This window comes from Thamnophis sirtalis, unplaced genomic scaffold (assembly GCF_051295495.1).
Source record: "Thamnophis sirtalis isolate CommonGarterSnake01/CBP01778 unplaced genomic scaffold, rThaSir2_p1.2 scaffold_4, whole genome shotgun sequence".
Classification (NCBI taxonomy): domain Eukaryota; kingdom Metazoa; phylum Chordata; class Lepidosauria; order Squamata; family Natricidae; genus Thamnophis; species Thamnophis sirtalis.
In genome coordinates, this window is record NW_028261384.1 from 129,649,556 (window position 1) to 129,793,734 (window position 144,179).

The 144,179-nt window shown below is 40.6% G+C and overlaps 5 protein-coding genes and 2 pseudogenes across 5 annotated transcripts in view; 1 reads left to right on the forward strand and 6 right to left on the reverse strand.

Annotated features, from left to right (window-relative positions):
- LOC148046560 (vomeronasal type-2 receptor 26-like) overlaps window positions 1-6,366 on the forward strand; it is a 12,614-nt gene extending 6,248 nt beyond the window's left edge. The window contains exons 4-6 of the mRNA XM_087714842.1: window positions 3,468-3,657; window positions 5,025-5,151; window positions 5,471-6,366. Coding sequence (XP_087570968.1) covers window positions 3,468-3,657; window positions 5,025-5,151; window positions 5,471-6,366 — 1,213 coding nt within the window. The remainder of the gene's footprint in view (window positions 1-3,467; window positions 3,658-5,024; window positions 5,152-5,470) is intronic.
- A 51,929-nt stretch (window positions 6,367-58,295) lies between these two features.
- LOC148046561 (vomeronasal type-2 receptor 26-like) lies at window positions 58,296-72,131 on the reverse strand. The gene is made up of 4 exons (XM_087712055.1): window positions 71,847-72,131; window positions 68,448-69,311; window positions 67,029-67,155; window positions 58,296-59,197 (listed from the first exon to the last, which is right to left on the reverse strand). Exons 1-4 carry the CDS (start codon window positions 72,015-72,017, stop codon window positions 58,296-58,298), a joined length of 2,064 nt encoding a protein of 687 aa, XP_087568181.1. The 5' UTR covers window positions 72,018-72,131.
- A 6,195-nt stretch (window positions 72,132-78,326) lies between these two features.
- On the reverse strand, window positions 78,327-79,672 carry LOC148046562 (uncharacterized; annotated as a pseudogene).
- Window positions 79,673-80,153: 481 nt separating this feature from the next.
- Window positions 80,154-93,922, reverse strand: LOC148046563 (vomeronasal type-2 receptor 26-like). The gene is made up of 7 exons (XM_087714843.1): window positions 93,785-93,922; window positions 90,944-91,110; window positions 89,224-89,401; window positions 86,831-87,691; window positions 84,657-84,884; window positions 83,221-83,347; window positions 80,154-81,055 (listed from the first exon to the last, which is right to left on the reverse strand). The coding sequence occupies exons 1-7, from the start codon at window positions 93,920-93,922 to the stop codon at window positions 80,154-80,156; spliced, it is 2,601 nt and encodes an 866-aa protein (XP_087570969.1).
- LOC106542285 (large ribosomal subunit protein eL30 pseudogene) lies at window positions 83,739-84,188 on the reverse strand (annotated as a pseudogene).
- Window positions 93,923-94,625: 703 nt separating the features above from the next.
- LOC148046564 (vomeronasal type-2 receptor 26-like) lies at window positions 94,626-117,382 on the reverse strand. The gene is made up of 6 exons (XM_087714844.1): window positions 117,174-117,382; window positions 113,836-114,013; window positions 109,628-110,488; window positions 97,116-97,343; window positions 96,496-96,622; window positions 94,626-96,044 (listed from the first exon to the last, which is right to left on the reverse strand). Exons 1-6 carry the CDS (start codon window positions 117,380-117,382, stop codon window positions 95,143-95,145), a joined length of 2,505 nt encoding a protein of 834 aa, XP_087570970.1. The 3' UTR covers window positions 94,626-95,142.
- Window positions 117,383-135,561: 18,179 nt separating this feature from the next.
- LOC106550600 (vomeronasal type-2 receptor 26-like) overlaps window positions 135,562-144,179 on the reverse strand; it is a 10,737-nt gene continuing 2,119 nt past the window's right edge. The window contains exons 2-4 of the mRNA XM_087712057.1: window positions 142,711-143,568; window positions 137,831-137,957; window positions 135,562-136,463 (exon numbers count right to left, since the gene is read on the reverse strand). Of these exons, the coding sequence (XP_087568183.1) occupies window positions 135,562-136,463; window positions 137,831-137,957; window positions 142,711-143,568 (1,887 nt within the window). The remainder of the gene's footprint in view (window positions 136,464-137,830; window positions 137,958-142,710; window positions 143,569-144,179) is intronic.

Genomic DNA, 144,179 nt, shown 5'->3' on the forward strand with positions numbered 1-144,179 from the left:
CTGGCTCAAATAACTGACCAGTTTACATGCAATATTGGCCAGGCAACTGAATGAAATTTTACAAAAGGGCCAAATTGATGAATGGTTGACAACTGGAAAAACATACTTGATTCAGAAAGATCCAACTAAAGGAACAACACCTGAAAACTATAGACCAATAACATGCTTACCAACAACCTTCAAATTACTCACAGGCATTATTGCAGATAACATGATGGATTATTTGGAAACAAACAACATCTTGCCAGTAGAGCAAAAAGGCAACAAAAGAAGGAGCAGGGGCACAAAAGATCAGCTTCTAATTGATAAAATGATATTAGAAAATTGTAAGAACAGAAAAACGAACTTGAATATGGTCTGGATTGATTACAAAAAGGCATTTGACTCACTGCCACATAGTTGGATCATAAAATGCTTAGAAACAACTGGCATTAGCAAAAATATTACATCCTTTACTGAAAAGGCAATGAAACAATGGAGAACTGAGTTGGCAGTAGGGAATGAGAGCTACGGAATGGTTAATATCAAGCGAGGAATTTTCCAGGGTGATTCACTTTCACCTCTTCTCTTCATCATCGCAATGATCCCACTATCAGTAATCTTTAAAAAAATGAAATTAGGCTACCAAACAGCCAAAAAAGCTGAAAAAATTTCGCATTTACTATATATGGATGATTTGAAACTCTATGGAAAGTCAGAAATAGAAATCCAATCATTGACAAATACAGTCCGAGTATTTAGCACCGATATTTCAATGCAGTTTGGCATGGAAAAATGCGCCACTGTATCCATAAAAAGGGGCAAAATCACTGCATCTGAGGGAATTGAAATGCCCAATGGCCAACTAATTAAATGCAAAGAAAATGAAGCCTACAAATACTTAGGCATTCTGCAGTTGGATAGCATCAAGCATGGAGAAGTAAAAACTATTGTCAGGCGAGAGTACACCAACAGAGTTAGGAAAATTTTGAAATCTAAATTGAATGGTGGAAATACAATCAAGGCCATAAATACCTGGGCAATACCAGTTATAAGATGCACAGCTGGCATAGTTAACTGGACACAAACTGATTTGGACCTTTTGGACCGAAAAACCAGGAAACTAATGACAATGCACTACAGTTTACATCCACGTGGTGATACTGATAGACTATATCTGCCCCGAAAAACAGGTGGCAGAGGATTATTACAAGTGAAGCAAACAGTTGAAGAAGAAAAACATGCACTGGCTGATTATTTAAAAGACACTCAAGAACATCTATTAATCGAAGTAAAGAACAAAAATCTACTGAAGGCCCAACAGACAAAACAAGAATACAGAAAAGATGTGATAAAATCAAGCATGGAGAGTTGGCAGAACAAAGCACTGCATGGTCAATTTCTGGAAAAAATAAAAGATAAAGTGGACAGTGAACAAACTTGGTTATGGTTAAAAACAGGTACATTAAAGAAAGAAACAGAGTCACTAATCCTGGCTGCGCAAGAACAAGCTATCTGCACAAATGCCATTAAGGCCAAAATCGAAAAATCCTCTGATGATGCCAAATGCAGACTTTGCAAAGAAGCTGATGAAACTGTTGATCACATACTCAGCTGCTGTAAAAAAATCGCGCAGACTGATTATAAATTGCGGCACAATTCAGTAGCACAAATGATCCATTGGAATTTGTGCAAAAATTATAATATTAAAACAGCAACAAACTGGTGGGAACATCAGCCTGAAAAAGTCACCGAAAATCAGATGGTCAAGATCTTGTGGGATTTCCGTATACAAACCGACAAAATACTGGCGCATAATACACCAGACATCACACTGGTTGAGAAAAATAAGGTCACAATCATAGACATCGCAATACCAGGTGATAGCAGGGTCGCCGAGAAGGAACATGAAAAAATCGCAAGATACCAGGACTTAAAAATCGAAATTCAACGACTATGGCACAAACCAGCAGTGGTAATTCCAGTGGTAATTGGCACACTGGGTGCTATTCCAAAAGCACTGGAATTACATTTAAAACAGTTAAAAATTGACAAAATCACCATCAGTCAAATGCAAAAAGCCGCACTGCTTGGATCTGCACGCATATTGCGAAAATACGTTACGACGTCCTAGGCCCCTGGGTGGGGCCCGACTAGTAACCAATGCCAAATCCGGCGAAACAACTGGCCGCTGTGATACAATTGTACAATAATAATAATAATAGAAAAGAAAAAAGTTTGCTTTATTGACATTGCAATACCTGGTGATGCACGAATTGAAGATAAGTAGCAAGAAAAAATCACAAAATACTGGGACTTGCAAAATGAAGTTGAGCGACTGTGGAAAAAGAAATTTAGTGTTGTCCTGATTGTAATTGGAGCCCTTGGAGCAATATCTAAAGGGCTATCTCGCTATTTGGAAATTCTAAATTTATCAGATTTGAACATTCTGACTCAACAAAAAAACCACCCTATTTGGAATAGCTTATATCCTTCGCTGTTACCTGAACAGTTCCTAGGTGCTTGGTTAGGACTCGAGCTGTTGAGCTACCAACCAGCCCCATAGGCTGTGAATCTCACCAAAGATTAACCACATAATAATAATAGTAATAGTAATAGTAATAGTAGTAGTAGTAGTAGTAGTAGTAACAACAACAACAATCATCATCATCATCATCATCATCATCATCATCATCATCATCATCATCATCATCATCAAATTTTTGAAGATGTACCAGGTTTTACATCCATCAAGAATTTCATAAAACGTATCAATAAATTTCAGCTTCTTGCAGTAACACCAGTGGAGCCGCAAAAAATTGTCCTACTAAGAATATCATATATTTTAAGAAGATACTTGGTTGTTACCTAGGATGCTGGCAGAAACCTGTAATAACCATTAGCACCAGTAAATGGTATTTGGGACATATTTTTAATAGTTCAGTTGACTGAGTTTCAGGTATAATGAATAAAAATAATAAGAGAAAATATGAATAGTGTTTCTTTAAGTGAGTAACAAATTTGTCAGTGAATCATATGAAGAAAATTTCAAGTTTTATTTGTTAATTAACACCTCAGAGAATTCTCTCTTGCCTATACTTTATGGCAGAAAAACGAATTCACAATTTCTGAAATGGTTAGTCTAAGCAAAGTGATCTTTCAGACCTTTCTTTTTCTGGATTTTGTGTTGGAATTCTCATCTGAGAGTTTTTCACCTGAGAGTAGAAAATGCATTTCATAAAAATTTAGTTCTTTTTCAGCTAAAAATAGTACAGACTGGGGCAAAATAGAACAGTTTAATGTTTTATTCAGTTTAGCTTAAATATGAAGAAATAAATTGAAATATTCCCATTCTCTTCTAATTTTTTTTTGTTTCTCCTTCTTCTTCTTCTCCTCCTCCTCCTCCTCCTCCTCCTCCTCCTCCTCCTCCTCCTCCTCCTCCTCCTTTAGCTGCATGATTACTTGCAACAAGTCTCCTTTAACAACAGTGCTGGAGAACAGGTTTCTTTTAGCCCCAATGGGGAATTAGAAACTGGATTTGACATTTTCAACTGGGTCACATTTCCAAACAAATCCTTTCTGAAAATCCAAATTGGAAAGATTGACCCCATGGCTCCCCCAGACAAGCTCCTCACCATTTCAGATAAGGAAACCGTTTGGCCTCTCATATTTAACCAGGTATGTCTCATTTTTTCCTTTTCCTGAAATTATTAGCCACGGATTGATGGAGTAAATGATTAAACAATCACAATTACCACAACCTTTGGAGTAAGAAGGATTTAGCAGTCCATATGTTATTCATTGCAGGTAATTCTCCACTTACATCACTTCACTTAGTGACTGTTTGGAATTACAATGATGCTGAAAGAAAGGGTGTAAAAGTGTTCTTCACATTTACAAAGATTGCGGTTCCCCCATGGTCATGTGATCAAAATTCAGATGCTTGGCAACTGACTGGTATTTATGACAGTTGCAGTGTCCTAGAATCATGTGATCACCTTTTGCGAGTCATTGGGGAATCCAGATTCACTTCACAACGGTGTTACTAACTTAACAACTGTAGAGATTCACTTAACAACTGTGATGGGAAAGGTCGTAAAATGGAGAAAAACTCACTTAACAACTCTCTCTGTTGACCCTGAAGCGAACCTGGGTGAGGCCATCTTTACGGCTTTAGAGTTGCCACTGGATGGGTGGAGGAGGAAAGAATTTGGGTTTTTTAGGAATCTACCTGCCTCAGAGTTCTGCTCCCTATGGGTGCATTACTTGGAACGCTAACATTCTCACTTAACAACAGAAACTTTGGGTTCAATTATGATTGTAAGTCGATTGTATTTCAAATATGATAGAAAACTCATTTAAAAAGAGGATGCGTATGTATGTATGTATGTATGTATGTATGTATGTATGTATGTATGTATGTATATATATATATATATATATATATATATATACACACACACACACACACACACACACACACACACACACACACACACACACACACACACACACACACACATATATATATATATATATATATATATATATATATATATATATATATCGGTCTCTAGTTGTTCGGGTTTTCTCCCGCGTAGAATTGGAGATGTCTTGGCGACGTTTCGACGAAGTCACATTCGTCATCTTCAGGCTGCTGCTGACTACTTCAGGTTTGGTGTTTCCAGGAGTAGTCGCCAAGACATCTCCAATTCTACGCGGGAGAAAACCCGAACAACTAGAGACCTACATACTAACACCCGCGAAAACCTCAGAAAACAAATATCGAACCTCTACGGGGAGGAAACCCACCATCTGACCAGGACCTATGAAACGAATGCGACTTCGTCGAAACGTCGCCAAGACATCTCCAATTCTACACGGGAGAAAATATATATGGTGAATTTACACAAGGAATAAAACTGGAAATTGCAACACCAATGTTTGGATTATATATGAAGAGTTTGCATATGTGTAATTGATGAAAAGAACAATTTGTCAAAAATACATTCTTTCTGTGGAATTCTGATTTTTTTTATGAGCAGACATTACCTCTTTCCATCTGTAATAAGAAGTGTCCTCTTGGCCATAGCAAGATAAAAATGGAAGGAAAATTATCTTGCTGCTATGACTGTAAAATATGTCCAGAAGGGAAAATAGCTGATCAATTGGGTAAGTATTAAATGAATCAATGATAAAATAAATATAAATGCGGATTTATTTTTAATAATTAAATATTTGAGTAAATATTAGGGTGATTGAATATGTTCAGCTTCACATCATATTGAAAAATTTGATTTTTTTCATGCTTCAGTGAGCTATTTAGTGATAAAAGCAGTTAGTTTATTCTAACTTGGAGCATCTGTAGATTTGAATTATAAATAGTTTTTCCAGATATATTATTTTTGCAAATAAAAGTATTTTTGCATTGGTAACTGGAAATGAAGATGATTCAAAACAATAATGCTTCTATGAATGACTTCTTTTTCAGACTTATATGACTGTTTCCCATGCCCGCAGGGTCAATATTCAAACAAGAATAATGATAATTGCCTTCCAAAAAGTATAATTTACTTAACTTATCAAGAACCTTTGGGGATTTCTTTGGCAGTGATTGCAGTCTCCTTTTCTGTCATCACAGCTGCAGTTCTTGGGATATTCATGAAATATCAGGACACACCTATTGTTAAAGCAAATAATAGGAACCTCACTTATAGCCTTCTTGTTGCTCTCCTGCTGTCTTTCCTTTGCACTCTGCTCTTCATTGGGCAACCTGACCAAGTGAAATGCCTCTTGCGACAAACTGCTTTTGGCATCATCTTCTCTGTAGCTCTTTCTTGTATATTGGGGAAAACAATCATAGTGGTCCTTGCTTTCATGGCCACCAAGCCCGGATCCAAAATGAGAAAATGGGTGGGGAAAAGGCTGGCTATCCCTATTGTCCTATCTTGCTCCTTGACACAAATTTGCATTTGTGTGATGTGGCTCATAATTTCTCCTCCCTTCCCAGATTCTGACATGCACTCCATGGCTGAAGAAATTGTTCTACAATGTAACGAAGGTTCAACAGCAATGTTTTATGCAGTGCTTGGCTTTCTGGGCTTCTTGACTGCTGTCAGTTTCACTGTGGCCTTCATAGCCAGGAATTTGCCTGACAGCTTTAATGAAGCCAAATTTATCACCTTCAGCATGTTGGTGTTTTGCAGTGTCTGGGTGTCATTTGTTCCCACCTATTTGAGTACCAAGGGAAAATACATGGTGGCTGTGGAGATCTTCTCCATTTTGGCTTCAGCAGCTGGTTTATTGGGCTGCATCTTTTCCCCCAAATGCTATATCATTGTTCTGAGACCTAATCTGAATAAGAAGGAGCAACTAATGAAAAAATGAAACTGACTTTAAACCCATACCCTTTGACGGAAATCTAATTAGTTGCTTTCAGGGTAGAGGGTTTTATTTCCCCTCAAATTTGAGATTTGGCTTTTTTCATTCCATTAGTACATCAAAAGGATGAGGTCTTTGCAAAAGATGGCATTGGATAACTTATTTTCAGTTTCCCTGAGAAACTACTCTTATTCATAATGACAACTCCTGTCCCACCTTTGTCTTCTTATTTAATTAAGGGGCCACTGTTATTCTTATGCCTTGGATAATTCTGCCCTATTGAAATTAATGCATAAAGTGGGCATTGATTAATCTTGATGGTGAAGGCAATAATTGTAGACATCCATTTCATTGTTTTATTTATCTGAGTGTATCCATGCACTTTTTAAAATTACATATGAGTTTTGGTGTGATATATTTTCCTGGAATTTATTACATTTAACTCAGCTGATTGTGTTCCTGGATGGGTTCACAATATTGGGGGCATAGGGGAGGGAGGATCATGTGTAATCCTACCATTATGGTTATTATTATTTAGTCTATGATGAGAACATGACATAATAGCAGTAAACATACACACAATTCACATAATTATATACACAACATATATAGGGGTAACGCAGTGGCTTCATAATTGGGTGTCCAATTCTGCTATCCAAGCACTCACCTCTGGTAGAGCTTTGGGCAGATCTTTTAGGAACTAGAAAATGCACATTGTGGGTAATCTTACCCAATATGTTTAATAGTTTACATTAAAGTTTGTAATACTTTACATCTTCTTTTCTCACACTTATTCTGGTGTAGAATTTTGGGCAGTGTTTGTTTTTACTGATGGAGATTAGTTGCATTGTGAATTCATCGTCTGCTCCTGGTAAAATCCTGATGTAATTGAGATTCCACGGACAGGATGGCGTAGACATTAATAATAGACAATCTATTAAGACAAGTACAAGAATTGCATAGTTAAAGGAAATTCCAAGAAAAATAAATAAAGAACAGTATGTGCAAAGGGAATCTTAGCACATTGCAAGTAAATAGAGGGAAATGACTTTTACAGAAGATATTCCTTAGGAAAGAGAAGGCTGGGCATAAGAAGAAAAAGATTCAGAATATCTTTTCCTCAATTTCGCTTGGAATAAGTTGATCTTTAGAATAGTTTTGACAAATTTTCAAGGTTTTTTTCCATTCACTTCACTAAAAATAAAGGTAATTCCAAAAAACCAAAGGATTCCTATTTTTAAACCTGCCAACTTTGAAAGCTTGACAGAATGAAATAGTACGGTTGTATATGTCATCATCTTGTCTGTTTCTTCAGAGAAGCAGAAGAACTTATGTCAGCACAATGTCAGAATCCATACTTGAACAGGTCCAAAAGACACTTTTTAAAAATATGTATTTGTTGAAGTCTAATATTTATCTACTCCCACCATGATCCACACTTGACACTTATCATTATGGCTAAAATAATTTTAAACTGCAGCAATAGACACGATAAAATTCTTAAACATATATCTGAAGGTCCATTTCTTATATTAATCAGATAGTATTACAAGTGGAAACTGCATCCCAACCTCAAAGGTCTATGGGAACAGCCAAGAATTCATGCCTTTCCTGAATTCCAAAAGCATTGGGACCATAACATTTCCAGGTGATGTTGTTCCATACATAAAAGAAAACATTTGGAAAGGCCTATCCTTTGCATCCTTGACTCATGGCATTCCCTAAGAGAAGGTGCACACAAGAAGTGTATTCTCCCAGATCTCATAAGCGACACAGACATAATTTGCTCCATAGTTACCATATTATGTGCTCTGCTTAGCTTGAAGTTAGACATCCAAGTTGAATTGCAACCAGTGTAATTAGATATAATCCACGTAGCTCTGGAAGTAGTTCTTTTACATAAATTAAAAACATAAGATTGTTTAGCAATTCTTATTTCTGCCGAAACCAGCCAGGAGGGACACGGATCCAGTAAACAGGTGGAGGCACTCACCACTCCCATGGCCTTGTCCACTTCCTCAGGAGCAACAAGTTGAAACTCGCTCCATAAAATCCAATCAGGACCTTCCCCCGGCATCTCGGCTGGTACCGTCCAAGTGGAGTCCAGGTCCGTCCAAATCCAAGTGATTTTATCCGACAGAAACTTGGCAAATTCCTCAGCTCTACCCTGTAAAGGTTTGTCCGTGTCCCTCTCTTTCAAGAGGGAGTGGGCTATCCTAAACCGGGCGGCTGGGCGCGTTTCTGCGGATGCGATAAGAGCGGAAAAATGCACATATTTTGCCACTCGTATCGCCACTAGATAAGTCCTAACAAAGGCTCTTAATTGTGTTTGGTCGGATTCAGAGTTACTAGCCTTCCATTGTTGCTCTAGGCGTCTCTTTTGGCATTTCATCTCCCGGAGTTCCTCGGTAAATCAAGGAGCCCTCCTGGATCCACTGCCACGGAGAGGCCGTAAAGGCGCAATCCAGTTTAGAGCCCCACCACCGCTATATTCCAGGCAGCAACCAAGGACTCCAACAGACTGCGGGCCAGAGAGTCAGGTATCTCCCCAAGTGCCGTCTAAAATCCCATAAGGTCCATCAGGCGCCTGGGACAGAACCACCTAATCGGTTCCACCTCCCTACAGTGGGGGATTGGTTTCCGAAAGTCAAGCCTGACCAGGAAGTGATCTGACCATGACAGGGGCAAGATCTTAATGCCCCTCAACCCAAGATTACATCTCCACTGCCCTGAAAGAAACACAAGGTCGAGCATGTGACCCCCTGTATGAGTCGGAACTAATCCTATATGGGCAATGATATCTTATTAAGGAGATGCAACTATTTATGTGATTTCTAACTCAATAGTTGTGGGCTTACCCCACATCTCTCTCTATGTCACTCTCTCTCTCTCTCTCTCGCACACAAACACATACACACACAATACACACATTTATTCCAAAGAAGACAACAATCCTTCTGTCCTATACAACTGGATACTTAGAGGGATGGGACAATCCCTATGATATCTGTTCTGACCCCCTCCTCCGTCCAGTAACGAATGCCGAGACAAGCTTAGCTGGAATGCCACAACTCTTTATTAACAGGAAACACAAATCTTGGTGGCTGAAAGCCCAAGCACAACAAACAGATAAGAACCTTGGCAGCAACCCAGACTCTGACAGATACAGATAACAGCTTCTCCAGCATTGAGAATTAAGTTGAATCCTGCAAATCAGATTCCTCCCAGAGTCTCTCCTTAAATACTATCTTGAGAGGAGCCTAATTACAACCACCTGAATCCAATTATATTTTGTATCTGCATAACTGTTCTCTACATCGATCTGCCCATCATTGCCGGGCATTCAGGACCACCTCCCTTGTCTCCTCGCCACTGCTCCAAGGCCTGACATCAGGAGCACACTCCCTTTGCCTTTCACTGCTGCTCCATGCCTCAGGCGCCTCCTGGTGGCCAACCAGCCTCTCTGATCCCTGCTCGGAGTCGGAACCCTGTCCAGGGTCCTCCACATCTTCCAGAGCCGACTCATAAGGCCTCTCACTGTTGGAGTCTGTTTGCAGCTCCAACGGTTCCTGCTGGGCCACAACAGATATCATATGGCCATTGGGTGTGTTATGACATCATTCTGCACGTCCTGATAACTTTGGTCAGTTTGATTTATGACATGATGGAAACAAGCTTTCAATGTCCAGGAAATGTTCTTCTCTATAAACTTTCCATTATTGATTATCAGGACATGTAGATGTATGGTGGTTTTTTTCATATCAAAATCACTGAAGTGCTTCCATGGTGAAAGGATCAGCTGGTGATATCACCATTGTCTCGGGGACATTCAGTTGGGGGCTTCTTTAATATCCTCAATTGGTTTCACATTGAAATGGTACTCATCTATTGATTCATGGCCATCTGCTTTCAAACGGTTGTGTCGGCAGGAGATGGAGCAAGTGATGGGAGCCCATGCGAACATGCAGCAGCAACCTGATCTTGAATGTGAGCCTCCTGATTATCAAATCAGAATCTTAACTCTGTGGGCCTCCATGTTCCATGTAGCTAGTAGAGACCTAGAGAGTTAGCTAAAAGGTGATAGGAGATTTAGATTAGATTAGGTTGGATTGGATTGGATTAGATTCCTGCTATTTTTGGAAAGCCTAAATACATCTTAACTCATTGACTAATACAATCACTTCAGCTTTTACTACCTTCTTTCAAGCTCTTGGGACAGCTGTGTACTGGAGTGATACAATATCCATATTTTCACAATGCTGAAAAAGACTTATGGTTATCCCTTTCCTCTTGTAATGATGTGAGTGCCAGGCTCTATATTGAAAACACATCAAACTATTAGCTAATTATGTTGAGGAAGCCTGAAAAGTCTGTCCAAAATGCAATTACTTGTGGCAGCAACATTGTCCACTCTAAGGGGCAACACTGCTAATAAAGTTGCTACAAATAGGACAGCCTGGTATGAAGATCTTGCTTTGATGCTGTCAGCACTCCTCCGTTGAATAATTAGGAAAGAAAACCACGAGACTCCATTGATAGAAATCAGGTGTACTTTTACTAATTATAAATGATTAGAAGCGTAGCAAAGCGAAGACTGATTATTTAGGCGCGAAAGCAAATGACATATAAAATACCCATTCCTCTCCCCTTGGCATCCCAGTTACAGTCCAATCATAATTCTCCCAAGTGTCAGGTGTGAGATAACTTTGAAAGGCATCACCCAGATGGAATGTCGGTGCGTTGGCCTTGGCGGGAAACCTCCTCCGCATGCGCAGTAAGACAGGCAGCAGAAACTCCCGAATCTTCCTCCAGCACAATTAGTATTCCCCTCCCAAATGCCATGCCCCCTCCCCGTTTCAATGGCAGCTGAAGCAGCAGCAAAGCAGAGGCTGACAGAGGCATAAATCAATGAGATCTTCCATTGTTACTCAGAACTCCTTCCCCAACCATCACATCTTGATTTTAGAAGTTATTCACTTAGCTTCTTGAAGCTAAGACTTTAAACTATCTCCAAAGCAGTGGTCAAATCCATGAACATATTCCTCCTCTTCCAGTTCTTAAGATTATTGGAGTTATGAATAGGATATTACAAATTAAAACATAAAAAATAGAGTTGGAAGGAACCTCAAAGGTCTTCTTAGTCCACCTTCTTAGCTCAAGCAGGAGAACCTTTACCACTTCAGACAAAAGGTTGTGTTGTCCTCAAACCTGGACTCTTGCGTGGTGTCAAAGCCAATAAGTCACTGGACACAAGGTGTGATACATAATTATACTTTTATTTTGGTACCAAGATATAAGGACCCCAGTTTGAAAAGATAACCAAGGGCCAAGATTAGAATCTTACAGCAATTTTTATAGTCAAGGGATGGTCACATTCAACCCTTTGCCCTTCCCCTAATAATGCATACATAACAGATAATATTGATTGGTTATTTGGATTTCAGCCCCCTTAAATCCTTACGCTTGTTATGTTAAATAGCTAAATGTCACATCACCTGTTTTTCACCCCAGGTCACGGGTATCTTGCAAAGTGTGCCACCTCTATGTGGGTTTTGGGGTTTTTCTTATAAGTGAGCCATTCTTGTTCCTGGCTAGTGGTTTTAAGTTGCTAACTTCTGTCTCACTGTTAATGTGCAGGTGCCTATTGCAGAGCAGAATAAAAGAACAGTTTTTATGCTTCCCCATGGGCACCTCCTTCTGCAGAGAAAAGTAAAAACAGTTTAAAACTTTTGTCTGAGGCAGCAACCACTCAGTGTTGGGTTTCAAATTTTTTTAGAACCTCTTCTGTAGGTGTGGCCTGCTTTGTGGGAGTGGCTTGCTGGCCATGTGACCTGTTGGGAGTGGCTTGCCAGCCATGTGACCAAGTGGGAGTGGCTTGGCAGTCATGTGACTGGGTGGGCATGGCCAACATGTAAAATGTGATGAAACTCACTTAACAATGCTCTTGCTTAGCAACCAAAATGTTGGCTCAGAATCTCTGGCATTGGAAGCATGCAAGTCTTAAATCTGTCAAGTTACAAGATCCTTGAACCCCTAACCCTTTAGAAAAAAAAACCTAGGGGTGTTCCAACTTGACAGCTTTAGGACTTTAAAGTTTAGATAGGACTCTTAGAGGCGGGCGGGGTGATTGGTGAGCCAGCCAATCACTGAGTGGCAGGTGGGGCAAGTGTGGTGCAGACGGGTGGGGCGAGGGAGCTGGAACCGGTTCTAAATGGCATGGTAGATTTGTGGAACCTCTTCTATAGAAGAGGTTAGAACTGGCAAGAACCCACCCCTGCAACTTCCCCTTCCCTCTTCAATGAGAGACAGCAAAGCAGCAAAGCTCTTAATTGTCAATGCAAAGAAATGAAAAGAAAATGTTTTATCAGAATTCAAATTCCTCACTCTCATGTCCATTCATCCACACCTGGGTCCTATCGCCACATATGACCCTTCCTCTGATCCCCAGGGCCTCATCTGTATATACATTCCATCATCTGATCCTTTAGTTGTCTTGTCTCTTTTTAAAAGCATCCAGTGTTCCATTGGCTGATTGCTGTCACTATTGGGAAATTTCTGCTTAGTTCTAGCTTGCTTCTCTCTTTGGTTAGTTTCCAAACATTGTTCTTGTTTTTGCCTTTTGATGCTTTGGAAATGTGTGTATATATATGGCTGTGATGTGGTAGGGTGGGAAAGGAGAATGAGATCAATAGTCCTGTGTTAGCTTAGTAATTGCAGAGGATATACCATATTTTTTCGGAGTATAAGACACACTGGAGTATAAGACACACCAAGGTTTTGAAGAGGTGAATTAAAAAAAAGTTTTTGCACTCTTCAAACCTCCCAAAAATGGCCCATTTTTTTGTGAAAACAGGCCCATTTTTTGTCCAAAAAAAGGGCACGAATAGCCTTTAGGAGGCTCCTGGGTGCTGGGGGGGGGGGGGCAAAAACTGAGCAACAAATGGCCCATTTTTTGCTCATTTCTGCCCTCCACAGCACCCAGGAGCTCTCTGAAAGCTTCCTAAAGGCTATACATGGCCATTTTGGTGAAGGGGGTGGGGTTTGGAGAGGCAAAAAAATGCTGTATTCAGTGTATAAGATGCACCCAGATTTTCAGCCCCTTTTTGAAGGAAAAAGGTGCGTCTTATACTCAAAAAATATGGTACTTATCCATAGAAAATTATAGTGTGCTATAATTTTACTGAAGAGAAAAGTACAAATAAATAATATTGCTGCATTTGTCAAGTCTGGGGAACAATAGATAATAAATCCAAAAGTAAAAGTCACATAACATGGAATAAAGAGTACTTCCTTCCTTCCACCCTTCATTTGCTGGTCAGGAAACCTCAATTTGTAAACATACAGGATTAACTTTTTAATTAGCAGGTTTGAAAATTTAGAGACAGTGATTATGTGTGAGAAAGACAGAGAGAGAATGTGCATGAATGTGCACTTTAAATTCTACACTGAGGTTGTAGCGTCCATTTGTCAGGCTATGAGGGAGTGTCAAATTCAAGGCCACCAGGGGGCTTAAATCCAGTCCATGGGGCCAGCCTGTAAATATCAAAGGACTGGTGCCTGTCCTGTCCCAAATGGGATGTGTGTGGCCTCTTGGTGGCTCGTTTTTGGCCTCCCTAGCATCCTGCCGCACTCTGTCGGCTAAAAATGGGGCATACCGCACCCCATTTTGACTGGCAGGGTGTTGCAGGAGGCATCCATCCAATCTCTCCTCCTTCCCTCCCTCACCGTCCTGCAGAGGAGAACTACAGTGTTGATCCAGTCCTCAAAGAAATCCACTTTGACACCCCTGGTCTACACATTTCCAGATTTATTATTTTATTTGAGCTTTCCTCTCTTCAATCAGCTCATGTATGTATATGAAAATGCCAATAGCACTCAAACTTAGCAATAGCACTTAGATTTATATACCACTGGATCACAGTGCTTTACAGCCCTGTCTAAGCAGTTTACAGAGTCAGCCCCCAACAATCCCCCACAATCTGGGTCTTCATTTTACCAACCTCAGAAGGATGGAAGGCTCAGTCAACCTTAAACCTGGTGAGATTTGAGCTGCCAAATTGCAAGCAACCGGCAGTCAGCAGACTTACTCAGCAGTACTGCATTCTAACCTGTTGTGACCCAGCAGGTGTCGTTGGAGCTGCTACCAGACTCCGACAGTGAGGGGCCCTCTGAGTCGGCTCTGGAGGATGTGGAGAACCCTGGACAGGGTTCCAACTCCGAGCAGGGCGCAGAGAGGCTGGTTGGCCACCAGGAGGCACCTGAGCCTTGGACCAGTGGGGAGGAAACAAGGGAGAATGAGCCAGAGGCCAGCAGTGAGTTGTTCCTGGATGCACGCCATTGAAGAGCTACTAGGTGTCAGGAACAATTACACAATTACGGGAGGTGATTGTACTTAGCTGGTGGTCATTAGGCTCCTCTCCAGACTATAAAAAGCTACTTGTGCACACGGCCCTCTTTGCAGAAGTCAATGCAGGATTGAATGTCGGAGGACAGTACTGGGAGCTTGGCAGGCTGGATTGATGCCAAGCCTTATCTGTGTTTATTGCTGCCTGAGTTTGTCTGAGTTGCTGCCAAGGTCCTTATCTATTTGTTCTGCTTGGCTTTCAGCCACCGAGGTCTTGGTATCTTGCTATTAAAGTACATTCCAGTTAAGCTTGTCTCGGCATTCATTACTGGATGGAGGAGGGGGTCAGAACACTAACCAATGCACCACCTCGGCTCTCGATGACATGGAATAGTACTGAAAATTTCAAAAGTTTTCCAGGAGCATTCAGATGGAAATGGACAAAGCACATTTGTTCCCCCCCACAAAAAAAGAAAAAAAACTTTTATATACTGTATTTATAAAGATATAATATCTGCTGTGAACTCCATGGGGTATCAGGAAGGGCAAATGGCCAGTAAATGCTCAGCTCCATCCAGGTGCCCTGACTCTACCCCAAATACAGAGTCATAAAAAAGGATACAAACACACACACACACACACACACACACACACACACACACACACACAGAGAGAGTATAAAAACATATAGGGATTATTTTAAAAGTGGAAAAGTCATATCAAGCAATGAATCTAAAAAGGTAGGCTGAGAACAACAGGATTCGTCCACATTTGCACAATTGATGCCTCCTGTTAACATGCAATATTGATATTTTCTTGATAAAGGTACTAAATAGGAAATTATCTACTCAAATACTTCTTATCTGGATTACCTGTGGTGTTCTAGAAGCTGCTGGCTAGATTACCATCACTAAAGGACATGGAAGGTGCTTTTTTGAAAATGTAACTGGACATTCTTTGTATTTCCTTGAAAACATTTTCCTTCTCATCCAAGAAGCTTCTTCAGTTCTCAAAACTGAAGAAGGTTCTTGGATGAGATGTGAAATTTCTTCAAGGAAAAATAAAGAAAGTCCAGTTGCATTCTGAAAAAAAATGTCTTTGAAACAACTATGACTTGGATGACTGAAAGTATCCATAGACATTAAAGGATATGGTTAATCTTCTTTTGTATGTAGGTAGCATAATCTTTATCAGGTATGTGTCAGGGTTCCAAGTAACAGACCCAACGAAATCAAAATTGAGGCCCAGAGTTTCCTCAAAGTAAGAATTTATTAGGAATGCCATATTGGCACAGCTGGTGAAAACCTGACTCTGAAGGACCTGAGGTTTTCCCCACCCAAATCAAAACCCCTGGTCACCCATTCATCACATAATCCAATCAGGTCACAGTCCTTCAGCTATCTTTGGTCCACACCAGTGGTGGGATTCAACTAATTTACCAACCAGTTCTCTGCCCTAATGTCCAGCTGGGTAGGCGGGAGCTCAGTAGTCATGTGGTCATGTGGGCATGGCCAAGTCAATGTTACTCAGGTCGATGGGCACTTCGCCTTAGTTGTTACAATGGTAATAAGGGTTAACTGGAGAGGCAGTTTCTGTAAGCAGGGCAATAAAGATTAGGCTAGAAACAACACCAGAAGGTTTCCTTCCTGCCTTCCTTACAGGATTAGCCCTGTAAAGTGGGAAAAAACAAAAGATTTCTTCCAACAACCGGTTCTCCGAACTGCTTAGAAAGTTACCAACCGGTTCTCCCAAATAGGTGTGAACTGGCTGAATCCCACAACTGCTCTACACCTTCCAAAGACCTGGTGGGGATGTCCATGAGAAGAAATGTTATTTTGACTACAATTTCTCCACCCCACAGTTATCTCTCTATCCCACCACACGTTCCCACAGCTGCAACCAGCCTTGCTGTGTTAGCCCTGAAGGTTTCCAAAATGGTTTCAGGACTGACAGTATGTTTATGATATGATAAGTGACCAAAGAACAGAAAAGGCACATTAAAATTCATCTTTGGTATCCATTTCTGTCCTTCAGAACGTGGTTAATCTGGAGAGTCATAGTATGAAGATAGAAAAATCTTCATCAGATATGTCTGTGATATGATAAGTGACCAAAAGAACAGAATAGGCAGATTAAATTTAAAATTAATCTTTGGGTTTAATTTCTGTTTTTCAGACACAAAATATACTTGAACAAATAAGCTGTAGACGCAATATAAGGAAATTAGAAAAAATAAGTGAACAAATAGCACAAATAGTTGCATTAAATAGCATAAAATATAACACGCTTTCACTTAAGCCTAAGGCTATCTCTGAATTGCAAAAACTTTCATAAGACTGAGATTTTTTCATAAACTTTATTTGCAAAGGTAAACATCTTGCTTATTGCATGGAATTGTCAGTGATGCTCAGTAAACAATTTGTAGATATTATTTCCTCTTCACTAGCTGTTCTCTTTTATTTAGTTCAGGCCGTAATACAATAATGTAACATTTAGGTAAAAAAATGCAAGCCAATAACCCTGCACTGGAGCCAAAAATGGAGAAGATTTCCACAGCTATCATATGTTTGCCCTTGGTGCTCAGATAGGCTGGGAAAAAAGACAACCATACACTGCAGAAGATCAGCATGCTGAAGGTGATGAACTTGGCTTCGTTAAAGGTGTCAGGCAAGTTCCTTGCTAGGTAGGCCACCAAGAAACTGACTAGGGCAAGAATGTTCATGAAGCCCAAAACACAGTAAAACATGTAAGTTGACCCTTCGTTACATTCTAGTACAATTTCTTTATGCAGGGAATACAGGTCAAAATCTGGAAATGGGGCAGAAGTTGACAGCCAAATGACACAAAGAGAAGCTTGAAGGAAGGAGCAAGAAAAGACAATAGAAATAGCCAATCTGTTTCCTACCCATTTCCTTATTCCAGATCCTGGCTTGGTGGCCATAAAAGCAAGAACTACAATGATAGTTTTGGCCAGCACACAAGAAATTGCTACTGAAAATATGAAGCTAAAAGCAACTTGTCGAAAAAGACATGTCAATATGGTAGGCCGACCAATGAAAAGGAAAGCAGAAAGGAAGGAGAAGAGAAGAGAGGTGAGGAGGAGGTAGGAGAGGTTCTGGTTGTTGGCTTTCACAATCGGTGTGTCATTGTGCTTAATGAATGTAGCAAGGACAAGTACTGTCATGAAAGCAAAGGAGAATGCAAACACCAAAGAGGTAATTCCTAAAGGTTCTTGATAAGACAGGAAGGTGATCTCTTTGATAATGCATGCATTTTGATGGACATTTGTATATTGTTCTCCTGGACATGGGACACAGTCATCTGCATCTGAAAAAGAAGATACTACATTGTTTATATTGCTACAACTACAAGCAAAATTATAGACCTGAATGTCTGTTAGAATGGATAGGAAAAAGAGATTTTCTTCTGCAACCTCAACTCTGATCCCTTGTAAACTCAATTAAAACTTCATCTGCATCATACTGTGAGTATGTACCGGTTTGCAGTACCGGTTCAATAGCGTGAATGTGTATGTTTGGACATACACAGAAGGTCCTTCCCTTAGAGTCATATTTATATATATGACATCAGGTGGGTGGGAGGAGCCGTGTGCTGCTGCCACTACCAGTTCTCCCAAACTGGTGCGAACTGACTTCATCCTACTTCTGTGAGCTGTGAAAATCTTAACTTTCAAGCAAAATGGGAGGCAAGGAATCTTGAATAACAAAGGCAGAAATAGACCAATCAACACATTAGTTTTAATCAATCAAATTATATTGACCCATGTCTTACCCACTTGTGCTGAAATCTTTCCTTCTGCACATGGAAGGCAGTCGTAGCAACAGAATAGTTTCCCTTCTTTTATGGTTTTTCTATAACCTGAAAGGCAGTGATCATTGCACACAGAAAAGGGCTGAACCTGAAAGGAGACCAGAGAAAAGGAAAATGATATTGCACATGATTCATTCATTCTTGTGTATCCTGCTCAGAGTACAAGATATTTATTCAGGATTATTGTTCAATTAAAGAACAATAATTGTGTAATTATTGTGTAACATGGAGGCTCAGTGGCTAAGACAATCAGAGCTTATCAATCAGAAAGGTCGGCCTTTTGGCAGTTCGAATCCCTAGCACCACAAGTGAGCTCCCTTTACTTGTCCCAGCTTCTGCCAACTTAGCAGTTCAAAATCATGCAAAAATGCAAGTACTTTTTGGCATAGTTTACTCTGGCAAACTATGGAACAGTGTCCTTCAAAGTGGTCAGTAGAGACCTCCAAAGGTTTATGAGACTTTCCATTGTTGCAATCCTAGTTAAGTACTATTCATTACATTTATACAATAAACTTCTGGAGTTTGAAGAGCAATCTAACACTTCATGAAGTGAAGCCGTATAATTGAAGAATTTGGGGACCTGCTATAGAACACAGTAGTGGTGAAATTTAGTATTTTAGTATTTTAGTATTTTAGTATTTTAGTATTTTAGTATTTTAGTATTTTAGTATTTTAGTATTTTAGTATTTTAGTATTTTAGTATTTTAGTATTTTAGTATTTTAGTATTTTAGTATTTTAGTATTTTAGTATTTTAGTATTTTAGTATTTTAGTATTTTAGTATTTTAGTATTTTAGTATTTTAGTATTTTAGTATTTTAGTATTTTAGTATTTTAGTATTTTAGTATTTTAGTATTTTAGTATTTTAGTATTTTAGTATTTTAGTATTTTAGTATTTTAGTATTTTAGTATTTTAGTATTTTAGTATTTTAGTATTTTAGTATTTTAGTATTTTAGTATTTTAGTATTTTAGTATTTTAGTATTTTAGTATTTTAGTATTTTAGTATTTTAGTATTTTAGTATTTTAGTATTTTAGTATTTTAGTATTTTAGTATTTTAGTATTTTAGTATTTTAGTATTTTAGTATTTTAGTATTTTAGTATTTTAGTATTTTAGTATTTTAGTATTTTAGTATTTTAGTATTTTAGTATTTTAGTATTTTAGTATTTTAGTATTTTAGTATTTTAGTATTTTAGTATTTTAGTATTTTAGTATTTTAGTATTTTATTAATACTTATAGGCCGCCCTTTTCCCTGAGGGGACTCAGGGCGGCTTACATAAAATAAGGGAGGGGGAAATACAAAACAATAAACATAAAACAATACATAAGAATAAAATAGTACACAACATTCATTCAATATTCGGGAGGGGGCAGGTTGTGATCTTATCCCCAGGCCTGACGAGCTAGCCAGGTCTTAAGGGCTGTGCGGAAGGCCTGGACGGTGGTGAGGGTACGAATCTCCGCGGGGAGATCGTTCCAAAGGGTCGGAGCTGCAACTGAAAAGGCTCTCCTCCGTGTAGTTGCCAGTCGACACTGACTGGCAGATGGAATTCAGAGGAGGCCCAATCTATGCGATCTAATCGGTCGCAAGGAGGTAATTGGCAGGAGGCGGTCTCTCAAGTACGCAGATCCACTACCATGAAGGGCTTTGTGAGTGGTAAGTAGCACCTTGAAATTCATTTTTTTCACCACCTGTTCTGTGGGCATGGCTTAGTGGGCATGACGGGGGAAAGATACTGCAAAATCTCCATTCCTTCCCCATTCCTGGGGGAAGGATATTGCAAAATCTTCATTCCCACCCCACTCTTGGGCCAGCCAGAGGTGGTGTTTGCCGGTTGTCTGAACTACTCAAAATTTACACTACCAGTTCTCTAGAACCTGTCAGAACCTTCTGAATTTCATCCCTTCAATGTGATCTTGGAAGCTTTGTTTTTAAAGTTCTTTTTGTAGGGATGGTCACACAAAAGGTGGATCCAGCCTACCTGATTAAAACTGGCAGGCCAAACAAGGTCCTTCTCCTGGATGGTGAATTTCATTTCTTCTGAAGTATGTACATCTAAACTTCCAACTTTGATTCTAAGGAGGGACTGGTTTGCCAAGGTGATCCAGTTGATTAGATCAAATCCTGACAACAATTGGCCACGTTCATCAAAGGAAACAGGCTCCCCAGCATTATTGTTAAATGAGACGGTCCTCAGAAAATGATGCAACTCAATGACAAAAGTGAGAAAGGTTTTATATAAATGATTAGAGAAGGAACTTAGGGGACATTTGGAAAAGAGACACTCCCCCCCCCCAAATACTGATTAATTATTGCTTTCTATTGCAGTATTCATTTAAGAATAGTTAATCCACTGTCCTGGACATGATGCAGAGCATCCGGGAGTACATGAGTATGATGTCATCTAAAGATGAGCTGCTGAAGGAATGCTGAGGGAATGCCTGAAGCAGCAGCAGACATGACAGGAAAATCAATCAGAGCAAGTGCCATGGCAATAGAAGACTCTCCAAGATATCTGGTCTCAGCAGATATCTGAGGTGTCAAACATTGGGAAATCCTATTAGTAGCTAGAAAGGGCTGATTGTAGCAGCACAAGAGCCATAGAAGCAGGGATCTGCCACACTAAATAGGATCCAAGGTACAGACTACACAGACAGTCTGTACCTTGGAGAAGATCCAACACATAGTAGTAGGAGTGTAAGATACAGGCAGGAACAGCGTGCACTGAATAGCATTTTTACAAGAACATCTGCATAGAATAAGGGCTAGTTCACACAGAAGATCCCATAGAAGCTCATGGAGAATAAGAAAACTAAGATTTTATGGGACTTCCAGTTTCAGAGAGATGGACTGGTAGTAGCCAATGAAATAGACATCATGGTAGTAGATAACAACCAGAAGATAGATGTGGTAATAGATGTAGCAATGCCAAGTGACATCAGAAAGAATGACTATGAGAAGGTGGGTGTGAAAAAAGAACTGCAGAATATGTGGAAACAAAAGGCCAAAATCATAGTTTGAGTTGTGAACTGGGAAAGTGGCTCCTAAAAATCCCAGGAATTACATCAGAATTGTCTACCAAAAGGATGAGGTGCCAGAAACAGCTGAGATGTTGCACAATCCCTCAAACTCCCAGACTTCTGGTAAGGAGATGAGAGGAAAGATATAATTGATATGGATGAGAATAGAATTTACATTATACGTGCATTGGATATGTAGATACATACAGATATATGCTGAAAATGATACCTGCCGTGATCCTTGATGGAGATGATTCAGTTGACTTTTATCTAGCAAAACTTTGTGTTTTCTTTTGAATGAATATAGAGCATCCAATGCATGTGCCACAGTATAGACGGCATTGTAGAGGGTGTAACTGTGGCTATTTATGTGGATGTCAAAAATTGATGAAGGAACAGTCTCTATCTTCTCTTCTCCAGTGCATATGTCATCAAAATTCTTCTCTCCACTGGAGTTGGGGAACACACATTGAAACACATCTTCCCAAAAATCCTTGAAAAAGCCATCTTCTTGATGGGTGGCAAGATTCCTTTCCCTAACAAAATCCTGAAATCCAACCAAGTCCCCTAAGTGAACCACAATGGATATAGCACCATGAATGAAGTGTAGAGGGAAGTTCCTTTGCATAGAAGTGGAAGTGAAATCCATCTGAGCTATCATAATCCAGACTTTCTCATCTATTGATGGAACTCGATAAGAGAACAACAATCTCATAGTCAGCATAAATTCAGCTTGTACAACCACAGCAGACGCCATGCTTCCCATGACAGTGTCATATAGTTCATTTCCATCCTCTAATATTTCAGAGTACTCACTCGTGTACGTCTTCTTGGGGTAACTTATAATAAAGTCAAAGCAGATTCCTTTCTGGGCAAACATTGAGATCACTGTTGGTATAATCCCATCTCCATCATCAAAGTTCAGAGAAATCATCCCAACCCATATCCACCCAAAATGTAAAAATAATTGAAGAATCCCCCTGTATTGAAGCATATCATTAGGGGACATCCATTGGAAAACATCTCCATGATTATTGGTAGGTGCAGAACCATAGATTAGCTGTAGGAAAAAATCAACTGAAAACTGTTACTGCAATAAGCATGCCAAATTTAGTGATAAAATTGTTGAATTGTTAAAGACAGCTTAAAAGAAGCAAATTTTTGATCAGCTGTTATATTCAGCATTACACATAGAAAATTTGCTGGCAATTTTTTCCCCTTAAAATTCTTGATGCCACATTCCCAAATAAATTATTGCTTTTGTCATTGAGCAACAGTTATTAAAATGAACATAGAAGATACATTAATTACTGTTATCCACCATGTCTTGACTATCTCACTGAGCTAAGACTTAGCATACAACTCTGTCCAAGTGAGGAATTGAATTATATTGCAAGTTAAACAAGGAAGAGTTTTGCAAGCAACCACAATTCTCCATTTTTATTGCTGCAGGATTTTAACAACTTCAGATTTGAAAGAAAGTCGTACTTAGCAGACACATCTTAAAGCACACTCTGTAACATTCTATGTTCTACTTGAGCTGCCTATATTTGATCCCAATTATACTTCTAGTTTCTAATGCTTTCCCTAGTCATTGGATTCACTGAATCTTTTGATATACTATATATTTTTGTGTACTACATATGAGAAACATAAACAGAAGCTGACCAAAACTTATTAATTTGTCAAGTGTTGACTATTTAAGGTTCTTGTTTTATTTGATGACAATCACTGTGAAAATTTCAATTTTATTTTCTCTTGGAATACCTTAAGTACCCAATGAATTATTTATTGGCTGAGATTATAATCTCAACATTTCTAATGTTCTGTTTTGGAAGAAAGGAAGGAAGGAAAGAAGGAGGGAGGGAGGGAAGGAGGGAGGGAGGAAAGTACATATAAGATTAAATATATATGGATGTAGGGAAAGAAGGGGCATCTACACCTGTTGAATCTTGTAGTTGCACAGAATATTTGCCATATCCAGAGCGATCTTTGTATAAGGTCCTCCAATGACAGCTACTTCATTGTTCTGGCCATCACACTTGTAATTGGGGGTGAATTTGTCCTTTGTTGAAAGAAGGTCCAGTGCACCACGATAGGTCCAGCTTCTGATGAAGTTGCTGTTGTAAATTTGGAAGCCCAAGGTGATGTTGGGTAGGAGGTGAAGGTTTTCATTGATTTCCTTCAAAGCAAATTCCAAAGCCAGAATATGTTGATAGTTTTGTGTCAAATACCTGTAAGATGATGATATTAACTCTCTAGTCTCTGTCAGAATGAAGCATGCATTGTTTTCCCACGACAATTGCTCTGGCATTTTAATTTTCTGGAACAGTATGATTGTAACACTTTCTTTTTAATCTGACGTCAAGTGATGAAGTCCAGATCTTACATATCAGCTATGAAGCATACAGTTCATGCTCCTTAGATGTCATTTCATTTGGAAAGTAAAGTCTTTTTTCTCAGAAGCATCTGAGGAAATAGACTGTGATTTTGGAAATTTTAGACTGTATTGAATTTCTTCACATTTAGCTTGCCAGAGTACTTTCTGTAAGGATTGGCTAATTGATTGATTGATGGCAAAAGAATATTAGAAAGTTAAAGGAAAAATAAAGTATAGGATTAGCAACCTTGACAAATGAAAAGAAGCAAAAATAAATCATGCCAAGTCAAATAGCCTTTAGATGGCATTGGTTTTACAGGTAATGCAAGTAAAAATTTTGAAACCTACATTTCCAGCACAACAATATATCACATTAATAAGAAAACAATAGAATAACAGTTGGATGGGACTTTAGAGGTCTTCTCATTCAATCCCTTGCTCAAGGAGAAAACCTATACCATTTCATACAAATGGTTATCCAACCTCTTCTTTAGAATCTCAAATGTTGGAGCACCCACAACTTCTGGAGACAAGTCATTCCACTGATTAACTGTTCGAACTGTCAGGAAATTTCTTCTTAGTTCTCGTTTTGTTCTCTCTTTCATTCTTTTCTATCTGTTGCTTCTTCTCCTGCCTTCAGGTGCTTTGGAAAATAGGTTGACTCCTCCTTCTCTGGGGCAGCCCCCTAATTATAAATTGTGGCCCAAGAAATGCATTGACAAAAGTTTAACAACCAGACAACCTATAGAGTCAGGATATTCAGAGCAAGAGCAGTTCATTTAATGAATGTAATAAATTAAAAAGGCTTACAAAGGGAATCCGGGGTTTTCATGTGAGGGTGGGATTTCAAAGGAGAGTGGTTCAGAAAGCATATAGATTTGGAAGGTTATGACACCCAGGTTCAACTGTCCTGCCTTTAAATATCTGGGAATGGGAAGAGGTTCACTGACCAGACATCGACCAACAGCAAAGCTGTACATCATCTGAGACTGAAAAAGAACGAATAGTGGAATCTTAGTCATCATGCCAGGAGATTTCTTCCTCATCTATTTTTATCTGTAATTTAAATGTCCATTAGCAGCCTCTCTCCTAGAGTACAGAATATCAGGAAAAGATTGGATGAAAATTGGGCTTTCTGACTTTCTGCTGTAGCAGCTCTTCAAGATATAGGAAAGATTCTTTGTGTCATTTAGTTCTTGCCAGTAGCATCTGGAATTCCACTGAGAATACAGAGAAGAGTTTGATAATAATAGTATTATAACAGGATAGGTTGGGGCAGGATAGGATAAAAGGGTATTTCAATTAATTTCCAATTCCAAGTGGCATTTAGCTTGGCCCCAAAACAATTACAGATTATCAGGAGGTATTTGTTACTGAGAACAGTAAAATATGCAAAATGAAAACAAATCATAATACATAAAGAAAAACTCTCAAGATTCATTTCAACTAATGGACCGGAAATGGGTAGAATGTCAAACCAGGATCACCCCTCCAAAGTCTTTTTCAACCCCACTCCCAGATTTCTTCTTTAGATCTGCCACTACTTTGCTCTTCCACAATCACAACCACTACCCCTATGCTGCTTGTTTCTACTGTCCCTGTTTTGAACCAAAAATGTAATCATACTTCCTTTCAAAGCCTTTTCTCAGTTAAAGATCCAAAGGATGTCATTTGCCATTTGGATGGTATCCTTTGCATCAGTGAATGCAAACAATGGTGCATGCCATTGCACTTTTCCACCAAAATGTTTCAATCTCTCCTCCATTTATTCTAAAACAAAATTGGATATGTCCACATATCAAAATGCTTTCTACCCACAATCCTTTCCATGATAAGTAGAATAAGGGTGCCCATATTTCTATATATAAGAGTACCCATACTTTTCTTCGTATTGACTTTGATTCTTTCTCTCTCTCTTACTCTCTCTTTCTTTCTCACTTTCTTCATTCATTCTTTCTTCATTGAACATTTCTTTCCATCCCCACCTCTTAGAAGGTCTTGAAAAACTTAATAACTACAAAACCATGTTTGGATAGGAAACAACTTCAGTCAGTAAAATAAATAGGAACAATGGAGAATTTCTGAATTATAGCTATTATCTTGTCTTTGCATGTCAAGTAAGTGTTGATTTTTGGGAACTGCCAGTCTTAGCCCTGCAGCTCTATTGGTAAAATTTCAGAAACATATCACCATTGATTGCTTCCTAAGGCTGAGAGAGAAAGTGATTAGCCCAAGGTCATCCAGCTGACTATGATTGCAAAACCAGAACTCATGGTTACTTGGTGCCCTAACTGCTGCACAAAACTGCTGCACTATTAAATTTTAGTCCATTAAGCAAATCAAGGGGTAGATTACATTTGAATGATTCACTGTAACAGATTAATAAGGAATTAGGTATCTCACTATGCTGAGTAAAATGTCTAAAACTATAATATACCATATTATCCTTAAGCTGAGATAATTGCTTTCTTATGCAGTTGCTTTAGAATGAATAGTTTGTTGCATTGATGGTGATTTTAGAACTAAATCAATACAATACAATACAATAGCAGAGTTGGAAGGGACCTTGGAGGTCTTCTAGTCCAATCCCCAGCCTAGGCAGGAAAACTTACACCATTTCAGACAAATGGCTATCCAACATCTTCTTAAAGACTTCCAGTGTTGGGGCATTCACAACTTCTGGAGACAAGCTGTTCCTCTGATTAATTGTTCTAACTGTCAGGAAATTTCTCCTCAGTTCTAAGTTGCTTCTCTCCCTGATTAGTTTCCACCCATTGCTTCTTGTTCTACCCTCAGGTGCCTTGGAGAATAGTTTGACTCCCTCTTCTTTGTGGCAACCCTTGAGATATTGGAAGACTGCTATCATGTCTCCCCTAGTCCTTCTTTTCATTAAACTACACATACCCAGTTCCTGCAACCATTCTTCATATGTTTTAGTCTCCAGTCCCCTAATCATCTTTGTTGCTCTTCTCTGCACTCTTTCTAGAGTCTCAACATCTTTTCTACATCGTGGTGACCAAAACTGAATGCAATATTCCAAGTGTGACCTTACCAAGGCATTACAGAATGGTATTAACACTTCATGTGATCTTGATTCTCTCCTTCTGTTTATGCAGCCTAAAACTGTGTTGGCTTTTTTGGCAGCTGCTGCACACTGCTGGCTCATATTTAAATGGTTATCCACTAGGACTCCAATAAATCAATCCTCATTTTATCTCTGCTACTTACCTAGAAAACTAGATAAGAGCAAAAGGCTATATAGGTTCTCAATGACCACTCATTCAGCAAAAATACTGGATGAGTGGTAAATTTGACCAGACCACAAACAGTCATTGACAACCCAGAAGCTGACCTGGCTGTGACCGTTTTCTTTTTTTGTAGTTTTCTTTTTCTAATGGATTTCTTTTCACATGGTTTCAGGCTTGACACAGCTTGGAGCTGAAGGATGGTAGAGATAGATGGGGTTTTGTAGCCAAAACAAAATAGTTCTCTCACGAGTCAAGGCAGAGGTGGGTTCCTACCTATTCTATCCTCCATCTTGGTTTTCTGTTCTGCACATACACAGAACAAACTTCATTGAAAAAAATGTAAAATTTCCCCCCTTTTTAATGTTGTGCACATGAACAGACCATTTTAAGTGCAAATGCCCTGACCACCCGGTCCACCCAGTCACTCCTCACCTCCTGGGTGGCTTCCCTGCCTAAGTTGCCTTGCCTGCATAAACTGCCACATTCCACCTGCCCTCGCCCCAACTGAGCTGCCTCCTCCTGCTTAAAGTAAGTCTTGCTACCCCAAGCCCTGGATGTTGCTGTGCTCTCCTCACCGGGCTCGCAACCTTCCTTTCCCCAGCCCCTTCCAGGATTCCCATGGACCACATTATGGCTCCCAATAGGCTTTAGGCAGGCCTGCTAGGCAAAAATATGGCGTGATGTTTGTTTGATTGTTTGTTTATTGGATTTATATGCCGCCCTTTTCCCAAAGGACTCAGGATGCATACAACATTTAAAAAATCACATATTACAAAAGTTAAAAAGGAAATTAAATAAAGTATCCAAAAACAAACCCAATTAATATTAACAATACAATTTTAAAAATTAGATTAAAATTAACAATTAAATTAATCATTTATTTTATTCTGTTCAGGCCAGGCCAGCTTGCTGGAAAAGTCAACATTTAGGGAGAGTCGGAAGGACCGGAGGTCAAGGATTATACGAAGCTCCGGGGGCAGCTCATTCCAGAGGGAAGGCACTCCCACAGAGAAGGCTCTCCTCCTGGGAGTCGCTAGCTGACACTGTCTGGCCGACGGCACCCTGAGGAGGCCAACTCTGTGGGATCACACTGGGTGGTGGGAGGCTACTGGTGGCAGTAGGTGGTCTCGCAGATACCCTGGGCCTAAGCCATGGAGTGCTTTAAAGTATGTTGAATCGCACCCAGAAGACAACCGGCAACCAGTGCAGGCCGCCTAAAAGGGGTGCAATATGGGGGCACCTAGGTAACCCCATGATAAACCATGCAGCCGCATTCTGGACCAGTTGAAGCCTTCGGGTGCTCTTCAAGTCCCATGTAGAGAGTGTTACAGTAGTCCAGGTGAGAAAGGACGAGGGCATGAGTGACTGTGCGCAGAGCATCCCAATCCAGGAAGGGGCACAACTGACGTACCAGGTGAACCTGGTAAAAGGCCCCCTTGGTCACGGCCATCAGATGTTCTTCAAAACTAAGCCGCGTATCCAGAAGGACTCCCAGATTGCGGCCCCTCTCTGAGGGGGCTACAATTTCTCCTCCTATTGTCAAAGATGGACAAGATACGCAAGGCTCCCACTCCCAACCCCCCCCCCGAGTCGTCGCAGTAGGATACCATGGTCGATGGTATCGAAAGCCACTGAGAGGTCTAATAGGACAGGACAGAGGAGCAGCCACTGTCCCGGGCCCGCCAGACCTCATCAACCAACACAACCAATGGCGTCTCCGTGCTGTACCCAGGCCTGAAACCCGACTGAAACGGATCCAGGTAGGCAGCTTCATCCAGGTACAGGGGAAGCTGACATACTACCGCACTCTCGACAACCTTTACTGCAAAGCGAAAGTTGGAGACCGGATTATAGTTGGCTAAAGAAGCTCGGTCCAGGGAAGGCTTCTAATAGAGGGGCCTCACCATTGCCTCCTTCAAGGCAGTGGGAAAGAACCCCTCTCTCAATGAAGCGTTGGTAATCGCCTGGAGTGTGAGGATGGGTGGGGCCCAACACCCATTTTGGCTCCAGCAGGCTCCAAGCAGGCCTGCTATATCCAAAATAGGGCATTGGGGGGGGCAGCACAGCGATTTTCATTCCCACCAGACTTCAGGCAGGCCTGCTAGGCCCAAAATGGAGCATGGTGCTGCTGGTGGTGGGGGCTTATTTTGGTTCCCACTAGGCTTTAGGCAGACCGGCTAGGCCCAAAATAGGTAAGGTGACCAGACGTCCCGATTTCAGTGGGACAATCATGCTTTATAACAATTTGTCCCGTGTCCTGGGCCGTTTTTAAAAAGTTTCGATTTTCTGGCTCCATGTTGAAAGCCCAGTGGATTTGCTTAAGAAATCCTAACTGGGGCAAGACAAAAGACACCCTGTCCAACCTCTCTCTCTCTGTCTCAGTACTTTCATTGAAGATATTAAAACGTTAAAGCAACAAAACGGACCCCCCGTGCCCCTTTTACTTCATTTTATAAGAAAAAATGACCAAGTACAATAGAGCTGCAGGAAACACTTGGCTAGAGACATTGTGAGTTTTACTTCCTGGATTTTCTGGAGGGGAGGGGTACGGAGGTTAGAGGGCTAGAAAAAATGGTGGCAAAGTTTCTTTGAAAAATGTTTCCCCATTTTTCACCATTTCAATTTGCTCAGTTCTTTATATTAACATCTACATCATTCTGGGTTGACTTGTAGGGCAAGCCTGCTGGTAAGTGAGCTGGGTTTTTTCTTTTATTTTTTTTAATGTATTTTAAAATAATATTTTATTTATTGTGCATAGGATTTTTTAAAATTCTGTGTTGATTCTTTTTTTAAAATTGTCTTAGACTATTTAAAAAAAGATTCTATCCAAAATAAATTGAAGTGAAACCATGTTTAAAAATTCTATGGACAATACTTTGAAATATATTGTGCATAGAAAGAATAGTTTGAACTGTTTTACTTCAATTTAATCTGTGTGGATTCTTTTTTTAAATTGTCTTAGGCTATTTAAAAAAAGATTCTATCCAAAATACAAAATACCAGCTGCAGTTATTCACTTAAGAACTGTGGCAAGAAAGGTGGTATAATGGGCTTAGTGACCAAAGTTACAATGGCATTGAAAAAAGTGACTGATGACCATTTTTCACACTTAGCGACCATTTTCACACTTAGCGACCGTTGCAGCATCCTCATGGTCACATGATCAAAATTTTGATGTTTGGCAACAGTTACAATTTATATTTGTAAATTGTAGTTATGTTGAAATAAAAAAAATATTACAATACTATTTTTGCGTTGTATGAATATTTTTGTTGCTCTGTATAAAATTTTTAATCATCCCCCCCCCCCGGTCAAATGTGTCCGTCTTTACCAATCTGAAAATCTGGTCACCTTAACAATAGGGCATGGGGTGGGCAGGCCCTCCATCCATTTTGGCTCCCACTAGGCTTCAGGCACACCTGCTAGGCCCAAATAGGGTGGGAGAAGGGCTATCAAGCCTCCCTGCAGCCCCCTGGAAGCAAAAGCAGGTGGAGGTCTTCAAGAGAGAAAGAAAGAAAAAAATCCTCACCATTTGTGGATCTTGAAGTCCATGGAGCAGAGAGGTCTTCAAATTTGGGAACTTTAAGACTTGTGGACTTCAATTCCCAGAATTCAGCTCTGTTGGCTGGAGAATTCTGGAAGTTGAAGTTGACAAGTCTTAAATTTGCCAAGTTTGAAGACCTCTGCTAGCTGCTATCCTTAGGCTCAGGCTAAGCTCATCAATAGTGAAGTTTTAAGAATGCCAGATGATCCATGGGCATGATCTCAGTTTCAAACATCTGGCTTTTCTTCCTCCTACCAAAGACCTTCTGGGGTTCTTCACAGGAAGGGGGAGAGGGAGGGAGGGAGGGAGGAAGGAAGGAAGGAAGGAAGAAAGAAAGAAAGAAAGGAAGGAGGGGGAAGATGGAGGGTGGGTGGGAGGAAAGGGAGAAAATGGGAAGGGAAAGTGAATGAGATATGGATGGATTGATAGAGGGAGGGAGGGAGAGAAAGAAAGAAAAAGGAGAGGAAGGACCACAAACCTGGCACTAGTCACAGCTTCAGAGGCTGCTTTGAAACAGCATAGCAATCTAGGGCTGGAAGGGACCTCAGAGGTCACCTAGTCCAACCCCCTGCTCCAGCAGGAGACTTTATATCATCTTGGTTATTTTAGTGCCTCTAACACAGAGGAGAAATTCCCAGAAATCCCCAGACATTGCCAACCTCTCTCCACTAGTAAAAAAAACACCTAGAGCAAAAACTTCATGCAGTATTAAAAAGAATAGATAAGGGGGCTGCTGTTTAATGGACTGCTAAATTGGTAAAATGGACGGCTAAATTGGCAATGCCCACTCAATCACATGACTGCCAAGCCACTACCACAAAATAAGCTACAGAATCAGTAGTTAAAAATTTTAAAACCCATCACTGAGTCAAGGCCATTTCAACTGCTGGATGACCAGAGGAGGAGGAGAGGCAACCAGCCAGCTCCTAGATTGGTCAATGTGACTTATTGTTTTGGAAAAAGGGAAATTTTCACTTTTTAATGAGGTGGGAAGTATGGGAACTCTTTTAAATTTAATCTCTTTTAAATACATAAATCTTATACAATCTTATAAACACAATAGCTGTAACTATTATTCTCAAAATCTATTCACCATATTCTTCGCATCTGCTTATTAAACATTCTCCGTTATTTAATTAAACACATAAGTAAAACTGTTCTTTCAGGAATCAAATTGCCTCGGAGTTCTGTTTGCAATGGGTCTACTACTTGGAAACTTGACAGTCAGGTGATCTTTGTGTTTGATGCTTGCTTGCAAATACAATGTAGTTTTTCATGGTCATGTGAAAGAAAGTCATTGAGGAAACTGGTAGCATGTTGCAAATTCCAAGCAGGTGATGTCCTTATTTAACATCTCAAGGTAGGAAATGAATGTTCTCCCTGAGGAACTCTAGAGGTCTGTAATGTATAATGGACTTTAGATGCCTCCTATTGATATGCCATATTCCTATTTTCTTGAATACACTAAAAAGTACATTATCTACTGTATCAACTCCTTCTCTGGATTTTCTGGAGAGTTCTAGGAATTTCTGGACAACACCAAAGAACATGGTTAATCTTCATCTAGCGAATAATGTTATATATCGTGTTTTCCTGAAAATAAGACAGGGTTTTATTTTCTTTTGACCCCTGAAATAAGCACTTGGCCTTATTTTCAGGGAGGTCTTATTATTTTAGAGGTGCAGAAGATGGCAAGCGTGATAATCTCATGGCTGCTGCTGTGTTGCAATATTTTCAGGGAGGGCTTATTCTTGGGGAAGGGCTTTTTTTAGCACATGCACTCAAAAGCCCGATTGGGTTTATTATCTGGGGAGGTCTTATTTTCAGGGAAACAGGTTAATTGAATCCTGTGCTGGAGCCAAGGATGGAGAAGATTTCCACGGGTACCATATGTTTCCCCTTGGTGCTCAGATAGGCTGGGAAAAATGATAACCACACACTGCAGAAGGTCATCATGCTGAAGGTGATGAACTTGGCTTCTTTAAAAGTGTCACGCAGGTTCCTAACTAGGTAGGTGATCAAGAAACTGACTAGGGCAAGAATGTTCATGAAGTCCAAGACACAGTCATTGTTCTAATATTAGTTAAAATACTATTTATTACATTAATTTCATGTAATACATTTTTGAAGTTTGATGAACAATCTAGCACAATCTAGTTTCTTTTCTTCACAAAGGGAAACCAACGACCCGAGGAGTTTGGAGACCCTTGCCATACAATATGGCCTTGGAAACTTTATTTTTATTGTTATCCTTGAAAGGATAGTCACATAATCAATGCATCCAGCCTACCTGATCAAAACTGGTGTGCCAAACAATGGCCTCCTGAATGGTGAACTTCATTTCTTTGGATATATGTACATCCAAACATCCAACTTTTCCAATAGGATGCCAAGATCCCTCTCACAGTTACTAATATTGAGTCAGGTACCACCAGATACCAAACTCATGTTAGTGCAAAACATGACACCTGTGAAAAACATGTCTTTGCTTCCCCAGGCATTGCAACCTCTCGGCTCTGCTAAAAAAATAACTTAGAGCAACAACTTCGTGCAGTATTAAAAAGAAGAATAGAAAAGGGGGCTGTTGTGTACTGTTTAATGGGGTGCTAAATTGGCAAAATGCATTGCTAAATTGGCCACACCAACCCAGTCAAATGACCACCTAGTCATGTCCATCCAGTCACATAACATCTAGCCACATCCACCCAGTCACCTGACCACCTAACCCAGCCAGTCATTAGGCAAATCAAACTACAGTCCTGTTTAAATTTAAAATGGAACTGGAATAAAATACAGTCAAAAATGAAATTGGAATAGAATGTAATAATTTAAGTTATAGATAAGATAAAATTATAAAATACATGGAATTGTCAGCGATGCTCAGTAAACAACTTGGAGATATTATTTCCTCCTCACTAGCTGTTCTCTTTTATTTAGTTCAGGCCGTAATATAATACTATAACATTTGGGTAAAAATATGCAAGCCAATAACCCTGCGCTGGAGCCAAAAATGGAGAAGATTTCCACAGCTACCATCAGTTTACCCTTGGTGCTCAGATAGGCTGGGAAAAATGACAACCACACACTGCAGAAGATCAGCATGCTGAAGGTGATGAACTTGGCTTCATTAAAGGTGTCAGGCAGGTTCCTGGATAGGTAGGCCACCAAGAAACTGACTAGGGCAAGAATGTTCATGAAGCCCAAGACACAATAAAACATATAAGTGGACCCTTCATTACATTCCAATATAATTTCTTTATGTAGGGAATACATGTCAAAAGTTGGAAATGGGGCAGAGGTTGTCAGCCAAATGGTACAAAGAGAAGCTTGAAGGAAGGAGCAAGAAAAGACAATAGAAGCAGACAATTTGTTCCCTACCCATTTCCTTATTCCAGATCCTGGCTTGGTGGCCATAAAAGCAAGAACTACAATGATAGTTTTGGCCAGCACACAAGAAATTGCTACTGAAAATATGAAGCTAAAAGCAATTTGTCGAAGAAGGCATGTCAGTACTGTAGGCCGACCAATGAAAAGGAAAGTAGAAAGGAAGGAGAAGAGAAGAGAGATGAGGAGGAGGTAGGAGAGGCTACGGTTGTTGGCTTTGACAATCGGTGTGTCATTGTGCTTAATGAAGATAACTAGCACAAGTACTGTCATGAAAGCAAAGGAGAATGCAAACACCAAAGAGGTAATTCCTAAAGATTCTTGATAAGACAGGAAGGTAATCTCTTTGACAATGCATGCATTTTGATGGACATTTGCATATTGTTCTCCTGGACATGAGACACAGTCATCTGCATCTGAAAAAGAAGACACTACATTGTTAATATTGCTACAATTGAAAGAAAAAATATACTTGTGAGAGTTTGTGTATTAGAATGGATAGGAAAAAAAGATTACATATTCTCTTCTGGAATCCCTGAATCAAAACTTCAGCTCCATCCTATTTTGAAGTCTAAACATTCCAACTTTCTAGTGAAATGGGAGGTCAGGCAAAACATCTTGAATAATAGAGGCAGAAGTGAACCAGTCAACACATTAGTTCTTGTTCGATCAAAACAATCTATTGATACATATTTTACCCTCTTGTGCTGAAATCTTTCCTTCTGCACATGGAAGGCAGTCATAGCAACAGAACAGTTTGCCTTCCTTCATGGCTTTTCTTTGACCTGGAAGACAATGTTCATTGCACACTGAACGGGGCTGAACCTGAAAGGACAAGGGAGAAAAGGAGAATGTTGAATTCAGGTTTTGACAGTCTGGGGGCCATACAAGAGATTAATTAATTCTTGTGTCTCCTGCTTAGAGTCCAGCAAAATGTTTCTCCAACATTATTGTTAAAGTAAAGAGCTTTTTAGTCATTGATACATATAAAACATGAATGAAAATAGTAATATACCTAAAGAAGCCAAGGTAAACGTAAAAAACTCTAGAAGGTCAAAAGATGGGAACCATTATAGAAGCAACCTATTTTAAGGTGTGATGAAAGTGTGTGTGTGTGTTTGTATGTGTGCATGTGCATGTGCACGCGCGCACACACACACACATATATATACATTTGTGTGTGTGTATACATATACATATACATATACATATACATATACATATACATATACATATACATATACATATACATATACATATACATATACATATACATATACATATACATATACATATACATATACATATACATATACATATACATATACATATACATATACATATACATATACATATACATATACTTATACTTACACTTACACTTACACTTACACTTACACTTACACTTACACACATACACACATACACACATACACACATACACACATACACACATACACACATACACACATACACACGTTGGTCTTGTTGTATTCGGGTCTTTTCCCATGTAAGATTGAGTGTCTTGGCAACGTTTCGGTGAGGTCTTGCCGAAACGTTGCCAAGACAATCTCAATCTTACACGGGAAAAGACCCGAATACAACAAAACCAGCATATCTACACCCGTGAAAATCTATGAAAACATATACATATGCATACATACATACAGTACATACATACATACATACAGTACGTACGTACATACATACATACATACAGACATACAGACATACATACATACATCTCAATTCCACAAGTTATACATACCAAAAATCTATCGGAAAGATGGTAATTATTTAAAAAACACAAATAGCAAAGTAAGATTTTTTTTTGGGGGGGGGGGGGCATACTTTAGCAAAATAAAGAATAGTGTCCTTCAAAGTGTTAGGACATATCTCCAAAGATTTATGAGACTTTCCATTGTTGTTGCTGTTGTCATTAGTGTCATATTTAAAGGACTATTTATTAAAATAATATAATAAACTTTTGGAGTTGGGTGAACAATGTAACCTTTCATGAAGGGAAGCCAAAGAGCTGAAGTATTGGGGGATTTCTGCTAGAATGTGGTCTTGGAAGCTTGGAATCTTTGCTTTTCGTGTTGTGTTTGAAGGGAATAAATTCATGTAATACATATTTGGGGTTTGATGACAAATCTATGATGTCATGAAAGAAACTAAAAGAGCTTAAGACTTGAAGGTTTTCTTAGATATAACGTGATCTTGGAATCTTTGCTTTTCTTAATGTTGTTTTTGAAGGGACAATCGCACAATAAATTCCTCCAGCCTACCTGATTAAAACTGGTGGGCCAAACAATGGCCTTCCCCTGAATGGTGAACTTCATTTCTTCAGAAATATGTACATCTAAGCTTCCAACTTTGACTCTAAGGAGGGACTGATTCGGCAAGGGGATCCAGTTGATTAGATCAAATCCTGACACCAATTGGCCACTTTCATCAAAACTAACAGGCTCCCCAGCATTATTGTTAAATGAAACAGTCCTCAGAAAATGATGCAACTTAGTGAAAAAAAGAAATCAAGATGTCATAAAATTAATTAGACAAATATTTAAAGGAAACTTGGAAGAAGTAACATTTTCTTGATTAATTATGGTTTTTTCATAATATCCATAATATCCTTTATGTATTGTTCAATATGATCCATTGTTCTTGATAAGCCCCATCCAGTACTAAGATGGTACCTGAAGATGAGCTGCTGACAGTGGACATGATAGGAAATTCAATTACAAGAACTGTCACAGCAAGACAAGACCCTGCATGGGATGTACATCAAATAGCTGAGGTGTCAGTCATTGGGAAGTCCTACCAGTGACTGAACCAAAAAACAGCATGAGTCATTGATCATAGTAGCACAAGAACAGGCACTAAGTACCAGACACATTGACGCTGTCTAAAAACATGGCAGGATCTAAGATGCAGACTTTGTAGAGAGGTCTCAGAGACAACTCAACACATATTTCTGGTCTGTAAGATGTAGGCAGGAACAGCATACAATGAAGGGCAAAACCAAACAACTGACATTTTAAATAGGAACATATGCACACAGTAATGTCTAGATCTTCTAAGTCCAGATGTGAGATCCCACAGATTGTGTGTGGAGTATAAGAAAGCTAAGAGTTTGTCGGACTTCCAGATCCAGACAGATGGTTTGGAACCAGTCAAACCACCATAAATAATCATAGCACTTAAGGACAGAAAGACAAAGTTGGTGATATATGTAATGGTGCAGAATGACAGCAACATCAGGAAAAATGAGAAGCTGGACAAGTACGGAGTGATTTTGGAACTGGAGAACACATGGAAAGAAAAGGCCAAAGTGGTTCCAGGTGTAATGAGAGCACTTGGGGCTATTATGCCTAAGATGGAATAGTAGCTCTGATTAAATCCAGGAACTACATCAGATATCTCCATCCAGAAAAATGCAGCACGAGAAAAATCGAACATAGTGTGCAAGCACACCAAACTCGTAGCTCTCTGGAAGAGGACTCAAGATTGAAGAAGAAACATAATGCGGAGAGAAAGACAATTTATAAAATACATACATAAACTGAAAATGTTACCTGCCAAAATTCTTGATGAAGAAGATTCAGTTGACTTGTACCTGGCAAAACTTTGTGGTTTCTTTTGAATGCATATAGAGCATGCAAGGCATGTACCACAGCATAGACAGCATTGTAGAGGGTGTAACTGTGGCTACTCATGTTCATATCAAAAATTGAAGAAGGGAGTGTCTCAATTTTCTCTTCCCCAGTGCATATGTCATCAAAATTCTTCTCTCCACTGGAGTTGGGGAACGCACATTGAAACACATCTTCCCAAAAATCCTTGAGAAAGCCATCTTCTTGATTGGTGGCCAGATTCCTTTCCCTAACAAAATCCTGAAATCCTACCAAGTCCCCTAAGTGAACCACAAAGGATATAGCACCATGAATGAAGTGTAGAGGCCAGTTCCTTTGCATAGAAGTGGAAGTGAAATCCATCTGGGCTATCATAATCCAGACTTTCTCATCTATTGATGAAACTTGATAAGAGAACATCAACCTCATACTTAGCATAAATTCACCTTGTACAACCACAGCAGATGCCATGCTTGCCATGACAGCATCATATAGTTCATTTCCATCCTCTAACATTTCAGTGTACTGATTAGTGTATGTCTTTTTGGGGTAACTTATAATAAAGTCAAAGCAGATTCCTTTCTGGGCAAACATCGAAACAATTGTGGGTATAAACCAATTTCCATCATCATAGTTTAGAGAAATCATCCCCACCCATGTCCACCCAAAATATAGCAATAATTGAAGAATCCCCCTGTATTGAAGCATATTGTTAGGAAACATCCATTGGAAAACATCTCCATGATTATTGATAGGTGCAGAACCATAGATGATCTTAGAAAGAAAAATAATTGCAATGTGTTACTGTTGCTAAGTATGCAAAATTTAGTGACAGAATTGATGCATTGTGTAAAGACAGTTTATAGTTTAAAGTATGTAATGCCTAGTCATTCGATCCACTGAACATTTTGACATGTCATGTATGTTTTTGTAATTTTGTATGAGAAACAAAAATAGAAACTGACAAAATAAAAACATGCAAGCTGGCCAAAAATGATTTCTGTTTTAATTTGTCAAGTATTTATTATTTCCAATGTTCTTAGTTGTTTTATTTGATCAGAATCCTTGTGAAATTTCAACCCTCATATTTTTTTTCTCATTGAAATGAATTGTTTAAGTAAGTAACCCACAAATTAGTAACTGGAGATTATAAACTCAAACCTTCCTAACGTGCTGTTGGGAGGGAGGGAGGGAGGGAGGGAGAAAAGGAAGGAAGGAAGGAAGGAAGGAGGGAGGGAGGGAGGGAGGGAGGAAGGAAGGAAGGAAGGAAGGAAGGAAGGAAGGAAGGAAGGAAGGAAGGAAGGAAGGAAGGGAATCTAAAATTCATTTGCATGACTGGGGAGAAAATGGGAGCATACCTCACCTGTTCAATCTTGTAGTTGCAAAAAATATTTGCCATATCCAGAGCAATCTTTGTAAAGGGTCCTCCAATGACAGCTACTTCATTGTTCTGGCCATCACACTTGTAATTGGGGATGAATTTGCCCTTTGTTGAAAGAAGCTCTAGTGCACCACGATAGGTCCAGCTTCCAATGAAGTTGCTGTTGTAAACATGAAGGCCCAAGGTGATGTTGGGTAGGAGGTGAGGGTTTTCATTGATTTCTTTCAAAGCAAATTCCAAAGCCAGAATATGCTGATAGTTTTGTGTCAAGTACCTGTAAAATGATGATATTAACTCACTATTGTCTGTCGGAATGAAGCATGCATTGCTTTCCAATGGCAATTGCTCTGGCATTTTAAAGCTGGTAGAGAACTATTGTGAAACTTTTTCTTTACCCTGATATCAAGTGGCAGGAAAGGCAGGGCTTAGCAGTGAGAAGACGGACTTTCAGGCAGCTCCTGAGAGACCATCTATACTGGGTCATCTGGACGATTCGTTTTGGATCTAAGCTGTCCCGAAGAGACAGTGAAAGGTGGTGGGAACTCCAGTGGTCCCAGAGATGTTCGCAAAATCTCTGGGAACCTAAGGAAAGCCCTCCTAATCCAGTGATTTCCGGATCAGCCGATGCTGACTATAACTGCAAAAGCCCAGAGAGAGAGTGGATATAAGCATGTTGTTTCTTGTGAGTTTTAAATCTTTTTTTTCTTGTTGGAAAGAGAACACTCTAAATTTGGAAACTTAGTTTAAAATAAGGCTGACTAGTGAGAAAAGCGGTGGGGACAAATGTTGCTGATTGGAAGTTTATTTTTCTGTTCCTTTCTTTTATCTTTGGAAGCCGGGCTGGACTCTTTTGTAATTTAAATCGGCCTCTTGTGTTCCTCCTTTTTGTTGTCGATATTTTTAACTTTGAACCTAATGGGGACATTGAATTTAAGCTTAAAGTGCCTTGAAGATCTGTTTTTTGTTTCCTTTTAGCCTTTGGTTGTATTTTAACAATTAGTAATTAACAAACGCTACGGAACAACAAGCTAAAACAAGCTATAAACTACAAATCACAAGCTAACACTGCCATCTAGTGGACTTGAACTTTGTTATCAAAATCCCCCCTGTAATGCACTTTTTTCTGTTTTGATTATTCTTTTTAACCTTTGGATCATTCTTTTTGACCCTTTGACTATTTATATTTTTTTCTTTTCCCACTTGTAGCTGAAGGACCTCTCCTTTTCTTTTTGGAGGGGGGGGGTTTATATATATATAAAGTCACAACCCCTGGTATGCCCAAATATGGGAGGAAGGTCACACTTCCACTCTCTCTCCTTCGGCTCGTCACAAGAGACCATCCAGACAGAAACCCAATATTTTTTACTGTTGCCTTTTTTGTTACATTTGTTATATTTATGCTGATAAATTAATAAAGGGAGATTAGTATAGATCTATTTCAAGCTATTTAGCTCTCATCAGCTAGCCATACCCTTGCTGTTCGATTCCCAGCAAGGGTATGGCTAGCTGATAAGAGCTAAATAGCTTGAAATAGATCTATACTAGTCTCCCTTTATTTATATATATATATATATATATATATATATATATATATATATATATATATATATATATATATATATATATATATATATATATATATATATATATATATATATATATATATATATATATATATATATATATATATATATATATATATATATATATATATATATATATATATATATATATATATATATATATATATATATCTTCTTTTGTATTATCACTGTATTTCTTTCTTTTCTGAAGAAATTGGGACATCAACAGATGATCCAATTTAAATTTTGAACAAAATAGTTGGAAAAGTTCCTTTTTCTTCCTTTCCTTTTTTCTCCCTTTTTCCTTTTCTTTTCTCTCTCTCCCCTTTTTCTCATCTCTCCCTCCTCTCCTCTGTGTACTTTACGTACTTCATCCACTGTACTTATAACCCTCCACCCTCTAATACTAATTGGCTATGAGTAGAAAAGCAGTTGCTTTTGGCTCTACATCAACCTCTGCCTCCTCACCTGCGGGAGGCCAGAGGACAACACAGATAATGTCCCAGCATGAAAAAGAGAAGGAAGCAAATTTTGAAACACTTATGCAAATGATGCAGAAAATACAAGCAGGAATTGACAGTAAAGATAGCAAGTTAGACACCCTTGTAAAAAAAATGGAGGTAATGGAACAAAAAAAATCAAAGCATAGTGCAAAAAGTTGATAATATGGAAGGGAAAGTTGAAAGCATGCACAACTGGATGCTGAAATACGAAGACAGAATTCAAAAAATTGAAAATAAAATTCAAGAACGAGAGAAGAAAACCGAGATGCTAGAGACCAGACTAAGTGATGTAGAAAGAGAGAGCAGTGGAATATTAAGATGGGAGATGGATAGGTCTGAATTTTTCTTAAGATTTCAAAACATAGAAGAAGAAAAAGGAGAAGACTTAGTTCAGATAATTTCAAATATTTTGATAGATGTTCTGGAGATGTCCCAGGACAAAATAATAGAAATTATAGACGAGAGTTTTAGAGTATACACAAGATATGCAATGAGAAACGCTCTCCCAAGGGAAGTGCATGTAAGATTTACTAAGAAAACAATTAAATCACAATTTTTACAGAAATAGAGAGATAGAAAATTAGAATATAAAGGTAAGGAGATTGTAGTTCTCAAACAAATTCCGAGAGAGGTGAGAGAGAGGAGAAGAGAATATCAATTTCTGACTAAAGTATTGATTAAAAAGTTGTTAATTACAGATCGCTCATACTGGAAGGTTTACTATGTACTTGGCAAGGACAAAGACACAGGATAGATATAATTGAGAAGGCAGAAGCTTTCTATGAAGAATACTTTAGAGAAATGGCTGAGAAAGCTGGGAAAGACGACTCAGCGGTACAAATACTGGAACCACCTGCAACCGCGACTGGGGAAAAAAGGAGCAGTAGGTGGAAGTGAGAAAGATGGGGTGACAGGGAATGGAAGCCGTAAAGAAAAACGAGAACCCAGATCTACTAGAATGATAAATCCCGTATATAAAGTATAAACATGGAAGAAAGAAAAATGATTACAATTAACATTAATGGACTTAATTCAGTAATTAAAAGGAAGAAAATATTTCATAAATTAGATAAATTACAACTTGACATAATTTGCCTGCAAGAAGTACATATCCAAAAGAAATATGAACATTTATTAACTCAACCAAAGCTTGGGGAAATGTTTTCATCATTGGCGAACGGCAAGAAAAGAGGAGTGGTCTTTTATATTACAGGCAACATTCCAGCAAAAGTAGTCTATGCAGAGGAAGAGGGAAGAATTTTGATGGTGGAAATTATGGATACCAAAAAGACACTTCTAATTGGAATCTACGCCCCCAATGAAAAACAAGATAAATTTTACAAAAAACTACACAAAAAAGTTTTGGAACTAGACTATGCTGATATTTGTATGATGGGAGACTTTAATGGCATTGTGAATCAAAATATGGACTATAAAACACATAAAACAAAAAAATTAAATAGGAAGCCTCTGCCGAAATCTTTTTTTAGGATGACAGATGAAGTAAATCTAAAAGATATATGGAGAGAAAGAAATGCTAAAAAAGAACAATACACTTTCTACTCAAACAGACATTCTTCATTTTCTAGAATAGATATGATATGGGTCTCAGCAGAGTTGAGCTCCAACATAAAAGAAATTGAGATTGGAGCAAGTACCTGGGCGGAACACAATCCAATTTTAATTAAATGGAAAGGCCAAAGGGCAAGACCTAGATGGACACTAAATAACACTATATTGAAAGAAAAAGAGTTTGTACAAAAAATGGAAAAAGAGCTAGTGCTTTTCCTTAAAGAAAATAGGAAAGAAGATACGTCGTTGCAGAATCTCTGGGATACAATGAAGGCTGTTATCAGAGTTTTGACAATAGACTACATAAGGAAGAGAAACTCAAAGAAAAGACAAATGCATAAAGCTCTAGATAATGACTATAAAATACTTGAAAGAGAACTACAGAGAGCACCACAAAAAAAGATGTCAAAATAAAAATGGACATAATTAAACACAAAATGCACCTATTAGAAAAGGAAGAACTGGCACAAAAAATTAGAGGTGCCAAACAGAATTATTTTGAAAATGCGAACAAGCCAGGCAGGTGGTTGGCATATAAGATGAAAAAAGAGAGAGAAACAAAGAAAATACTTCAACTAAGAGATAAACAAGGAGAAATTCAGTATGGAAATACTGAAAAAAAAATTATACAAGACTATTATGCTAAACTCTATGAACAAGAGAAGGTGGAGGAGGGACGAGTTAAAAAGTACCTACAAGATGCCAATCTCCCCCAGGTACCAGACGAAACTAGAATAATGTTAGAAAGTAAAATAACAATGATGGAGCTAACAGAGGCACTTAAAAAACAAAACAATGGGAAAGCTCCAGGACCAGATGTACTACCTGTGGAATTCTACAGAACATTTGAAGAAACATTGACCCTCCCACTCCTACAAGTCATGAATGAAGTGATGTCTGAGAGCAAAATACCGAAGTCATGGTCAGAAGCGTATATCACACTACTACCCAAGGTGATTTAACCAGAGCCAAGGTGGCGCAGTGGTTTTTGTGTTTAAATGTTTTATTCATTTTCATTTTCAATTTTGTACATTCACTTATATACTGGATATTTACAATAATAATAATAAGAAAAGAAAAACCCCAACCTAAACACAACTCATAAACCCAACCTATCACTTTCATACACCCCTTCTTCTCCCCCTCCAACTTTCCTTTCTCCCTCCAACGATCACCCCTCCTACTTCCCTTTCCCCTCCTGCCTTCCTTTCTCGCCTTCCTCACCCTCCTTCCCCTCTTATCCTCCTTACATTCCCCTCTTCCTCCCTCCTTACTTCTCCCTCTTCCTTTCCTCTACTTCTCACTATGGTGCATTTCTCTATTCCTTAATCTATTCAGTTACGCTAAAAAGAAAAAGGAAAGGAAAAAAAAGAGAGAAAAAAAGAGAAAAATAAAAAGAAAAGATAAGGATCAACAGTATACAAGTGTATTCTTCTTATTCTATATATTGAAACTATATCTCCACCCACCCACCCACCCCCAATGAACCCCCCTCCCTAACCCCCTCTGACTTCCCAGGTCCCACACCCGGCACAGTTCAGTACCATTCACCTTCAAAATATCTTATTAACAATAATAATGAAAATAAAATAAAAAGAACACTCCGAAAAAGAAAAGAAAAAAGAAAAACGAAAAAGTAAATAAAAAAAAATTTAAAAATCTTTTGCATTATGCTCAGCCTCCCATCATTCTTAAAATTTAAACAGTGTGAATCATTCCATTTATATTTTGTCCTCGTCCCTTACTTCTTTGATATTTACCCCCATCTTCCTGTAGACTCTCCAGATAGCCTTTCTTAACCTTATATTCAAATATTAGTTTATACAAAGATCAATTTATCTTCAAATACAGAGCAGTCTAATCATACTTTCGCTACTCATCTTCCTACACTTCGTTTCACGTCTCCATTCCTCCCAAGCCCAAATTGCATAAGATTAGGATCTCGCTCTTCACTTTGAAATCCTGAGCTTTTTATGTTATACTTCAAGCATGTAAATCCGTAAAATGTGTGCCCAAAATCCATACCAGTTTGTTCAATCCCAAGATCCCTTCATCAATATCCCGCTCCACCTTCCTTTCTGCCCTACTCCTCCCAACTCCATTCATCCCAAACCGCAATTCAAATAAATCTTAGTCCCCGCTTTCCTCACAGAAAACACTTCATGCGCAGTTTGGATTGAGATTCAAATAAGTCTTGTAAAAGTCCCGTATAATATCTGTCTAGAATAAGCAATGCTTCTTTCCATTCCTCATCAGTACACAGCTTTACCATTTCATACCAAAAAGAAATCCTAAAGTTTTAATCAGTCCAAAAGCTTAGAAAGTATTTTAAAGACATTGCTGGATCTATATTCTTTTCTGCCCTTTTGGAAAGAGAAGGCTACCCTCTCCCTTATAACCACGTGTCCCGCTGCTTTGAGAGTATGACTAAATCCTCAGTTTCCGCTCTTCTGCCTCTCCAGTAGGGGGGGAACAACTCCCTCCTTCTTGTAACCAAGTGACTTGCTGCTTGTCTTTCCTTCACCTTGTCCTTCCGCATTTCCGAGTGAGTCAAGAAGCCCCGCCTTCAGAGTTTTATAATAAAAGTCCCGAGCTTCCGAAACAGAATTAATACGAAATCTTTGATTTTCAAATGTAGCTGTGATTCCAACTGGAGCTTCCCATTTATACTGTATTTGACGATTTCTAAGTTCTTGGGTTAAGAAAGTATAACCTCTCCTTGCTTGCAGCATCTGGAGCGGGATCTCTTTAAAGACAAACAAATCATGGCCATCGATTCGGAGCCTGTTATTGTAAAACTTTTGAGTGATCGCATTTCTGGATTCTCTTGTAAAAAAGTATATAATTATGTCTCTTGGAAGCTGTCGTTGCTCTGCTACACGCGAATTCTGGCGATAGATTTTTCGAATATTCCAATCAAAATTGAGTCCCGGACCTCCCACCGCTTGGCTGAAAGCTTCTACAAACGTCTGTTTCAAGTTCTCTCCTTTCTTTTCGGGCAGTCCTCTGACTCTTATTGCAGACGCCTTTCTGTTATAATTTATCATTGTAAGTTGTGTTTGAGTATTTCTAATGTCTTGTTGTAATGCTTGGATATTAGAAGTCAAATTAAAATTAGCCTCCTCCAAAGTTTCCAGTTTAGTCTCCATTTCTTCGATATAATCTGTCAAAGTAGACGTAACTTCAAACATATCCGCCTTTATTTGGGCAATTTTAGTCTGTATTTTGTCGCATAAATCCAGCACAAATTCTTTAATTTCTTGTTTAAAGTCATTAATTATTTGAAAGAAAAGCTCCTGTGTCAAGGAATCTCCAGTAGGTGGTGTAGGAGACAAAGGCAGCGATTTACTAACAAGTTCTTTAAGCACATGCGGGGGGGATTTTTTTGCCTGCTTACACCTGGGAGGCATTATAGATAAAAGCTAAGAATAAACAGATAAACAGTGTCTTCACCTGGTCAGTTCTCAATAAATTATTTGTAGATTTTGCTTGTTAATGAGTAGCAGTCTCCGGGGAGATAAAGCCGGTTAATTACGTCATCAATCACCAACACAGTAAAAATGCCATTTTGTATCCCAATTGCACAAAGAAGTTTCAAAGGAAAAACTAGGCTGGTATTTAGATAGTTATTAAAAAAAAAAACATCACAGGAGTGAGACCCGCTCGTTAGCCTTAAGTTGCTTTAAACAATTTATCATTGTCCTGAGTGGGGGGGTCGCCTGTCTAGGGCTGCAAAAAGGCAGCTGCGAGGAACTGGCTGGAGATAAGAGCTCAGTTACGCTGGATCTCTTCTCCGTTCGCAGCCCAAAAAAAAAAAAGAAAGTATGCAAAATGAAGACAAATCCTAATACAGAAGGAAAAACTTTCAAGAAGAGCCAAGGTGGCGCAGTGGTTAAATGCAGCACTGCAGGCTACTTCAGCTGACTGCAGTTCTGCAGTTCAGCTGTTCAAATCTCACTGACTCAGGGTCGACTCAGCCTTCCATCCTTCCGAGGTGGGTAAAATGAGGACCCGGATTGTTGTTGGGGGCAATATGCTGACTCTGTAAACCGCTTAGAGAGGGCTGAAAGCCCTATGAAGCGGTATATAAGTCTAACTGCTATTGCTATTGCTATTGCTAACTCAAATCAAGAATTATAGACCAATCTCTTTATTAAATTCAGACTACAAGCTATTTGCATCTATACTAGCTGAGAGACTTAAAAAAATATTTAAATGGCTTCATCCACTCAGTCCAAAATGGCTTTTTACCTAAAAGACAAATTAAAGACAATATGAGAATGATTTTGAATACCTTGGAATACTATGAGGCCCATCCTGAAAAACAAATGGCACTGATGTTCCTCGATGCGCAGAAGGCCTTTGACAATGTGAATTGGCAATTTATGTTTTTGCAACTGGAGCAGATGAATTTTGGCAAGAAATTCACTCAAACTATACGAATGATATACCAGAAACAAGCAGCAAAGATAATTGTAAATGGAGAACTAACAGATCTGATTGAAATAAAGAGAGGTACAAGACAAGGCTGCCCACTATCACTGCTACTCTTTGTCCTAACACTAGAGGTCTTAAACAGAAAGATCAGAGAAGAAGAAGAAATAAGAGGAATGAAAATTAAGAGAGAAGATTATAAATTACAAGCGTTTGCAGACAACTTAGTTTTTATTCTTGAAGATCCATTAGAAACAGCATCCAAATTGCTGGAAAGAATAGAGGAATATGGAGAAGTAGCAGGCTTGAAAATAAACAAAGATAAAACAAAGATCATGAGAAAGAATATCCTAGCAACACAAAAGAAAGAGCTGTCAGAAATGTTGCAGATTCAAAACACAAGTAAGATTAAATATTTGGGGATATATTTATTACCTAGATGTAGCACTCTTAAAGAGGATAACTATACCAGACTAAAATGACAAATAGCAATTGACTTGAGAAATGGGAAAATTTGCATTTATCAATGATGGGAAGAACCTCTACAATTAAAATGAACATTCTACCTAGAATTCTATATCTGTTTCAGACAATCCCAATCAGATTGGGTAAGGATTTTTTTCAAGATTTAAATAAAAGAGTTTTGAAATTTATTTGGCAAGAGAAAAAAGCTAAAATAAAACTTAAATTACTACAAGATGCTAGATCGAGAGGAGGATTTGGGCTACCTGATTGGGAGCTATACTATCAGGCAACAAACTTGATGTGGATTAAGGAATGGATATTATTAAAAAAACTCTAGATTATTGAATGTAGAAGGTCACGACTTGCTGTTGGGATGGCATGCTTTCTTATGGTATAAGGGTACTAAATCACATGGTTACTTTAGAAGACATTATATAAGGGAGGTGTTGTTGTTAAACTGGGAAAAGGTCAAAAGACTACATTATTTAAAAATTCCAGTCTGGATATCAACAATTGAAGCATTTTCATATCCGATAATATATAAAAAGGAACAAACAGTTAGATATACAGAATTATTGAATACAGAGGGTGAGCTCAAATCTAGTCAAGAGTTGAAACAAGAAGGGATGGAAATGAATTGGTATTCATATGTACAGATACAATCTAGATATAATGAAGATAGAAAAACTAAAGGTCTTTATAATAAAATGATTGAGTTAGACAAAATTTTAACAGGCACTGATGAAAAAGTAATTAAAAACTATATGGATATTTATTGGAGTTTAAATTGCATGAAGAACAAGTTAAAGAAACTATGATAGCTTGGGGAAAAAACTTTAGTTATGGGATTGATTTAGAGAATTGGCAGAAATTTTGGTCTCAAAATTACAAAATGACAATGTCTACTGCATATAGAGAAAACTTGTATAAGATGTTTAACAGGTGGCACCTACCCCCGACCAGAATCGCAAGAATGTTCAAGAATAAATCAGAAAAATGTTGGAAATGTCACCAGATACCTGGCTCATACTACCACATGTGGTGGACTTGCACTGAAGCTAAAAGATACTGGACTAAAATCCACATGTGGTTGGAGAAAATGACACACAAACAAGTAGACTTTAAACCAGAGGTCTTTTTATTGGGGATCATACGAGAAACCTACAACAAAGACTTAAAATATCTGATTGTAAATGTGTTAACAGCAGCCAGAATTGTATTTGCAAAAAACTGGTAAAACGAAACAATACCAAAACAGGAAGAAGTTATCCGAAAAATAATGGATTGTGCTGAAATGAGTAAATTGACATTTGAAATTAGAGAGCAAGAGCTGGAACAATTTTATAAGATATGGGATTTGTTTTATCGGTGGCTAGGGGGAAAAAAAAACTTTGGAAATGAAAAATGATATACTTATGCCTTAATTGAAAAAAGTAAATGATGATATAATTATGCTGTGAAATAATCTAATAATGACACAATGAAGTATTAATATAAGGTCTGGGGATATAATGTATAAGGTTAAGAACTTATTATAATGATATTTCGCTGCTGATAAAGCAATTCTAATAGGGGAACAAATGAAAACTGGTATATATAGGCAGCGATACTTTGTTGAAAAATGAAGGAATAAGATCTCTGTTTGAAGGTATGAAATGGAAGGTTAACAATAAATAGAAGTATACATTCTGGGGAAAAATAATGCTAATGTTAACTGAATATATATTGTAGAATGAAAATGAGGCCTTTAGTTATATTAGATGAAATATTTGAGACGGTAAATATTATTTGAAGATGCAGAGGTTAAAACAATTGTAACCAAACGACATGCTGCATGTGATGATGGTTTTTTTTTGTCCTTTTTGTCTTCCCCCCCTTTTTTAAAAAAAAACAACCCCTAGGTTATTGTGGTGTCTATTAAATATACAACAAAGAGATACGGGATGTATAAACATAGTAGGGATGCACCTGTGATCAAATGACATATTGTACGTGATGATGGGGGGGGGGTGTCTTTTTTTCCCTTTTTTTTCTCTCCTTTTCAATTTGTTTTTTTCTATTGTTATGTGATGTTGTCTATGTAATAAAAAATAAAATTAAAAAAAAGAAAAAAAGAAAGACCTATTTTTACTTGTCATCTCAAAATGAGCACTTGGAAATAGGAAAATTATCCAGATCTTACATGTCAGCTATGAAGGATATTATTCATGCCACTTAGGTGTGATTTCATTTGGAAAGTAAAGCCCTTTTTCTCAGAAGCATCTGAGAAAATAGACTGATTTTGGAAAGTTTAGATAATAATAAATTAGTTCATGTATAACTTCCCAGGGGATTTTCTGTAAAGATTGACTGATGGCAAAACAATATCAGAGAGTTTATGGGAAATTTAAAGGATAAGACTAGGAACCTTGAGGAATGAAAAATCAAAGACCAGGCAAGTTTTCTTTAGATGGCTTAGCTTTTGCAGGAAATGTGAGCAGAAATTTTAGAGCCTATATTTTTTTCAGCATTGTAGCATAATAATATCACATTAATAAAAGTGGCTCATGAAATGCATTGACAAAAGTTCAACAACCAGACAACCTACTGAGTCATCCTATTCACAGCAAGAGCAGTTCATTTAATGAATATAACAAATTAAAAAGACTTACAAAGGGAATCCAGGGTTTTCATGTGAGGGAGGGATCTCAAAGGAGAGTGGTTCAGAAAGCATATAGATTTGGAAGGTTATGACACCCAGGTTCAGCTGTCCTGCCTTTAAATATCTGGGACTGGGAAGAGGTTCACTGACTTGACATCGACCAAGAGCAAAGCTGTACATTATCTGAGACTGCAACAGAACCAATAGTGGAATCTTAGCCATCATGCCAGAGGATTTCTTTCTCATCTCTTCCTAGATGTAATTTAAATGTTCCTGAGCAGCTTCCCTCCTAGAGTACAGAACATGAAGTATCAGGATGAAAATTGGGCTTTCTGACATTCTGCTGTAGCAGCTCTTCAAGTTATAGGGAAGATTCTTTGTGTCATTTAGTCTTGGTAGTCTTGCCAGTAGCATCTGGAGTTCCACTGAGAATTCAGAGAGGAGTTTGATAATAATAGTATTATAACAGGATAGGTTGGGGCAGGATAGGATAAAAGGGTATTTCAATTAATTTCCTATTCCAAGCAGCATTTAGCATGGCCCCAAAACAATTACAGATTACCAGGAGGTATTTGTTACCGAGACCAGTAAAGTATGCAAAATGAAGACAAATCCTAATACAGAAGGAAAAACTTTCAAGAAGAGCCAAGGTGGCGCAGTGGTTAAATGCAGCACTGCAGGCTATTTCGGCTGACTGCAGTTCTGCAGTTCGGCTGTTCAAATCTCACCGGCTCAGGGTTGACTCAGGCTTCCATCCTTCTGAGGTGGGTAAAATGAGGACCCGGATTGTTGTTGGGGGCAATATGCTGACTCTGTAAACCGCTTAGAGAGGGCTGAAAGCCCTATGAAGCGGTATATAAGTCTAACTGCTATTGCTATTGCTATTGCTATTAAGATCTATTTCAATTAGTGGACCGGAAGTGGGTAGAACGTCAAACCAAGATCACCCCTCCAAAGTCTTTTTTAATCCCACTCCCAGATTCCTTTTTATGTCTGCCACTACTTTGCTCTTCCACAACCACCACCACTACCCCTATGCTGCTTGTGTCTACTGTCCCTGCTTTGAACCAAAAATGTAATCACATTTCCTTTCAAAGCCTTTTGTTAATTAAAGAGCCAAATGATGTCATTTGTCAGTTAGATGGTAAACAGTAAAAAGTAACAGAGTTGGTAGAGAACTTGGAGGTAATAGCAATAGCAATAGCAGTAGACTTATATACCGCTTCATAGGCCTTTCAGGCCTCTCTAAGTGGTTTACAGAGAGTCAGCATATTGCCCCCAACAATCTGGGTCCTCATTTTACCCACCTCGGAAGGATGGAAGGCTGAGTCAACCCTGAGCCGGTGAGATTTGAACCGCTGACCTGCTGATCTAGCAGTAGCCTGCAGTGCTGCATTTAACCACTGCGCCACCTTGGCTCTTGGGTTAGGTCATCTAACCCAACCCCCTGCTCACACAGGAGACCTGTCCTAGGGATTCGAACTGCCGACCTTTCTGATTGACAAGCTCAGTGTCTTAGCCACTGAGCCACCTAGTCAGATGGTATCCTTTGCATCACTGAATGCAGGCAATGATGCACACAATGACAGATCTCTGCACTTTTGCTCAAAAATGCTCCAATCTCTCCTTCATTTCTTCCAAAGCATAATTGGATATGGCAAAATACTTTCTACCCACAATCCTTTCCAGGATAGATGGAATGAGGATGACCATATTTCTAGATAAGACTACCCATACATTTTTTTTATATTGACCCAGATCTATCTATCTATCTATCTATCTATCTATCTATCTATCTATCTATCTATCTATCTATCTATCTATCTATCTATCTATCTATCTATCTATCTATCTATCTATCTTCCTTCCTTCCTTCCTTCCTTCCTTCCTTCCTTCCTTCCTTCCTTCCTTCCTTCCTTCCTTCCTTCCTTGACTACTCACAATCTTATTCATATTCACCCAGACATCTATTTCTTTTTTCAAGGTCACAGTACTTGGTTCTCCATCCCCGCATCTTAGAGGGTCTTGAGAAGCTTAATAACTAGAGCCAGTCTCCAGATACCAGACTCCAGCCCCAAGACTGGATATCCAATCACTTATTCTCAATCCCAAGCACCTCACAGATTAGTATTTCCTATAAATACTTGGGGGGGGGGGAGAGAATAATAATAATAACAACTGGGTAGTTGTCGGGAAAATAGGAGGAAAAAAATAGTCTTAGGCCTGTTTACCACCTTGAATTATAAAAGTAATAAAGACAGGATTAAAAAAAAACCTAAGGTAAATAGGTTCAGTGGCTAAGATGCTGAGCTTGTCATTCAAAAGGTTGGCAGTTCAGTGGTTTGAATCTCTAGGGCTCAATAACGGAGTGGGTTCCTGTTCCTTGTTCCACCTTCTGCCAACCTAGCAGTTTGAAACATGTAAAAATGCAAGTAGAAAAATCGGGACCATCTTTGGTGGGAAGGTAACAGCGGTCTGTGCACCTTTGGTGTATAGTTGTGCTGGCCGCATGACCACGGAGACGTCTTTGGACAATGCTGGCTCTTTGGCTTTGAAACGGAGATGAGCATTGTCCCCAGAGTCAGGAATGACTAGCACATATGTACCTTTATGTTTACCTTTAAGGTAAATAAATAAATAAGATCCATGTATTAAGTCTGGCTGCAGGAAATTCCACTTTAGTTCTAGATTTGACGTCTCCTTGATTAGTTTAAATCCATTGATTCTTGTTCTGCCTTCATGCGCTTTGGAGAATACTGTAAGTTGACCTTCCCTCATCTTTGTGGTGGCCCCTTAGATATTGGAACACTGCTATCATGTCACCCATAGCTCTTATTTTCATTAAAGTAGACATATCCAATTCCTGCAACTATTCTTCATATGTTTTAGTCTACAGTCCTCTAATTATCCTTGTTGCTCTTCTCAGCTTGCTTTCTAGAGCCTAACCATCTTTTTTATATTTGTGGCAACCAGAATTAGGGCTACTTTCTCAGTGTGGTTTTACCAAAGCATTATAAATTGATAATAACACATGGTGATTGTGGTTTTATTCCTCTGTTAATGCAGTCTAAGACTTGTTTGGCTTTTTTTGGCAGCTGTAGACACTGCTGGCTCATATTTAAGTGTTGTCCACCAAGACTTCAAGATTCAGGCAGTTCATTCTGGTATGGCTGAAGCAGTAGCGGAAATAGCAGGTGGGTCTGCCTACCCTCCCTGATTCTATGCCGGCCCATTTAAGCTCATTTTTGAGGCCAGGAACATGCACAGAAGGCACACATGGAAGCAAAGCACATGCACTGAAGGCCAGGAAGGGTGTGTGCACCAGTGAAGTGAGCCAGCAAAAGATGAAGCCATACTGTGAGTAGAACAGGTCTCTTTACTGGAGTCTCAGCTTCTGCCAGCCAGCTGGCTATACAGACTCAGCACTCCCCGCCCCTATTCCTGGTTGATCCCTGGCTGACTCCAGTAAGTACTTTTTTGGCCAGCAAGTACTCTTCGAGCCTGGTTGCTCCCTGACCAGTTCCAGCAAGCACTCTTCAGGTCTGAACAGACCACAGCTGGCCTGCCTTCCTGGTACCTCTCCCAGCATGAGTCTCATCACCCAACACCCATCTGTGCCCCCATGAACCTCCCTCTCCCTGTGCATGTGTAGCAACTCTGAAATGGCGTGTTGTGGCATCATTTAACAGTGTGCTGTCTCAGACGTTGACACCCTCTCTGGTAATTACTACAGTATTATTGAGCCAGGTATCACCAAATACCAAATGCAGATTGGCATATCATGCAGCCAAATTGAATTTATTATAGCAGAAGAAAATCTTTCCCTTTTGAAGAATAGGACTCTTTCATGTTATTTTTCTCACTCCCATGATCCTTGATGGAGAGGATGGAGAGGATTCAGTTGACTTTTATCTGGCAGAAGTTCAGTTCAGTTTATTACATTTATATGCCACCCTTTTCCCCCGAAGGGGACTCAGGGTGGCTCAGAACTCAACCAGGGAAGGGGAATACATACAAAAAAATTTAAAAAACTAAAGCATAACAATGCATAATTTAAAAACATACAACAGTCATACCATTCGAGACAGGGGCAACAGCTCTTTAGCCCCAGGCCTGTTGGAACAGCCAGGTTTTAAGGGCCTTGCGGAAGGCCTGGAGGGTGGTGAGGGTTCGAATCTCCACGGGGAGTTCATTCCAGAGGGTCAGAGCAGCCACAGAGAAGGCTCTCCTCCGAGTAGTCGCCAGTCAACACTGGCCGGCGGATGGAATTCGGAGGAGGCCTAATCTGTGGGATCTAATCGGTCTAGTGGAGGTAATTGGCAGCAGGCGGTCTCTCAAGTACCCAGGTCCAATACCATGAAGGGCTTTATAAGTGACGACTAGCACCTTGAAGCATATCCGGAGACCAATAGGCAGCCAGTGCAGCTCACGGAGGATAGGTGTTACATGGATGAACCGAGGTACACCCACGATCGCTCGCGCGGCTGCATTCTGGACAAGCTGAAGTCTCCGAAAACTCTTCAAGGGCTGCCCCATGTAGAGCATGTTGCAGTAGTCCAGTCTAGAGGTCACAAGGGTGCGAGTGACTGTTGTGAGGGCCTCCCGGTTCAGGACTTGAATGAATATAGAGGGTGCATGTGCCACAGCATAGATGGCATTGTAGAGGGTGTAACTGTGGCTATTTATGTGCATGTCAAAAATTGATGAAGAGAGGGTCTCTATCTTCTCTTCCCCAGTGCATATGTCATCAAAATTCTTCTCTTCCCTTGAGTTGTGGAACACACATTGGAATGCATCCTCCCAAAAATCCTCAAGAAAGCCATCTTCTTGATTGGTGGCCAGATTCCTTTCCCTAACAAAATCTTGAAATCCTACCAAGTCTCCTAAATAAAGGATACAGCACCATGAATGAAGTGTAGAGGCCAATTCCTTTGCATTGAAGTGGAAGTGAAATCCATCTTTGCCAGATTTGATCATATTGTGATGGAACGATAAGAGAACAACAACCTCATACAGCATAAATTTACCTTGTACAATCACAGCAAATGCCATGCTTCCCATGACAGCATCACATATTTCATTTCCATCCTCTAAGATTTCAGAGAATTCATTATTGTATGTATTTTTGGGGTAACTTTTAATAAAATCAAAGCAAATTCCTCTTTGGGCAAACATTGAAACCACAGTCACTGTACACCAGTCTCCATGTTCATATCTCAGAGGTGTCCTTCCAACCCATGTCCATTCAAAATGTAGCAATAACTGGGGAATTCCCTTGTATTGCAGCAGATTGTTAGGGAACATTCAGTGGAAAGCATCTCCTTCATTAATTGTAGGTGCAGAACCATAGATGAGCTGAAAAGCAATTGAAAGGTATTATTGTAATAGGCATGCAAACTTTGGTAATGGAGTTGCTGAATTGCATGAAGACTGTTTGTGATCAATAGTTAGAGACAGTAAAACACATTGCAAATTCTCTGCAAATTGTTCTCCTTAAAATTCTTGATGCCATATCCCCAAATAAACTTTTGCTTTTCTCACTTCTCAATAAAGACAAACAAACAGAAGTTTCTGTTCAAAGCAGAGGGGGGAAAACAAAATGAAGAGTTATCATAATGGACAGAGGATCTAGATTAATTATGGTTTTAATCAATTAAAAAAGTAATATGCATCAGCTACTGATCCCAAATACTTTTTTCTAGTTTACATGCTTTTCCTAGTTATTGAATTCATGGGACATATTGATGTATCGTATATGTTTTTGTACTTTGTATGAAAAATATAAATAGAAGCTGGCTAAAATAAAAATGTACAAGTTGGCCAAAATAGACTTCTTTGTTAATTTGTCAAGTGTTGACTTATTCAATGTCCTTAATAGTTTTGTTTGATAGGAAAACCTGACCTTGATGTTTTTCTCATTGAAAGGAATACCTTAAATACTCCATAAATGGTTAATTGTTTGAGATTATAACCTTAACCTTCCTACCCTGTTGTTTGGGAAGGAAGGAAGGAAGGAAGGAAGGAAGGAAGGAAGGAAGGAAGGAAGGAAGGAAGGAAGGACATCTAAGTTCATTTGCATGACTGGGTAGAAAACGGGAGCATACCACACCTGTTGTATCTTGTAGTTGCATAACTACAATATTTGCCATTTCCAGAGAGATTTTTGTATAGTGTCCTCCAAGGATAGTTGCTTCATTGTCCTGACCATCACACTTATAATTGGGAATAAATTTGTCCTTTGTTGTGAAACCTCAACCCTCATGTTTTTTCTCATTGAAATGAATTGTTTAAGTAAGTAACCCACAAATTAGTAACTGGTTGAGATTATAAACTCAACCTTCCTAACGTGCTGTTGGGAAGGAAGGAGGGAGGGAGGGAGGGAGTGAGGGAGGGAGGGAAGGAGGAAGGAAGGAAGGGAGGGCTTTTAAACTTCATTTGCATGATGGGGGGGGGGAAATGGGAGCATACCTCACCTGTTGAATCTTGTAGTTGCAAAAAATATTTGCCATATCCAGAGCAATCTTTGTAAAGGGTCCTCCAATGACAGCTACTTCATTGTCCTGACCATCACACTTGTAATTGGGAATGAATTTGTCCTTTGTTGAAAGAAGCTCCAGTGCACCACGATAGGTCCAGCTCCCAATGAAGTTGCTGTTGTAAACATGGAGGCCCAAGGTGATGTTGGGTAGGAGGTAAGGGTTGTCATTGATTTATTTCAAAGCAAATTCCAAGGCCAGAATATGCTGATAGTTTTGTGTCAAGTACCTGTAAGATGATGATATTAACTCACTAGTCTCTGTCAGAATGAAGCATGCATTGCTTTCCAGTGACATTTTAAAGCTAGAAGAGAACTAATGTGACACCTTTTTTTTAGCGTTTCATCAAGTGGCAGGAAAGACCTATTTTTACTTATCATTTCAAAATGAAGACTCGGAAGTAGGAAAACTATCTACCTCTTACATATCAACAATGATGCATACAGTTCATGCTCCTTGGATGTGATGTCATTTGGAAAGTAAAGTCCTTTTTGTCAGAAGCATGTGAGAAAATAGGCTGTAATTTTGGAAACTTTAGACCATATTAAATTTCTTCACATTTAACTTGCCAGAGTTGTAAGGATTGATTGATTGATTGATTGTAAAAGAATATTAGAAAGTTAAGGGAAAATTAAAGTATAAGATTAGCAACCTTGACAAATGAAAAGTAGTAAAGTCAAATCCTGTCAAGTCAAATAGTCTTTAGATGACATCAATTTTATAGATAATGTATGTAGAAATTTTGGACCCTATATTTCCAGCACAACAATGTCACATTAATAAAAAAAACAATAGAATAATGGATAGGACTTTGGAGGTCTTCTCATTCAATCCCCTGCTCAAGGAGAAAATCTATACAATTTCATACAAATGGTTGTCCAAACTCTTCTTTAAAACCTCAAATGTTGGAGCACCCACAACTTCTGGAGACAAGTCATTCCACTGATTGAATGTTCTAACTATCAGGAAATTTCTTCTTGTTTCTAGTTTTGTTCTCTCCTTGATTAGTTTCTATCTATTCCTTCTTGTCCTGCCCTCAGGTCCCTTGACAAATAAGTTGACTCCCTCTTCTCTGTGGCAGCCCCCTAGTAATAAATGTGGTCCAAGTAATGCATTGATTAAAGTTCAACAACCAGACAACTTACAGAGTCAGGATAGTCACAGCAAGAGCAGTTCATTTAACAAATATAAAAAACATTAAAATGTCTTACACAGGGAATCCAGGGTTTTCATGTGAGAGTGTGATTTCAGAGAAGGCAGGGCCTTCAGATTGGGCTTTCAGTGCTTTCCTCCCTCTATCTGAACAGGTTCGTAGTACATAATATACAAATTATATTTTTTTTCAAGAGAGCTTCCTTTTCTGTAAAATCCATATTTCTATTTTTGCTTTTAAAAATTATACATAATTTCTAAACTTGCAGGGAAAAGTAGTTTACTTTTGTTTTAGGGTTAGTTGCTCCTTTTTGTTTAATTCGGGCCTCAGGATAATAATGTAGCATTTAGGGGAAAAGATACAGCCCAGTAATCCTGCTGCAGAAGCCACAATGGAGAAGATTTCTACAGCCACCATGTACTTCCCCTTGGTGCTCAGGTAGGTTGGAACAAATGACATCCAGACACTACAAAAGACCAACATGCTGAAAGTGATAAATTTGGTTTCATTAAAACTGTCAGGTAGTTTCCTAGCAAAGAAAGCCACTATGAAACTGATAGCAGTTAAAAACCCCAGAAAACCAAGGGCAGTATAAAACATGATGGCTGAACCTTCATTACATTCTAGGACAATTTCTTCAGTCATTGAATGGATGTCAGAATCTGGGAATGGGGGAGAAGCTGCCAGCCACACACTACAAACTGTGACTTGGACCAAGGAGCAAGACAAGACAATAGTATAAGCCAGCCTTTTCCCAACCCATTTCCTGGTTTTGGAACCTGGCTTGGTGGCCATGAAAGCAAGAACAACTATGCTTGTTTTCCCCAGTATAGAAGAAAGGGCTACAGAGAAGATGATGCCAAAAGCAGTTTGTCGCATGAGACATTTTGCTTGATCAGGTTGCCCAATGAAGAGCAAAGTGCAAAGGAAAGAGAGCAGGAGGGCAATGAGGAGAATGTAGGTGAGGTTCCTGTTGTTGGCTTTGACTATGGGGGTATCCTGGTGTTTAACGAAGATTCCCAGCACCACAACTGAGATGAAAGAAAAGAGGAAAGCGACACTAGTCAAGGTGATTCCCAAGGGTTCTTTGTAAGACAAGAAAGTCCTGAGTTTTTTAATGCACTGATCCTGGTTCTTGTTGGGATAGTATTTTTCAGGGCATGGGAAACAGTCCTCTAAACCTGAAAAAGGGAATAGAATTGTTAAGGGATATGACTTTAGCTCAGTCTTTCCTAATTTTCAGAAATACAATATTTCTGTGCCTCAAATTTCCTGTAATTTATCATGAAACATGGGAACTTAGGAATTTGAAATCCAATTTATCAGGAAGGCTGTAGGGCAGGATTATTCAAGGACAAATCCTTGAGAATTATTTGACTTAATTCATACTATTCAATTACATTTGAAATCGGATGACATCTCCACTCACATTGTTGCCTAGAGGAAACAAGTCATACAGTCTGTGAACAGTGTTTATAATAATTGCCTTCTTGTTAAGGTTCTCCTGAGTTGGAAAAATTAATTGGTATTCTATGCTCACTGTGCAGGAAGATATTAATGGAGATGATTATGGCAAAATCTCTCACTTTATATTGAGCATATTGTTCCTTTACACTGTGGAGTTCTACATGTTGGGACAATAGAGTTAAATTACACTGACCAAGCTCAGAGAGCAACAGTGACTCCACAGTTCAATCCTGACCTGCATATATTTCTTCTATAGAAAGAAATCATAGTAGGCTAACCATTATTTCACAAGGGATAAATCAACTCACCTTCAGGGATACACTATCCAATTCAGGGCTGGCCTGCACTTCTTTAGATGGAGGGACTAAGCACAAAGTAAATTTCCATGTTGCTAGACATATGTATTCATAATTGTCTGGGGTGGACATATTTTTAGATCCATCCTCCTTCTCGATGGGACTGGTAGGGAAACTCATGCTGACTGGACATGAATCTGACCATGTCAATGATATTGTCAGGCCTGCAGTTATATCCCTTTTAGGATCTTTGGCCTACCACACTCTCTCTTATTTCATTATGCTGTTTCATTAGTGTAGCAGTTGCGAGGGGGGAATAGAAAGGAGTAGAATTGTGGAATGTGTTATTGTCATTCTTTTCTAGAAGCCCAAGGTCATCTTTTGTCTCTGCACCTCTGCACCTGCCTGGAACCAGCTGGGTGAAGATGCCAGCGTGGAAGAAGAAGAAGACTGGACCATGTGATGGATTTGTGGGTGTAGGGACAAGATCATGAATTTTCAACCAGGTGGGAATCTTAGGTAACTACCAGAATTGGGATTCCACAGATGTGTCAAGATGTCAGACTTATTAAATTAGAACTTTAAGGATCATTTTGCCTTGGACTCTGATTTAATTCTGCATGATACTTGAAATGCTGACAGATATTTGATATCCATCATTTATCATTGACCATTTATATATTTTGTTTTATTTCATCATTGGCTGATTCTAAATGACCCTAGGTGGCTTATAGCATGTGAACAGAATTATTATGAAATGATAAAATGGGAATAGGTAAGAAAAAATAAGGGAAGGAGAGTAGGCCAAAAACCACACATCACACTCCCATGATCTATATTTCAACCACCCTAACCCTAATCCTGGAAAAGTTCACAATACATTCTAGAGGTTCTGAGGTAGAAACTAATTCAGGTGTCATTTCTCCTTTTGTGAGGTGGAGTAAAGTTTCCTTGGGATAATTCAATGGTTGTTGTGGTAACAATCTCTATTCTCAGGATCTATAGGGTTAAATGACCCAATGTCTATGAATAAAGCTAGCTGTTAACCCAGTGTTGCCTGGGTATTTGTTTATCCCAATTCTGTATTAGACTTTCACAAATGTCCAAACCAAATGTAATTTCTAATGTTGGATTTTCCCCCTTATCAAAGGGAGGCCCCTTGTGAAGTACTGTGAAGCCGTTACCATGACAACTCCACTTTGCTGCACAGTAGAAGCCATTTTAAGGCAGTAGAGTAGAAGCCATTTTAATTCACAACAGGCTGTATCTTAATGCAACCCCCCCCCCCCAGGAGTGTTAGGAGTGTTTTACCCCACAGTATTTGTTTCCAGAGAGTAAGTCATGTGTGTAACAAGTTTGGTTGAAATTGCTTGAGGCGTTCCAGAGTTTTGCTGGACCATACACACACACACACACACACACACACACACACACACACACACACACACACACACACACACAGCCTTATGTATGTGTATATGTATATATATATATTAATTTTAATTTTTTATTCAACTTGTATGCCGCCCTATTCCCGAGGGACTCAGGGTGGCTAACAAAACCAAAGGGAAGGGGAACAATACAAAAGGAAAGGAAACAAAAACAAATAACAATACAAAACCAATTTAAAAGGTCTCAACAAGCACACCAGTTAGAGTGGGGATGGAACTCAGCAGCCCCAGGCCTGCTGGAACAGCCAGGTCTTAACGGCTTTACGGAAAGCCTGAAGGGTGGTGAGGGTCTGAATCTCCATGGGGAGATCATTCCAGAGGGCTGGAGCAGCCACAGAGAAGGCCCTCCTCCAGGTAGTTGACAGCCGGCATTGGCAGGCAGATGGAATTCGGAGGAGACCTAGTCTGTGGGATCTAATGGGTCTTTGGGAGGTAAGTGGCAGCAGGCGGTCTCTCAAGTACCCAGGTCCAATACCATGTAGGCCTTTATAAGTGATGACTAGCACCTTGAAGTGTATCCAGAAACCAATAGGCAACCAGTGCAGCTCACGGAGGATAGGTGTAACGTGGGTGTACCGAGGTGCACCCACAATCGCTCTCGTGGCTGCATTCTGGACAAGCTGAAGTCTCCGAACACTCTTCAAAGGCTGCCCCATGTAGAGCATGTTGCAGTAGTCCAGTCTTGAGGTCACAAGGGCGTGAGTGACTGTTGTGAGGGCCTCCCGGTTTAGGTAGGGACGCAATTGGTGCACCAGGCGAACCTGGGCAAATGCCCCCCTGGTCACAGCCGACAAATGGTGATCTAAAGTCAGCTGTGGATCCAGGAGGACTCCCAAATTGCGAACCCTGTCTGAGGGGCATATAATTTCACCCCCCAGCCTGAGAGTTGGAATACATGGCCAATTATTGGGAGGGAAAAACACAAGCCACTCGGTCTTGTCAGGATTGAGAGCAAGTTTGTTTACCCCCATCCAGACCCTGACAGTCTCCAGGCACTGACACAACACGTCAACTGCTTCACTGAGTTGGCACGGGGCGGACAGATACAACTGTGTATCATCCGCGTACTGGTGATATTTTATCCCGTGCCGTTGAATGATCTCACCCAGGGGCTTCATGTAGATGTTAAACAGGAGGGGGGACAGGACTGAACCCTGTGGCACCCCATACCTAAGGGGCTTAGGGGTTGGACTCTGCCCTCCAACCAACACCGACTGCGACCTGTCAAGGCCACTGAGAGGTCAAGGAGCACTAGGATGGAGGCGTGGCCCCCGTCTCTGGCTCTCCAGAGATCATCGGTCAGTGCAACCAAAGCAGTTTCCGTGCTGTAGCCAGGACTGAATCCAGACTGAAAGGAGTCTAGATAATCTGTTTCATCCAAGGACCGCTGGAGCTGAGAGGCCACCACTTTCTCAACAACCTTCCTAACAAAGGGGAGGTTGGAGACTGGATGATAGTTATTTAAAAAGGCTGGATCCAAAGACGGCCTTTTCAGGAGGGGTCTCACCATAGCAATAGCAATAGCAGTAGACTTATATACCGCTTCATAGGCCTTTCAGGCCTCTCTAAGCGGTTTACAGAGAGTCAGCATATTGCCCCCAACAATCTGGGTCCTCATTTTACCCACCTCGGAAGGATGGAAGGCTGAGTCAACCCTGAGCCGGTGAGATTTGAACAGCCGAACTGTAGAACTACAGTCAGCTGAAGTAGCCTGCAGTGCTGCATTTAACCACTGCGCCACCTTGGCTCACCACCACCGCCTTTAGGGGGGGCGGAAAGAACCCCTCCTGGAGGGAGGCGGTAACTATCGACCCAGGTAATTCGAGGCCCTACCCACCTGGCAGGACATACACTCGACCTCGTATTCCTCTCGGAGCAGTGGAATTATGAGCTTGGTCTGAGGGGAAATGAGATCATTCCCCTGTCGTGGTCAGACCACTACCTACTGAGGCTAGACTTCCGGAGGCCAAACCCCCACCGTAGGGAGGAGGAACCGACCAGGTGGTTCCGCCCCAGGCGACTGATGGACCCTGTTAGGTTCCAGACGGAGCTTGGGGTCATTCCAGATGCTCTCGCCCACAGTTCGGCGGAGACTATTGCTGCGGCCTGGCACTCGGCAGCATCAGAGTCTCTAGACCAAATTGCGCCACTACGGCCCCTCCGGGCCAGCGGCTCGCGGAGACCCCCTTGGTTCACCGAGGAGCTCCGCGAGATAAAGCGCCGGAGGAGACGCCTAGAGCACCGGTGGAGGTCCGACAGGTCCGTATCGAACCGAGTACTGTTGACAGCCTGCACCAAGGAGTATATTTGGGCATTGAGAACCGCCAAAAGATCACACATTGCCTCCTTGGTAGCGTCCGCCGAGTCTCGCCCAGCCGCCCTGTTCAGGATAACCCGCTCCCTCCTAAATAGGAGGGAGACGGGGAACCCCCTGCAGGGTAAGGCTGAGGAATATAGTCAGTTCTTGGCGGACAAAATTGCTCGGTTTCGATCGGAACTGGACTCCACCCCCGCAGATCCAGCCGGGACACAGGGGAATAACTTGGTAGACCATCTCTGGGTTGAGTTTCAGGATGTTGCCTCTGGGGATGTGGACAAGGCTATGCGAGCTGTGAGTTCCTCCACCTGCATACTGGACCCGTGTCCCTCTTGGCTGACTGCCAACAGCAGAGAGGTGACACGAGGCTGGATCCAGGCGGTTGTTACCGCCTCTCTTCGGGAGGGACACCTCCCCACAGCGCTTAAGGCGGCGGTGGTGAGGCCCCTCCTGAAGAAACCGTCCTTGGATCCAGCAGTTCTCAACAACTATCGTCCAGTCTCCAACCTCCCCTTTCTGGGGAAGGTTGTTGAGAAGGTGGTGGCCTTACAGCTTCAGCGTACCTTGGAGGAAGCTAACTACCTTGACCCCTTCCAGTCTGGCTTCAGGCCCGGTTACAGCACTGAAACCGCTTTGGTCGCATTGACCGATGATCTCTGGAGAGCCAGAGATGGAGGCTATGCGTCCATCCTGGTTCTCCTCGACCTCTCAGCGGCTTTCGATACCATCGACCATGGTATCCTTCTGCGACGACTGCGGGAGGTGGGGGTGGGCGGCACTGTCTTACAGTGGTTCTCCTCCTACCTCTCGGACAGGTCGCAGTCGGTGTTGGTGGAGAGGGAGAGATCGTCCCCGAGGCCCCTAACCTATGGGGTGCCGCAGGGCTCGGTTCTGTCCCCCCTGCTATTCAACATATACATGAAACCGCTGGGCGAGATCATTCGGAGGCACGGGATTAAGTACCATCAATATGCGGACGATACGCAGTTGTATCTGTCCGCCCCGTGCCAACTCAATGAAGCGGTGGACGTGATGAACCGGGGCCTTGAGGCTGTTAAAGACTGGATGAGAGCTAACAAACTGGTACTCAACCCGGAAAAGACCGAGTGGCTGTTGTGTTTTCCTCCCAAAAATTTGGTTAACGTTCCATCAATCAGGCTGGGGGGGCAAAATTTATTCCCCTCAGATAGGGTCCGCAACTTGGGAGTCCTCCTGGATCCACAGCTGAGTTTTGACCACCACTTGTCGGCTGTGACCAGGGGGGCATTTGCCCAGGTTCGCCTGGTGCGCCAGTTGCGGCCCTACCTGAACCGGGAGGCCCTCACAACAGTCACTCGAGCCCTTGTGATCTCTAGGCTGGAATACTGCAATGTGCTCTACATGGGGCTGCCCTTGAAGAGCATCCGGCGACTTCAGCTAGTCCAGAACGCGGCCGCGTGAGTGATCATGGGCGCACCACGGTTCGCCCATATAACACCAATCCTCCGTGAGCTGCGCTGGCTACCTGTTGATCGTCGGGTGCACTTCAAGGTCTTACTTACCACCTATAAAGCGCTCCATGGTAGTGGATCTGACTATTTGAGAGACCGCCTCCTGCCAATTACCTCCCTGCGTCCCATCAGATCGCACAGAGTAGGCCTCCTCCGAATTCCATCCGCCAGTCAGTGCCGACTGGCGACTACGCGGAGGAGAGCCTTCTCAGTTGCAGCTCCGACATTATGGAACAACCTCCCCGTGGAGATCCGTACCCTCACCACAGTCCAGGCCTTCCGCACAGCCCTTAAGAACTGGCTATCCCGTCAGGCCTGGGGATAGGATTACTCTCACCCCGCCCGAATGTTGAGTGAATGTTGTGTTTTTATGGTTAATTTTCTTTTAATCACGATTCTTTTCTTTTTAAGTCTCGTCTTGCACTCCCTTCCCTTCATTGTTGTAAGCCGCCCTGAGTCCCCTCAGGGAAAAGGGCGGCATATAAATTCCCAATAAAATCCATAAAAATCCATAAGCCTGGATCCAGCTCCGTGTCACTTCCCTGCTGTTCGCGACCAGACAGGAGGGGCACGGGTCCAGTACACACGTGGAGGCACTCACTGCTCCGATGGCCTTGTCCACTTCCTCAGGAGTTACAGACTGAAAGTCAATTCAAAAATGCCGTTCAAGACCTTCCCCCAATTCCTCGGCTGGCTCTGCGCAATTGGAGTCCAGGTTTGTCCAAAGCCGAGCAAATTTATCCGCGAGAAATTGGACAAACTCCTCAGCTCTGCCTTGTAAAGGATTGCCCGCATCCCTCCCTTTCAGGAGGGAGCGGGTTATCCTGAACAAGGCGGCTGGGCGTGACTCAGTGGATGCAATCAGAGCAGCAATGTATGTATTTTTTGAAGTCCGAATTGCCAGAAGGTAGGCTCTGATGCAGGTTTTTAACAGTGCTCGGTCTGACTCGGAGTTACAGGACCTCCAGCGGCGCTCCAGGTGTCTCTTTTGGCGCTTCATCTCCCGGAGTTCCTCAGTGAACCAAGGAGCCCTCCTGGATCCACTGCCTCGGATAGGCCGTAAAGGCGCAATCCGGTTAAGAGCCTCTGCTGCCGCCGAGTTCCAAGCAGCGACCAAGGCCTCAGCCGGACTGTGGACGAGAGTATCAGGTATAACACCAAGCGCCGTCTGAAAGCCCAAATGGTCCATAAGGCGCCTGGGGTGGAACCACCTAATATGGTATATATATATATACATATGGTATATATGTATATGTATATGTATATGTATATGTATATGTATATGTATATGTATATGTATATGTATATGTATATGTATATGTATATGTATATGTATATGTATATGTATATGTATATGCATATGCATATGCATATGCATATGCATATGTATATGTATATGCATATGTATATGTATATCAGGGGTGGGTTCCTGCCAGTTCTAACGTCTTCTACAGAAGAGGTTCCACAAATATACAGTGCCATGTAGAACAAGTTCCAGCTCCCTGCACCCGCCCGTACGCACTTCATCTAGATGAAGAGTGAGAGGAGGAATTCTGGGAGTTGAAGTCCACAAGTCTTAAAGCTGTCAAGTTTGAACACCCCTGGGGTTTTTTCTAAAGGGTTAGGGATGAAAGGGTCTTGTAACTTGACAGTTTTAAGACTTGCACAATTCAGTGCCAGAGTTCCTGAGCCAACATGACTGGAGGAGGAATACTCCCACCCAGTCATAAGGCCGGCAAGCCACTCCCACAAAGCAGGCCACACCTACAGAAGAGGTTCTAAAAAAATTGAAACCCACCACTGATGTATTTATATATGTATATGTATATTTTAAAATATTTTTAGTTCTTTGATTTTATTTTTTTTAATTGTAAGAGGCCCAGAGTTATTGACTAAGATGGGCAGGTACAAAATTGAACTATCAGAAACCTGGGTTGTACTTTGAACCTATTGATCTTCAGAGCTAATTCTTCTTGTATGTCATCTCCTACCTGTCTGGTTGGCAATTTTCCCTTTGGGGCAACGAAGGCATTTGTAACAGCAAAATGGCTTCCCTTCTATTTTCATCTTGCTGTAACCCAAGGAGCAATGAGCATTGCATAAAGAAAGAGGTTGTGTCTGATAATAAATGAAAGGGCAACATGTTTAGAATTTAAACATTAACAATCTAGAAATCACCATTTCTGAGGAATATTTTTCATTCCTTTATTTATGAAACATTCCATGCCAGTTACAAGACATGTCTTATACCTTATCTTTTTAGAATAATGAGTGAGATAAATGGAAATCTCTTTATTCCTCTGATAGCCATCAAGGATTAGGGCTAATTAACTTAGAAGTAGGAATACTTTGAGTTTCTTACACCAAATCTTCAACATCCTTTAGCAAAAATATTGCTTTTCCTATGCTTGTTTCATTAATTTGTGCAGCTGTTCAAGCAAACTATTTGGACATCAGCTGCAATATGAGTTGCTAACCAGCACTGAATCAAAGTTACCTGGTTAAAGAAGATGGGCCAGACCATGTTATCTGTCAATAGAGAGAGAAGGTTTTCCAGTTGATCAGATGGATTGACTTTTCCAAATTTGACCCTAAGAAAGGATTGATTTGGGAAGGTGACCCAATTGATAATATCAAAGCCAGATGCGACCATCCCATTTTGGTCAAAGAAAATATTATCTCCAGCACTGTTGTTAAATGAGACTTTTCTTAGGTAGTGATGAAGCTCAAGGGAAGAATATGACAATAATTAAGAAAAATATTCATTGATGGCAAAATATATAGCAATATTATTTCAGAACATATTGTTATGCCCCCTAATATAATAATAGTATTAATTCATCAGTTCCATCAGCAGGCCCAGGAATAATTACCAGGAGAGGCAGAGGAGTGTTAAGCAGGACTAACAACACTGTCTTCATGGTTATAATCTAGAACTACGTATATGTCACAATCACCAGCTACATTATTGTCCTCCTTACTGTTATTTAGCAACTGCACAATCTCTTCTATCTTCCTCCTCCCCATTGATTCTCATTCTCTATTGCATTTGGGGGTTTGGGGCTCCTGTGCATGCATTCACAGGCATTCACAGGCACTTTGGGCACTTGGTTAAAAGGTTAACCATTACTGATATAGTGAATCCAATGTAGTGAATCTGAAGGCGGGAGGGAGAGAGGAAATACCCTTTAACTATGCTGCTGGAGCTGGTGATCAAATTAGCCCAATATTCATTATTAAGTATTCATAAAACTTACACTTTTTCAAATTAAAAAAGCTGGGATAGATAGCTTCTGAACTACCTAAGACATTCCTCCAGCATTAAAATGGTTTCTATATAATTTGTGAACAGCTGTAGATATGGAAGCAATACTATCTGCTAGATTAGTAAATATGGAGTAGGAGTTTACCTGCCACGTAGGATGATTGAGAAGCTTCTGCTTCCCACTACTGTCCATTGATCTGTGTTTGGAATGGGATGTAAGCATGGCCTGGAGAGCATGTGCCACCACGTAGACGGCGTTGTAGATGCTGTAGCTTTGCCCAGTCATGCTCAATTCAAAAACAGGGTCTGGAAGAGTCTCCAGCTTCTCTCTCCCAGTACAACTTTTCTCTGACCTTGGGATTAAAATGGAATTTGAGAACGAACATCCAAAGGCTTGTTCCCAAAAGACCCTTGAAAAACTGTCCTCGTTTTCTGCAACACTGTTTCTCATCTGGAGAAACCTATTGAATCCTATCAATTCTTTTGATGACACTGCATAAGAAAGAGCCCCATGGATAAAATCCATACTCCAGTCTCTTTGAAATGGAACTGAAGTATATTCCATCTGGGCTGGGAAAATCCAAACTTTATCATTTATCATCTCCACTGTTGGGTCCCAATAATCGGATACATAGGAGATCGTCCTGAAAGCTGCCATGGCCTGATTTTCAGAATACACAATCGCTACCCTGGAGGTACTTTTCATAATGACTTTGCATACTTTAACAAAAGCCAGGGCTTGTTCTCCCATCTCATTTGCAAAAGCAACTGTGGGCAGCTCTTCAATGTAATCAAAGCAGATTCCATATTGGGGTAAGGTGATAAGTGCTTCCCTCAGAAATCGTTCGCCGATCTCATTTCCTTGAAATATTACCCCAATCCAAGTCCAGTTAAAATGAAGCAGCAATTGGAGAATCCCCATAATGTGAAGATGTTCATTTGGATACATTTGATAGACGAAAGCTGTGTGAATCATGTTATCTGTCACTGGAGCAGAGCCATATGTGAGCTTAGGAGGAAAAAAATACCAATCAAAATATAAGAGGTATGTGTATGTATTTGATATAATTGAAAAATGGTTAATATGACTGATCCATATTGTTAGTTTGATTTTCAAGGCTTTTTCCTAACTCCTTGAGGATCTTACTTTAATTTCTATGAAGTTGATGGCACTAAACTGTTGTGGCCCAGCAGGAGCCATGGGAGCTGCCACCAGACTCCGACAACGAGGGGCCCTGTGAGTCAGCTCTGGAGGATGTGGAGGACCATGGACAGGGTTCCGACTCTGAGCAGGGCGCAGAGAGGCTGGTTGGCCACCAGGAGGCACCTGAGCCTTGGACCAGTGGGGAGGAGACAAGGGAGTGTGAGCCTGAGGTCAGCAGTAAGTTGTTCCTGAATGCCTGGCACCGAAGAGCTAATAGGCATCAGGAACAGTTGCGCAAGTACAGGAGGTAATTGCACTCAGCTGGTGGTCATTAGGCTCCTCTCCAGACTATAAAAGGACTGCTTGTGCACACACACCTCTTGCAGAAGTCAACGCAGGAACTAATGTCGGAGAACATTATTGTGAGCTTGGCAGGCTGGATTGCTGCCAAGCTTTATCTGTGCTGGATTGCTGCCCAAGCTTGTCTGTGCCGGTTTGCTGCCAAGGACCTGTCTGTCTGTTAATTAAATGCCGTAACTTATCTTTGGCTCGGAGTGTGTGTTGGTGTGGGACGAGGGGGGTCAGAACATTAAACTGTCACCACTTTTCGAAATCTATTGTTTCTAAAAATGATATGATACAATTTGATCATCTTTGAAAACCCCTTTCTGTGGTGCATCACAGAAGTCTAATCTAATGAGACCATTGACTTTCAGGATTGATGTAATGTTTTTACTACTTTTCTATCATCAATGCACTTGGGACCTTTGAAAACTATGGCAGTCCACTGAATTAATTGTTCTCACTATCAGGAAATTTCCCTTGAATTCAAGGTTGAATCTCTCTTTGTTAAGCTTCCATCCATTAATATACTCCATTACTATAACTGGTCTGTAACTTTTGTATCTTTAGAATAATGATAATTGCCTTCTAAGTGAAATTTTGAACCATCTTCTCAGTTAAGCTCCTGCTCCAGAGTCCACTGAAAGAAAGGGAGACCAATGAACAAGGGAAAACTTTCTAGCCTGAATAGAACAGCTGCTTCCATACTTGTCTGCATACACACAAACACACACACACACACACACACACACACACACACACAAATATATATGGGAGGGAGCATACTGTTTCCCTTTTTCTGTCTATCACTTCACCCTAGGAGCTGTCCAGGCAAAAAGCAATTTTTTATGTTGCATTTGTGCTGATAAATAAATAAAGGGAGACTAGCATAGATCTATTTCAAGTTATTTAGCTCTCATCAGCTAGCCATACCCTTACTGGGAATCGAACCCGGGCTGTATTACATTTCAGGCAGTTGTGTTAGCCACTCAGCCACAGGTTCTCCTCCTTTATCAGCTAAGCCAGGGAAATAGGTATGTATTATGTCACAAGCCCTGGTATGCCCAAATATGGGACTGATATGTAATACAGCCCAGGTTCAATTCCCAGTAAGGGTATGGCTAGCTGATGGGAGCTAAATAGCTTGAAATAGATCTATACTAGTCTCCCTTTATTTATTTATCAGCACAAATGCTACATATGTACACACACACACACACACACACACGTATGTATGTATGTATGTATGTATGTATGTATGTATCTATATCTATATCTATATATAGATATATATATATATCTCCAAACTTCAGGCAGCTGATGATCAGCAGAAATAGCCTGCAGTACTGCACTCTAGCCACTGTGCCATCGCAGCTCATATCTGTGTGTATGTGTGTATGTGTGTGTATACATACATACATACATACATATACTCACACACATATACATGTATTTATGTATGTATGTATATATTACTTTTCTTATTATTTTCTTGTTATTTCTTTAATTGTTATGGAACTTCAATGGAAAGTAGCAGAAAATATTTCAAAAGGAAAAAGGAAAAAAATCTCTCTTAAGAGCAAGAGGATTCACCTCCTTTCCATTTATTTCAAATTCGAGACAAGATGCTGCAATTCAGCACAATTTTCAGTAAATTGGAACTGGAAAATATGAAAGAAGCATTAGCACTTAGACCTAGCTACTACTTCACAGTGCTTTTACAGTCCTTTCTAAGTGGTTTACAGAGTCAGCATATTGCCCCCAACAATCTGGGTCCTCATCTTGCTAACCTCAGAACGATGGAAGGCTGAGTCAATCTCGAGCCTGGTAAGATTTGAACTGCCAAATTGTAGGAAGCCGGCAGGCAGCAGAAATATCCTGAAGTACTGCATTCTAACCACTGCACCACCACAACTCTTAGAATAATGTAATGTCTAGCCAGACTTTATTTATTTGTTGGTTGTAATTAATTACAACAAAAAGAGAGAAAGATGTTATGAAAGAGGAACTCTAATATCAATAGGATGTTTAGGGGTCTTTTTGTTTAGTCAGGCTTACCTGTGGAATCTTATAAATATTCAGGATATCTGCCATAACCTGAGAGATATGAGAATTCGGTCCAGCAATAACACAAACTGAGTTTTGGTCCATGCTGCATTTATAGTTGGGAACAAATCTGTCATGGGAAGAAAGAAGCTCCATAGAAGCCAGGTAGGTCCACGTTGCCATGAAGTAGCTGTTAGATATCCCAAAGCCCAGAGTGATGTTTGGCAAGATCTGGGGATTTTCATTGATTTCCTTTACAGCAAAGATCAAGGACAAGATATGCTGGTATGTCTGTAAAAACAAACTTTAAAGGAGGGTAATGCCTATGTCACAACAATGGAATTTCCACAAAACTAATTTGTTGCATTTCATTTTTATAACTTTTGTCAACAATTCAAAAAAAAAAAAAAAAGGAAAGAAAAAAGACCAGACTGCCTGTAGAAATTACTTTTCTATAAAAATCAGTATAAAAGAGGGAGAGGAAGAAGAGGGAGTCAAACTATTCTCCAAAGCACGTGATGGTAGGACAAGGAGCAATGGGTGGAAACTAATCAAGGAGAGAAGCAACTTAGAACTAAGGAGAAATTTTCTGACAGTTAGAACAATTAATCAGTGGGACAGCTTGCCTCCAGAAGTTGTGAATGCTCCAACACTGGACATTTTAAAGATGTTGGATATCCATTTGTCTGAAGAGGTGTAGGTTTCCTGCTTAAGCAAAGGATTAGACTAGAAGACCTTCAAGGTCCCTTCCAACTCTGTTTTTCTAAATCAGCTTTTTGGCAGATAGCCTGTTTGGTATCCATATCTCTCAATTATCTCTTTCAAAATATTTTTTATAGCATTGTGATGTTTCTGTCTCATTTTGAAAGATGAAGTGTTGTATATTGAGGCACATTAGAAATGACAATATCTAAAAATTTGGAAAGAAATTCTCTCTGTGATGTCAAAGACATTGAATTAGAGAAAAAGAATTAGAAAAGGTGCAGAGAAGAGCAACAAAGATGATTAGGGGGCTGGAGGCTAAAACATATAAAGAACAGTTGCTGAAACTGCATATGTCTAATCTGATGAAAAGAAGGGCTAGTGGTGACATGATAGCAATGTTGCGATATCTCAGGGGTTGCCACAAAGAATAGGGAGTCAGGCTATTCTCCAAGGCACCTGATGGCTTGACAAGAAGCAATGGGTGGAAACTAATAAAAGAGAGAAGCAACTTAGAACTAAGAAGAAATTTTCTAACAGAACAATTAATCAGTGGAACAACTTGCCTCCAGAAGTTGTGAGTCCTCCAACACCCGAAGTTTTTAAGAAGATATTGGATAACCATTTGTCTGAATGTGGTACTGCGTTTCCTGCCTAAGCAGTGTGTTGGATTGCAAGATCTCCAAGCCTATTTTTCTATTCTATTCTAATTAGACATATGGGTTAGACTGTTAAACTGCCAAGAGGAAATTCAGTGGAAGACGCAACATTCTTTCTACATATTCGTTAAAAGCCAAAACGTTGTGCTTCCATGTTTATGCTTTCTATGTGTTCACATTTTAAAATGTAAGATCCAAGAAGTTTCCCTGAGCCACTGAGATGCCAAAGAGAGTGAGACTTGAGATGAGGCTTGCAAAAAACAAACAAACTGTGTTTTATTTATGGCCAAAGTAAAAAGGCTGGGTGACAAAACTATACCCAAAACATAGAGACAAAATGCATGTAAGTTATAGCTACACCTAGGTAAAGTTTGTCTAGGATCTTACACATTTGTTTAGCCCATCAGAGACAAAAGATGATTATTCAATGTGGACAATGTCTTACCCATGCCCTCCCCACTTATCCATGGAGTGTTCTTTGTCCATGCTCTGTCCATGCTCTGTTATCTTACAAAGTATCCTTTTCCTTGTTTGTTCATGTTCCTAGTCAACCCCCTTTATCTATGGAGCAGGATGTTCCTGGGAACTGTCTACAAGGTGCTCTGAAGCAAATTACAGAAGCGAGAAACCAGATAGGATACAATTCTTTTACAGAATGAACTCCTAACAAATGATTCCTAACCACAGCAAAAGAGTACAAGCAACTTTTTTAACAGAAGCAAAGAGCAAAGGTTAGATGGATTCATGCCAATATGACCTTTCAAAACAATTCGGCCTTTCACCTTCTTTCCATTATTTCTTCCCATTCGTCTCATCCCCCCGTCTTTTCCCCCAGTGTGACTGAACCCCTTTCTCAAGATAATCTCATTCAATAAGTGATGAACTTATCTTTGAGTTACCTAGTTTTCTTGCAAAGATGGATTCAAGAGATCCTCTGTAAGCAAAACATCTGATTTGTATCACTAGTTTTCTTACAATTATGTAATATAATCCTTCTTGTCTCCCATCTCTGAAGCAATTCCCTTTTACCTGATCTCCCCTTAAATAATTATTCTAGCTCATTCTCTAGTACTATCCCTTGCCTCCCTTCCCCCACAAAAAATTCTTAATCAGGGCCTTATTCCATATATCAGTGGGAATGTGATTTAGACTGGAAAAAGTCTATGGAATAAACTAACATTGATTAATGTTGCCATAAACCAGATTCTGTTCTCAGAAGAAAACAAGTTTGTCAGGCAGCTGTTACTTCTATTTCTATTCTTCACTGATGAATATCTGCCAGACTTAATCAATAAAGAAAAAAGTGACATGGAACAAAAGAGTAGAATCATATCCAGATAATAGAAAGAATAGAAATGCTTTCTGTCTAGAATGCACATTCAGTCTCCAAATAAATTTTGATTTTACCTCATAGAAATTTCTTTTCTGTGTAGAATGTGATCTGAGCAGTTACACATATACAATACTATAGTGGAATTGTGTTTGAGACAGAATCATTGGGAAACTAGAAAGCAGAACATTGAGGGAAAAACTCAGATATCTGTTAAGCAAGATCAAGTACAGTGGTAAAAATTTGATGAAGATGAAACAAAGTGAGGGGAGAAAAAACACTATTTTACTGTTTACCCAGTTATTATGAACGATATAAAAAACAAAGTAGAATCTCTGAGATTAGGGAGGTTAACTGAAAGGAAATAAAATTTATATTTCAATAATCTATGCCATCCCCCAAATAGATTAACTAATTCTCCAACCAGATTTGGCAGCTGATATAGTTAAGGATAATAACTACATACAAAGGATCATCAAGAAGCTCTTCAGATGGAATTGTTTTGAAGGTGATTAGGTTAGACATCATGTAAATCAGAGAAATAATGCCACCAATGATGAGATCACCTGAATGGTAAGACTTGTATTTAATACTAGGGTTGTTGATAGTGGATTTAGCATCATGGCATATGACCTGAGAAAGCAGTTTTATCACCCACAGCCTGAAGAGTAACATAGCCAATCACGGATGTTTGTTGCCCAAATGATCATTGATATGGCTTCTGAATATAGGACAATTTAACATTTCTTCTCAGGGATCATTGAAATGCAGAGACATATAGGAAAAACAATCAGAATCACAGATATTCTTGCTCCATATTTGAATGTGTTTAGGAAGAAGAAACATTAATAACATCACTCAGTTTTGATTGGGTGTCTGTTTTGCTCTGCTCTTTGAAACTCCCTGGAGACCATAGGAGTAGAATTAAACAATGCCAATTATCTCTTGTTCTTTTGGTGTTGCAGAAGAAGATAATTGATCTCATCTAGGAGAAAACAATTTCATTATTTCTAGGTAGCAACAAGAGGAGAAATGGATTGCAGTCAAGGGGATAAAATCTAAGGAATGGAAATAAACAACCTAGTGAAAAAGAACACGTTTACCAGCTTTGTAATGGTATGGCATGGTATGACACAGAAGTCAGGCACCTTGACTAGACTTCCATAATGAAAAAAGAACATTATTAAATAAAAGAAGCCATTATTTGTCAGCAAGCATCAATGGCTTTAGTTTCTCTAGAGCATCAGGGTTCCATGTAACATGCCCATAGCAAACAAACTCTGAGACAAGCAATTTCATCAAAGAATAAGTTTATTGGATGTCATATTGGCACAGGCTGGTAAAAACCGACTCTGAATATTCCCGTGGTTTTCACCTAATTAAAAGTAAAAGTTTTCCACTTTCTCAAAACTATCAGTCACATGATCTAATCCAGTGGTGGGTTCTGGATCCTGTCACAACCGGTATGCTGCACACAGGGCCAGGCATCCTAGTCAGGCATGCACGCTGGGGACGCATGTGCACGCCACTGCCCTGTGACACCCAGCTGCTCGGCAGGGGTTACGCAGGCGCTGCACGCTGTGCACATGTGCACAATTGGCTGGACACGTTATAAAGAGGTATGGCACATGGGTGGGCCAAAAGAGCCACCATACTGGTACGGTGGCCGCTACTACTGGTAAGGTCGTACCAGGCCATACCAGAACCCACCAGTGGTCCAATCAAGATGCTGTGCAGTTGCTAGGTGACTCCAGCCCCCTCCTTCTGAGTACCTACAGGAATGTCCTTGGTTCTCAAGAGAAAGTGTTTTGTTTTGACTACAGTACCCCAACTATCTCTATTCCCCCCCTATCCCTCTTCCCCAGGGTGTCAGCACTGAAGTCTCAAAAGCTGGCCTCAGTCAGGTCAGCTTCAGAGTTGACATAGGGTTCATTACTCTTCTCTGGCCAATGGATCTTGGAATGTAATAAAATAGGTTAATTTTACAAAATGTATTGCCAGTATTGTTATGCTTACAAGGACAAGGCCATGGATTTTTCTTGACACTTTCCAAAGTGGTTTGTCACTTTCTTCTTCTTAGGATCAAGAGAGAATTATGGATGGAATGCCACTGAGTAATGGGAAGAAAAGTTAGGAGGGCTTGATTGATTGGAAAGTGGAAGTTTTTAATTTTGGAATGAGAACAGGAATTGTAAGTAGAAGTGTTGGAAATGCAAGCCAGGTTAAAGATAGTTGACCTACAACAAAAGAGAGCAAGAAGGATGTAGAGAAAAATATTTGTGGGAAAGAATTGAGAAAAAGATGTTTTTAAATAAGTTGGAGAAAAGATACAAGAAGAAAGGTGCAGAATTGAAACAGACTTGTCCTTATCTCTTGTAGTAGGGGACCAAAGATGTGTGGGGGTTCTTTGTTCTTTTTGTTTTTAAACTGGGTTGGCAGGAACCTATTATATATGGTCTACTGCAGGGCCCCCAACCCATGGTCCATGAACTGCCATCAGGCCACAGCATGCTGTGCCAACAAGCAAAGCCCCATCTGTAAGGTGCAAGCAGGATGTGAAACCATACCCCCTCTGGTTCAGGGGAAAACCTTTCTTGTAAGGGTAATGATGACTTAATAGATGACCAGCTGCTGTAATCCTGTAATACTGTAATGCAGAGGTGGGTTCCTACCATTTCGCACCAGTTCGGTAGAACCGGTTCATCAAATCTACCAAACCGGTTAGAAGAGATTCCACCAGTGGACCCGGAAAGCAGGCCACACCTATAGAAGAGGTTCCAAAATTTTTTGAAACCCACCACTGCTGTAATGGTAGGACTGAATCAGCAGGCTTATTTGATGGTTACCACTTTAAGAGTCTGTATTGTAAGAGAGGCCCTGTTGGGGCATATCTCTCTCTCCATGTGTTCTTCCCTGCTGTAGCTGCTGATTCATTGTTTGACCTTTGCCTAGTACATGGATGTATATTAATACATGTAGAGATAAACCACTATTTATTATTACAAACCTTGGTTTGATGTTTTCATTTTTATTTATTTATTTTGTCAAGCATGTATTATATAACATATCTAAGTATAAACATGGGGCTGCCCCTGAAGTGCATCCGGAGACTGCAGTTAGTTCAGAATGCGGCCGCGCGAGTGATAGTGGGCGCACCGTGGTTCGCCCACATAACACCCATCCTCCGCAAGCTGCACTGGCTACCTGTTGATCTCCGGGTGCGCTTCAGGGTGCTGTTGACCACCTTTAAAGCCCTTCATGGTAGTGGATCTGAGTACTTGAGAGACCGCCTTCTGCCGATTACCTCCCTCCGACCGATAAGATCGCACAGACTGGGCCTCCTCCGAATTCTATCCGCCAGTCAATGTCGACTGGCGACTACACGGAGGAGAGCCTTTTCTGTTGCAGCTCCGACCCTGTGGAACGATCTCCCCATCGAGATACGCACCCTCACTACCGTCCAGGCCTTCCGTGCAGCCCTCAAGACCTGGCTCTCCCAACAGGCCTGGGGATAAGTCTTTAATTTGCCCCACCCGAGTGCTGAATGTTGAATGCATGTTGTGTTTTTACTACTTTATTTTGTTTACATATTGTTTATTTTGTATTGCACCCCCTCCCTAATGTTTGTAAGCCGCCCTGAGTCCCCTCAGGGAAAAGGGCGGCCTATAAATCTTAATAAAATACTAAAAAAAATATATAATAAAATACTAAAACATGATTTTGAATACATTAAATGGATACAAATAAAAAGAAACATTAGGACAGGGATGGTAAGTACTTTGGTGCGCTTATGCACACCCCTTACAGTCCATTTAGGAATGGGGTGAGGTTAACAGTAGACAGTCTAAGATTAAAGTTTTGAGGGTTTGGGGAAGAAACCACAGAGTCAGGTAGTGCATTCCAGGCATTGACCATTTTGTTGCTGAAGTGGTATTTTTTGCAATTACGTTTGTATCTATTGTGTGCTCATGTATTGTTGTGGTTGAAGCTAAAGTAGTCATTGACAGGTAGGACATTGTAGCAGATAATTTTATGTACTACACGTAGGTCAGAGCATAGGCGGCATAGTTCTAGGTTGTCCAAGCTAGAAATTTCGAGCCTGGTGGTATAAGGTATTCTGTTACAAGTAGAGGAGTGGAGGATTCTTTTCATGAAATATCTCTGGACTTGCTCAATTGCGTTAATGTCCAATATACAGTGCGGATTCCTGACAGACAAGCTGTATTCGAGAGTTCATCTAGCAAAGGTTTTGTATGCCCTAGTTTGCAGTACAGTATTACCGGAACAGAAGGTTCGCAAGATTAATGCCTTTTTGGCAATGTTATTACAGTGTGCTCTGGCACTTAAATCATTAGATATGAGTACTCCAATGTCCTTGACAGAGTGAGGTTCATCTACAAGGTCATGTCCACCCAGCTTGTATTTTGTGTTCTGATTTTTTCCCAATGTGTAAGACAGAGCATTTGTTCATTGAGATTTGAAGTTGCCAATTGTTTGACCATTGTGACACATATTCAAGGTCTTTTTGAAGGGTAGCAGCATTGTTGGTGGTGTTAAATAGTTTTACATTGCCAGCAAAGAGAACACAGTTGCTTATAATATGATTGCAAAGGTCATTTATGTAAAGTATAAAAAGTGTTGGTTCTAAAATGCTGGCTTGGGGGACACCACTGTTAACAGGTGCAGAATTTTTTGTCTCACATAGTCACACTGTATGCACTCTGTGTCAGCCTCTGCTTTGCTGCTGCTTTGGCTGCCATTGAAATGGGGAGGGGGGCATGGTATTTGGGAGGGGAATACTAATTGTGCTGGAGGAAGATTCTGGAGTTCTGCTGCCTGTCGGACTGCGCATGCAGAGGAGGTTCCCGCCAAGGCCAAAGGCACCGACATTCCATCTTGGTGATGCCTTTCGAAGTTATCTCACACCTGACACTTGGGAGAATTATGATTGGACTGCAACTGGAATGCCAAGGGGTGGGGAATGGGTTATTTTATATATCACTCGCTTTCGCGCCTAAATAATCAGTCGTCGCTTTGCTACGCTTCCGATCATTTATAATTAGTAAAAGTACACTTGATTTCTATCAATGGAGTCTCGTGGTTTTCTTTCCTAATTACTCAATGAAGGAGTGCTGACACTCTGACATCTCTACATGAAACTGGTCCCTGGTGCCTAAAGGGTTGGAGGCCACCGGTCTACTGCATGCCTTTGGGAAAATATATCCCTATTGTTACTTATTTGAAAATAAAAAGAACAGTACAGATCCACCAGCAAGATTACACTACTTCATTTTTATTTTTATTAGATTTATACAGTTCTTATAAAACTTAATAGATGGGCTTCAATTGTTTCCTGTTTTCCTGTACTGAATTTTTGATATCAGATAGAAATAGTGTATAACTAATCCTGCATTTTTAAAAGACTGCTATTGAAAGAAAATATAACTGGTCCTTAAGCAAAGAATAGAGTTTCCTTTCTCATGCACTGCATAGATTGCTCTTAATTTTTTTTTTGGGGGGGGGGGTTAACTATCTTGCCAAATTGAAAGCCATTCAACAGAATGAAACTTGACATAGAGAAAGAATCTTGATGGATACAAATAAATAAATAATAAATAAATCTGGAATTCAATTTTGTTTCTTTATCAACTGTTTCTTTCGGTTCAGGTCAGGCCTCAGCACAATAATGTAGCATTTGGGGAAAAAGATGCAGCTCAGTAATCCTGCTGCTGAAGACAAAATGGAGAAGATCTCCACAGCCACCAAGTATTTTCCCTTGGTGCTCAGATAGGTGGGAATAAACAACACCCAGACACTGCAAAAGACAAACATGCTGAAGGTAATAAATTTGGCTTCATTAAAGCTGTCAGGTAACTTCCTGGCTAGGAAGGCCACTGTGAAGCTGACAGCAGCCAAGAACCCCATAAAGCCAAGGACAATGTAAAACATGATGGGTGAACCTTCATTACATTCCAGGACAATTTCTTCAACCATGGAGTGTGTGTCTGATTCTGGAAATGGGGGGGAAATTGCCAGCCACACACTACAAATGGTGGCTTGCACCAGGGAGCAAGACACGACAATTGTGTTGGTCAGCTTTTTCCCCACCCATTTCCTGATTTTGGAACATGGCTTGGTGGCCATGAAAGCAAGGACCACTATGGTTGTTTTTGCTAATATACAAGAAAGGGCTACAGAGAAAATGATGCTAAAAGTAGTTTGTCGCGTGAGACATTTTATTTGGTTAGGTTGCCCAATGAAAAGCAAAGTGCAAAGGAAGGAAAGCAGGAGAGCAAGAAGAAGAGTATAACTGAGATTCCTGTTGTTGGCTTTGACTATGGGAGTATCCTGGTATTTAATGAAGATCCCCAGCAGCACAACTGAGATGAAAGAAAAGAGGAAAGCCACACTGGTCAAGGTGATTCCCAAGGGTTCTTTGTAAGACAAGAAAGTTGCATGTTTTTTAATGCAAAGCACCTGGTCCTTGTTAGCATAGCATTCTTCAGGACAGGGCAAACAGTCATCTAAATCTGGAAGAGGAAAGAAATTTGTTAAGCAGATAAGTATGCAGTGTTAGTTCAGTCTTTCCCAAATTTCAGAAATAACACATTTCCATGACTGGGATTTCAAGATATTTGGAAATTTAAAATCTAACTTATAGTAAAGGCTGTAGGTCTAAAAATGAACTGCTTGACAACAGACTCTTAAAATTACTATAATTTTAATTATTCACTTGTTTATTTACTAGAAAAATTATATGGCTTTCCGACTCACAGTGTTGCTGGGTATCTTATAAAAATAAGACTCTATATCAGTGCTGGCTAACCTTTTTGTCCCCGGGTGATGAAACTACACATGCATGCATGACAGCATGCACATGCGTGCCCACACCCATAATGCAATGCATGTGTGACACCCCCACCCATCCACCCCAGTGCATCTGCATGACATCCCCCTGTTCTCCCCCCCACCCTACCATGCCTCTCTCGTGCCCCATTTAGGTCCTAGCAGGCCTCTCTGAAGCCTCCTGGGACCAAAAACAGGGCACAGGGGGTATGCCCCCCCCCATACGCCACACATGCATGCACATTTCCTACATGCATGACAGAGTCTCAAAAACCAGCTGTCTGACGGGAGGGGCGCACATGTGCAATGGTGCTAAGCTGGGGTGACAGCTCACCTCAAAGAGGGTTCCATGTGCCACCTGTGGCATGTGTGCCATAGGTTTGCCATCATGGCTCTACAGGTATATCTTACATTTTCCTGACAACAACATTCAGACCAACCACTTGTTGAACTCCACATATCCCTTGAATTCTTGTGCCTGATGACAAAATGAAATTTTCATGGCCTTTTAAAAGAAAATCACAGGGCTGGCCCATTGTATCTCTACAGGGATGATGTTCCACAGGGAGGGAGACAGCCCAGAGAAGGCTCCCCTCAGTCCTCTAGAAAATGGCATCTTGAATGACAAGGTTTTTTTTTCATTTGCTTTATCAGTGAACAGCTGTTATTTTATTTTTTTTCCTGCCAAGCTGATTTTTGAGAAGCCAAAGCTCTTGATTTTGAAAAGAAAAGTTTTAGACAGGTTGCTGACTCATTGGGATAAGAGAGCCATAGATTTTTAAGTCTGAGGTGAGTGCAAGGTGATGGTGGGGAGATATTTTTCCCCAACTTCTTACTTTTTCCTTCTTCTTACTCTTTTTCATACAGTAAGTGAATAAGTTATCTGCCTGCCGAGAATTGCCAAGCTGACACCCTGAGGGGTGGTATTCCCTACTGGTTGGCAAATGAGAGCATGCACACGCTTTCTGTGCATGCACTTTGGGCAAAAAAAGAGCCTAAATGGGATGCCGTAGAGCCAGACTGGATGGGCGGAGCCACCCATGATTCCGCTACCGGTTCAGGCAAACCAATCCAAAGTGGTAGAATACCAGGTCTAGATACGCTTCTTGGAATACAGAAGGACTTTTATTGTTGTATTCAAAGAAATTCAATGAGACATGTAGCTCTATACATTGGAGAAACAAAACAGCTCACTTTACAAATGCATGGTCCAAGATAGAAGAATAAACCCACAAGGACAAGATGCATTTCAAACACAAAGGTCACTATTTTGATGACACATTCTGGACAGAAAAGGCCACTCTTTGAAAGAAGGGTTAAAGAGGCCATCTACATTATGATTGAAGAAGCCTCTCTCAACAGAAGGATATGACACTACCTATCTCCTGTTTACAACACATCCCTTTCAGCAGTTCCAAGAAACTTCCATACCCATTTGCACTATTCAATTATCCTGAGGCCACAGTTAAACCTCCAAGTGGTCTCAACGACTCTCAGAATTCTGAGCTCTCAAGAGTGCTAATGATCAGACAACTGCAAGGAATATGAATCCTTCTATTCACCACCATTCAGTCAGAACTGAAGAAGTTTCTTGGATGAGAAGTGAAACACATTCAAGAAAAAACAAAGAAAGTCCAGTTGCTTTTTTTTGGGAAAAAAGCAACTTTGGGACATGTTACAAATGGTTACATTGTAACCATTCCACTTCTCCTGGACTGTATGGCTCAATGCATCAACATCAGCAAGTCTGGGTTGTACAGTATTTCGAAGCTATTGACCATCAGAGTTAATAAATATCAATGCTCCTTGCATGGTATCTGTTGAACTGTTCTTTCATGGAATCTCTTACCTGTCTCGTTGGCAATTTTCCCTTCTGGGCAACGAAGGCATTTGTAACAGCAAAATGGCTTCCCTTCTATTGTGATCTTGATGTAACCCAAGGAGCAATGATCATTGCACAAAGAAGGAGGTCGAGTCTGTTAATAAATGAAACTGCAATACATTTAGAATTTAGATGTTAACCATCTAAGAAATTATTATCTTTGAGGAATCTTTCCTTTTGTTTTAGTGAGTTATGAAACATTCCATACTAGCATGAAAGGTTTGATTTATTTCCCAAAATATACTTTCAAGCAAAATAAGTCAGGGAAATCAGGGGTGGGTTCCCACTGGCATTACTGCCAGTTTGGTGCGTGTGTGATTTGCATGACTTATTTTGCACCGAACCGGTGTGAACCGGTAGCAACCCACCTGTGATGCAAATAGGAGAGTCTCTTATTCATCAGATAGAGCTCAAAGATTAAGGTTGTTTAACTTAGAGGTAGGAGTAAATTGAGTTCCTTTTTCTTTCTTTTTTTTTAAAGCCAGTTTTATTACACAAAATGTAAAGTTTATTAATTTTACTTCTCACTGGTTTGTTCTGGCATGCTTCTAATGATGTCAGAGTCACCTGGGTCAATAATAGCAAGTGTACATACTCTGTAGTACTTCCCACAAGCTGTTCCCAGTTCAATATTGTTGCCACTGTAGTGATGCACACCAGTTTTGGCCAACATAGCATAGTACTCAATTTCTGATTTTCTCAAAGCAGGACAGTTATTGGCTAGGATAACCAACTTGGCTTTGCCCTGTCGAATCATTTTCAGAGTTTGTTTATATCCAAGTACATATTTACCACTTTTCATAACCAGCTGAAGTCTAGAGTTTATGGACTCTAAAGACTTTTTCATCTTCTTGGTGGCCACCATCTTGCCGGCTCACGTCGGCCCTGCCGTTGCCAGAGGAGCCCCTCTAAGATGGCCGGGCAACGAGGAAAGGAAAGGGAGTTCCTTTTTCTTAGGACTTAGAAATTTGCTGACAGTTAGAACAACTAATCAGTGGGACAAGTTGCCCCTAGAAGGTGTGAATGCTCCAAAACTGGAAGCTTTAAAGAAGATGTTGGATAGATGTTCATTTGTCTGAACTGGTGTAGGGTTTCCTGCCTAAACAGGGGGTTAGACTTGAAGACCTTGGAGGTCTTCTAGTCTGCTTAGGCAGGGGGTTCCAACTATTCTATTCTATTCTATTCTATTCTATTCTATTCTATTCTATTCTATTCTATTCTATTCTATTCTATTGTAGTCATTCTATTCTATTCTATTCTATTCTTATGCAAAAGTCCTGTGCATCAAGCATATTGCTTTTTATTTACTTGATTCATTAATTTGTGCAATTCTTCAAAACCTATTCCAACATTAGCTATAGCCTAAGCATTGAGCCACCCCTTTAAAAATGAATAAATAGTACCTGGTTAAAAAGGTTGGCCCAGACAATTTTATCTGTCGATAGAGAGAACAGGTTTTCTGTTCGAGCTGATGGATTTACTTTTCCAACCTTGACTCTATGAAAGGATTGATTTGGGAAGGTGATCCAGTTGATAATATCAAAGCCAGTTGCAACCTTCCCATTCTGGTCAAAGAAAATATTTTCTCCAGCACTGTTGTTAAATGAGACTTTTCTCAGGTAATGATGAAGCTCAGGGGAGGAACATGGCAGTAATTAATATGCATGAATAGTCAAAATATACAGCAATGTTATTTTATAAAATACTATTGCACTCCTAAATACAGATTGTCCTCAACATATATCCAAAATATTCATTGCTAAGCAAGACAGTTGTTGAGTGAGTTTTGCCCCATTTTATGACCTTTCTTGCAAGGGTTGTTAAGTGAGTCACTGCAGTTGTGAAGTTAGCAACAGGGTTGGTAAATGAATTTGGCTTCCCCATTGACTTTGCTTGTGAGAAGGTTGCAAAAGTTGATCACATGATCCCAGAACACTGCAGCTGTCATAAATACACACCAGTTGCCAAGAATCTGAATTTTGATTATGTGATCATGTGCAGTGCAGCTGTCTTTAGTAAAACAGTAATTAGTCACTTTTTTCACTGCTGTTGTGACTAAATGAATCATTGCTAGTCAAGACTACTTGTAACAGTGTGAATTAATCACTGCTACTGGCAACAGCCAGAAGATTCATCAAAAGGAAGAGGGACCTGCTAAGGTAGCCTAACAACCCTCATTTCATTTTTTATCACCTAGAGGAACATGCCTCCATTACCAGAAATTTTCATTCTAAGAGTCTGTAACCCCAACATTTTGTCCTTTGCTTCCCTCTCATATTTATGCATCTAACTTGAAAGTATAAAAGTCTTTTCAAAATTATTTGCCTTATGTGTTGAGAGTGAAAGTGGGTTCATCATTTCCCGTTAATTTTCCAGAGCTTCTCGCACTATTCCTAAAATTGAGGAGTCCTTTTAAAAAAAACACCGAATTACCATACTTTTTGGAGTATAAGACAGATTTTCCTACACCCCCCCCATGGGTGAAAATTGTGGTGGGTCTTATACACTAAATGTTGTCAAAGCCCCACCCATCCACTGGCTCCCACCCTTTGGCCATTTTTGGCCTCCGCACGTCATTTTCGGCCTCTGCACACTTTGTTCTAGACCTGTTATACACTGTGGAGATCGCCACAGCATATTGCTACCTTCACGCATCATGTTTTTGGCCTCCATGCATTGCATTTTTGACCAGTTCTAAGTGGTAGGGATTGGCAGCGGCTGCTTGAAACTGGCCGAATCTCTGCTGCCTGGAACTTGCCGAAAATACAATGCATGGAAACCAAAAATGAGGAGGCCAAAAATGCAATGCAGGGAGGTGAAGCTCAGCAGCAATGTCCTGTGGTGATCCCCACACCCTGGAACAGCTTATTGGCAATATTCTGGGAGGCTGAGCCAACAGGCAATCAGCTATTTGTGCTAAGACTACAATAACAGCAGACCAGGCTGTTTTCTGTTTGTTGCAAGGACTCTAGCCAGATGAATACTAATGGATGCTGGTAGGCATAGGCAGCATTTTTCCCCCTTGCTTTCACTTCCAAAAAAGGTAGATGTGTCTTATAGCCCAGAGTGTCTTATACTCTGAAAAATATGGTACAATGTAATTAAACAATGGCATGAAAGAGGAGACACACAGATGAATACCCATTTTGATCTTCAGATACTAAAGTGGTTGTATGCTTACAGACCAAAGTGGTGCCATTTATTTATAAGATAATGCAAAGTCCATTTAAAATATGAATATAAAAATAGTCGAACAACTGGAAATTTGTCTCATAAATAAACGATCTGTGAAGAGCCAACCGCTTCATATGGGTTGCATGAAGCGGCCATTCGGATCCATCTAACACTCAGGGGTGTCAAACTGGTGATCCGTGAGCTGGATGTGTCATGTAGAGGCAACACCCACCCCATGAAGGGAAAAAATCATGATATGTCACATGATGGTAACATGACACAGCAAGTTTGACACCCAAGTCAACAATCCACTTTATTGTTACATTTCTTTCTACAGAATGTATGGAATGTTATAGATATGGAAGCAATATCATATGCTAGATAAATAAATATAGGATATTACCTGCCACATTTGATGATTAAGAAGCTTCTGCTTCCCACTACCAGCCATTGCTCTGTATTTAGAGTGGGATGTAAGCATGGCTTGGAGAGCATGTGCCACAGCATAGACTGCATTGTAGATACTGTAGCTTTGCCCAGTCATACTGAGTTCAAAAACAGAGCTTGGAAGAGTCTCCAGCTTCTCTTCCCCTGTGCATCTTTTGTCCGATTCTCCGTTTAAAGTGGATTTTGAGAAAGAACAGCCAAAGGCTTGTTCCCAAAAGACCCTTGAAAGACTGTCTTTCTCTTCTGGAACATTGTTTCTCATCTGAAGAAATGTATTGAATCCTGATAGTTCTTTTGATGAAGCTGAGAAAGAAAGAGCCCCATGGATGAAGTCCATACTTCTGTCTCTTTGAAATGGAACTGAAGTGTATTCCATCTGGGCTGGGAAAATCCAAACTTTGTCCTTTCTCTCCACTGTGCTGTCCACAATTTCCGAAACAGAGGAGATCATTCTGAAAATTGCCATTACGTGGTTTTCAGAATACACAATCACAACGCTGGAGGTCGCTGTCATCATGACTCTGTATATTTTAAGATTATTATCCAGTTGCTCTCCCAACTCATTCGAAAATGCTTTCATTGGAAGCTCTTCAATGTAATCAAAGCAGATCCCCTTTTGGGAAAATATTATAAGCACTTTCCTCAGAAATCGTTCACCGATCTCATTTTCATGACAAATCACCCCAATCCAGGTCCACCTAAAATGCAGCAGCAACTGGAGAATTCCCATAATTTGAAGATGTTCGTTTGGAAACATGTGATGAAAGAACACTGAGTAAATCATGTTATCCAGCACTGGAGCTGAGCCATAGGTCAACTAAGCAGGGGGGGAAAAAGGAAAATAAAATACCTCAGTCCACAAAAGACAGGAAGTATGGGGAATGTTTCAGAAGAGACAATAGACCTGCCTAATTTTTCAGTAGAGTAAATGGAAAGAAGGAGAGCAATGTCCCAAAGGTGCTTTTTCAGGACACAAATGGACTTTCTTTTTTCTTTTTCTTTGAAGACTTCTCATCCAAGAATGCAGGCCCATCATCCACTCAGAGCTGAAGAAGCTTCTTGGATGAGAAGCAAAACATCTTCAAAGAAAAAAAAATAAGAAAGTCCAGTTGCCTCCTGAAAAAAAAACATCTTTGGGACAACCATGACCTAGATGACTGAGAATCTCCAAAGAAAGCAATACTTACTTACTTATTATTTGTTACATTTTTATGCTGCCCATCTCCTCTACAAGGTGACTCTGGGTGGCTTAGACATTATCGATCAAGTAAAAAATAATAATTAAAACATTTAAACTACCCAGATTAAAATGTAAAATACTTGCAGAACTGTAGGACTGATGTTAGTCCTTAGATGTAGTCTAAGAAGCAAAAAGCTCTATCTTTACTACTTTATTATAACAGTACTTTAATATTAGCCTGCAAGATCCTCTTATTCCCTCACGATTTCACAAAAATTGTTATGGAAGAGTTAAGAGTCTACAGTAATTTCATAAGAGACGCCATCATTTTCCAAAAAGTACAGGTAGAAGAAAAGATATTTGATAAACAAACGTCATCATTATGAATAACCAGTGCCAACTAGATTAGATAAACCTTCTTTTTAGAACCATGGGTTTAAGACTTAAAAGAACCATGGTGATCTTCCATTCAAAAAACACCATAGAAATCTAAAATATATATCTGTCCACCTTTCCTTGAAAATTTCCAGTGATATAATACCTGTAACTCCAAGATACAGTATATGCTGCTTCTATTAACAAGGAACTTTCACTGAAAACAAGAGTACAACATTTTATTTTAATAAATGAAATCTTAAAATTATGCCAAAAGGTTAAGAGGATTTATCTCTTTCCTAGATATTCTGTTCTCCAAAACACCTGGGGGCAGTACAAGAAGCAATGGGTGGAAACTAACCAAGGAGAGAAGCAATTTAGAACTGAGGATAAATTTCTTGACAGAACATTTAATCAATGGAACAATTTGCCTCCAGAGGTTGTGAATGCTCCAACATAGTCTTTAAGAAGATGTTGGATAACCATTTGTCTTAAGTGGTGTATGGTTTCCTGCCTAAGCAGGGGGTTGGACTATAAGACCTCCAAGGTCCCTTCCAACTTTGTTATTCTATTCTATTCTAAAGAGAAAGTGAAATGTCTTTGCTTGAAATACATTAACAAATGTGCAGTAAATTAGGACTTGAAATTTGAAAACATTGTGCAGCCAGATTTTACTTATGGTCTGATTGCCATTAATTACAACCAACAGAGGAAATTTCATTAAACTGGAACACAGATATCAGATAATACACAAATGTGGGGTGTTTTTTTCTTCTGTTTTAAATAGGTCTTACCAGTGGAATCTTGTAAATGCTAAGAATGTCTGCCATAACTCGAGAGATATGAGAATTGGGTCCTGCAATAACACAAACTGAGTTTTGGTGGATACTACATTTGTAGTTGGGAACCCAACTATCATGTGAAGAAAGAAGCTCCATAGAAGCAAGGTAGGTCCATGTTGCCATGAAATAGCTGTTAGATATACCAAAGCCCAGAGTGATGTTTGGCAAAATCTGAGGATTTTCATTGATCTCCTTTACAGCACAGATCAAACTCAAGATATGCAAGTAGTTCTGTAGAAACAAACTTCAAGAGAGAGTAATGTCTCTGTCACAACAGAGAACTTAATTGCATTTAGTTTAATAATCTTTGTTAACAACAAGGTCCAAAACCAAAGTCTATGCCCCCAAAGAAAAAGAATGTGTAGAAACTAATTGCCTTCACAAGTTTCATGGGTAAAATACAGATATTTGGCACATAACTTTTTTCTTATGGCAGAAAGTGAAGAGGAACTAAAGAGCCCCTTGATGCGAGTGAAAGAGAAGAGTACAAATGTTGGCTTGAAACTCAACATTATGAAAACTAAGATCATGGTATCCAGTCCTCTCAATTCCTAGCAAATAAATTGGGAATAAATGGAGGTAGTGACAGATTTTATTTTCCTGGGCTGCAAGATCACTGCAGATGGGGATTGCAGCCAAGAAATTAAAAGAGGCTTGCTCCTGGGGAGGAAAGCTATGGCAAATCTAGACAGCATACTAAAAAGCAGAGACATTACCCTGCCAACCAAAGTGCGTATAGTCAAGGCTATGGTTTTCACAGTTGCAATGTATGATGTGAAAGTTGGACCATAAGGAAGGTTGAAGGCCTAAGAATTGAGGCCTTTGATCTATGGTGCTGGAGAAGACTCCTACGAGTCCCTTGGACTGCAAGGCAATCAAACCAGTCAGTCCTGGAGAAGATAAACCTTGACTGATCTTTAGAAGGCCAGATCCCGAAGACAAAACTCAGATACTTTGGCCACCTAATGAGAAGGAAGGACTCACTGGAGAAGAGCCTAATGCTGGGAAAAATTGAAGGCAAAAGAAAAAGGGGACGGCAGAGAATGAGGAGGCTGGATGGAGTCACCGAAGCAGTAGGCGTGAGTTTAAATGGACTCTGGGGGGTGGTAGAGGACACGGAGGCCTGTAGGAATGTTGTCCATGGGGTTGCAATGGGTCGGACACAACTTCATGTCTAACAACAACAACACACTTCTTTGTAGCATTTTATATTTGTATATAACTTCAATGTTGTACATTGAAGTACATTTGTATGGCAATATCTAAAATATAGAAACAAATAATGTTCAGCTCCTAAGTTATCCTCTCTTTGCTATCAAGGGACAGAAAAATAATGGCTTGTGTTTAGACTGTGCTGGATTTTTTGTGCCATGAAAGCATAGGAGTGAATCATAGGGAATCCAGAAAGCAGAGTTTGGGGAAAAAAACCAGGTATCTATTAAGTAAGAACAAGGCAAGTGTATATCTGGAAATTTTATGAAGCTGAAATGAAGCACAGAGTTTCTTCTAACCATTTATGGTGAAATATATAAGCGATAGAGTAGAATCTCTTAGCACAGTACTGTCAACTGATAAGAGATGAAAGTTATATTTCAATCATTTGTGTGCTCCTCAAAATATGTTGACCAGCCAGATTTCAAAGCTAACATGGTTAAGATAAATAGCTACATACATGGGATCATCAAGAAGTTCTTCAGATGGAATTCTTTTGAAGGTGATCAGGTTCGACATCATGTAGATCAGAGAAATAATGCCACCAATGATGAGGTCACCTGAATGATAAGATTTGTATTTAATGCTAGGATTGTTGATGGTGCATTTAGCATCATGGCATAGGATCTGAGGGAGTAATATTATAACCCACAGCCTGAAAAGTAACATAGCAAATCACATCAGCGATTTGCCAAAATGATCCTTAATATATACATATGTAGGACAACCTAACATTTTGGCTTTTTCTCTTTGTTGGCCAGAATGCAAACAAGTATAGGAAAAAAAGCAGTCAGACTTATGCAGCTTGGTCTTTAAGCCTCATATTTGAATATATTTAGTAACAACAGATATTAATAACATCAGTCAGCCTGGTGGGTTGGGTCCCTGTTTTGCTCTGCTGTTTGAAACTCCCTGGAGTCCATAGGAGTAGAATTAGACATGGTCAATTATGGAGCACAGCATCCTTCGATCAATGTTTTCTGAAATTGCAACAACAATTAATTGATCTCATATTGGCATGAATGGTCTGCAGTTTTCACCCAAAACAGACTGACAGCAGAAAAACAGATTGCTCTCAAAGGCAAAAACAAAACAAAACAAAACAAAAAACAAACAAAATAAATAACCAAAAAAATGAAAAATAAAATATTTTCCTGGTTTATATTGATATAAATGGCATGACATACATGAGTTTTGCCCTTAAAGTAGGCTTTTAAAATGAGAAAATAACAAAATTCAATCAAAAGCAGTTGATTATCTGTCAGAAATTGTTCATGGTTTTACATCAACAAGAAAATATAACTTTTGTCTGGTTAGCAATCCTTTAAGTGTTTATATTTATATTACATGTCATAATTTTTAAAGATGTTGTCAACAGAATAAAAACAAGTATGGATCAATTTTGAATTGAAGAAATGAAAAAACAAGGAAAGAAATGAAAAACAAAAAAAGCACAATAAATAGAACAGAATGAAGAATAAATGGAGATAGTCATAAAAATATGACTTTCTTCCTAACAGCAGTTAACATGAATAGATACATTGATGTTATACTCTCTCTCTCTCAAGTTACATCATAACTTCTTCCTTTCCATAATATAGCCTTTTGAACAACCAAATCCATAAATCATTTTTTTCATAAAATGTCAGTGTTTTGAGCCACTAATACATTTAATTAGTGTTCCTTCTCTGTTCAGACATGTACATATCAGAGGTGGGTTCCTACCAGTTTGGTAGAACCGGTTTGTCAAATCTACCGAACCGGTTAGAAGAGTTAGAAGTGGACACGGAAAGCCGGCCACACCTACAGAAGAGGTTCCAAAAAATTTTGAAACCCACCACTGGTCCTTGGATATGATTATTCTACACTATCATGCTCATATTTATAAAACTCAGTGCCTCTGTGAAAGGTAAGGATGACTACTGCATTTGTGGTGCAATCAGAACATTGCGTGTGTTGAAGTTGTTTTAATGCAAACCAAAGATGCCTTTTAAAAAACAAGTTTACATCATATTCTTATGCATGCCAGTGCTGTGTGTGAGATAATTTAAGCTGGTTCTGACAAGTGTCATCGGCATCTTCATATCTGGTCACATGGGCGGCAAGCCACTCCCACAAAGGAGGCCACACCCACAGAGTAGGTTTGAACAATTTTTGAAACCCACCACTGGTACATATGCATGTATTTGAACCCAAAATTTTCTGAGGTTTTTTTTTCCGTGTTTTGCAGCGTATTAGCATGATCCCTCATATTGTCCACATTTCCACCATAAATTGAAAGCATCTTTTAACATTCTAGTTAATTTTTCTGTTGTTCTATATCAGCAGTGTCAGAATATTCATGATTGGTAGAGACATGGTAACAAGGTCAGCCAATGAATAGGCATAGCCACTAAGCCAGCCAATGAGGGCTGTTTAAAAACTGAAACAGTATCTGCTGCAGATAGCTAGGTGTCTGGGTGTGGCTTAGGCTTAGCTTAACTGCCCTGTATAGAAGAAGGTTCTCTTTGTCTGTATTAAACTCTGTGCTGAAACTGAAACTAGTTTGTCTGCAATTTTGAGCTAGAAATTGTTCTCTCCTGTACTTTGCTGCTTGCGTTTGTTTGCAAATTTCTATCACGTTGGAAGAATCTGCTATTGGCATTATATATTTATTCATGTGTTATTATGTATATAAAGAAGTTAATGAATCCTGCTGAATCAGTTATCGGTGTGTACTTTCTGGATTTGATTTTTGCAACAAACTCCGTCAAGTAGCACATCATTTTATAAACATTCTCTTTTAAATGCCATAGTGTAAATTTCAATCCTTTCAAACACATGTTTTCCCATTGTTCTGTCAATTTCCAACTCTGTCTTCTGCTGTTAATTTCCAAATGTTCTACTATCTAACTAAAAATATTTCTTTTAGCTATGGACACAAGAAGCTTTGTAAACTAAATCGCTATGCTGCCATATTCTCCATGTTATTGATCCTAATGCACTCAGTAGATTAGCCATGACTCTTTACCTGATTTTAATTTCCTGTAAAATGCTTCTTGTGCTATAGTGTATAATGTGCATTTTCAGGCGCAGTCTGAATTTACACATCTGTGGAGATTCTTAGTCATCTGGGTCATGATTGTCCCAAAGGTGTTTTTTTTTCCAAAAGGCAACTGGAATTTGTTTTTCCTTGAAGACATTTCATTTCTCATTCAAGAGACTTCTTCAGTTCTAACTGAATGGTGGTGGATGGATGCCTTGCAGTCATGTCATCATTGGCACTCTTTCTGAGAGTCATTGAGGTCACTTGGATGTTTACCTGTTCCCTCAGAATCACCTGAATAGTGCAAATGGGTGTGGAATTTCTTGGAACTCCTGAAATGACTGTTGTAAACATTCTATCCAGAATGTGGACTTTGCTGTATTCAAAAGATTGATCTTTGTCTTTCAAATGCATATGAACTACTGAATCTTGTTCTGATGTGCCTTATGTTGTGCCATGCCTTTGTAAAGTGGTTGTTTTGTTTCTCCAATGTACAGATCTCTACATGTCTCACTGCATTGTACTACATATATCACTTTGCTTTGCTTGTGTCTGAATGCTTCATGCTTGGAGTGAACTAGCTATTCCATATTTTTAATATACATCTAATATTGTAAAAGGGATATGGTAGCTCAGTGGCTAAGATGCTGAACTTGTCGATCAGAAAGGATGGCAGTTTGGTGGTTCGAATCCCTATTGCCGCATAACAGAGTGAGTTCCCATTACTTGTCCCAGCTTCTGCCAACCTAGCAGTTCAAAAGCATGTAAAAATGCAAGTAGAAAAATAGGGACCACCTTTGGTGGGAAGGTGACAGCATTCCGTGCGCCTTTGCCATTTAGTCATGCCAGCCACATGACCACAGAGACATCTTTGGACAGCACTGGCTCTTCGGCTTTGAAACGAAGATGAGCACCACCACCCCAGAGTCAGAAATGACTAGCACATATGTGCAAGGGGAACCTTTACCTTTTAATATTGTGAATTTTAAAACCTAGATTAACCTTAATTGTACTCTACCATAGAAAACCATTGTACATTACCACCCAAACCTCACACATTGTGCAATTCCAGTTTTAAGTTTTCTTTATTTCTGAGAATTTACTCTTTCATCCAAATAAAAAGGAACGACACAACATACATTTCAAATGGGTCAATCCCAATCCTCTTCATTCCTTTGCATCTTGGAGGAGTTTATAGTTGTTCTTGGAATTTGTCCTTGGCATACGAACCTATACATAGCTTTTCTGCTACTGATTAAAAGGTGAAATGGTTGTCAAATAGGTATTGTTTGAAACAAATAGATCACTCTAGGCATTAATTTTTATAAAAGAAATTCTTTCTAACAATTATAGTTTTTCTTATGTAAACATGTCCTTATTCATTTCTTTTCATGTCTTAATATGATCAAATATTATCTCAAACACAAATATATGTTTTAAAAAAGTTATTCACTGCTCAGATACAAATTGAGGCTATTTTGTCTACATAGTGCTTATATTTCACTTCATTATTTTGCGGGAAAAAGAATTCTTTCTGTACAAACCTAGTAAATTAAAAGCAGCTCATCAGAATGAAATTGGAAATAGAACATATGCTTATTAATTTGAAAAAAAAAACACAATACAATGGATATTTATGTTTGCTTCTTTATCAACTGTTCTTTTCTGTTCAGCTCTGGCCTCAGAATAATGATATAGCATTTGGGAAAAAAGATTAAGCCAAGTAATCCGCCTGCAGAAGCCAAAATGGAGAAAATCTCCATAGCTACCATGTATTTTCCCTTGGCGCTAAGATAGGTAGGAATAAACAACACCCAGACACTACAAAAAACTAACATGCTGAAGGTGATAAATTTGGCTTCATTAAAGCTGTCAGGTAACTTCCTGGCTAGGAAGGCCACTGTGAAACTGATTGCAGCCAAAAAACCCATAAAGCCAAGGGCCAGGTAAACCATGATGGCTGAACCTTCATTACATTTCAAGACAATTTCTTCAACCATGGAATGCCTGTCTGAATCTGGGAATGGGGGAGAAGTTGCCAGCCACACACTATAAATAGTGAGTTGCACTGAGCAGCAAGACAGGACAATAGTGTTGGCAAGTTTTTTCCCCACCCATTTCTTGATTTTAGAACCTGGCTTGTTGGCCATGAAAGCAAGAATCACTATTGTTGTTTTCGCCAATATACAAGAAAGGGCTACTGTAAAGATGAGGCTAAAAGCAGTTTCTTGCATAAGACATTTTATTTGGTCAGGTTGTCCAATGAAAAGCAAAATGCAAAGGAAGGATAAAAGGAGAGCAATGAGCAGAGCATAGGTGAGGCCCCTGTTGTTGGCTTTGACAATGGGAGTGTCCTTGTGCTTAATGAAGATCCCCAGTACCACAACTGAGATGAAAGAAAAGAAGAAAGCCACACTGGTCAAAGTGATTCCCAAGGGTTCTTTGTAAGACAAGAAGTTTGTGTGTTTTTTAATGCAAAGAGCTTGATCCTTATTAGGATATTTTTCTTCGGGGCATGGGAAACAGTCATCTAGACCTGGAAGAGGAAATAGAGTTGTTAAGGAGAAAAGAATTCCCAATTTTTTAGAAATTTTTCAGTGCCTGGAATATCCAGACATTCCTCATAAAATCTAGGAATGCAAGAGTTTGAAATCCAATTTATTTGGAAGGCTAGAAATATTTAAAGTGGTCTGCAGAACAAAATCCTTTGAAATTACTTTGAGATATGGTTCCTATCCATGTCTTCAAGGACTGTGGGGGTCATTCTAAACTTATTAATTTTCAGATCTAATAAATATCAATGTTGGTCAATCAACCCAGCAAAACATGGCAGGAGACACAAATAGATGAAGTAATTCCACATTGTTGTAAGACTATATGAAAAGAATCTTGCCGGTTCAAAAGTACAAAAGGCAGCACCTCCCCCTAGCCCCCCAAAAAATCATACCCGTATTCCATTACAACATTTCTTTCATAACATCTCTCACCTGTCTGGTTGGCAATGTTGCCTTCCGGGCAACGAACACAATAGTAACAGCAAAATGGCTTCCCTTCAATTTTGATCTTGTTGTACCCCAAAGAGCAAGGATCATTGCACAGAGAAAGAGGTTGTGACTGTGAATAAATCGAACAAATAAAAGTTCAACACATTTAGAATTTAAAAATTGCCAATCTAGAAAACATTTTTGGGGAATCTTTTCCTCCCTTTTTTGATTTAAACTTATTAAAAATTGTACGCTAGGGTACAAGGCTTGTATTACCCCTAAAATATCCTTTTGTCAAGAGACATGTGATGGAAAAATCTCTCTTGATAGAACTCAAAGGTTAGTATTAATTAACTTAGCGGTACAAATACATTGAGATAATTTTTCTTATACAAAATCATCTTCAAAATCTTCTGCATCAAGAATATTTTTTCTTGTACCAAAGTACTTTTTCCAAAGATCAATAGGACTTTCTTGATCCCCCCCCCCTTTGAAAATGTCCCACTTCTCATCCAAGAAGCTTCTTCAGCTCTTGTGCTTGTTTCATTAAATTGTGCACCTGGTCAGAAATCAACTGTAGCATGTGTGTTGCAATACCTCTTTGAAAAATAAATAAAATATACCTGGTTAAAAGTGTTGGGCCACACAATGTCATCCTCCAGTAGAGAGAGAAGATTTTCTAGTTGAACTGATGGATGTACCTTTCCGACTTTGACCTTAAGAAAAGTTTGGTTTGGGAAGGTGATCCAGTTCATTATGTCAAAGCCAGTTGTAACCTTCCCATTCTGGTCAAAGAAGATATTTTCTCCAGCACTGTTGTTAAATGAGATTTTTCTCAGATGGTGGTGAAACTTAAGTGAAGTACATAGCATTAGTTAATAAAGGTATGAAGAATGTCAAAATATACAACATTATTTCAAAAAATACTGATGTGTTTCCAAAGAATGACCACAATAGGACTAATTCATCAGTTCCATCCAGGGGTAAGTTCCAGCCAGCTTTTTTGCCAGTTCATTCATGTGCATGTTTCCCACACATACATGTTTCAATTAAAATTGTTCTGTGCATGCGCCGAACTTAAAAACAAGATGGCAGCACCAATGGCACTGACCAGAGAACCAATTTGGGGGCATGGCAGGGCATGGCAGGCCTAGGTTCCAGCAACCCATGTGGTCATACCATTATCGGTTCAGCCAAACTGGGCCGAACCGATAGGAACCCACCCCTAGTTCCATCAGAAGTAGCCAGAATAATCATCAAGAGAAACAGAGAAGCATTAGTGGCATATAACATCCTTCTTTTCATGTCTATTACTCACATGTACATAACACTACCATGTTCTGTTCCTTACTATCACTTGACATCCTCTTCAACCTTTCTCCTCACCCTGGTCTCACTCATGTTTCTTTTTTTGTAATTTTCAGTGACTGAGGAAACCAGATTTTGTCCTGTTTTTTCTCTCCCATACTTATACATCAACCTTTAAAGCAGAAATTTTTCTGTTGTATGTGTTGAGACAAGCATTCATGAATTTCTCCATGTGAAGGAAAACTCCTCCTACCATTTTTAAACATCAGGACTCCATCTTATAATACCCCTAAAAGGAGTTGTTCCTCATTTGGGGTCTTCATCTACCATTTAAGTAAATTATAAATATTCCACTTTTTTTAAATTCATGTTTTATTTGAAGTTTTCCTTCCCATCACACATGTTTTGTGGCCAGTGTACTTACTGGGTCAATGTCCTTTTTAAACAATGTTAACAATAATAATACAAATAAGTATGCATAATACTAATATTCCAACTTTAACAATACCATTCCCTCTTTATAATTCTTTGTCATTTTCCATTAATTCATATAAACCTCAATAACATTTATTTGCACCATGTGTTTGTTATCTCTACTAAGTCACTAATATTTAATATTTTAAAGAATCCACCATAATTCCAATATCCCAAATGTCTAGGATTACTAATAAGGCCAAATATTAACAAAAGTTTATCAATCCCAGGATTATATTTTAAAGTCCCCACAATTTCTAATCCTTAAAAGTTTAGATTCACAATATACTTAACACAGTTAATATTAATAATACAGTACAATTATATTACCTAAACTTTCACCTTCTAGCCTTAGTTTATTTTTACTTATACTAAATTTTATTTACTGTTAGTATATATGCTAGTATTTTCCCTATTTGTATTTTCTACCTTTTCATTTTATTAATATATTTTATCACTATCTACCATCTCTTAATTTTTTCAGAGTTCCATCATTTGTTGGCTTTTTAATCACCCTTTTATTTCTCTCTCTTGGAATTTTATAAGGTGGTTTTTCTGATATTTTTATACTCACAGAGTATTTTCTATTTTCTTCAGGTTCCCCTTTGTCTCTTTCTGCTGTATCATTTGGGCACCCAGCCATAAATATTTTTTTGAAGAGATTTTTCTCTTTTTTCTCTAGATCTTTTTTTTGAAGAGAATTGATAATTCCTACTTATCAATCCTTTCTCTTCATTATCTTTGTCTTATTGCATCTCATTTTGATTTTTCTCTTTCCCTGCTTCTCCTAATTCTTCATCTATTATTTTGAGTATCATGTTCATCCCCTCCCCCCACCAGTTGTTGAAAGGCTTCTACACCAGTGACGTGCAGTCAGGGGAGGCAGAGCCTCATCACTGTCATCATGAAAAGAAAAAAAATGTAAAAGGAAAAAGGAAAGAGCTGAGGTCAGGCTGAGCAAGTTGCTGCCAGAATCACTGTGGATAACTCTACTTAGTGCTTAACTGTTAAAAAAAAGCCTCTAAAAAGTGTCCTCTACAGGAGAAGGCAGAAGAATGACATGCCTCTTCTAGTCTGACTATGCGTTTTATGATCACTCAAGCAGAATTAAGCTAGGGTTAAAAGCCTAAAAATTCCTGACATAGGTGAGGCACATTGTTCTCCTGCCTCCTGTAGAGGGCGCTTTTTTAGAGGCTTTTTTAAACAGTTAAGCAGAGTCATCCACGGTGAGGCAGCAACTAGCTCAGCCTGACTTCAGCTCTCGCCTTTTTCCTTTACATTTTCTTTTCTTTTCATGATGACAGGCAAGAACAGAGTTGAAATCCTCTCTGAAACAGCTGGAAAAGGTACATGTGGATCGGAGGGAGGGGGAGGAATTCAAACTTCATCCTCCTGGTGCGGGGCTTTGAACAAAGGCTGGAGGGAAGTGCTCTCCCTCCCCAAGTGTAGTTTGATTGCAGGCAGAGCCACATTGTCTTTTCAAACCTGTAATCAGTGAAGTTGGGCTGGATCCTTCAGGGGCTGGGGAGAAGTGTTTGTGCTCCAGTATGGGTCTTTGACTGGCTTCCTGCCTCCTCCTGTGGTCTCCCTGACTCCCTCCAATCCAACTTTGTGTGTGTGTGTGTTTGTGTGTCTGTTTGTTTGAGAGTTTGTTTGAGTGAGAGAGGGAAGGGGGTAGGAGAGATAGTCCAATCCAACTTGTGTGTGTGTGTGTGTGTGTGTGTGTGTGTGTGTGTGTGTGTGTGTGTGTGTGCCTGGCTGTGGAATTCTGGGAGTTGAAGTCCACAAGTCTAAAAAAAATTTGAAACCCACTACTGTGTCAGTGCCTCACCAGCCATAAATCTCACTGCACTTACTGTTCTACACTCATTTCTTTATCTTTAGATAATCCCTTGTCTCCTTGTTTTTCCTTATAGTTTCATGCATGCTTTTGAGCATCAAATTTATTCCTTCATATACCTCTATCATCCACCGATAATCCATTTTGTAACAATTTGATAAAAATACTCAATATACCTCTATGTGTCAACTCCCAGTGTTGTCATGGGAAGAGAAGGGGGGTAGTGCATTCCACCCATACTGTCGGCTCAGATTACTGCAGCCAGCTTTGGAGGGGTGCGTCTTATAATGGAATGTGATTCATGACACAGAGTGAGGGGAGGGATGGAACAGGGTAAAGATCAGCAATAAATCAAACAAAGGATAGACTTGACTGCAAACAGAACTTGTCTAATGGTGCTCCTAATAAATGACTAGTTTTGTATTGAAAACTTGACTCAATACTTATGAATCAATTAGGGCATTTTTAGGAAATCTGACAGACAGTCAAGTCCGTTTTTAAATACCAGTGATGCCTGGAGGGAAACCCAGAAGACCATGGCAAAGGGCCAGCTATCCGAAGATTGCAGCCAGAGTGCAGCCTGACCTCAGATATCAAAGCCAAGATGGGTGAAGAAAGAGGAGATAAGTATTCAACCCTTAAAGCAGCTAAAGCTGAGCTCCCCCACCCCAATGCCCAGAAAAAGGGAAGGGCCCTGAGTGACTGGGAAGAGTAGAAGGGATGCTGGAACTAAGCCAGGCCCCCAAAGCCCCTGATGGAGCCCCTAAGGAGATCCATAGAGTAATGGAGGAAGGAAATTGACTAGGCCACCCTCCATGAAGGGAGACCATTATGCAGGCCAAAAGAGAGGGGAGGAGCAGTGGATCCTCTTAAGGTGATGAGAAGCAGATGGGAACTCAGCCCCCTTTCTCCAGCCATTAGAAGGAAGATGAAGCCAGTGCCTCTCCCATGTAGCAGGCAGGCTGTCCAGGGCAAATAATCTCCCCCGTCCCTCCGAACTAGAACTGAGGAATATCTCAGGACATATCAAGCACAAGAATACAGAGGCTGACAGGAGGAGGGAAGGGCAGTGCTGATTGAACTGCCCCTGTTCAAGAGAAAGTTTGATAGGGACTCAAACCAGTTAGCCCTGTTCCTTGACTCAGCTGAGATCCACCTAGAATGCTATGAATACCTCTACTCATTCCCTAGAGCCATAGTGAATACAATTGCAGAGGGACTAGAAGGAGAAGCAAGGGAATGGCTAGCAGCCCTCCACAAGAGGAGACTCCCTCAGCTGCAAGGCATAGATGACTTCCTATGATTGCTAGAGGCCAGATTTGAGGAGGTGGAGGAGGACCTATATGCTGAAGATGAGCTCAGTAACGTAAAGCAGAGGGGCCTCCGCATCAAAGAGCACATCCATGAATTTGGGAGAGTCATTGGAAGGCTACCCCCTTTACCAGAGTATCTGTTAGTGCATTTTTTAAAACAAGTCTGGACAAGCAGATTGCCCAGGTAACTACCTACTATGACATCCCAAACCGACCCTCTGAGTGTGTCAAGCCAAGCCTCCCTCAGCAACCAAGAAAGAAACCACTTAACTCCATTTCACATAATTAAGAGTACTTTTACTGGTTATGAAAAAATAGCAGCTAAGCAAAGCAAGATCTGAGGTAAAACCGCATAATAGCAATAGCAGTAGACTTATATACCGCTTCATAGGGCTTTCAGCCCTCTCTAAGCGGTTTACAGAGAGTCAGCATATTGCCCCCAACAATCTGGGTCCTCATTTTACCCACCTCGGAAGGATGGAAGGCTGAGTCAACCCTGAGCCGGTGGGATTTGAACTGCTGAACTGCTGATCTAGCAGTAGCCTGCAGTGCTGCATTTAACCACTGCGCCACCTTGGCTCATAATATCATACATATCAATATGTGACCAAACCCCCTTCCCCTGGTAACCCCATCTCACAGTCCAATCTGCAAATCCCTTAGGTGTCATGTGAGTTCCATCTTCAAAGAGCATCATCAGGTTGGTATGCAGGATGGTTGGCCTTGACCACACCAATCACAATCTCCAGCAGTAGATGGTGAGAACAAAACTCCCTTTTTACAATCTCTCCTGTACTTAAAACTTCCCTTCCCAAATACCACGGCCACCCTCCCCGTTTCAATGGCAGCCGAAAGCAAATAGCAAAACAGAGGTTGACATCAGGCCCTCCTTCAGGAAAAAATGGGAGGGAATTGTGCAGCAGGTTCCACCCCTTTCATGGTGGTGTCCCTTCTCTTCCCAGGTTGTTTGTCTGGTTTTGTTCCCTCTCCCCCGGCAGGGGGCTTTGGGCCAATCTTGGAGCAGCAATTTGCTGCCCAGTGCCTCTCCTTTCCGCAACAGAAGCAGGTGATAGATCAGGACTTGCTTGTAGACCAACGTTTCCCTCCTTTTGGAGCTCTTTTGGGAGGGTTGGGAGGGGCAGCTTTCTCCTTCTCACTGTCTTCATGGTAATTGTCTCTGGCTAGATCGATTTCCACATCTGCTGCCAATTCGTACCAGTGTTGCAAGTTACACCCCCCCCCCTTTATATAGTTCTGGTATATATCTTTGTTTAAGTCATCCATAAAACTGTCCATGAAAGCCTCTTCCGACCAATACTGCATCTAAACAGATAATTCACGAAACTCTTTTATGTAATCAGCCACTGGGTTCTTCCCCTGCGTAAGACTTTTCATTCTGGTTCTGGCCTTCTGCTCTGTGAGCGGATCATCAAAGCATTTCCTCAAGCCAGCCATAAACCTATTATAGTCTCTCAGTAGGGGGGAGTCATTGTTATGGAGGGCAACCATCCATGTTGCTGCCTTGTTCTCCAGCACCATGGTAACAACTCTTATCTTGGCTTCTTCTGTGTTGAGATCCTCTCCAAACTGTTGCATGAAATTCCAAATTTGGACCAAGAAAAATCCTAGTTCCTTTGAGTCACCACCAAATTTCACACCAAGTGGAGGAACTTTTGCCATCCGATGTCTGTGGGGGGCCCTCCCCCTCTTGGAAGGTCTCTCACGGCTGCTGCTGCTGCTGATATGGGAGCTTCTCCATCCCGATGAGCTCCACTGTCTTCCCCCAGGGCCCCCCTTGGGTGGAACAGGGCTTCTGCAGTTCTCTCCTCTAGGTCTGGGAGATCAGCTTCTCTTTTGGGACCGCTCTCACATATATGTCACCTCTCCCAAGTCTCTTGAAAGAGTTTCATAGCCTGGGACATCATAAGGTACTCCTCATCGGTGTCCTGCCAAGCAGCTGCCGGCCGCCGATATCACCTTGTGGTAACTCCAGCAGAAATTTCCTCAGGGTCATACTTCTGTCCCACTCCCAATGACCACCTGGGGCAGACGGATCGTTCCTCAAAATTCAAATCTGCCATCTGCTCCATCTCCAAAGGACATGAGGATGCAGTTGCCCCCATGTTGTCCTCCTGGTCGCTGTCTGGGTAGGACATTCCTTTGAAGATTTTGGTTTTATTTACACTCCCCTCGGAAGGTGTTAGCCCCGGGATGAGTGCGAAAGTGAGATCTTGCTTAATGTCAAGCCAACCTCCCTCAGTAACCAAGAAGGAAACCACTTAACTCCATTTCACATAATTAAGAGTACTTTTACTGGTTATGAAAAGATAGCAGCTAAGCAAAGCAAGATCTGAGGTAACAGCGCATAAAATCATACATATCAATATGTGACCAAACCCCCTTCCCCTGGTAACCCCATCTCACAGTCCAATCTGCAAATCCCTTAGGTGTCATGTGAGTTCCATCTTCAAAGAGCATCATCAGGTTGGTATGCAGGACGGTTGGCCTTGACCACACCAATCACAATCTCCAGCATGTGCAGTAGATGGTGAGAATAAAACTCCCTTTTTACAATCTTTCCTGTACTTAAAACTTCCCTTCCCAAATACCAGGGCCACCCTCCCTGTTTCAATGGCAGCCGAAAGCAAATAGTGAAACAGAGGCTGACAGAGTGGTTCTGAGTAGCAATAAAAGTCAACAGTGGATTGTGGGCTAAAGACATGAGAAAGTCATTGGATATGAAAGAGGTCAACTCAGCCAGAAACTGCCCGGCCAATGGTGATCCACAGCAACACAGTGGGCCCCGAAACCAGCTGCCCCTCAAAGTCCACTGAAATACTACAGATGGGGTGGGGTGGGCCACATGGCTTCTGCATATATGACCTGAACTCTGAACTCAAGACCAAAGCCACTACCCAGGGCATGACTGGAACAGGGCCACAAATGGGTCACAAATGCATCCCAGAAGGCCCTCCAGGCTGCAGAGGTCCCTCCCCAACCAGATGAAGGGGGGACCCAGGGAACAATGACCAGTTCCCAGAATCCTATGACAGTGATAACAAGGGCAAAAACCACCCAATGGTGAGAGGACCAATTTACCCTTTCCTTTTTCCAATATGCCTCACAGCCCTTAAAAATAGGAAGTTAGGGGGATTTTCAAGTTCTAATAGACTCTAATAGACTCACTAGAGGGTTGCACTAGATGCTTGATCAACCTGACCACATTCCTGAAACTGGGGATCAGAGCAAAAAGACTGGCCCACCCAATCTGGTTTGAACAGGTCAATGGGTCCCTAATGAGGGGAGCCTATGCCACCCACCTCACCAAACCAGGAGACTAGAGCTAGTGGATCACTGGGAAGTAATTCAATTCATAAGACAGATTAAGTCATACTGGACTCTCCTGGTTAGACAAGTGTGGACTGACCATCTGGTTGCAAGGGGGTACACACAGACTTAGGATAAAAAAGGGGCCCCAACCCCTTCCATGCCAGCAAGCAGAAACACCACCCAAGTAAGGAACCTCCCCAAAAGAGCCCACCAGAACATCTGGCAACCACATCCAATGAAATCCCAGAGACTAAACAGATCCCAGGGGAATATCAGGACCTCATAGAAGTATTCAGCAAGACTGAGTGCAACATTCTGCCCCCCCCCCCTCCGGATGAGGCAGATTGCAACATCAAAATAATCCCCGGGGCAAAACTACCTAAACCCAAACTGTACACCATGATGCCCCTGGAAATGCAAGAAATTTGCAAATATATAGACTAAAACCTAGCATGAGGGTTCATCGAGCCAGCCAAGCCATTGGTTACGCCGCCAGTCCTGTTCAAAGAAAAAAAAAAGACCGAACTATGAGATTGTGTGTGACCTTTAGAGGAATCAATGCTGTGTGCATACACAACCTATAGCCCCTCCCCTTCATGAAGGACATGCTTTCTCACCTGGCGAAGGGAAAAGTCTTCACCAAACTAGACCTCAGAGAAGCATACTACCAAGTACGGATAAGGAAAGGAGATGAGTGGAAAACAGTGTTCAACTGCCCCCTAGGTAGCTTCCAATTCAAAGTTATGCCTTTCAGACTGCAGAGAGACCCAGCAGTGTTAATGCAGTTAATTAATGAGGTGCTGCATGAGCACCTCTACAAGGGGGTTCTCGTCTACCTGGGTGATGTCCTCATCTACATGGAGACCATGAACAACCACAAACTCCTCATCCGACAGGTAGTGGAAAAACTTCTGGCAGTCAACCTGTACGTCAAGCTATCCAAATGTGAATTCCACCATGCACGGCTAGACTACCTGGGCTACCAAGTGTCAAATGAGGGAATAGAGATGAACCCAGCCAAAGTACAAGCCGTCCTAGGCTGGCAACCCACTTGCACTTGCAGGCAGCTACAAAACTTCCTAGCATTTGCAAACTTCTATAGGCAATTAATCTGCTCCTTTGTGAAGATTGCCAAACCCATGACAGACCTCTTAAAGACATGGAGTCCAGGAACAAAACCTCACCTGCGACAACCTCTACAGTGGAACATAACCTGCCAAAAGGCATTCAAAATACTAAAAGAAATGTTTGCAAAGGAACTGGTGCTGAAACATCCTGATCCCAAGCAATACTTTGTGATCCAAGCAGATTCCAGTGGCATGGCAGTGGAAGTGATGCTATTTCAAAGAAATAACCAAGGAAATTTACAACCCTGCACCTACACCTCCCACAAGCTCACTGACACCAAGAGACAATGGGCCACATGGGAAAGGGAGGTTTTCGCAGTGAGATAGGCACTGCTAACCTGGAGACACCTGTTGGAAGGGACTCAAAAACTGTTCAAAGTCTGGACTGACCACAAAAATCTGGAGGCTCTCAGGACCCAGCAGAAACTATTACCCAAAACAAGTCCAATAGGCTCAATACTTCAACCATTTTGATTTTGTACAAAAGCACATTCCAGGGGGAGGGAACTTTCTAGCTGACACCCTCTCCAGCATGCCCCAGTACAAATATGAACAGGAGCAGGTGGTGGACGCCATCATTTCCTCTACCCAAATAGCTTCCCAAGTGACCACCAGATGACAATGCCATGGTCAGCAAGACCAACCAGCAAGCAACCTAACCATGACTCAAAACCAAATTGCTAGCAAAGACCTGGTTCTGAAACAACCAACACATCTTGACAAAAAGAGATGACCTTGCATGGAAGGGGACAAAACTCTATGTCCCAGAATCCCTTTTCACCCTAATTCTCCAGAGGAGCCATGGCGCCAAACCGGCAGGTCACTTTGGGTTCCTAAAGACTTTACACGTAGCCCAGAGATTGCAATAGACTTTATAGTAGAGTTGCCAAAAAGTGGGGGGGGGACCCTGATTTGGACTGTAATAGACCTGTTCTCCAAATAGGCACACTTCATACCCTGCAGTGGACTACCCTCAGCTCACCAGCTGGCCAAACTGTTCCTGAAGCACATCTACCACCTGCATGGAGTACCTTGAAGAATTATCTCAGACAGAGGGGTCCAGTTCATGGCTAAGTTCTGGAGGGAGTCCCTGTGGTTTATTGGGTCATCCCAGGGCCTTAGCTCAACTTTTCACGCAAACACTAAGGGTGTGGGGGCAGAGAAACTGAATGCCATGGTAGAGCAGTACTTAAGGTACTACATGAACTATCAGCACTCCAATTGGGCAGACCTTCTGTCTTTTGCTGAGGTTGCACACAATAACGCTGTTCACAGTAGCACAAGACTAACATCATTCAAAGTAGTGAGCAGCATGGACTTTGTCCCAATGCCTGAGTATCCCCTCCTCAGTAAGCTTGACTGATTGGTTGTCAATGCTAAAAGCAACCTGAGAGAATGTCAACAGAGCACTGGCTAAAGCAGCATAAACCTATAAGAAACAGGCAGACCGAGCTCCGCAACAACCATTCTTGGTGGGAGAGAAGGTTTACCTCTCCACAAAATATTTGAGGTAAGACTCCCTAGCAAGAAACTGGGACCAAAGTTTGTGGGGACCATTCCCCATAGTGAAGATCATCAACCCAATCACAGTGCAATTGAAACTGCCCTGACTGCTAGGGAAGATACACCCAGTATTCCATAGTAGCCTCTTAAAACCCTTGGTTGGATCCACTCTGAGACCACTTCCCTGGGAGCCCCCAGGCCCTGTGGTCATAGAGAGGCAAACCCATTATGAAGTGCAATGAATCCTTGATTCAAGGTGGCACAGGAGTACTTAATCCAGTACTTAATCAATTGGAAGGGCTACCCCTTGTCAGAGGCATCTTGGGTAAAGAATAGAAATATCCAGGCTGATCGCCTTATAGAAAGATTCCATAAAAAAATCCAAACAAGCCCAGGGCTTGTACTCAAATTGTTTTTGCTTCATACAGGTTGCTTTTGGAAAGTGAGGGGAGCTGAATGCCAACTCCCAGTGTTATCATGGGGAGAAAAGGAGGAGGAGTGCATTCCATGCATACTGTCGGCTGGAGTCGGATCTCAGATTACTGCAGCTGGTTTGGGAGGGGTGCATCTTATAGGGGAATGTGATTTATGACAGACTGAGTGGAGGGATGGAACAGGGTAAAGTTCAGCAATAAATCAACCAAAGTATAGACTTGACTGCAAACAGATCTTGCCTAATGGTGCTCCTAATAAATGACTAGTTTTGTATTGAAAACTTGGCTCAATACTTATGAATCTATTAGGGCATTTTTAGGAAATCTGACACTATGGTTCCAACATTTCAATATTTAAGTTTCAACAAAGCCAATTATTAATAAGATTTAGTCAATTCCATAGTTATTCCTCCAAATTCCCTAAATTTATCATCTTTAAAGTTCTTTAGTATTTTACAGTCTTTTGGTTTTCCAGTTATTTGTCTTCCCAATTATCCAAATTTTAATGTCTTATTGAACTTTTCTTCTTTTCCCTTTTTTCTATCATCTTTCTTCTTTTGCTTTGTAGTGTGTTCTGTCAAATAGCATTAATAATCCAAATCCAAATTAATCCACTAGATTTCCTCCACAATCCAATAATCAGTTTCAATAGTTTAGTTATTTGCAATTTAAATTTGCAATTTAGTTCATCTTAAAAATCTTCAAAAAAGAAGCTTACTAAGTATTTCAAAATATCCAATCATCTTCTAAAATAGAATCAATGTCAGGCCACCTTCCAGTTGTTGTTTAATTTCTTCTGTTTTGTGTATTAGACATTCCTCACTTTCATTGAAAGTTCTCACGTTGTAGTGCTCTTCTTTTTCCAATAGGTGGCACTCCTGCTCCAAATTCCAACATTTAAAAGTATTACAAAAATAGCTGAATATTCAATATGTCCAGGGGGTGTAAAGATACAAATAAGAAAGACAGTTTTCCTCAAAAATCACCTTTCAGATTGCTTAAACTTTTTTCCAGGCTTTCTATATTTTAAACCTTCCTTTGGGCATTTCTTTCACCTCTTAATTTTCAGTCTTTAGTCTTCTCAGTATGTCTCATTGTTGCTTCCTTAATGCTTGGAGATTATTTCTTGAAATTCTTGTACTTAAGTCTTTAGAGCAAGAGTTGGAAGTTATCTCACCCAGCTTCAATTCTCTGTCCATGGACCACGCCAGCCTAAATCTTATGCTCCCGGTTATCCCAGTTTATGACAAACCAAAAATGGCCCTTGTACCTGCTGCCATTCAGGAGAGCTTGCTTCCGACCTAATGAGGAAATTGTGAGTTCCTCATGGTCCACCAAGTGCCTCTCCTTTCTTCAACACCCCTACAAGGTGATGTTAACCCCATAGGGTCTCCCGACAACAGTTGTTGGCTGGATTATGCAGGGCTTGGCAGTGCCTGCTATTTTCCAAGCCGTTCTTACTGTGACTTCAACTGGAAGTCTGTCATTTCCACTTTGATTACCAGTAAACTAACATGTTGCATTGTTGCAAACCAGAAGTGGTATCATTTATTAATAATATATAAGGCTTACATGTATAAGGCTTGCTTACATTCACATATTAAATGTGAATGTAAGCAATCAAAATATTTGGAACTTTGTATCATAAAAAATAATTTGATGTGGGATGGAGAGATGTGGACATTGTGATCTATCTAAATCATTTCCCCAGCTTAAATTTAAATTAGTTTTTACACATTATGTGGACAGCTGTAGTTATGGAATAGAACAATATCATCTGATGGATTAGAAAATATAAGAGATTACCTGCCATACTTGATGATTGAGAAGCTTCTGCTTCCCACTACCAGCCATTGCTCTATGTTTGATGTGGGATGTAAGCATGGCTTGGAAAGCATGTGCCACAGCATAGACTGCATTGTAGATACTGTAGCTTTGCCCAGTCATGCTCAGTTCAAAAACAGAGCCTGGAAGATTCTCCAGCTTCTCTTGCCCAGTGCATCTTTTGTCTGATTCTTGGTTTAAATTGGAATTTGAGAAAGAACATCCAAAGGCTTGTTCCCAAAAGACCCTTGAAAAACTATCTTCATTTTCTGGAAGATTATTTATAGTCTGAAGAAATGTATTGAAACCTAATAATTCTCTTGATGAAACTGCAAAAGAAAGAGCCCCATGGATGAAGTCAATATTGCTGTTTCTTTGAAATGGAACTGAAGTGAATTCCATCTGGGCTGGTAAAATCCAAATTTTATCTTTTATCTCAACTATTGTGTCCAAATATTTTGAAAGAGAGATTATTGTTCTGAAAATTGCCACGACCTGGTTTTCAGAATATATGATTGCAACACTGGAGGTACTTGTCATAAGGATTTTGTATAACTTAAGAAAATCATCTATTTTTTCTCCCAGCTGGTTTGAAAAAGCTTCTGTTGGAAATTCTTCAAAATATTCAAAACAGATTCCTTTTTCTGAAAACAGGGTGAGCTCTTCCCTCAGAAATTGTTCACCAATCTCATTTTCCTGACAAATCAGTCCAATCCAAGTCCATTTAAAATGCAGCAGCAACTGGAGGATCCCCATAATTTGAAGATATTCATTTGGAAACATCTGATGGTAAAAATCTGTATGGATCATGTTATCAGTCACTGGAGCGGAACCATATGTTAACTAAGGGGGGAAATATATGCACAGGTATTTGTAATGAACTATGAGAACAACCTTGGGAGACAGGAGGAGGAAACATAGACTAGACAACTCTCATGCAAAAGGTATCTCAGTCAACAGCCGTAGTGGAGGCATAGGAAGACCTTTAGAATGGATCCTTCAAAATACTTTAAATCTTGCAATATTCTGTTACTGTAATCTTACTGTGTGTGTGTGTGTGTGTGTGTGTGTGTGTGTGTGTGTGTGTGTATTCAGAACAGTCAAAGTATCAATATTATGATAGAGGAACGCCAACTAGACACACATCACATTTTGGTTGTGGAACCTTAGACATAGTTTTGGAAGAAAGGTTGGAAATATTACACAAAGCAAAAATCTTGAAGAGCATCAGAGATGAACACCCCATGAGTCCATGACTCAAGATTGTTTCACTGCTCTCTACGAAATGTTCTAGTGAAGGAATTCCCCATTTGTGGGACATACATAGAATATTGAAACCTTGTTATGATTGCTTTCAGACAATGGCAGTCATGGAAATGTGGTAGGGTGGCCTTTTATTTATTCATGGAAGTTATTATATAATCTTATTACGAAGATAACTTAATAAGGTTTTTAATCGATTAACTTTTATTTTTTTCCTTTGAAATTTGTATAACTGTAGGTATCAACACCATTCCACTTATTGATCCCTCCCTCCCGCCACCTCCCTGCCTCCCTAACTCACTCACTCCCTTCCTTCCTCCCTCCTTTCCTCCTATATTCTTGGATATAGAAATGTTAGGGCAGATGTTTCAAATGACAACCATACACATACAAAAAACCCCAAAACAAACACATTGGCGACACAAATCAGAACATTAAACACATGCTGGGCAGATATGATCTCGTAGATGACCCTCACTCTGTCAAGGACCTTGGAGTACTCATATTTAATGATCTAAGTGCTAGAGCTCACTGTAACAGCATTGCCAAAAGGCATTAAAGTTGTTAACTTAGGGAAGCTTCTTCTCTGATAACATTGCACTGCTAACCAGGGCATACAAAACCTTTGCCAGACCAATTCTTGAATACAGCTCATCTGCCTGGAGCCACACTGTATATCAGACATTAATAAGATATTTCATGAGAAGATTACTCCACTCCTCTGCTTGCAATAGAATACCTTATGCCAGTAGTTGGCAAACCACAGCTCATGAGCCACATGCAGCTCTTTGGCCCCTTGAGTGTGGCTTTTCTGCCACCGCTGTGCCACCTCATGTTCCTTGTCTTCTGGCTGTGGCTCCACTCCAAGGGGAAACATAGGTGCACACAGGCGCTGCACAATTACAGCCCGGAGTAGGACCAAAGCCCCTCTCCCAACTGGCCCTTCCTCCCTCGGAGGCCTTTGGAGGCCTTTGGAGGGAAGCTTCTGCAGAAGCCCAGGTGAATGAGAATAAGTTCCTGCCATTATGAAGTCTCCAAGACTTTAATTGTATGGGCTGTGTATGTGTGCCTATGTTTTCCACAGCGTGAAACAGCGGTGAGGCTCTGCATGGCCAGAGATGATTTTGGAAGTCACCTGCGAGGGCGGGGTCCCCCTCGTGTTGCTTGTCTTCCCAGATGGCCTCCGGAGTCATCGCCGGCTGCACAGAGCCTTGCCGCTGCTCCATGCCATGGAAAACATAGGTGCACAGGCTTCCCATAATGGTAAGAAGTTGTTCTCACTTGCCCAGGCTTCTGCAGAAGCTTCCCTCCAAAGCCCTCCAAGGGTGGAAGGGCCAGTTGGTAGAGGGGCTTTGGTCCTGCTCTGGGCTGTATTTGTGCGGAATGTCCGTGTGCCTATGTTTTCCATGGAGTGGGGCTACAGCTGGAAGACAAGAAATGCAGACAGACCGAAAGAGGCACAGAGAGAGAGACAGAGAGACAGAGAGAGGGAGAGAATCAGAGAGAGACTGACAGACAGACAGATAGACACACACACACACACACACACAGAGGGAGGGAGGGAGGGAGGGACAGACAGATAGAGACAGATACAGAGAGAGACAAACACACAGAGTGAGTGATTAAGTGAGTGACTGAGACACACACACACAAACAAACACACACACGCACACAGTGACAGAGATGGGGGAGGGAGGAGAGAGAGACACAGAGAGACAGACAGACAGACACACAGAGAGAATGACAGAGAGAACCAGAGAGGGAGGGAGAGAGAGACAAAGAGCCATACACACAAGACAGAGAGACAGACAGACACACAGAGAGAAAGACAGAGAGAAACAGAAAAAAGAGAGAGAAACAGAAAGAAAGAAAGAAAGAAAGAAAGAAAGAAAGAAAGAAAGAAAGAAAGAAAGAAAGAAAGAAAAAAAAGAGAACATGGGAGAGAGAGATGAAAGAAAGAAAGAAAAGAAAAAAATGGGAGAGAGAGAAGAAAGAAAGAAAGAAAGAAAGAAAGAAAGAAAGAAAGAAAAGAAAAGAAAAGAAAAGAAAAGAAAAGAAAGAGAATTTATGACCACAATTGAGCCCAAAATTTTGGTTGCTAAGCAAGAGTATTGTTAAGTGAGTTTCACCACATTTTCCAACATGACCGCTGAGCCACTCCCACAAAACAGGCCACACCTTCTTTTGGCTCTCAAAAGAAATTTCAATCATTGTACTGTTGATATTTGGCTCTGTTGACTAATGAGTTTACCGACCCCTACCTTATGTCAATAGGCTTGAAATTTTGGACCTGGACAACCTAGAACTATGCCACCTAAGCTTAGTACTCAAAATTGTCTGCTACAACATCCTATTTGTCACCAACTACTTCAGCTTCAACTGCAATAATACACAGGCAAATTATAGATACAAACTCAAAGTAAACTGGTCCAAACTCGATTGCAGAACATATGACTTCCACAACAGAGTGGTCAATGCCTGGAATGCTCTACCCGACTCTGTTTTTACATCCTCAACCCCCCCCCCCAAAACGTTTAACTTAAACTGTCTACCACGGACCTCACCCCATTCCCAAGAGGTCTGTAAGGGAGCGTGCATAAGCTACCATCATGCCTACTGTCCCTGTCCTACTGTTCCAATTTATTTGTACTCATTTCTTATATGTATATACTTATACCTGCTTATAATTATATGTTTATATGTTATATTCATACTTATGCTTGTTTTCTCATACAAGCTTGACAAACCAAAATAAATAAATAAAAATAAAATAAATATGAATGCATTGCTTGAAGCAATCATATCCTTTCATAGAAGAAAGACTTCTGTCTGTGATTATTTTGATAAACACCAGTTAGTACCTGAAAAAAAAATGAATGTGTTATGTGGCATCAATAGGATTTTTCTTTTTGTTCAGCAAATCTTACCTGCGGAATCTTGTAAATGCTCAAAATGTCTGCCATAACTTGAGCCACATGAGAATTGGGTCCTGCAATAACACAAACTACATTTTGGTCGATGCTGCATTTATAGTTGGGAACAAATCTGTCGTGTGAAGAAAGAAGCTCCATAGAAGCCAAGTAGGTCCACGTTGCCATGAAGTAGCTGTTAGAGATCCCCAAACCCAGAGTGATGTTTGGCAAGATCTGGGGATTTTCATTGATCTCCTTTACAGCAAAGATCAAGGACAAGATATGCTGGTAGATCTGTAGAAACAAACTTTAAAGGATGGCAATGCCTCTGTCAAAACACTTGCATTTCCACACAGATAATTTGGTATATTTCAATTTAATAATCTTTGTTCACAACAAGATTCAAAAATGGATTTTAAGCTCCAGTCAGTCTGTAGAAAGTACATATCCTCTCTATTTCATAATAGAACCAGCTATTTGGCAGATAACCTGTTCGCTATCTATATCTTTGAGTACTCTAACTTACCCCTTTTAGATTATTTTTATAGCATAGGTGTTGTTGCCCGGCAGGAGCCGTTAGAGCTGTCACCAGACTCCGATAGCAAGGGGTCTTATGAGTCGGCCTTGGAGGAGATGGAGGACCCTGGACAGAGTGTCGACTCCGAGCAGGGCGAGGAGAGACTGGTTGGCCACCAGATGGCAGCAGAGCATTGGATCAAAGGGAATGTTCATGAAAGCATTTGGGAGTTGTATCAGGATTCAATGCAGGTGCAGATCTACTCAGCGTAAAGGACAAAGCAGTAACTACAGGAGGTGATTGCAAACAGCTGAGGCTGATCAAGATCCCCACCTGCTGATAAAAGAGACTGCTGGTGCCACGTCCTGGTTGCAGAAGTCAACGTTCCGTTCCTGTTCTAGTGATTGTTCTTGTTCGCGTTCACAAACTGAGAGAAGCCAACTTGGATAAGTGGTTTGAGATAAGAGAAGCCAGGTTTGCATTTTGGTGTGAGTTATAGGACTTTCTGCCAGAGCTAATTATCTTTGTTTATTTGGGCTTGCAGCCAACAAGAGCTTGGACTGATTAAAAGAAACCTTTTTAGTTACGTGGCTTTTGGCTTTCATTCCTGGATGGAGAATGGGGGGTCAGAACACATAGGTATATTTATATCTCATTTTGAAATATCAAATGTCTTGTACTGAACCATGTTAGGAAAGATTATACCCAAAACCTATAAGGGAACATTGTTAGCTGCCACGAAATACTCTCTTTGATGTCAAGGGTGTTATACATATGGGTTAGACTGCAAAACTGCTAGGGAAAAATTTACTTGAATATGCAGCATTCTTTTTTACAGATTACGTAAAGGCCAAAATATTATGCTTCCATGTTTATCCTTTTTATGTGATCATATTTAAATTGTGTCTTTCACCTTCTGTTCCATGATTCCCCACCTGACCACTTTTCTTCACTCTCCCTTCTCTATACCATTGTTATTGAGTTCCTTTCTCAAGGTAATAATCTCATGTAATAAAGATTAATTTATCTTTGAGGCATCTATGACTTTACCTATCTAGCTATCTAGCTACAGAGTATAACAGAATAATAGAGTCCAAAGGATCTTGGAGGTCTTCTAGTCCAACCCCTTGCTCAAGCAGGAAACCATTTTAGACAAAAGATTGTCCAATCTCTTCTTAAAAACCTTCAGTGTGGAACACCCACAACTTCTGCAGGCAAGTTCTTTCACTGATTAATTGTTCTAATTGTCAAGAAAAAAAATGTCCTTAGTTCTCAGTTGCTTCTCTTCTTGATTAATTTCCATCCATTGCTTCCAGGTGCTTTAGAGAGTAGGTTGACACCCTCTACTTTGTGGCAATCCCTTAGATATTGGAACACTGTTGTCATGTCACCCCCTAGTCCTTCTTTTCACTATACTAAACATATCCAATTCCTGAAAACATTCCTTGCAAGTTTTAGCCTCCAATCCCCTAATCATCTTTGTTGCTCTTCTCTACACATTTTCTAGGGTCTCCAAATATTATTTATATTGTTGCAGCCAAAGTTGGATGTAATATTCCAATTGTAGTTTTGTCAAGGCATTATAAAATGGGATAGATAATACATATAGATAGAAAATAGATAGACAGATAGACAGATAGACAGATAGACGAATAGACGGATAGACGGATAGACGGATAGACGGATAGACGGATAGACGGATAGACGGATAGACGGATGGACGGATGGACGGATGGACGGATGGACGGATGGACGGATGGACGGATGGACGGATGGACGGATGGACGGATGGACGGATGGACGGATGGACGGATGGACGGATGGACGGATGGATGGTCGGTCGGTCGGTCCTTATTATATTTATAAAAGATTGACTCAAAACATTTATAATTTTTACTACTTTTCTTACAGTCATTATGTAAAATAACCCTGCTAGTCTCTCACCTCTGAATCAATGACCTCTCTTTTCTGAATACCTTCTTCAAAAATTGTCCCAAATGTGACTTTTTAAAAGACAACTTGACTTTCATTGTTTTTCCTTGAAGATGTTTCACTGCTCCTCCAAGAAACTTTTTTAGTTCCTCTTCAAGGAAAAACAAAGAAAATCTTTTGAAGCCTTTTGAAAAAAATCACCTTTGGCACCACCATGACCTGGATGGCTGAGAATCTACATAGGCACCATTCAAGAATTCTTCTAGATCATTCTCCTGCATCATCCTCTATTTCCACCCCTTCTCTCAAATCATCTCTTAGGACCTTACTCCATATCTCTGAAGAAAAAGGATGAAGAATGGAAATGTTTATGAGATAAAAGTGTACTTAGATGTCAGGTTGCCATAAACCACAATAGAAACCTCCCCCTATTGAAAATGAGTTCGTTGGTCAAGTATAATATCCATTCCTATTCTTTACTGATGAATTCCATTCAGCTTCAATCAATCAAGAAATAGGTGACATGGAATCAGAAAGTATAACCCCATCCACATAACAAAAACAGTAAAAAAAATATTACCTTTGAATTGGTGTGCCATGGAAGTTTGGAACAGAAGCATTAGAAAACTAGAAAGCAGGGAGTTAAGCAAAACTCAGATATCTGTTAAACAAGACCACGTATATTGCTATAAATTTCATGAAGATAAACATAAAATGGGGAAAAAACTGTTAACCAAATTATTGTAAAGTATGTAAGAAGCAGAGTACAATCTCAGAACAGAGAAAGGATAGATGAAAGGGGATAAAAGTTAAGTTTCAATCATTTATTCCATGCCCAAATTACATTGACTAATTATCCAGAAAGATTGGGAAGCTGATAGAATTAAGAAGGACAACTACTTACATGGGATTATCAAGAAGTTCTTCCGATGGAATTGTTCTGAAAGTGATTAGGTTAGGCACCATGCAGATCAGAGAAATAATGCCACCAATGATAAGATCACCTGAATGGTAAGACTTGTATTTAATGCTAGGGTTGTCTATGGTGCATTTAGCAGCATGGCATATGATCTGAGGGATTAATATTATCACCCACAGCCTGAAGAGTAACATAGCAAATCACAGATGTGTGTTGTCTAAATGATCATTGATATGGCTTCTGAATATAGGACAATCTTATATTTGCCTCTTTCTTTCAGATGACCTGAATGCAGAAATGCATAGCAAAAACAATCAGAATCACAAGACTTGTTCTTTAAGCCTTATATTTCAATGTGTTTAGGAACAAGAAATAATAATATCACTCAGTCTTGGTTGGCTGACTGTTTTGCTCTGCTCTTTGGAACTCCCTAGAGTCCAGAGCAGTAAAATTAAAACACTGTCAATTATATCTTGCTCTTCTGATGTTGCTGAGGAAAATAAATGATCTCACCCAGATGTAAATGGTTTGTGATTGTTTTATGTAGCAACAAGAGAAAAATGCATTGTAGTCAAAGGGAAAGAATCTATAGAATGTAAATAAACAACACAATGATTGAAAATTTGTTTTGTACATGGTTTTGTCTTGAACATTATTTCGCTAAAAAGCATCTGGCACCTGAAACCTTTGAAAGGGACATAAATACCATATTTTTCAGAGTATAAGACACACTTCCCACCCCCCTAAAGAGGCTGAAAATGTGGGTGTTTTATACTCTGAGCTTTTTGGAAACTTTTTTAAAGCCCTAATGAAGTGCTTACGAAGCACAGAAGATTACTTCACTCATTAGTATCTCAGTAGGGCTAAAAAAAAGGTTCAAATATTAATATTGCAGCATGCTGTTGGAAAAATTCCCAGTTCGTTCCAGCTGGGAGAAGCCAACAATGAAAGATTTGAAGACTGTCTTAAGAAGTAGTTCTTTTGTCCAGTTTCTATTTTTGGGAGATAATCCTCTCAAGGGCAAGGCAGAGAGTTCCTGTGATAAATATTTTGAGCCAATAATTTTCCTAATATTGAATTCAATGTTTCGATGGCCTGGTTAGCTGGAGGTTGGAAGTTCTTCTAGTTCTGGGATGTGAAGAGGAACTGTATATAGAAGTACTGAAAACTCAAGCTACTGTCAGGGTTCCAAGAACACCTCCCACGAAAGAAGACTCTGAGTCTTACGTTTCTTCAAAGTTCCATGTTTTTAGAGATGTCATATTGGCACATATGGGAAAACCCGAATCTGAAAGCTTCCAGGTTTTCCCCACCTAGAAGAAAGTTCAGGTCCCTGCCCAGCACCCACATGTCCATCACATCATACAGCATTTTTTCTTCTTCTGCTTCTTGTTGCTTTTTTTTTTTTTACTTCTGGATTAAAACCTTCCCTTTTATTTTAACAATTCTTCCTACTATTTGTTATTAAACCACGCTAAAATAAATCTAAAGAACTTTGTTTTCTACAGAAGGTGAAAATGAGTTTTTGAAACAATGCATCTCTCTTCTTATTTGACTTCACTAACTTTGCAGCTGAAGGGTTTGCAACTCATTTACAGAGACTGATAAAGAACCAAGGGCACGAACTGTTTTCACAGGTGCCTCTGAGAATTATTTTGGCAGGGAGAAAAAGAAAGAAAGGAGGGGGGACATAACCCTTCCCCTTTGAAGAGCATAAAAGAACTTGTGTTCAAGTCAATTTAAAATAAAAGTAAGAGAGGCCTGGAAGGCTAGAGTGGCAGTCACTATTAGTTTTTTTTATTTTTCTCTTCTGTTTTGGAAACATGGATCAATACTTAGATGAGGAAACCTTAAAATTCCAAAATATCTTGGTTGGAATTCAAAATCTATGGAAGGATATGGGAGAATTGAGAAGAAGTTGGAAAACTAGTCATCCTCACAACAAAAGATGAAGGGGTTAGAGCCCCAAAAATTAAAAGGGAGAATGAAGATATAGAAGATAAAGATAAGACAATAGATGAATTTATTAATGGAGCAAATCTGGGTGAAAATGGAAAGAAGGGAATATGGAAAAGGGAATTCGATGAATTGGAGCTCTACCCCAGATTCCAGGACACAGAAGGAAAAAAAAATACTAATGATGATAGACATAAGAAGAGAATTTTTTTCAGAAGCAAGATTGACAACCAAAGACAAGTTAACTTTAGTAGCAACTGGTGGGCAAGGAAATTATCTGAGAAACTCTTCAAGCAACAAAGTGCGGATAGAAGCCTATAAAAACCCTATAAAAGAGATAAAAAGAAGACTGACTCCACAATTGGCAAGAGAGATAAGACTGTTTTGTTACTGGAAAGATACAGGTTGACACTGAAAGTTGGTAATAAAAAATAGTTTTTTTTTATTATTGGTGATTAATAAGTAGGAATTTTGTAACTCCTAGATTGTTTTAGATTGTTATTAAATGTTTACTCACTAACAATTAATTAACCATAAATAATAATAATGAAATGATAATGGATACAGTGTAATGATATATACATGTATTTAGGATTTTTTAGGATTTTATTGGGGATTTATATGCCGCCCTTTTCCCTGAGGGGACACAGGGCGGCTTACAACAATAAGGGGAAGGGAGTGCAAGACAAGACTTAAAAAGAAAAAGAATCGTGAATAAAAGAAATTATTCGTAAAAACACAACATTCACTCAACATTCGGGCGGGGTGAGAATAATCCTATCCCCAGGCCTGACGGGATAGCCAGATCTTGAGGGCTGTGCGGAAGGCCTGGACTGTGGTGAGGGTACGGATCTCCACAGGAAGGTTGTTCCATAATGTCGGAGCTGCAACTGAGAAGGCTCTCCTCCGCGTAGTCGCCAGTCGGCACTGACTGGCGGATGGAATTCGGAGGAGGCCTACTCTGTGCGATCTGATGGGACGCAGGGAGGTAATTGGCAGGAGGCGGTCTCTCAAATAGTCAGATCCACTACCATGGAGCGCTTTATAGGTGGTAAGTAAAACCTTGAAGTGCACCCGACGATCAACAGGTAGCCAGCGCAGCTCACGGAGGATTGGTGTTATATGGGCGAACCGTGGTGCGCCCATGATCACTCGCGCGGCCGCGTTCTGAACTAGCTGAAGTCGCCGGATGCTCTTCAAGGGCAGCCCCATGTAGAGCACATTGCAGTATTCCAGCCTAGAGATCACAAGGGCACGAGTGACTGTTGTGAGAGCCTCCCGGTTCAGGTAGGGCCGCAACTGGCGCACCAGGCGAACCTGGGCAAATGCCCCCCTGGTCACAGCCGACAAGTGGTGGTCAAAACTCAGCTGTGGATCCAGGAGGACTCCCAAGTTGCGGACCCTGTCTGAGGGGTATAAATTTTGCCCCCCCAGCCTGACTGATGGGACGTTAACCAAATTTTTGGGAGGAAAACACAACAGCCACTCGGTCTTTTCCGGGTTGAGTACCAGTTTGTTAGCTCTCATCCAGTCTTTAACAGCCTCAAGGCCCCGGTTCATCACGTCCACCGCTTCATTGAGTTGGCACGGGGCGGACAGATACAACTGCGTATCGTCCGCATACTGATGGTACTTAATCCCGTGCCTCCGAATGATCTCACCCAGCGGTTTCATGTATATGTTAAACAGCAGGGGGGACAGAACCGAACCCTGCGGCACCCCATAGGTTAGGGGCCTCGGGGACGATCTCTCCCTCCCCACCAACACCGACTGCGACCTGTCCGAGAGGTAGGAGGAGAACCACTGTAAAACAGTGCCGCCCACCCCCACCTCCCGCAGTCGTCGCAGAAGGATACCATGGTCGATGGTATCGAAAGCCGCTGAGAGGTCAAGGAGAACCAGGATGGACGCGTAGCCTCCATCTCTGGCTCTCCAGAGATCATCGGTCAATGCGACCAAAGGGGTTTCAGTGCTGTAACCGGGCCTGAAGCCAGACTGGAAGGGGTCAAGATAGTTAGCTTCCTCCAAGGTACGCTGAAGCTGTAAGGCCACCACCTTCTCAACAACCTTCCCCAGAAAGGGGAGGTTGGAGACTGGACGATAGTTGTTAAGAACTGCTGGATCCAAGGACGGTTTCTTCAGGAGGGGCCTCACCACCGCCGCCTTAAGCGCGGTGGGGAGGTGTCCCTCCCGAAGAGAGGCGGTAACAACCGCCTGGATCCAGCCTCGTGTCACCTCTCTGCTGTTGGCAGTCAGCCAAGAGGGACACGGGTCCAGTATACAGGTGGAGGAACTCACAGCTCGCATAGCCTTGTCCACATCCCCAGAGGCAACATCCTGAAACTCAACCCAGAGATGGTCTACCAAGTTATTCCCCTGTGTCCCGGCTGGATCTGCCGGGGTGGAGTCCAGTTCCGATCGAAACCGAGCAACTTTGTCCGCCAAGAACTGACTATATTCCTCAGCCTTACCCTGCAGGGGGTTCCCCGTCTCCCTCCTATTTAGGAGGGAGCGGGTTATCCTGAACAGGGCGGCTGGGCGAGACTCGGCGGACGCTACCAAGGAGGCAATGTGTGATCTTTTGGCAGTTCTCAATGCCCAAATATACTCCTTGGTGCAAGCTATCAACAGTGCTCAGTTCGATACGGACCTATCGGACCTCCACAGGTGCTCTAGGCGTCTCCTCCGGCGCTTTATCTCACGGAGCTCCTCGGTGAACCAAGGGGGTCTCCGCGAGCCGCTGACCCGGAGGGGCCGTAGTGGCGCAATTCGGTCCAGAGACTCTGATGCCGCTGAGTGCCAGGCCGCAGCAATAGTCTCCGCTGAACTGTGGGCGAGAGCATCTGGAATGACCCCAAGCTCCGTCTGGAACCTAACAGGGTCCATCAGTCGCCTGGGGCGGAACTACCTGGTCGGTTCCTCCTCCCCACGGTGGGGGTTTGGCCTCCGGAAGTCTAGCCTCAGTAGGTAGTGGTCTGACCACGACAGGGGAATGGTCTCATTTCCCCTCAGACCAAGATCATAACTCCACTGCTCCGAGAGGAATACGAGGTCGAGTGTATGTCCCGCCAAGTGGGTAGGGCCTCGAATTACCTGGGTCAGGCCCATGGCTGTCATGGAAGCCATGAACTCCTGCGCTCCGTCAGAGTGTTCACCGAGTGAAGGCAGATTGAAGTCCCCCAGAACCATTAGTCTAGGGAACTCAATTGCTAGCTCGGCTATTGACTCGAGGAGCGCAGAGAGGGCTGCTGCAACGCAGTTGGGAGGCAGGTACGTTAGCAGCAAACCCGCTTGACCCTTGAGGTCCAACTTCACTAGTAGGGACTCACACCCGGCAAGCTCCGGAGCAGGGATCATACGAGGAGCTAAAGACTCCCGGACTACAATAGCCACACCGCCACCCCTTCCCTGGGCTCTCGGCTGATGAAGCACCTGAAACCCGTCTGGGCACAGCTCTACGAGGGGGACTCCTCCCTCCGTGCCCAGCCATGTTTCAGTAATACATGCCAGGTCTGCCCCCTCAAGTCTCGGACGAGGGGAGCCTAGTGTATTGACAATTTAGTAAAAGAAATTTGGATATGAATTGTAAATTGTGACTTGGGAAAAAGACTTATAAATTTTATTAACAAATTTTCATTTAGATCTTGTTATAAAGGTATAAGGTTTTTTGGGGGCGGGCTGATGAGAGGAGATGGGGCATAAATAGTACATGATTTTTAAGCCAATTATAATAACAAAAAGGAAATGTTAATGGATATTGTTTAACAATATATACATGCTATGGTATTGGCAAAAGTAACTTGGATATAAATCCTAAAAAGTAAGGTGAGAGGTCTATAAAAACCTTATAAAGGAGATAAAAAGAAGACTTACACCACAATTGGCAAGATAAAACAGCATGGGGTCCACCATTGAACCCCTAAATACTTAATCAGGCTACTTGTCTAATTCTAAAACTTAAAAAATCAAAACTTTGCTTATGCTCTTTCACCTAACGAACAAAAATGAGGAACATATTATTTTGCTTGAAACGCAGGAAGCCAGCTTTTCGCAAGTAGGGGAAACTTAACCACAATATCTTAGTCATAGGCACAGCTCATGCCAAGGCAAAGTTCATCTTGTAAACAAGCTATAGGTTAACCATATTTTTAGCAATATATCTGGGTGGCATTCTGACATTTTCCTTTTTCTGCATGAGTAGCCAAGCTTCACTTCTCTTTTAGCTTCACTTTACTTCCCTATTGTGGTTTGGGAATCATGTATTGTAATTTTCCTTAAATATTTGTAATTTTACCCGAAATAACTTTGTGCTGAGGTGAGAAGTTATGACCTGTATTAGTGCACGCCTATATGACGTCTATATGATTTGTAATAACCATTTCAAAGGTATAAAACCTCTGTCAAAATGTACCTAAGTCAGATCAGTTAGGTGCAAATCTACTGGTCTCTTGAATGCATTCAATAATAATAAAACACCTTTCTGTTCTGGAAAAAAGGCATTGTCTCCTATTCTTACGTAAGTAGAAAGGCAGACCCTGTTTTTGCCATTACATTTCTTGGCGAGCCAGCCAGGAGACGATAGGGTCTTTGGGGACCCTCTGGGACACCTAACCCGGGGGGCTGGGGGCTCATCGGGTCAGGAACCTCTCTGGCGCCAAACGGACCTTTTGTTCCGAGGGAATTTCCCGGCAGCGAGGAGAGCTCAGCCTCGGCGGTTAGCGGTCTCAAGAGCCTTGGAAAACCAGAGGAGAAAGGGGAAGAAATCTGGCCAGCACCGGAGGAGGAAAGCCACAGAAAACAGGCAAGTAATTGTGGGCTTTCTATTTAAGGCCCGGTTTTTCTTTTTAAACCGGAGAGTGAGGTCTGATCCACCTTGCTAGGTATAAAGGTTTTGGGAATTGGACTGTCCAGAATATATGTATGTGTTTAAAAGGTTAAAGTGTTAAGAATTGTGTTATTCAGTATTTGGAAAATTATGGGTGGAGGTAGTAGTAGTCAGACTCCTCTGGATTCTATGTTAAAGCATTTTAAAGAAGGATTTATGAGTCAGGATTATGGAATTGTGTGGAGTAAACATGAGCTTAGGAGGTTTTGTGAATTAGAATGGCCCAGATATGGCATTGGGTGGCCTGAAATAGGTACCTTTGATCCTCACTTAGTTTTGAAAATCCATAGGTTGGTGTTTGATCCTAAGATAGGGAGCTTAACTCAGGCTCCATATATAGATGTTTGGAAAAAATTGGTTAATCAACCCCCAGCTTGGTTAAAGAAATGTAAACAACAATGTATTCTTATGGCTGTCAGAGTTACAGACCCCAAAAGTCCTAGGCAGAGACCACCAGTCTTGGCTAGTGCTCCAGAAGAATTGCCACAGCCCCCTCCATATGTGTCACCTAGAGGGGTCAGTTTGCCAGCCACACCGCAATCCTTGTCCCTGACTTATTCCAGAAGAACTACACCCAGCACAAGGGGGTCTACAAGCCAGGTACCTATTGAGGGAATTGAACAGGGATTGGATGCTGTAATTACTAGTATGGAACAAATCAGATATAAAGAGAAAGAAGAAAAGGCTCCTCTAAGTTCACCCGACACAATGGGACCAGAGTTTTGGGAAAAGAAGGAGGAAGAGATGGACCAATTGTTGGGAGCTGTGGGTGGAGAAGTGGAACCAGTGTCAGCCAGAACCAGAGCAAAGACAGAGACTGTTTTTACAGCACCCCTCAGACGAGTTGACCAATTCTTAGTAAACCCAGATGACCCCTCCCAAGTTTCAACAGGGTCGTTGTTTCAGCATGTTCCTTTTACCACCTCTGATTTGCTTAATTGGAAAATGCACTATGGGCCTTATAGTGCTAAACCAAATGAAGTGGCAGAATTGGTAAAAACTATTGTGGATACTCATCATCCAACTTGGCTGGATTTAAAACAACTTATGGCAACACTTTTCAATGCTGAAGAAAGGGAGAAGATCAGGAATGCAGTGTCTAATATTTTGAAACCAGATGTCCCTGCACGTACAACCTTAGCAGACTTTATTGAACAGCGTTTCCCCTCAAAAGATCCTAATTGGAGTCCTTATGATTCGCATCAATTAAACTTGTTGCTCAATTATCAACAGTTAATCATAAAAGCTGTGCGCATAGCAGGAAAGCCTGCAACAAACATGTCAAAGCCAAGTTTAATAACCCAGGAAGCTACTGAAAGTCCTGAGGCATTTTATTCTAGGTTGGTTGAAGCATATCAGATGTATACTCCTATCGACCCCACCCTTCCTGAAAATGCTCGCATGCTAGCAATGGCTTTTATTTCACAGTCAGCTCCAGACATAAGGCATAAGCTTCAAAAGTTGGAAGGAGCGTTGGGAAAACCTCTTAGTGAACTCATGGAAGTTGCCAGGAAGACATTTGTCAACAGGGATTTGTTGGAGGAGAGGAAAAAAGATAAGCAGATGAAGAAAAAAGCAGAATTGCTAGCCACCGCTTTAATGACTGTGCCAGGGGGAAATAGAGGAAGTAGGGAGAGGACCGTGATCCCCTCCTTGGGTCAAAATCAGTGTGCTATATGTCACAGGTATGGACACTGGAAAAGAGATTGTCCCAGAAGAGAAGGAATTGAGAGAAGGGAGATTGAACAGTCAAGGGTAACTAGAAATCCTACCCCTTTGCCAAGAAATTTCTCTCTTAGCCGACCCAACACCTTCAGGGGACGTGGAACATTCAGGAAGCCCATTAACAGCCTGCGAAAGGGAGAAGCCAAGGGATTTTCCCCCAACACTCCTTTGATTGGATTGGCAGAAGCTGAGGAGTGGGATTGACGGGGCAGTGTAGGTTCGATTAGCCTCCCCGAACCTATGGTCTGTCTGAATGTGGGGGGCAAAGAAGTTTCTTTCCTTGTAGATACAGGAGCAACCCGTTCTGTATTAACTCAACCTTTGGGACATATTTCTTCTCAATCTATCAACATTCAAGGGGCAACAGGAAAACCACAAACCCAGCCACTTTTAGAGCCTCTACTATGCACAACGGGAGGAAAAACGTTGACTCACCAGTTTGTTTATTTGCCTAGCTGTCCGCTTCCACTCATGGGTAGAGATTTACTTTGCAAACTTAGAGCACAGATATTCTTTGATGAAAAGGGATCCGTAGGAGTAAAATATGGAAATGTGAATTTAGAAATTCCTAGGGAAGAGGCTTGGAGAATCATGGTGGTGCAGGAAGTCTCAGGAGACAAATGGAGGGAGTTCCGGGTTCCTGAGCTGTGGGCGGAAGATAACCCCCCTGGTTTTGCTGCTCACCACACCCCTGTCATTGTTGAGGAACTACCAATGAGTCGTCCTGTATGCATCCGCCAGAGGGGGTACCCAAGAGAAATTGTGCAGGCTATTCAGGAAGTCATACAATTGTATCTGACTTATAAGATTCTAGTACCCACTGACTCACCATGGAATTCCCCGATTCTGCCTATACCAAAAGGGGGAGGAAAATATCGAATGGCTCAGGATCTTCGTAGGGTTAATAGTTCAACAGTCACAATTTATCCTACGTTGCCAAATCCTTATGTGTTGCTTGGACTGATTCCACCAGAAGCTAAATGGTTTTCAGTTATTGATTTAAAGGATGCCTTCTTTTCTATACCCATTCATAAAAAGAGTCAGCACTTGTTTGCCTTTGAATGGGAAAATCCGACAACAGGAAGGAAACAACAATATACTTGGACACGCCTCCCACAGGGGTATAAAAATTCGCCAACGCATTTTAGCGCGGCGTTAGCGACGGACTTGGAAATTCTAGATTTGCCCGCTCCTGATGTTGTGTTACAATATGTGGATGATCTTTTGGTGACAGGTCAAACAAAAGAGGTTTGTCATGCCAATACTGCATCCCTTTTACTTCTGTTACAAGAAAAAGGCTATAAAGCTTCTAGGGCCAAAGCGCAATTGGTCCAATTGAATGTTAGGTATTTGGGATATGATATCCAGCAAGGGCAAAGAACTTTGGGACATGAAAGAAAGGAGGCCATTTGTCAATTACCAGCCCCAAGAAATAGGAAGGAATTAAGAGGCTTTTTAGGGGCAGCAGGATTTTGCCGCATTTGGATTCCTAACTTCGCCTTGTTAGCAAAGCCACTTTATGAAGCTACAAAAGGAAATGAAAAGGAACCTTTGCGATGGGAAAAAGAGGAACAGAAAAGTTTTTTGAACTTGAAACATGCTTTGACTCAAGCCCCGAGTCTGGGACTGCCTAATTTAGATAAACCTTTTCATTTATTTGTGGACACTAAACAGAATATGGCTGTGGGGGTGTTAACTCAGAAGATGGGAACGTGGTATCGACCAGTTGCATATTTGTCAAAACAATTGGATCAGGTAGCAAAAGGGTGGCCCTCTTGTCTTAAGGCTGTAGCAGGCACAGCTTTACTTACTCAGGAAGCAAATAAACTTACTTTTGGACAGCAGTTGAATATCTACACCCCCCATGCTCTTCGGGCTGTTCTGGATCAGAAAGGCCATTTGTGGCTTACCAATCCACGTATGTTGAAGTATCAGGGGCTTATTACCCATAACCCCCTCATCAAACTTGTTCAGTCATATGCTTTGAATCCTGCCACTCTATTACCTGAACCAGACTCTGAGATCTCTCATGATTGTCTGCAAACTATTGAGGAAACCTATGCAAGTCGTCCAGATTTGAAGGATGAACCCTTTTCCGACCCGGATGCAACTCTTTTTACTGATGGAACCAGTTTTATCCATGAAGGTGTGAGAAAAGCAGCTTATGCAATAGTTACTCTTGAGGATGTATGGGAAGCTAAGCCCTTGCCTGCAGGAACTAGTGCTCAGTTGGCAGAATTACATGCACTCACTAGGGCATTGGAATTAGCGAAAGGTCTACGTGTCAACATTTACACAGACTCAAAATATGCCTTTCTTACAGTTCAAGTGCATGGAGCTTTGTACAAAGAAAGAGGTCTTATTACAGCAGGAGGAAAGGACATTAAATATGGACCCCAAATTTTGCGTCTATTGGACAGTGTGTGGTCCCCCAAACAAGTTGCCATTATGCATGTACGAGGTCATCAGAAGGGGATTTCAACAGCTGAAAGAGGAAACCACAAGGCTGACCAGGTGGCAAGAGCAACAGCTTTGGATCCATTCTCCCTGCAAGCTAACTGTCTTACTTTGTGGATCCCGAACCAGAAAGATGAACCCCCCTCATATAGCCACTCGGAAGTCCAGCAAGCTGAAGCTATAGGGGCAAAACTAGTGAATGGGTGGTGGACTCTGCCGGACAACAGGGTGTTTGTACCTCAGCAGTTAGCATGGGAGGTTGTTTCTTCCCTGCATAGGCATTTACATTTAGGAAAGACAGCTTTGAGAAAGGCTTTGACAAGGGAAGTCTATATTAACAATTTGTCTAGTCTAGCAGCTGCTGTTTGTTCTCGATGTCAGGTGTGTGCTGCTAATAACCCACGTCAGGGCCCAAGTCTTCCCCCTGGGCACCAACCTAGGGGGGCTTATCCTTTTGATTATTTAATGATTGACTTTACAGACATGCCGAAAGTGGGATCGTACACTGCTATGTTAGTTGTTGTTTGCACATACACGGGGTGGCCTGAATGTGTTCCCACTAGAACGAAAAAAGCTTTGGAGGTGACTCGAACTCTGTTAAATGTAGTTATTCCACGATATGGGTTGCCCTCACGTATTTCTTCAGATAATGGGCCTGAGTTCATTCATGCAGCCACTCAGAAGGTTGCCCAGGTATTGGGGATTACCTGGAAATTACACTGTTCTTTCCACGCTCAATCGGCGGGCATCGTTGAAAGGGCCAATAGAACTATAAAGAATAAATTGGCTAAAATTTGTCAGGAAACTCATCTAAAATGGCCGGATGCCCTCAGCATGGCGTTGCTAGCTGTGAGGTGCGCACCCACAGGGGAGTTAGGTGTCTCCCCATATGAGTTAATGTATGGAAGGGTTCCTAATTTGGTTAGTCCGCAGGTGTTGCCTACTACTCAAGTGGCAGACACAGTAAAAATCAAACAGTTGCAAGCTTTGAATACTGTTGTCCATCAATTACAAAAATATGTGCTGTCATGTCGTCCACATGTGATTGTAACTCCAGTACATAATTTCCGCCCAGGACAGGAGGTCTGGGTAAAGGACTGGAAAAAGGTGCCTTTGGAACCCAGATGGTGTGGACCATATACTGTTGTTATTTGTTCTCCCCTTGCTGTTAAGGTAGCTGAAATTAAGCCTTGGATCCATTGGACACGTCTGAAATTGGCTGCATCCTCGTGTGAGACTGTTTCCAAGGACTCTGTCCAGCCTCTACACCCTGCCAAAAGGAGAAGAAGAAAGGAGGACGCCACCTCGCCTGCTGATTCACGGGAGGCAATCGCTCTACGGCCAGGTGGTGAAGAACCCTCTGCAGGTGTCGCTCCAGGTGCCGCCGACACCCATCGCACAGGCAACGCATCGCGTCTCCCGTGGAACCTTCGTCCCCGTCCAACAAGGAGAACCAACCATGGAAACCAACCGCCGTCTACGCCAGACTGCATGCATTAGGAATGGTCTGATCCCAGCAATCTTAGTCGTGATTTTTCTCTTAGCCATTTCTGTTCTTCTTAACTTTCTCTATTTCTATGCTGCTATGAAAAATAAGATTGCTCAAGGGGCACCGCCAGTGCAGACATGGGAGATTCCACCTGATTATGAAGACCCATTTCCTACAGGGGGGAATGAGGTTAGTGGGAGTACCTCGCAGACACCATATGTGAGGGAGGAGAAAAAGAGCACCCAACAAACACCAGGTGTCAGGGCCCTCACGGTGAAAAATGACTCCCCTGTAAAGGTAACTTCTGAACCACTACTAGAGGACATGGGACCAGGACCTTTTCCTCCTTGTAGGCATTGTTTCTATAAGGTCCCAAGTACACAGGGACTGGGTTTTGCCTATGTCAAACGCTGGATAGTAGATTGTCATCCAGAGGAAGGGTTATCCCCCTGTTCCGAGGGATCAGGGAACTATTGGCAATGTAGATTGGATCCTAATGTTACTTGGGCACCAAGTGAATACTATAATTCAACCATAATGTGCCATACTTTGAGGCCTATTCAGAGACCATACCCAGAGCCCTATCCAGAAAGGACAAGGACTCGGGGTAAGCGGACACCCCTTGATTTTGGTTTGGACATGAAGTATGACATAACGAATGATCAGCTTCCGATCATGGTGAGGATATATTGTAAAATCATAGGGAATGTGAGACATGTGTGGTTGCTGCAATGGTGGTCAGGTGAAGAGAATTTGTCAAGTATGAAACCTCAGGTACTGAGCGAGACTCGGCACATGGGCGTAATACGTAACTATGATGAGAAATCTAGTTACTTGAAGGTCTGGATTACTCATTCTAATTACTCAGAATCATACCAGTGCCGAGCTGTAACAATTGGTGAGATCATAAGCAGAACGGCAAAAGTCTCATTGACTGCAGAAGGAAAAGGGATGGTGGTTCTGGAGCCGCTCTTGCAACCAGGTAGGAACCTCCATCCTACAACCGTTCTTCCAAAAGGTGGGAAGGATGGATTAGATGGGAAGGGACTTGTAACCCCTGCCCCATTGGAATGCACTGAATGCCTAGTAGGAACAAGAGGAAATACCTTAAAGTTCAAAATGGGAAAACCTAAATCCTGTCAGAACTTCAATCTTCCAAATTGCACTTTTGGAAGGAAGCAACCCCGTCTCTATAGCCAATGTGAGGGATCTGAAGGGGTGGTATGTTATCTGCCTGCAACACCAGGGCTGGATGAGTGTGGCCCATGTCTTACAAAAGCTAAGGTGGGAACTCGTACCATTGTTACAATGATCTACCACACTCAGGCCCCAGTGGACTGCACCCCTCAGAAAAAGACATGTGTATCTAACGGTACCATGTATAACTATTGCATTCAGAAGAACCAGCTTGTTTGTTATCAGCCAACCACTCCAGTTCGCATCAAAGTCAGTGTATGGGCCGGCCTGGCCCTACTTGACAACCCCAAGGAATCTCAGCTTTACCACCTCACCACAGTTACTGCTTTAAAACAAGGACAAAAGCCCATCACCGTATCATTTGGTGTATGTGCTGCAATGGATAGGGTGGCTTACAGAAGCTGTGGAAGCCAGGGATGGAGACAAACTTATTACCACAATCATAAGTATCTCTGTCCCCGATCCCATGTCTACTGCCAAGGATGTAAGAATCCAAGTCGGGATTTGTATTCTCCTTGTGCAGATCGCATGGACGAAAGAAACCCGTGCAGAGGATGGGATTGTGTTTGTCAACATACTGGAGGAGGGTATCCTACTTCTCCTCATCTGGGATGGCCATATATTTCCAATTTTCGCAGTCTCCACAATTCAAACTCAGTCGCTTTTGAAGTGTCCCGTGATCACCCAGAGGAAGAAAGTTATGGGATAGGCATTGATGGAGATGGGGCTGACCCACTGGCATACATTACAATAAGGGTGGAAACTTTGAAGGAAGGGGAGGTAAAGTCATTAGGATGGTCGGTATATGATAACCTTAGGAAGTTAGAGGAACCCCTTCCTCTTAGCCCTAAGGCTGTGAATTTGTTTGTAGAAATGGCTGAAGAAGTAGCAAAAGCTTTAACTGTTAAAAATTGTTTTGTTTGTGGAGGAACTAACATGGGAGAAAAGTGGCCATGGGAAGCTCTCGAAGCAACCCCAGAGGTATATAACAATATGACCCAAAAAGGCAACCTCGCTCAACGAACACAGCATACAGGTATTGTTTGGACCCTAACTACAAATTTGGTGGGCCACAGCTGTTTCTCTCGAAATGGATCATATCCTGTGGGTCATCTAATTTGTTTAGGGGAATGGGATGATACTTATACCAAGTGGTCATCGCCATCAAATCTCTCTCAACCCACAAAATTTGATCTCTCACTCTTACCATACCTAAAGGAGCCACAGTATTCATCTGGCCCATGGGAAGCCCCTGAGAACATGTATTGGATTTGTGGCACACTTGCCTATGAAATTCTTCCTGCAGACTGGGCGGGATCCTGTGTTCTTGGATGGATAAAACCTTCTTTCTTTTTATTACCTCTCCAATCACGACAAGTGTTAGGAATTCCGGTATATGACTCAATTGATCCCATTCGTCAGAAAAGAGAGGTGAACACAGCTTTCTCTAACTTTCCTTGCAAGGAACTTACTGAATATGAGAAATCAGATACATGGAGTTCAGAGAGAATTGTATGCACGTATGGAAGAGCCACATGGGCTGAAGATGGGTCATGGGGATACCGCACCCCGATCTACATGATAAACAGGATCATGAGGTTACAGGCAGTGTTGGACCTGGCTGGAGAGAGAATTGACAAATCCTTGAATATTCTCTCCACTGCCACGGACAAACTTCGTACTGCAGTATACCAAAATCGATTGGCTCTCGATTACCTCCTCGCAAGAGAAGGGGGAGTATGTGGGAAGTTCAACTTATCAAATTGTTGCCTTCAAATTGATGAAACTGGGAGTGTTATTAAACAGCTGACCACGGAAATGAGACAGCTCACTCATTTCCCAGGACAAGAATGGAAAGGATTAAATCTTGCCTCATATTTTAGTTCTTGGTTGTCAAAATTGCCCGGATGGCAGGCCATCATTACTTTTATTGGCCTGATTGCAGCAGGATGCATAATCATCCCCTGCATTATGCCTCTTTTTGTTCGTGCTATCAGCAGTACTTTATCTCTCATGGTGGAAAAACGGGCCACTGCCAAGGTCCTAACGCTGATGGGACACACAGGAGAGGAACATGAGTATGTGGGGCTCATAGGCAATAGGGAGCCTGATACTTATGAAACTCCACAATAATCTTAGGATTGGGTGAAGTTTCAACAGGGGGGAATGAAACAGCATGGGGTCCACCATTGAACCCCTAAATACTTAATCAGGCTACTTGTCTAATTCTAAAACTTAAAAAATCAAAACTTTGCTTATGCTCTTTCACCTAACGAACAAAAATGAGGAACATATTATTTTGCTTGAAACGCAGGAAGCCAGCTTTTCGCAAGTAGGGGAAACTTAACCACAATATCTTAGTCATAGGCACAGCTCATGCCAAGGCAAAGTTCATCTTGTAAACAAGCTATAGGTTAACCATATTTTTAGCAATATATCTGGGTGGCATTCTGACATTTTCCTTTTTCTGCATGAGTAGCCAAGCTTCACTTCTCTTTTAGCTTCACTTTACTTCCCTATTGTGGTTTGGGAATCATGTATTGTAATTTTCCTTAAATATTTGTAATTTTACCCGAAATAACTTTGTGCTGAGGTGAGAAGTTATGACCTGTATTAGTGCACGCCTATATGACGTCTATATGATTTGTAATAACCATTTCAAAGGTATAAAACCTCTGTCAAAATGTACCTAAGTCAGATCAGTTAGGTGCAAATCTACTGGTCTCTTGAATGCATTCAATAATAATAAAACACCTTTCTGTTCTGGAAAAAAGGCATTGTCTCCTATTCTTACGTAAGTAGAAAGGCAGACCCTGTTTTTGCCATTACAAAGAGAGATAAGATTTTTTGTTACTGGAAAGATATAGGTAGATAATGAAAGTTGATAATAAAAAATCAGTTGATTTTGGTGACTAATAAGTAGGAATTCTGTAACTCTTGGATTGTTTTATATTGTTATCAAATGTTTATTCACTAACAATTAATTAACTATAATAATAAGGAAACAATAATGGATATAGCCTAATGATATATACATGTATGGTAATCTAGCAAAAAAATGGATATAACTGCAAACTGTGACTTGGGAAAAAGATCTATAAAATTTTATTAACAAATTTTTATTTAGATATTGTTATAAAGGCATAAGATTTTTTTCTTTTTTGGGTGATCTGACGAGAGGAGATGGGACATAAATAGTAAATGATTTTTAGCCAATCATAACAACAAGGAAATGTTAATGGCCATTGTTTAACAATATATACATGCTATGGTATTGGCAAAAGTAACTTGGATATAAATTTTAATCAGTGAGTTGGAAAAAGGGGGGGCTTAGAAACTTTATTAATTGACATTTACTTAAAAGATGCTATAAAAGTATAATATTATTTGAGGATATTTTTTTTGAGATAGCTAATGAATGCCATTATGTGGTTGTATCTTTAAGTATGAATGATTTGAGGTAAAAGCATGTTCAAATAATTGTAGTCAAATGAGAATTGTGGTACATTGATAGTAAGATATACAAAGATTTTTGACTTAAAGTGTATAATCTAATATGAACTATAAGTAATGATTGTGGAAGAAATGCACGAAGGTTATCTGTAACCAATCAACACACTTTCTACAAGATGTAATGAAGGATGATTCTTTTTTGTGTTTTTGTTCAATTAAAATAAATAAAAAAATTCAAAAAAATAAAAGAAAATAAAATAAAATTGGGAGTGCCACCTGCTGTCCTCTGAGCTCTGTTTTCAGCTGCAATGGCATCCTGCAGCGCTCTGCCAGTAAAAATGGAGCTTGGGAGAGCCACATGTAGCCCGAGCTCTGCTTTCATGGGCAGAGGTACCACACGGCCTCTTTCCTTTGCTGTTTACAGGGCAGCCCCAGTGGCCAGATCTAAGCACCCCACAGACTAGAAGTGGCCTCCGGGCTTTGAGTTTGACACCCCTGCTCTAAGCCATGTTCTAGTGTGCTTCATATATATCAGTGGGAAGATCCTCTTGTCTTCTGTTCTCTTTGTAGTAAAATAATCTAATTATTCCAATTTGTCTTTGTTTATTTGTTTTAAACATTTCATTAAGATGTTCACCATCATGTTATTCTATTTCTATAGTTATTATAGTAATTGCAGTATAGATTTTATTGTTTTCTGGTGTTAAAATGTCTGATATAGTGATGGACTCGTTGAAGATTTACATATATATGGTTTTGAATGGGTTGACGAAGATAAAAATAGTAATTGCTGGAAAAATCATTTTACAAATTCAGAGAAAAGTTGGAAAAATACGCAGGTAGTTTTCAATTTTAATTTGAAAACTCAGTAGTTTGGATAGAAATGAGATTTTTCTTCAGATTGCTCTTTTTCTACATCATGTAACATTTAACTGCATGGAATATTTGGCATCAAGTATAAATACATGAAAGATTAATATATGGCTGGTCCTGTATTTTTAAAAGAAAATATATTTACTACTGAGATGATGAATGTGGGTGTTTTTCTTATGTAGTGCATACCAGGATTATTTTGAGCAAAAAAAAATTGCATTTGAACAAACTTAAACAAATTTAAAGCAGTTCATCAGAATGAAGCTTGAACTAGAGACTAAGAAGTAAAAAGCTTAATACATAAATACAAAACCTTGCATTAAAAGTTAAAAAAAATATTACTTTTGTTTTTTTACGAGTAGTTCCTTTCTGTTCAAATCAGGCCTCAGAACAATAATGAAGCACTTAGGAGAAAAGATGCAGCCCAGTAATCCAGCTGCAGAAGCTAAAATAGAGAAGATTTCCACAGCTACCATGTATTTCCCCTTAGTGCTCAGATAGGTAGGAACAAACAACAGCCAGACACTACAAAAGACAAACATGCTGAAGGTGATAAATTTGGCTTCGTTAAAGCTATCTGGTAACTTCCTGGCTAGGAAGGCTACCATGAAGCTGATAGCAGTCAAGAACCCCATATAGCCAAGGACAATGTAAAACATGATGGCTGAACCTTCATTACATTCCAGGAGAATTTCATCAGGCATTGAGTTCATGTCTGAATCTGGGAATGGGGGAGAAGTTGCCAGCCATATACTACAAATGGTGATTTGCACTATGGAGCAAGATAGGACAATAATATTAGCCAGCCTTTTCCCCACCCATTTCCTCATTTTGGAGCCTGGCTTGGTGGCCATGAAAGCAAGAACAACTATTGTGGTTTTCCCCAATATACAAGAAAGGGCAATGGAGAAGATGATGCCAAAAGCAGTTTGTCGCATAAAACATTTTACTTGATCGGGTTGCCCAATGAAGAGCAAAACACAAAGGAATGAAAACAGAAGAGCAATGAGAAGAACGTAGGTGAGGTTCCTGTTGTTAGCTTTGACAATGGGTGTGTCTTGGTGTTTAATGAAGATCCCCAGCACCACAGCTGAGATGAAAGAAAAGAAGAAAGCAACACTTGTCAAGGTGATTCCCAAGGGTTCTTTGTAAGATAAAAAGACTGTGTGTTTATTAATACACAGAGTTTGGTCCATGTTAGGGTAGTTTTCTTTGGGACATGAGAAACAGTCATCTAAATCTGGAAAAGGAAATAGAATACACCTTCATTACATTGACTGAATTGACAGAGATCAACTTCTTAGAAAATACTGTGACATGATGTACAATTTTGTGTGATATGATTTGATTTGGTGTGCACAGAATCAATATTGGATTGAATCTCATACTGGTCCATGGGCTGGATGCGTCATGTGCTGGTCCTGCTACTACCCAGTAGTAGCAAAGGAGCAAAAAGTCCCGATACATCACATGATGATGTTGTGATGACACAAGTTTGACACCCCTGCTTTAGAGGAAACAAACCTTAATACTACACTGCATGCACAATTTTCATAATTGTTTGTTTCTCAAGAATCCTTCCTCTGAATCCATCTGCCTTTTTGCTGATTATCTTCCCTTCATCTTCATATAATGTTTATTTTACTAATTTATTTAAAACATGTATATAGTTGCTCATTTTATGAGCAGATGGCTACTAGTCCAGAATTAAAACAATATCAATAATAAAACAACATAAACAATAAAAGAGTCTTATGGGGTGGGGGGGAGTATTCCATAGTACAGGGATTATCACAGAAATGGCATGCAATCAATGAAGACCATAGTGACTTATGTTAGTGTTCTTTGCCTTTCTCAATTATAAGAATGCATAATCAATAATGACTTATATGTCAGGGTTCCAAGTAATATCTCCATACAAAGCAGAACTCCAAAGCAGGCAGGTTCCTCAAAGAAAAAAAAATATTGGAGATATCATATTGGCACAAGTTAGTGAAAACCAACTCTGAAAGTTCCTGCGGTTTTCATCTGATTAAAAGACATTCAGTCACATTGTCCAATCAAGGTTCTAGCTGGTCACATGGTAACAAGACTCCTCCTCACCCCAGTCACCTGTTGAAATATCCTTGGCTCCCACAGGAAACTATTTTGTTTTGACTACAAACTCCCCATTTAAATATTGAAATGATCCTGAGTATTGTTTTGCAAGTGTTGGAAATTATATTGTGCTTTAATTTGAACACCCTTTTAAGTCTCTCTGTTTCTCCCTCTCTCCCTCTCATGCTGCAGTGTAGACTGATCTCTTCAAATCTGTTGTCCACTGTATTCTTCATTGGAGTGTCTGGTATATGCATGGATCTCCATGGATTATTTTTTATGTTCATTACACAGTATTTCAGTTTACCCTATTTATTCTTGTTTGATCTCACATCTGTGAGTTGGGGCCATGTTTACCTGGGACAATCTCATAAATGTTCTCACAAAAAAAAAATATTTTTAGGATCTGTAGGGATGAATGCCTCAACTACTAGGAAACCTGGTAGTATTTTGAACCTAGTCACCTTCAGGGCTATAAGATATGAACTGTTCTTTCATGGAATCACTTACCTGTCCGGTTGGCAATTTTCCCTTCTGGGCAGCAAAGGCATTTGTAACAGCAAAATGGCTTCCCTTCTATTTTGATCTTGCTGTACCCCAAGGAGCAATGATCATTGCACAAAGAAAGAGGTTGTGTCTGTTAGTAAAGGAAAATGCAATATATTTAGAATGGAAACATTACCAATCTAAGACATTTTAAATTGGAATTATCAATCATTCTATGTTAGATTACTAGGCTTGGTTTACATATCCTTCTGGCATAATCAGGTCAGGGATGGATTGCTCCCAGCATTACTGCCGGTTTGGTGCACGCAAAAATGTTGTGTTCACACTGACAAATTTTGCATGTGCACACACGCCAGACATGCACTCTGCACCTGTGCGTATTTATACAAAAATAGGTCTGAGCATGTGCAAAACATTAAAAAAGGAGAAAAAACATTTGTGCAATTACAATTGCTTTGCACATATGCAGAACCGAATATTCAAGATGTCAGCCTCGGTAGGAGAACTGGTTCGGGGGCTTGGCAGGCCTGGGTCACCACCGGTTCCAGTGACCCAGGCCACCAAACCATACTGGTTTGTCTGAACCGATCGGAACCGGTAGGAACCCACCTCTGAATCAGGTGTGTAAATGAAAAAGGTCTCTTATTCATCTGATAGATATCAAATACTTGGTTAGTTAGCTCTGAAGAAGAAATACATTCAGTTAATTTTTCTTAGACAAAATCCTCTTTGAAATCCTGTTCATGAAGAATGTTGCTTCTCATGTACTTGATTCCTTAATTTGTGCATCTGTTCAAGTGAGCCATTCAAATATCAACTGAAGTATGTGTAGTGAACAACCCCCCCCCCCCCCGCTTAAAAAAAACTGAATAAATGTTACCTGGTTAAAAATATTGGGCCAGACCAAATTATCTGCTGATAGAGAGAGAAGGTGTTCGAGTTGAATTGATGGATCAACTTTTCCAACTTTCACCATAAGAAAGGATAGATTTTGGAAGCTGACCCAGTTGATGATATCAAACCCAAATGCAACCTTGCCATTCTGGTCAAAGAAAATGTTTTCTCCACAACTGTTGTTAAATGAGACTTTTTTCAGGTAGCGATGAAGCTGAAAGGTAGAACATGATAGTAATTAATAAAAGTATACAAGGATAACAAAAATATACAGCAGTATTATTTTCCAAAGGTATTCTTGCATTTCCAAACTATGCTAATAATAACCATTATTCCTCACTCCCATTGGCAAGTGGCCAGAAAAATTACCAGAGATGGAGTTACTAAAGGAGGCTAACAGCACTCTTGTGGATATCACACTGAAGTATATGTCCCCCATAACCAGCAGCTTGTTCCCGTTTGATACCATTTAGCAAGTGTAACATCCAGAGGTGAGTTCCTACTGGTTTGGCCCGGTTTGGCCAAGTAGGTAGTAACTCGACCACCCATGCCTCTGAACTGGTTCTATCTGCAGTGCCGAAGGTGCCACCATATTGTTTTTTCTTCTGTGCAAGTCCAGAAGCATTTTTTTCACTACTGCACATGTGCACCTAGCCCCCAAAGTGCATGCCCGCCGGAAGCACGTCCCTGAGTGAACCGGCAGTAAAAGAATGCGGAACCAACCCCTGATACCAATCACTTCTAACTTCTTCCTCACCATTAACCCTCTCCTCTGCATGTTGTAACTTCCTTTGTCAGTGCATGAAACACCAACATTTTGTCTTTGTCTTTTTCCTCCCTCTCATAGTTATGTATAACTTTTTTTTTAAAAAAAGCTATTTTAAAATATTACAGGAGAAGAAGGGGCACGTGCAGAAAGAGGACATATTGATAATGATACAGGCACAAATCCCCTTTCAAAATTATTATTTGTGTTGACAGAGAAAGGTGTGTAATTTCTCAAAATTTGTGTAAGGGAAGGAATTCTCCTTCAATCATCCTTAAATTGTTTGGAAGTGATAGTAGTACCATTAAAACGAAAGCTCTATGGGATATGTTTGGTTTTTGCATCTTATGTTATTATGTAATTATGGGAAACATACAATAGTTTCATATCACTTTGCTTATCTGATTAACTTTATTGCTGCAAACTAGAACCAGTAGAATCTATATCTATATCTATATCTATATCTATAGCTATAGTTATAGCTATAGCTATATAGATATGTTCCAGAATGTACCAGCCTCCTCCGAATTCCATCTGCCAGCCAATGTCGGCTGGCAACTACCCGGGGGCGGGCCTTCTCTGTGGCTGCTCTGGCCCTCTGGAATGATCTCCCCATTGAGATCCGGACCCTTACCACCCTTCTGGCCTTCCACAAAGCAACTAAGACCTGGCTGTTCCGGCAGGCCTGAATTTTCCAGCCCCATCCAGGGTTACGACTGTTGCTCTTTTTTAAATTGTTTGTCTTTTTTATTTTTATTTTTTACCCCCCTCCCCTCCAGATTGTTAGCCGCCCTGAGTCTCTCAGGAATAGGGCAGCATACAAATTAAATAAAACCTCAAACCTCAAACCTCAAACCTCAAACCTCAAACCTATATCCATATCCATATCCATATCCATATCCATATCCATATCCATATCCATATCCATATCCATATCCATATCCATATCCATATCCATATCCATATCCATATCCATATCCATATCCATATCCATCTATCCATCTATCCATCTATCCATCTATCCATCTATCCATCTATCCATCTATCCATCTATCCATCTATCCATCTATCCATCTATCTATCTATCTATCTATCTATCTATCTATCCATCTATCCATCTATCCATCTATCCATCTATCCATCTATCATCTATCATCTATCATCTATCATCTATCATCTATCATCTATCATCTATCATCTATCATCTATCATCTATCATCTATCATCTATCATCTATCATCTATCATCTATCATCTATCATCTATCATCTATCATCTATCATCTATCATCTATCATCTATCATCTATCATCTATCATCTATCATCTATCATCTATCATCTATCATCTATCATCTATCATCTATCATCTATCATCTATCATCTATCATCTATCAATGGCTGTGTGTGTATGTTTTCCAGCATAAGTCTGGAACCTCTTGAGCAATGACTTACTCTCTGGAAACAAATACAGTGGGGGTAAGACACCCCAACACCCCTCAGGGTGTGTGGTCTGTTAAGATACATTTTGTTGTACCTTAAAATGGATTCTACTGTATTGCCGTAAAATGGCTTCTACTGTACAGCACAGTGGAGATGCCATGGTAATGGCTTCACAGTACTCCACAAGGGGGCTCCCTCTGGTAAGGGGGAAAGTCTAACATTAGAAATTACATTTGGTCCAGACATTTCCCCCCTAGAAATACATGGGTAAAGCTGGGTTGTCAACTAGTAATCTATATTTTAAAGAGTCACTGAATTCTCCTTCCTTATTAAGATCTCCCCCAATACACTGGAGAGAGAGAGAGAGAGAGAGAGAGAGAGAGGGAGGGAGGGAGGGAGGGAGGGAGGGAGGGAGGGAGGGAGAGGGAGAGAGAGAAGTAGTTTTCACTCTAATGTATCTAATGGCCATTTTTCCCCAATTCTCAACATTAAATATTCATAGAGACTTAGCCTGTGCAATTAAAAAAGCTAGGATAGAAAGTTCTGCACATTCTGATCCACTTGTCATTCCTCCAGCATTATGGAGTGGTAGGAATGTTATTATGACTATGTATTTTTTGAAGTATAAGACGCACCTTTTTTCCTCAAAAAAGAGGCTGAAAATCTGGGTGCATCTTATACATCATACAGCATTTTTTTGCCTCCCAAAGCCTCGCCCCTTCACAAAAATGGCCGTGCATACCTTTATGAAGCTTTCAGAGAGCTCCTCAGGGCTGGGGAAATGAGCAAACCACGGGCCAGTCCCCCCCCCCATCAGCCCCCAGAAGCACTCTATAAGCCTCCATAAGGCTATGCATGCAAATATTTTGACAAAAACGGGTCCATTTTCACGAATAATTGACTGATTTTTGCTCATTTTTGGCCCCCAGGAACACTCTGCAAACCCACCCCCCCCCCCAGGCTATTCATGTCTTTTTTTAAAAAAAAAATGGGCCCGTTTTCGTGAAAAACAGGCCATTTTTGGGAGGTTTGCAGAGTGCAAAAACTTTTTTCCCCTTTTGGAAAGCTCTTTAATTGATTGATGAGAATTACATTGATCAAGTCCCGAAACAAAGTCTTAGGTGCTGCAGATTGTCAGTGATTTCCTTCTCCAGCACATGTATAAATACACCTGGAAACATCTACTTACCTACCTACTCTCCCTCCCTCCCTATCTATCTACTGTATTTCTCTCTCCCTCTCTCTCTATTTCTCTCTCTCTGTCCCTCTACCCATCAACCTACCTTCTATCTATCTATCTATCTATCTATCTATCTATCTATCTATCTATCTATCTATCTATCTATCTATCTATCTATCTATCTACTGTATTTCTCTCTCTCTCTCTCTCTCTCTCTCTCTCTCTCTCTCTCTCTCCCACCTCTCTCTCTTTATCTACCTACCTACCTACCTACCTACCTACCTACTCTCTCTCTCTCTCCCTACCTATCTACTGTATTTCCCCCCCTCTCTATCCCTTTATCTACCTACCTACTTTTTTTTAAATTTGCCTTTTCGAAACCTTGGTGCGTCTTATACTCTGGTGAATCTTATACTCCGAAAAATATGGTATATCTTCCATACTCCATATAATCCCACCTCACATTTTACCACAGCATTAAAGGTGCTGAAGGCCCAATGCAAAAAGATGGCTTCCAAGCCTGACCCTCTGCCTTGAGTTATTTGTAATAACATTACAGGAGGGAAAGAGAGAAAGAAAAAAAAGAAGAAAGGAAGGAGCACACCTTCCATACATGATGACTGAAAAGCTTCTGTTTCCCACTATCAGCTGCTGATCTGTGTTTGGAATGGGATGTAAGGAAAGCTTGTACACCATGTGCCACAGCATAGACTGCATTGTAGATGCTGTAGCTTTGCCCAGTCATACTCAATTCAAAAACAGAGTCTGGAAGAGTCTCTAGCTTCTCTTCCCCAGTGCATCTTTTCTCTGACTTGGGGCTTAAAATGGACTTTGAGAAAGAACATTGAAAGGTTTGCTCCCAAAAGACTCTTGAAAAACTGTCTTCATTTTCTGGAACACTGTTTCTCATCTGAAGAAATCTATGAAACCCTAACACTTCTTTTGATGAAACCGCAAAAGAAAGAGCCCCATGGATGAAGTCCATATTCCAGTCTCTTTGAAATGGAACTGAAGTATACTCCATCTGGGCTGGGAAAACCCAAACCTTGTCTTTCCTCTCAACTGTGGCTTCCCAATATTCTGAAACAGAGATCATCCTGAAAAGAGCCATGACTTGGTTCTCACAATACACAATCACAACACTGGACGTGCTTCTCATAATGACTTTGCATACTTTGACAAAATTGTTCATTTGTTCTCCCATCTCATTGGAAAAAGCTATTGTTGGAAATTCCTTAATATAATCAAAGCAGATTCCATTTTGGGAAAACCTGAGAAGCACTTCCCTCAGAAATCTTTCACCAATCTCATTTTCTTGAAAAATTATCCCAATCCAGGTCCACTTAAAATAAAGCAGCAACTGAAGAATCCCTGTAATTTGAAGATGTTCATTTGGAAACATCTGGTAGATGAAAGCTGTATGAATCAAGTTATCCATGACTGGAGCAGAGCCATATATGAACTTAGGAGAAAAAGAAAATGCAAAATGTAAGCATATGCATTTGACATAGTTAAATCTGTTACTTTGATTTTCAGGGCTTATACCAGAGTTGGGTTCCTACCAGTTCACACCTATTCGGAAGAACCGGTTCATCAAATCTACTGAACCGGTTAGAAGAGGTTCCACCAGTGGACCCGGAAAGCAGGCAACACCTACAGAAGAGGTTCCAAATTTTTTTGAAACCCACCACTGGTCCTTGGATATGGTTATTCTACACTATCATGCTCATATTTATAAAACTCAGTGCCTCTGTGAAAGGTAAGGATGACTACTGTGTTTGTGGTGCAATTAGAACATTGCGTGTGTTGAAGTTTTTTTTTTAATGCAAACCAAAGATGCCTTTTATAAAACAAGTTTACATCATATTCTTATGCATGCCAATGCTGTGTGGGGGGTAATTTAAGGTGGTTCTGACATGTCGTCGGCATCTTCATATCCGGTCACATGGGTGGCAAGCCACTCCCACAAAGGAGGCCACACCCACAGAGTAGGTTCAAACAATTTTTGAAACCCACCACTGGCTTATACATACTGTAACTCATCGAGAATGTTGCTTTAATTTCTTTGAAGTT

Excerpts from the sequence above, each read along its gene's own strand:
- LOC148046561 (XM_087712055.1), bottom strand. The coding sequence starts at position 72,017 with ATGGCAACGTGGACCTACCTGGCTTCTATGGAGCTTCTTTCTTCCCAT. Across the intron at positions 69,312-71,846 it reads ATATTTATAAGATTCCACAG|CTCACATATGGCTCTGCTCC; the intron begins GTAAGCCTGACT and ends TTTCCTCCTAAG. Across the intron at positions 67,156-68,447 it reads TCAATCATCCTACGTGGCAG|ACACAACCTCTTTCTTTATG; the intron begins GTAAACTCCTAC and ends ATTTATTATCAG.
- LOC148046563 (XM_087714843.1), bottom strand. The coding sequence starts at position 93,922 with ATGCATTTGAAAGACAAAGATCAATCTTTTGAATACAGCAAAGTCCAC. Across the intron at positions 87,692-89,223 it reads GCATTTACAAGATTCCACTG|TTGACCTATGGCTCAGCTCC; the intron begins GTAAGACCTATT and ends CCCCCTGCTTAG. Across the intron at positions 84,885-86,830 it reads TTAATCATCAAATGTGGCAG|CTTCATCATTACCTGAGAAA; the intron begins GTAATATCCTAT and ends TCCTCCCCTGAG.
- LOC148046564 (XM_087714844.1), bottom strand. The coding sequence starts at position 117,382 with ATGTTACTCTTCAGGCTGTGGGTGATAATATTAATCCCTCAGATCATA. Across the intron at positions 96,623-97,115 it reads GGCCCAACACTTTTAACCAG|TCACAACCTCTTTCTCTGTG; the intron begins GTATATTTTATT and ends ATTTATTCACAG. Across the intron at positions 96,045-96,495 it reads CAACATTGCCAACCAGACAG|GTCTAGATGACTGTTTCCCA; the intron begins GTGAGAGATGTT and ends TTCCTCTTCCAG.